General features: G+C 50.2%; 6 protein-coding genes, 1 non-coding gene and 1 pseudogene across 10 annotated transcripts; 4 read left to right on the top strand and 4 right to left on the bottom strand.

Annotated features, from left to right (window-relative positions):
* Nucleotides 1–3587: 3587 nt before the first annotated feature.
* LOC142441292 (small ribosomal subunit protein eS1 pseudogene) lies at nucleotides 3588–4378 on the top strand (annotated as a pseudogene).
* Nucleotides 4379–9018: 4640 nt separating this feature from the next.
* On the bottom strand, nucleotides 9019–36970 carry IBA57 (iron-sulfur cluster assembly factor IBA57). The gene is made up of 3 exons (XM_075542164.1): nucleotides 36594–36970; nucleotides 11106–11455; nucleotides 9019–10694 (listed from the first exon to the last, which is right to left on the bottom strand). The coding sequence occupies exons 1-3, from the start codon at nucleotides 36932–36934 to the stop codon at nucleotides 10303–10305; spliced, it is 1083 nt and encodes a 360-aa protein (XP_075398279.1). The 5' UTR covers nucleotides 36935–36970; the 3' UTR covers nucleotides 9019–10302.
* Nucleotides 29755–29861, top strand: LOC142441988 (U6 spliceosomal RNA). Its single transcript, XR_012783260.1, has one exon. It is a non-coding gene; the product is annotated as a U6 spliceosomal RNA (small nuclear RNA).
* A 20069-nt stretch (nucleotides 36971–57039) lies between the features above and the next one.
* On the bottom strand, nucleotides 57040–68860 carry GJC2 (gap junction protein gamma 2). The gene is made up of 2 exons (XM_075543330.1): nucleotides 68449–68860; nucleotides 57040–59065 (listed from the first exon to the last, which is right to left on the bottom strand). Exon 2 carries the CDS (start codon nucleotides 59044–59046, stop codon nucleotides 57733–57735), a length of 1314 nt encoding a protein of 437 aa, XP_075399445.1. The 5' UTR covers nucleotides 59047–59065; nucleotides 68449–68860; the 3' UTR covers nucleotides 57040–57732.
* Nucleotides 68861–71024: 2164 nt separating this feature from the next.
* Nucleotides 71025–101549, bottom strand: GUK1 (guanylate kinase 1). 3 transcript variants are annotated; one of them, XM_075542159.1, is made up of 9 exons: nucleotides 101320–101549; nucleotides 100991–101112; nucleotides 74294–74407; nucleotides 73993–74034; nucleotides 73805–73901; nucleotides 72593–72731; nucleotides 72423–72507; nucleotides 71548–71633; nucleotides 71025–71338 (listed from the first exon to the last, which is right to left on the bottom strand). In XM_075542159.1, exons 2-9 carry the CDS (start codon nucleotides 101106–101108, stop codon nucleotides 71303–71305), a joined length of 717 nt encoding a protein of 238 aa, XP_075398274.1. In that variant the 5' UTR covers nucleotides 101109–101112; nucleotides 101320–101549; the 3' UTR covers nucleotides 71025–71302. The 3 variants fall into 3 exon arrangements, with proteins under 3 accessions (XP_075398274.1, XP_075398275.1, XP_075398276.1); XM_075542160.1 differs by lacking the exon at nucleotides 100991–101112 and having other exon boundaries at nucleotides 101320–101548; XM_075542161.1 differs by lacking the exons at nucleotides 100991–101112; nucleotides 101320–101549 and adding an exon at nucleotides 74691–74806.
* Nucleotides 101465–106821, top strand: MRPL55 (mitochondrial ribosomal protein L55). Of its 2 annotated transcripts, none has more exons than XM_075542162.1 (4): nucleotides 101465–101595; nucleotides 102656–102734; nucleotides 105860–106061; nucleotides 106563–106821. In XM_075542162.1, exons 2-4 carry the CDS (start codon nucleotides 102709–102711, stop codon nucleotides 106710–106712), a joined length of 378 nt encoding a protein of 125 aa, XP_075398277.1. In that variant the 5' UTR covers nucleotides 101465–101595; nucleotides 102656–102708; the 3' UTR covers nucleotides 106713–106821. The 2 variants fall into 2 exon arrangements, with proteins under 2 accessions (XP_075398277.1, XP_075398278.1); XM_075542163.1 differs by lacking the exon at nucleotides 101465–101595 and adding an exon at nucleotides 101718–101789.
* An 8469-nt stretch (nucleotides 106822–115290) lies between these two features.
* C2H1orf35 (chromosome 2 C1orf35 homolog) lies at nucleotides 115291–118521 on the top strand. The gene is made up of 7 exons (XM_075542157.1): nucleotides 115291–115625; nucleotides 115754–115799; nucleotides 115925–116007; nucleotides 116217–116289; nucleotides 116503–116588; nucleotides 117639–117770; nucleotides 117946–118521. The coding sequence occupies exons 1-7, from the start codon at nucleotides 115381–115383 to the stop codon at nucleotides 118088–118090; spliced, it is 810 nt and encodes a 269-aa protein (XP_075398272.1). The 5' UTR covers nucleotides 115291–115380; the 3' UTR covers nucleotides 118091–118521.
* Nucleotides 118522–120681: 2160 nt separating this feature from the next.
* ARF1 (ARF GTPase 1) lies at nucleotides 120682–140831 on the bottom strand. Its single transcript, XM_075542158.1, has 5 exons — nucleotides 140681–140831; nucleotides 123732–123917; nucleotides 123239–123349; nucleotides 122547–122671; nucleotides 120682–122261 (listed from the first exon to the last, which is right to left on the bottom strand). The coding sequence occupies exons 2-5, from the start codon at nucleotides 123877–123879 to the stop codon at nucleotides 122100–122102; spliced, it is 546 nt and encodes a 181-aa protein (XP_075398273.1). The 5' UTR covers nucleotides 123880–123917; nucleotides 140681–140831; the 3' UTR covers nucleotides 120682–122099.
* Between the last annotated feature and the right edge of the window lie 329 nt (nucleotides 140832–141160).

Raw genomic sequence — 141160 nt, 5'->3', positions numbered from 1 at the left:
CTCCCCTGGCAGCTATCTTCCCTCCTTGTCCTTGCAGGTCTTCTCTGCTCCATCTGCTCTTTCACATCTAAACGGTGATGGTTTAAGGCATGGCCTGCATTTACAGAACAAAAAGCTCATCTTCCCAAATGAGATAACATCCACAGCTATAAGGGTGACGATTTACAACACATAACTTTAGAAAGAGGGGCGTGATTCAATCCAGAGCACAGCTGAGAGCGCCCCTAGCACCCAGATTGTAGCCTCTACCTGCCATTGCCCACTGAAAGGGATCAGGGTCCTGGGAGAAAAAGCAGACTGCAGTCGAGCAAGGAGGCTGTCAAAGGCCGGGTCAAATAGACTCAAAGATCATTGACAAAGGCTCTCATTAGTGAGGATAATAATGATAACTGACTTCGAAACATGCTGTGGTTGATAGGTGCCATTGAGTCCGTTCCAACTCAGTGACCCCATGGGCAGCAGAAGAAAACTCTGCCCATCCTGTGCCATACTCTCATCACTCCTGTAGCTGAGCCCCTGATTGTAGCCCCTGTCAGTCCATCCTGTTAAGGCTTTCCTCTTTGTTGCTGCTCCTCACTGTGCCAAGCTTGATGTCCTTCTCTAGGGACTAGAGACTCTCAACAAGCACAACGTCTGTGAGATGAAGTCTCACCATCTTTGTCTTGAGGGCGCATTCTGGCTGTACTTCTTCTAAGGCAGGTCTGTCTGTTCTTTGGGTGGCCCACAATTCAAATGCGCCTATTCTTCTTCAGTCTTCCGATCTTCACAAGCATATGAGGCCATGGAAAATACTGTGACTTTCCTCAGACACGCCTTCTGCCTCAGAGTAACGTCTTTGCTCTTCGACACGTTAGCGAGGCCTTGTTGCAGCAGATTTACCCAATGCAATACTTCTGTTGATCTCTTACCTACTGCTTCCATGAGTCTGGATGGCGGATTCAGGCAAGACAAAGACCTTGACACGTCAACCTTTTCTCCCTTTATCATGATGCTACCTACTGGTCCAGTTGTGAGGATTTTGGTCTGATTGAGTGCAATCCATACTGAAGGTTGAGATTTTTTATCTTCATCAAGTGCTTCAAGTCCTCCCAATTTCAGAGAGCAAAGTCGTGCCATCTGCATATCACAGGTTGTTAAAAGACCTTCTTCCAATCCTGGTGCTTCACTCTTCTTCATGTAGTCCAGTTTCTCTAATGATCTGCTCAGCACACAGACTAAATAAATATGGTGAGAAGATTCAACCCTGAAGTATATAGTTTCTGATTTTAAACCACGCAGTATTCCCTTGCTCTGTTCCCACAACTACCTTTTGATCCACATAGTTCTGAATGAGCACAATGGGATGTTCTGGAATCCCACCTTCCCAAGCCTATCCATAGTTTATGGTCTGCACAGTCAAATGTCATAAGATAGCCAATAAAATGAAAGTAAACATCTTACTTGTAGCCTCTTCTTTCAGCCAAGATTCTCTGACATCAGAAATGATATCCCTTGTTCCATGTCCTCTTCTGAACCTGCCCTCAATCTCTGAAAATGCTGTAACCATTGTTGGAGGATCTTCAGCAAAATTTAACTTACATGTGACATTAATGCTGTTGTTCTATAACCTGAGCATTCTGCTGCTTAAAAACAGCCATATTCCAATGCATGACCCGTAATAATACTCAAAAATGCTCGGAACCAAATGACTATTTTGAAAATTGGTATATGATGAGAGAAAGGAGAATCAAGAATTGTTTGAGGTGTTCTATGTGAACTCTACCTCAGAGTAATCAAATAATTGATAGGAAGTTTCTCTTTATACAACTATTCTAACTCAAAAAACAAAAAGCACCGTCAAGTCCTTTCTGACTCTGAGTGACCTTAAAGGACAGGGTGGACCTGCCCCTGTGAACTTCACAGGACTAGAAAGTGTGTCTTTCTCTTGCAGAACAGCTGGTGGTTTTGAACTGCGGACCTTGTGGTTAGCAGTCCAACTCCTAACCACCACACTACCAGGGCTCCTATGCTAACTAGTAAAGACAATTAACGCTTCAATATCACCATTTTGTAGAACTACAAGCTAATAAATGAAGGAACGCAGGCAACCATCAGAGACTGCCAATATTACTTCCTATGTACTTAGTCTTCGTGTATGTCTCCCAGGCAGAACTGAGAAAGTAAAAGCCTTTTCTGGAAGCTCCACCCACTGGTGTCCCATTGGTCAGAGCTGTCACATGAACACACCTATGCAAGGGAAGCAGGGATAGATCCTGTCTCACACAAAGCTGGGCTTCTTAGCAGGGAAGACAGGCAGGGAGCATTATGTGTCACAGGGCTCCCCCCATGCCTATCCTCAACTAACTTCCTCCACCACTACTGCGAGGAAGAATACCAGGCCCCAAGATTCCCCACTTCCAGGAATGTTCCTGAGATTCAGTGGGGCTTCCCATAGAGTTCCCCAAAGCTATGTGGCCCACTCCTGGGCAACAAAATGGGACGGGTCTTGCAAGACTCTTGACAGACTCAGAAAACTCCCCCTCCTCTGTCCTGCCTGCTTTGCATGGGCTGGCCAGGGCATGTGATCACCGTGAGCTGAGGCTATAGATGGACACACCCGCCCCCGGGCGGTGGCTCCCAAAGTTCCCATGTCAGAGTCCCTTGGCACTCTAACCCAAAGAGATCTTGCTCATGGAGGTTGGGTCTACCAGTACTAGAAATTGATACTGAGGGGCTTACACGGATTAACCCATTTGGGGATCGCAAGATTAAAACCATTATGCTAACATACTTTGGATGAACAAATAACTGTTTTCCAGACCAAAAAAAGTTCATTATAAGAAATGCAGCTTTGATTGGGCCCGGCTAACAGAAGATATAGCATCTGAGGTCTTAAAGACTTGAAGATAATCAAGCGGCCATGTAGCTGGGAAACAACAAAGCCCACATGGAAGAAGCACACCAGCCTGTGTGATCATGTGGTGTCAATGGGATCAGGTACCAGAAGACCCCAAACAAGCAATCATATTGATGCAAATGAGGGGGTCGGAGTGAAGACCCAAAGGCCATTTGTAGAAAATTGGACATCCCCTCACAGAAGGGTCACGGGGAAGGGGAAAGTCAGCCAGAGTGCAGAATAGCATCGATGCAACACACAACATTCCTCTAGTTCCTTAATGCTTCTTCCCCCCACTATCATGACCCCAGTTCTACCTTACAAATCTGGTTAGATCAGAGCATGTAAGAGCTCGCAACACACAGAATCCGGGACAGATAACCCCCTCAGGTACAGTAAGGAGAGTAATGATACCATGAGGGTAGAAGGAGTGGTGAGGGGGGCGGGGAGAAGGGAGAGAAAGGGGAACCTATTGTAATGATTGACATATAAGCCCCCACCCAAGGGGGACAAACAACAGAAATGTGGGTGAAGGGAGACAGCTAAAGGTGTAAGAAATATATGAAAATAATAATTTATAAATTATTAAGGATTTATGAGGGAGGGAAAGTGAGGAAGGGAGGGGGGAAGAGGAGCTGATACCAAGGGCTCAAGCAGAAAGAAAATGTTTTGAAAATGATGACAACAGCCTTTTGGCTCTCTGCACGATGCCATGGCGGTTGGCAAGAACAAGCGCCTTACCAAAGGTAGCAAAAAAGGAGCTAAGAAGAAAGTGGTCAATCCGTTTCCTAAGAAAGATTGGTCTGATGTGAAAGCACCAGCTATGTTCAACATAAGAAGTACTGGGAAAACACTAGTCACCAGGACTCAGGAACCAAAATTGCATCTGATGGCCTCAAGGGCCGAGTTTTTGAAGTGAGCCTTGCTGATCTACAGAACGAGGTTGCCTTTAGGAAATTTTAGTTAATTACCGAGGATGTTCAGGGCAAAAACTGCCTGACCAACTTCCACGGCATGGACCTGACATGGGACAAGATGTGCTCCATGGTCAAGAAGTGGCAGACCATGATTGAAGCTCATGTTGATGTCAAGACTACAGATGGGTGTCTACTTCGTCTATTCTGTGTTGGTTTTACTAAAAACCGCAATAATCGGATTCGGAAGACCTCTTATGCTCAGCACCAGCAGGTCCGCCAAATCCGAAAGAAAATGATGGAAATCATGACCCGAGAGGTGCAGACAAATGACTTGAAAGAAGTGGTCGCTAAATGGATGGCAGGCAGCACTTGGAAAGACAGAGAAAAGGCTTGCCAGTCTATTTATCCTCTCCATGCTGTGCTTGTCAGAAAAGTAAAGATGCTGAAAAAGCCCAAGTTTGAATTGGGAAAACTCATGGAGCTTCATGGTGAAGGTGGCAGTTCTGGAAAAACTACTGGCGATGAGACAGGTGCAAAAGTGGAGCGAGCTGATGGCTATCAGCCCCCAGTTCAAAAATCTGTGTAAAATTCAGACTCAATGTTGACAAATAAAAGGTCTTATTGTGAAAAAAAATGATGACAACAAATGTGCTTGATACAATTGATGTATGGATTGTGAGAAGAGCTGTCAGAGCCCCCAATAAAATGATTTATTTTAAAAATGCACCTTTACACTTTTACAAATCAATTTCCTGGAGGGCTTCATCGGAGACAGCTGGGTTCTCATTTGATCCCTCATGGTACCACCCCGTGAACTAGCCTCGGGTGGGTGAATGAGTATCATATTTGTTCAACTTTGGAAATGGTTCTGATCTTGGGACATCCCCACCCACCCCCTGAATGGGTCTCCAGGGTCCCCAGGCCGCTCTTTGAGCACTGCTCCTCCAACAGGTGCCAGAGTGACATTGGGTGTAGACTTCTCATAATGAGGGTCCTGAGAACCTTCCCCTCTCCCCACCTTCACCTGCCTGCTTGCTGACCCTGGATGCTGCGAACCCTCTGATGTGGCCACCACCAAAGTCCACACAACCTTGCACCACTGGCCTATGCTCTTCCTGAATCCTCTACAAGCATCATTACATGTGGCTGCGTGAGTCTGGAGAGGGACTTGTGGACTAGGATCAGACTTATGGACTAGTATTGGACTTATAGACTTGAATTGGACTGGGCTGGGATGTTCTTCTTGATATATAGCTCTTTCTTACACATATATGAGTGTCGCTGGATTTGTTTCTCTAGTCAACCCGGCCTAACACACCTTGCAAAAAACCGCTAAGGCTCCCAGTAACCAGCAGTTGAGAGTCCAAGCTCCCCAGCCTGGAGCACCAGTCCAATAGCACAGTCTCCAAGATCTGGTCTGGCCGTACCCACTGTATCTGATTCACCAAGCAAAATACCACAGCTGCTTAGTCCCAAAGATTCCACCAAGTGCCAGTCCTACCCAGATGGGAGCCTCAGTCAGGTCACTGCACCTCTGGGCAGCTTCATCTGACAGCTCATGAGAATAAAATAAAAGTGAACAATAAAAATGAAAGTATCCCAAATTGGATTAGACTAGACAGATATGAGCCTGAAACACAGGGAATCCAGGATAGATAAACCCCTCAGGGCCAACAAGGAGAATAGAGATACCAGGAGGATTAGGAGAGTGTAGAGGGAAAAAGGGAGAATCAATCACAAGAATCAACCTAGAAACCCCTCTCAGAGGAACAAATAATGGAAAAGCGGGTGGGGGCGATTAAGGATGATATAAAATATGGGGAAAAAAACCTATAACTTATCAAGGGTTCATGAGGGAGGGCAGGTGGGGAGGAAGGGGGAAGAAATGGGTAGCTGATATCAGGAGATCAAGTGGGAAGAGAATGCTTTGAAAATTATGATGACAGTATATGGGCATATATGCTTGACACACTGGATGGATGTATGGATTGTGATAAGAGATGTAAGAGCCCCCAATACAAGTATTCTAATAAATAAATAAATAAATAGATAGATACCAAAAAAAAAAAATACCCAATACAACAGGAGCTCAACATTTGTTTTCATTAGTGTTTCTTTCTTAGTTTGTTTTAGCTATCCTCTGCATGACCTATGTTCATGCATACAAAACATTCATTCATTCATCCATTGCAAAAAAAAAATGTGTTGAGCTCTACCACATACCAGGAATGGTTCTAAGCATGGGGAGGATGGAGAGGAAGCCCAGGGACCAGCAACAGTGAACCAACATTGGTGAATAGGGCTGTGAATAACGTGAATTTAGACCAGGCAGGCAAGGGCAGCCTCCAAGAGGACCTTCAGGGATTGGGGGAAGCAAATTCTCTTCAGGGTGTCTGGCAGGGCCTGGGCAGCCATGCAGGACATTGTTAGCAGAGGGCCAAGCCAGCAGAGCTGGGCCTAGAGCCTAGTGTCCTGGGCACTCCTCCAGGGAGATGAAAGATGATTCCTGCTGGGCAAGGAAAGGAGGACCCAGTGGGGAGGGGGCTGTGAAAGAGGAAGCGGCAAAGATGCAGGCTGCCTTGTGAAGACTTGGTAGTGAACTAGATAACTGAGTGAGAGGGGAAGTGAGAACAAAAGACTGGCCCCCTTGGTGTTTGGCGCCAGCTACTGTGGCGAGAGTGGCCCTCTCTGGAGAGAAGGGGACCACTGAAAGGAAAGCAAGGGGGTGGGTAAGGACAGCACCAATACCTTGGCTTTGCTCCTGCTCGTGTGAGTCCCTCCTAAGTTGTTTGGAGCGGAGGAGACATCAGAGGTGGAAACAGAGCTGTATGTGCACGTGGATTTGAGCTGGTACAAATGCCTGGTAGCAGATCCAGAGCTTGGCTGAGGACGCACAGGTCTGGTCCTACACTCGGGGTGTGACAGTGGGGACAGGCCCTGCAGGACCTCCGCTGGCACACGGTGGGTGGTACGTGCATCTTGGCTGTCACCAAGATTTAGAATGACAATGAACTCAACCCTCCACCCACTGAACCACTCATCATTTCTCACGAGAGTCCTGCGTTCCACGCTGGGTGCTAACTGCAAGGTCAGCAGTGAGAAGCCACCAGCTGCTCCAAAGGGGAAAGGTGAGGCTCTGCTCCTGTAAAGAGCCACAGTCTCAGACACTCATGCGGCACTCCTACCCTGGCCTACAAGGTCATGACCGCTCAGAATCGACTCAATGGCAGTGGGTTTTGTTTTGTTTAGTCAATGAAGAAAATCATAACTTTCTATCAAAAGCTCCAAACATTCAGATCTATCCACTTTTCTTTCGTTCTTTTTTAACAAATCCAAATACAAGTTTTGGTGACCATCCACTCCAATAAAAAGCAAAAATTTATTTGGGTGGCCCCACTACAAGACACGACTTCCCTCACTGACCCATGGTCCTACAGGAGACAATGGAGACACTGTGGGAATTGTGCCCGATCTGATCCCACCAAGGCAAAACACTAAGGACGTGCAACAGAACAAGGAGAGCAGAGCAACGAAGTCCCCAGGGAATACCAAAAATAGACTTTGAGGCCAGGGCGTGGCACTCCATCAGACTCAACTGGAAAACACTCCTAGTGGTCAACAAACAGACCTTGAACTATTTATAGGCTTTTCTTTTTGTGTGTCATTGTTTTGTTGTTTCTTTTGTTGCTTTGTTTTGCTGTCTTATTTTTGTGCATACCATTATCTCTGCAGGTCTAGCTAGACACTCTGGAGGAGAAATCAATGGGACCGATGGTTCTGGAGGGGCATGGGAGAGAGGAAGAGGAGGAAAAGAAGTGGTGTTAACAAATCGAGAGACAAGGGAACACACTTTAAAGTAGTAAAATTTAATTTTAAAAAACCTTCCCTGTCATTGAGTTGATTCTGACTCCTAGCGACCCTTTACTAGCCCCGCCCCTCTGAATTCATATGCATTGGGTGCTCCCACGTAGGTTGCTCATGAGAGAGACTGATTGGGTTTGTCCAGTTACCTGGAGAACACTGAAGACGTTTTTAGGACACATTAAATATTAGTTGTAGATCTAGTAATATCTGAGGCAGCAAGTATACTTATCAAGAAAACAGGCTTTCCCTCAGAAGCTACCTGTGCTTAGACTAACGCCTTCGCTCCCATTCCCTTCTGACTGGTTCCCCCCAAAGACACAGTTTCCTGTCCTTAGAACAAGAGTCTGATGCTCAGACCAAAAAGGGACAGGTATTTTACAAAGCCCTTTGACAAGAGAAGCAGCCTTGTCCTGGGCTCTGGGTGACCCTGAGGTTGGTGAGGCCCTGTGGGTGTTTCTACTCACAGCGCAGACTGACCAATGAGAAGCACAGAGCACAGCTGCCCTCGGCCAGTCTTTCTCCCCTACTTGCTCTGGGGATACCTCCAACATCGTGGGGGAAAGTATGGGCCCATCCTCGTGTTGACAGCCACCTGGCCTACGGTGAGAGAGGAAACTGACCTCCATCCTGACCAAAGCTCTCTGTGTCAGCTAAAACACTAATCAAACAGAAGGGAAAACAATGACACATTTACTCAAACCCACTCCCATCCAGGGGCTTCCAACGCATACTCTATAGGGCTCCTGACCTAGGCGCTAAATTCAGACCCGAGCCAACTGGCCCATCTTTCTCGTGAGGAGAGGCTGGTGGCCTGGCGGTTAGTGGCCCACTCATAACCCACAGTGCTACCAGGACTCCTTATTCCCTGTCACTGCCATGGGGCGGATGCCGACTCCCAGCAACCCTGTCAGACAGAGCGGAGCTGGCCGTGAGTGTCTGAGGCTGCAGCTCTTTAGGGGGCAGTTAGTGATGTCAAACTGCTGATCTGGGGGTTAGCAGCCCGATGTTAACTACTACGCCACCATGGCTCTTCAGGCCCTCACACTCACCTCATAAATCATCCCCCACGCCACCCAAGGGGTTGCTGAAGCAGGAGCGCATGACGCATGCCTGACATCCACCTCCACATGGAGTCAATGCTCAATGAAGAAAACTGGGAGGAAGGGGGAAGCAGGAGGGCAGCGCTGAGACACGGGTGGTGGCTCTGAGGATTGATTTCTTTCTGCTCAGCCAGCAATGCACAGGCAACTTTTTGCTGAAAGATGCATTTGGGGTGGTCAGCTGTTGGCAGTGTGTCTGGTCCACCTGTTCCCCAACACCAAGGCCCGGCCACCTCCAACTCAAAAAAACAAAACACAGAAACAGGACAGAGTCCCAAGTCAGTATCTTCCAGGCCCCTCTTTAATAGGATCCACAACCCAGAAGTTCACATTTCAGCAGGACAGTGCAAGTCAGCTTAGCACAGAAAAATACCACAATCCCCATCATTTGGCAGCATAACTTTTTCACACTTAAAGACATCATTGAGGAGAAAGGAAATAAATAAATCAGAAATCTTGAGGAAAGCCCCGTGCCGGGGCCTCAACTGGCTGGTCTTCCACCCTGGCGGTTCCTAGGGCAGAGGCAGACCGCCTCCCTCACCCTGCACTCACTGTGGAGCTCAGGCTAGAGGGTGAGAGGCCGTGCTAGGGCTGGTGCTTCCGGAGAGCAGGAACTGAGTGCCACAAACAACCAGCACCCCTGCTTCCCTCCCTGGGACTCGCTGAGGGCAGAAGTGAATCCAGTTCCAGAGAGCAGGAACTGTGAGTGCCACAAACGACCAGCACCCCTGCTTCTCTCTCTGGGACTCGCTGAGAGAAGTGAATCCAGTGCCTTAATGGCACACCTCCAAGGATAAGCCAGCCCATGGGCTTTCTTCCAAGGGGTGTACCAATGTGCTTGAAAAGGTGTGCGTGTATACATATGTGTGCATGAGAGTGTGCATGTGCAGGTATATGTGAGTCCATCAATAGGTGTGCAGATGTGCATGTGCACTGGTATACACAGTAGATGTGTGTCCATGCCACAAGTTCTCACCCAGGAAATCCACCAGCCAGTCGTGGTCCCAGCCTCGTGCCACAGAGCCCACCCAGCCACGCTGGTTTCTGATAGGCAGGAAGCGAGTGCAGGAGATCCGGAGCGTCTCCCTCGCTGGGCCGGCTCGATACACAAAGGCCCATGTCATCCTGTACTCTGGTGGACAGCTGGCCTCTGGGCCCAGCTGCAGGCTCATCCAGAGTCTGCAGGGGCTCCAGCAGCAGGAGCACGAGGACAGCTCTCTTCTCCCCCCGCAGGGGGTTCCACCTCGCCTCCTGAGCCACAGGAGAAAGGTCCACGCTCCCGCCTCTCGACATGCATCCAAAGCCTGCAGCCCCAGAATGGGAGCACAGGCAGGAACCTCCCACTGGGGAGCTCACAGGAGCCCAGGCTGGAAGTCCGGCTGAGGGCCACCCCCTAGCAAGGCCAGTGCTGTGGCAGCAGCAAGGCCTGGGACTGGCTGCTGAGCTAGAGGGCACAGCAAATCAGTGAAAGCGGTCCACAGGCTGGTACTGTCCATGGCCCACGGGCAACTTGGCCTGGCCAACACAAGGGGGAAGGCACTCACGGTTACTTGGTAGCTTTGGGCCACCAGTCTGGCACATTAGCAGTTAAGGACACATGGCCATGGTCTGAGGTTTTGATGTGGAGGGGACCTGTAATTTTCTCTGTGTATAGCAGGGCCAGCCCCAAATCACCCTCACTGGCCCTGAACTTCCCAGCCGCCTTTCCTGACTTGGTGAGGACAGAGGCACCCGATGCAATGCCAGCCGCAGGGAGCGGGCCACACAGCTGCACAGGGAACAGGCGCTTGCGGATGACGCCCATGTGGTGGGTGCGGGCGGTGAGTTCCTGGCCGATGTAGCAGCCCTTGGAGAAGCTGACTCCGTTCATGAAGTCCAGGTTCGATTCCAGAGGCAGAGCCCCTCCTGGGGGCAAGTCTTGGACCCCCTCTGGAACGCCTGTGGTGACGGGAAGGAGGAACTCAGTCAGAGCTGGGATGGCAGTGCCTCAGACAGCCTCCGCCAGGCTGCCTGAACAGCCAGGCCCAGACAAGGATGGGCTTTCCCCACCGCCTCCCTCCTGCAAGTCCAGGGGCATCACCGTCTTGTGATCCCCAACCCCTGCCTTCCCATTCTGCCACTGAGGCTTCCCCATCTGGACCCTAGGGGCTCTTCCAGACCCAGCACCCAATGAGGAGCCTCCACTCACTGACAGGAAAGGAATGCCACCTGTGCTCCCACCTTTGCTCTCTGTCCCCAACAGGCCCAGGACGGCCTGTATGGGCTGGCAGGTTTGTTCTTCAACTGCTCCCAGGCCGTTTCCCTAACCCACGCCCCCAATAGCCTGGACCACACAAGTTAATGGCTTACCTTGCTGGTACCGGTGCCTGTGGTAGTCCCTGAGGTCCCCATGCTGCCCATTGGGCACCAGGTGCAGGGCTAAGCTCTCTCTTGGGCTGAGCAGCCGCCATCCCATGCAGGCCGTCCTGGGGTCTGCAACAAGGATTGCGGACCCCTCCGTCTTCTCCTGCAGGGGCTGGGTCTCTTGGGCTGAAGGGGTGCTAGGCAGCACGGCCCACACACCTAGCTCCGGGCAGGCCTCCACCTCCACCTTCCGCCGGATCCGGTAAAATAACAGGTGCTTGTGCAGCGCGTCCGCTACTGAGATGTCACACTCGAGGAAGAAGCCCGGTGCTGCCTCCACGCCTGCCGTGGGGAACCTGCGGGGAGACAGTGTGTGGGAGGCAGAAGACACGGGCCATCTCTCCCTCCCAGCGTCACCAGTCTCCCAACAAGTGCTGGCATGGGGGACTGTGGCCATGAAGCACTCAGCAGCTACCCACCACCCCCAGACCTCAGAGGGCACACTGAGCCCCCACACGAGTCCTGGGGCTGGAATTCAGTGGGGTCAAGGGCGGGTTGGCCCTGACGTCATGAGCCAGCACCAATGATGAGCCTGGCACAAGGACCCAGAGATGCCAGACCATGATGGCTGTCACAGGTTCTGATAGGAAAAGAAGGGCGCAGCCTAGGGCTGAGACACAACCAGGAGCTAGCTAGATGTAGGAGGGGCCGGTCCTACATCCTAGTCAGATGGGGGCGGGGTCACTGGTGGCACTCAGCATGAAGAGGAGGCAGAAAGGTCGACAGCCACATCGGAGATAATGCTACTACTATCTAGCAGGGCTGACCTGGGTGTCAGAAGATCACTCTGGGACACCACACAGTGGGAAAGGGGCGGGACAGTGGGAGTGGGGGGGGGGTAGGTGGGGTCCAGGCATTAAGTGAGGAGGATGGAGAGAGGGACAGATTGGCACTCTCCTGGGACCACACCACCCTTCCACTCTGCCCACTCTCCTGGTTGAGCCCAACCTGCCCTCCAGGTGGTACTCCAGCTTGTCACCCTGGGCCAGATGGATCCCAGACTTCTTGGTCTGGGCAACTGAGTGGTCAATGGTGCCATCTACGGACCAAATGAATCCAGGAGGAAGAGGAATGGTTTCATTTGGGGCATGAGCTGTAGCCGTGTGGGGAGCATCTGGTTAGAGACCCAGAGAACAGCCAATTCCATGGGACTGGAGCCAAGTGTGGGGCCCTGATTATAGATGTAACAGAGTAAAAATCAGCACAAAGAAGCTCTGGTAGTGTAGTAGTTACATGACGGGGTATACTTTGTAAGGTTAGCAGTTCAAAACCACCAGCAGCTTCTCAGGAGAAAGTTTTCTACTCACCTAAAAAGTTGCAGTCTCAAAAGCCCACAGGAGCAGTCCTATCCTGTCCTGAAAGGTCCATGCGTCAGCACAGACTGCAGAGCAGCAAGATTGGTTTTGGAATGATTACACATCATGAAGGCCCAGAATAGGGGTTAGCCCAGCAAGGGTGCATAAGAAAGAGTGCTTCACCTGGTGCCGCCCAGTAAACATCAGCAAATGTCCTCTGGCTTCCCTGGCAGGAGAGGAGTAACTCCTTCTCCAGAGAAGCCAATCTCCGCCAGAGGAAAGTCTGGGGTGCCCCACAATGTCCCTATGCTTCCGCTCTGCACACAGCCCTCGAATCAGCTTTACAGCACCATCTCTCTGAGGAGATGACAGAGAATAAAACAAAATGTTGTGTCTTTGAAGCACGTGTGCTATTGTTGTTAGGTGTTCTCAAGTAGGTTCTGGCTCCTAGCACCCCGATACACGGGAACAAAGCACCGCCCGTCCTGTGGCAGCCTCAGCACCGCTGCAACGCTCGAGTGCACTGGTGCCGCCTCTGTGCCAGCCCCTCTTGCAGAAGGTCTTCCTGCTTAATGCTGACCCTGCACCAGGAGACTGGTCTCTCCTAATGGCATGTCCACAGCACGCAGGATGAGTCTCACCAAGCGTGCTTTCATGGAGCGCTCTGTACTTCTTCAGGCAGCGCACAGTACAGCCAACAGTGTAGTCTCATTCATCAGGAGTGCCTGCCAAACACTGTACTCTCTTATCAATCTGTGGGAAGAAGCCCTGGTGGCGTAGTGGTTACACATTGGGCTGCTCATCACAAGGTTTTCAGTTCAAAACCATCAGCTGCTGCATGAGAGAAAAATTTGGCTTTCTACTCCAGTAAAGTTTCAGTCTTGAAAATCCACAGGGGCAGTTCTACCCTGTCCTAGAGGGTCACAAGGAGTCAGAAACGACTCCAGAGCTGAGAGTAAGATCTATCTAAGAGCACATTAACAAGAGCAATGGACAGGTTTGATGGATGTGTACTGGGAAGCAGGTGTATGTTAATTGCGGGAAGAACCATTCAGAAAAGGAGGGGGAGAATGGGGGTAAACTGGAGGAATGTGCTCAATGTCACTGAATTCCACGTGTGGCTATTGTTTAATTAAACACCCTCCTAGCAAGAGCTCCAGAGGGCAGAGGAAACTGTGGGGAGAAAATGAGTGAAACATACGTAAGAAAATGGCCCCATCTAGCTCAGAAGCAAATAAGCCCACATGGAAGAAGCACACCGGCCAGTGCGATCACGAGGTGCCCAAGGGACCAGGTATAAGGCATCATGCAAAAAAAAAAAAGATATAAGTGTGTGTATGTATGTGTATATATGTGTATATGTATATATATATCATATTAAATGAAGGAGGAAGTGCAGAGTGGAGACCCAAGGCCCCAAGTGTTGGCCAATGGAGATCCCCTCATAGAGGGGTTTAGGAGAGGAGATGGGTTAATTAGGGTGTGAGGTAGTATCGATGAAGAACACAGCTTTCCCCCAGATCCTGGATGCTTCCTCCCCCCAATTACCATGATCCGAATTCTACCTTGCAGGGCTGGATAGGACAGAGGCTGTACACTGGTACATATGAGGGCTGGAGAGACAGGGAATCCAGGGTGGATGATACCTTCAGGACCAAGGGTGTGAGGGACGATGCTGGGAGAGTGGAGGGTGAGTGGGTTGGAAAGGGGGAACTGATTACAAGGATCCACATGTGACCTCTTCCCTGGGAGAGGGACAGCAGAGAAGGGGGGAAGGGAGACTCCGGATAGGGCAAGATATGACAAAATAACGATGTATAAATTACCAAGGGCACATGAGGGAGGGGGAAGAGGGGAGGGAGGGGAGAAAAAAAGAGGACCTGATGCAAGGGGCTTAAGTGGAGAGCAAATGCCTTGAGAATGATTGGGGCAGGGAATGTATGGATGTGCTTTATACAATTGATGTATGTATATGTATGGATTGTGGTAAGAGTTGTATGAGTCCCTAATAAAATGTAAAAAAAGAAAAGAGAAAAAAAATGATTAGGGCAAAGACTGTACAGATGTGCTTTATACAATTGATGTATGTATATGTATGAACTGTGATAAGAATTGTATGAGCCCCAATAAATTGTTTAAAAAAAAATAAAGAAAATGGCCCCAAATTGCAGGATCCAGGTGTCCAGAAGAATAGTGCTGAGTGAGTGTTCACCGCAGTGAATTCTCAGAAGATCCCCCCTCCCCCCCAAGGATGCCATCCGAATGAACGGCCCAGGACACAAGGAAAAGCCAACGGATGGGAAGAGCAGTCAAGATGGCACCCTGCAGGAAGATGATAGAGTCCTGCCCTCAACACCCTGAGGGCAAATTCTTGTCCACCGGGAATGTGTCTACCTGTAACATCCAGTCACGTGGGCCACAAGCAATTCTGAAACATGCTGTGAGGATGGCTAAGAGGAAACGGGAATCGTATGGGCTCCTCGCATGCCTCATGTCCATCACAGTACATCAACAGTAAGCAACAGGGAGCTGAGATGCCAGAAAGAACTACTCGAAGACTTAAATGTTCGTGAAAGACCATTCGGCAGTAGAGCCAGCCCGTTGCTGTCTGCTGACTGACTCGCCAGGTGGGTCAGGGGTCAGGGGAAAGCTGTGCTCGGCAGGGTGCTCCGGGGCTGGCTGCCCAGCCTTTCTTCTGAGGTGTCCCCGGGGGGCCTCCTTGGGCATACAGGCCATTTAACAAGACACTAGCACTTCACACCCACCAGAAAAGGCCGCAGACAAAGCAGGGTCAGCACCAAACGCTCGAGGGGACCCGGAGAAACTCGCTCGCTCCCACGCAAACTGCTGGACGCGGAGTTTACAGTTTCTTAAACAAGCAGGCCTCTCCGAGATTGCACTCTTGGACACTTATGCCAGAGAAATGAACTTCAGAGCAGAGGAAAGCCAACAGAAGAGGCTTTGTTTATAATAGGAAAAAGCAAACAAACCTGAAAACCACCCAAAGGTCTTTCAATAGGTGACTGGCTAAACTGTGGTGTTCCACTCAATGGAACTATCCAGCAATAAAAAGGAGCAAGCTAGTGATACAACCTGGGCGGGCCTCGTGGGATCAATGCTGAGGAGGAAAAAGACTCGGGACCTCAGCAAGGGGCTCAGTGCGGCAGGCCTGACTTGATGGAGGCTCATGGGGACCTTGGCAGGGAGCCCAGGGGTGCAGGCCTGGCCTTGCAAAGGCGGGGTGGGGTGGGGTGGGGTGGTGGCAGCTACTCCTTCCACATATCTGGCTATCAGAAGTAAGAGCCTAACTGGACAGAATGTGAGGTCTTTAAATGAAGGAAGGGTCAACTGAGAAGCCACACACTACAGAGATGAGTAAGGTCTGGGTGCAGGAAAGGTTAGGAGGCAGATGCAGAGAGGACCTGAATATCCCAAACAGAAGCAGGGGCAGCGGGCAAAACTACTCTTAGAGGGGATGCTGGTCACCTCCAGGGGGCTGGGTGGTTCTGCTTGAGTAGCAGGCACTGGCTCGGGGGCTAAGCAAACAGAATGACCCCTAGATGGGCCCTGGCAAAGAGGATGAGACATCCAACAACAGGTGGGGTGTTACCAACAGCCCTGCTGAGGGGGTGGGTAAGGCAGTCTCTAAGTTAGGCAGGGGGCAAGGGGGGTGGAGTTTAAATTAGCTGGGAAGAGAGTTGTAAGTGAAAGGGGGAACCTAGCAGTCTGATGGGATGCTGGCAGTGGGAACCATGGGGCAATCTGTGGCTGGCTCCAGGGATGGCACAGGTGCCTTGCAGTGAAGCAAAGACCAGGTACTGGGGGTTTTGAGGGGAAGTTCTGAGTTGTCCGTCCTGGGGCACAGGGGACACAGAGGTCCAGGGTCTGGCTCGATACCAGAATTCTGCTGCAGCAGATTGGAGACTAGCATCTTGCTCACCACACAAGCCCACCCTGACCAAAAGGTTAGCCCAGGCTTTTCCTGCCCCACCCCCACTCATAGAGCAAACACTCTCATGGGGTAAAGTCTGACAGCACAAATGCTGACGTCCAAAGCAGTCTCTGAGCCCCAAATTTTGGAAGCCCATGACATAGCTCCCTCATGACGTGACAAAGCTAGAATGTGGTCATATCCCCCACTGTGGCCTGCCCGGGGTCTTTCTGTAGCATCTCAGTTTGGATATTGGACTCCTGAGATGGGACATGAGCAGGACCCCACCATTGCTGGGCTGCCAGAAAGCCTGCTTTTCTACTGACCCTCCACTCTGCCAAGCCTGATGTTCTTTTCCAGGAACGATTCCCTCCTGACCTCTCAGCATCAAGTAAATTCCAGCTCAGTGACCCTGTAGGACAGGGCAGAACTGCCCCTGTGGGTTTCTAAGATTGTAATCTTTTTTAATTCTTTTTTAAAATCTTATTGGGAGCTAATCCAGTTATCATATTATCCATAGTTCAATTATATCAAGCAATATTGTACAATTGCTACCAGTTTCAAAATATTCTCTTCCTTTTTAAACAACTTGATATCACCTCCCCTTTGCCCCTCCCCCACTGAGCCCTTATTCTACTTGCTGTCTCTATAAATTCATCAGTCCTGGGGTTCATATATCAAAAAATGTACAACCAAAATCCAAGAGGGTTACCCCCCAATGCCAAATGCATCTGAGATAAACCCAAATATGAGGAAAGGAAAAAAAATGCTGAACAGGAGTAGAGAACTGTGTCTTTCTCCAGGTGGCGCGCCTGGTGGTTTTGAAGTGCTGGCGGGTTGCAGCCAAAACTCAAATCACCACGCCGCCGGAGCTAGGGCTCCTGATTGCACATCCTAAATGCGTGAGACGTGCCATCCTGCCTTCTGAGAAGTCCTGTGGCTGCAGTTCATCCAAGACAGATTTGTTTGTTCTTCCGGCAGTTTTTTCGATGATCTTCACCAGAACCACATTTAAAATGCATCAATTCTTATCCAAGCTTCCTTATTCAATGACCAGCTTTTTTTTTAAAAAAAAAATCATTTTATTAGGGGCTCATACAATTCTTATCACAATACATACATACGGTACATCCATTGTGCCAAGCACATTTGTACACTTGTTGCCATCATTGTTTTCAAAACATTTTCTTTATCCTTGAGTCCCAGGTATCAGCTTCTCAATTTTCCCTCCCTTCCCTACCCTCCCTCCCGAACCCTTGATAATTTACAAATTATCATTATTTTTTCATGCCTTACACTGACCAATGTCTCCCTTCACCATTTTTCTGTTGTCCATCGCCATGGGAGGGAAGTATATGTAGATCCCCTCCTGGTATCACTACTCTCATTATTGGTCCTGAGGAGTTTTATCTGTCCTGGATTCCCTGTTTCCAGCTCTTATCTGTACCATGCACATGCTCTGGTCTAGCCAGATTTGAGGTCATGATAGTGGGAGGAAGCATTAAAGAACTAGAGGAAAGTTGTATGTTTCATCGATGCTGTACAACACCCTGACTGGCTCATCTCTTCCTCTGACCCTTCTGTAAGGGGATGTCCAATTGTCTACAGATGGGCTTTGGGTCTCCACTCCGCACTCCCCTTCATTCACATTGATATGATTTTTTGTTCTGGGTCTTTGATGCCTGATATCTGATCCCATTGACACTACGTGATTACAAGGGTTCATGTGCTTCATCCATGCTGGCTTTGCTGATTCTCAGCTAGATGGTCCTTTGTTAATCTTCAAGCCTTTAAGACCTCAGACTCTATATCTTTTGATAGCCGGGCACCATCAGCTTTCTTCACTACACTTGCTTATTCACCCATTTTGTCTTCAGTTCATGTTGGGAAGCTGAACATCATGGAATGCCAGATTATTAGAACACAATGCCCAGCTTTAATATGCATATGAGGCTATTGAAAATACTACAGCTTAGGTGAGGTACACCTTAGACTTCAAAGTTATCTTTTCTCCTTGAGACTTTAAAGAGGAATTTTGCAGGTTTACCCAATTCACTACATTGTTTGATTTCCTGACTGCTACTTTCATGAATGCTGATTGTGGATCCAAGTAAAACAAAAATCTTTGACAACTTTGATCTTTTCTCCATTGCCTACTGGACCATTTGTAATAATTTTTGACAGTGAGTTGTGCTCTCTACTGAAGGCTGCAATCCCGATCTTCATCAGCAAGTGTTTTAAGTCACTTTCTGCCAGCAAGGTTGTGTCATCTGCACATCACAAGTTGTTAATGAGCCTTTCTCCAAATCTGGTCTCCCTTTCTTCATATCATCCAGCACCTCAGATTATTTGCTCAGTATATGGTATGGTAAGTGGATACAACCCTGACATGCACTTTTCAGGACTTTAAACCACTCAATATTTCTATCCCTTTGTTTTGTTAAAAAAATGCCTCTTAACCCATGTACAAATTCTTCATGAACATAAGTAACTGGCCTGGAATTTACATTTTTCACAATGTTATCCATAATTTTTTATGATCCACATAGTCAAATACTGTTGCCTGATAATAAAACACAAATAAACATCTTTCTGTTACTTTCGGCTTTCAACCAAAGATCCATCTATCAGTAATTATATCCTTCCTACCATGTCCTCTTCTGAATCAGACTTCAATTTCTGTCAACTCACAATTTATGTACTCTTGAAAACATTTTTAATTCTTTTTGCAAAATATTATTTACGTGTGACATTAGTGATATTGTTTGATAACTGGTATATTCTCTTGGGTCACTTTTCTTTCGAACAGGCACATAGATGGATCTCTTCCAATCAGCTGGCCATGTAGCTGTCTTCCAGATTTCTTGGCATAGATGAGAGTACTTCCGATGCTTTCACCAGGTGTTGAAGTGGTTCACTTGGTATTCTGCCAATGTCTGGAGCCTGTTTTGTCACTAATGCCTTTAGTGCAGTGTGGACTTCCTCCTTCAGCACCGTCAGGTCTTGATCCCAGGCTACCCTTGAATGCTGCAGTAAAGACAACTCGCTGTTGTCCATTCCAACTCATGGCAATCCCACAGGGAGAGCAGAACTGCCCCTGTGCGCATCCCAGGCTGTAACTGTTGACAGGAGTAGAAAGCCTGAGGAGCAGCTGGTGGCTGCTGACCTTGTGGTTGGCAACCCAGCATGTAAACAACTATGCACCAGGGCTCCTGAGTGCTGCAAAGGAGATACACATACACACACACACACACACAACCCAGCATGTAAACAACTATGCACCAGGGCTCCTGAGTGCTGCAAAGGAGATACACATACACACACACACACACACACACACACACAAAACCCAGCATGTAAACAACTATGCACCAGGGCTCCTGAGTGTTTCAAAGTACACACACACACACACACACACACACACACACAACCCAGCATGTAAATAACTATGCACCAGGGCTCCTAAGTGTTGCAAAGGAGATACACACACACACACACAACCCAGCATGTAAACAACTATGCACCAGGGCTCCTGAGTGCTGCAGAGGAGATACACACACACACACAGAGTTTATCAGAAATTCAGCCTTAATTGGGCATCCTAGCTTTTCACTTGCTTAATCTGGCAGCCTTGTTGGCAGTGATGGTTGCTGTCAAGTCAATTCTGACTCAGCAGCTCTGTGCAGACAAAATCAGCTGGTGGAGTTGATGAAAGGCAATGGCAGTACCTGCACCTACCACATGGGGGCACTGAAGGCCCAGGCATCCAACCGGCCGCCTCTTACTACTCAATTTCTCATTTAAAGTGGAGGCTTTGAGAAAAACCTACAAAGCAAAAAGCACAAATGTCAAAGCCTGCACCCCAAGGTCCTCAGTGCGCCCTTGCCTCGTCTCCAGCAGCTCCCCTCTGCTCATGAAGCCTTCCCCTCTAGCTGGCTCCTCTCCTTTGCGTAGAGCGCCCTCCTCCAACAGTTGCCCAGACCAGTCCACTCTCAAGTGAACTCTATGAGTACTGTCAGTAAAGCTCCAAGCCAGCCCCACAAAGCACAGGGTTGCAAGCTGAGATAGTGGGACTCCCACAGCACGGAGAGACTGAGACACACCTTGAGGCCCTGCCTTCCAGGGAAACTGAGGCACAAAGGCTCAACAGGTGTAGGTGGCTTGGGGGTCAGGGCTCTGGCTGTGGTTCAATATGCTGGCTGGAGCCAGGGTGCCGGTGGGAGGAACTGGCAGACAGGAGTCAGGCCTCAAGTCTTGCCAAAAAGTTGGTTAGACGACCATGCGGGTGCTGGGGAAGGAAAGAGGCTGCTAAGGCATGTTTAAAAGGAGTATGACATTAGATGTGGGGCTTCAAAAATCATCCTGGAAAAGTGGTTTTCCAAGTAAACATCATGCAAGAAGAATTTGTGATTAGCTCTACACTTCCCAAATGACAGCAAATGGATTGAAAAGGTGAAAAAGAAAAAGCAAGAGCAGGCAGGAGATATCAAGATAGTTAGGAAAGCTGGTGGGTAAGTAACATGTTGACTTAATGGCAGAAGAGCCTACTGAGCTCCCCAACCTCAGACCCTACTCCAAGCCATACTAAACCCATTGCACCAAGTCAATGCTGACGCATAGCAACCATGCTGTGGGTTTCTGAAGTGGATGTGTTGCAGGAGTGGAAAGCCCAGGCTTTCTCTGAGGAGCTGCTGGTGGTTTCGGACTGCCAACCATGCTGGTCGCAGCCCAACATGTCAACATTACACCACCGGGGCTCCTTTGGGTCCAACAGTAGGCAGAAACAACTGTCCAAGTCTTCATGCCTCTCTGTATCAGGCAGCTCTGCTTACACCGCACTGTGGCGGTGCATGACCACGTGATGACTGAGAGATTGGCAATGGTGATGGGTAAAGAGGCACAGCATGACAGCCAGGGGCACGGGTCAGAGGCAAGCCACCCCAGATCAGCCTAAGGCTGGCTGATCCCAGACACACAGCTGAGGTCAAAAGCACCCTGAAAATGCATGTGTGAAACCCATGTCTGTCCTGGGTGTGCCACCGAGGTTTGGGTTACTTGGGACCCAGTATGATTATGGTGATAAGGAATTCATAGACATCTCCAATCCCCCACAGACACTTACCTCTCTCCATCTCTCCCACACACAGCCACCCCCCAGGGAAAGTGGGATGATGCAGATAGAAACAAGTACTCACAGCAAAAGCCTTGGACTAGTCCATGGGAAATCCCTGGCCTTACCAGGTCTCTTCTGAGGATACACTAAACTGCCACCACTCCCCTCCTACACACACACACACACACGCACACAAAATTATGTACAGGCACAGACACCTCAGACTAGTCCACAAAGTGCTGCCTTATCATGAGATTTTACAGTCAACAAGTCCCACCCAGAATCCAGAGCTTTAGATCATCTGTCAGGTGGTCCAACATCTGGGGAAAACCTCCAACAAGAAAGACAGAACAAAATATCCCTTAAAAAAGGGAACCCACAGGAACAAACACATGGTAGGAGGGATGAAAACGGGACAAAGGCACCACAAACCACAGCCTCGGCTAAGAGGAGAGACTGTATCCAGGAAGCCCTAGCAGAGCGCCTTAAGGAGGGCATGACGGGAGCGTGGGAAAGATGCTCTCAGACAATCAATGTGTAAGGGATGAAAAATGTAAAAGTTCAGAAAGAAAGCTGAGACGATGGTAGACAGGACCCAACGACAGAGAAGCCAAGGGTTTTCGCAGGCCTCCAGGGAAAGGGCCCTCCCCCACTCCTCTCCCCAAAGGCGCTGCCGAAACAGCAAAGAGAGGTAAGACACGAAGTAAGTTTCTAAAAGCAGCCAAACAAAGAAAGAGGTATAACTTTATGAGCTGTACTTCAAACGCTGTCAGACATGAAGTATCGGATATAAACAGATAACCGGAACCTCCGGAAAGCCAAATCCGTATGGCTCCTCAGAAGAATGGGAAAGAGAAGCCACAGACTGGGGGAAGTCTTCGCCAATGGCATATCCAACAAGGGTTTTTTTTTTAACACTTCAACAAAAAGACAAACCAAATGAAATATGTACAAAAGGACATGAACAGACACTTCACCAAAGAACACATCCTGGCAGCCAACACACTCATGAAAGAGGCTTGTCATACTTAGCTACTATCAAGTCAATTCCAACTCAGTGACCCTACGCTGGGTTTCCACGGCTGTCAATCTGTACAGGAGATGAGAGCCTGACCTTTCTCTCACAAAGATGCCAAATTTCACCTCAGCCACAGGAGCGGTGGGGTCAAAAATACAGAAAAACAAATGCTGGGGAAACCGTGGGGAGACTGGGACTCTTATACAAAAGGACTTCAAAGAGTTCACTGAAAAATTCCCATTACCTTTTAAATCCATTTCCACACACTGTGTGAAGACCCCGAGCACACTGCTGGTGAGACTGCAAAATGGGACAATGACTATGGAAAATGGTATGGCATTCCTTAAAAAGTTGGAAATAGAAATTCTATGCCCTAGTGAAGTATGAGTACATGGTATGGTTCTTCTATCCATAGTCTTTGTAACTCCCACCGAGTGACTGGGTGGGAGCATGCAAATTAGGTATATGAAAAAAAATTAGGTATATGAGACTCCGGTAAGATAGGATGGATTGGTTTTGTCATTCTACTATGTATAAAGTGAGCCATCTCTGATGCAAGATGGTCTCCCCATAACCACCAAGAGAGAGAGCCGGAAATAAAGTGCTTTCAAGATCCCTGTGTGGAAAGGTGGTGGAGGTGCAGCAACAAAACCAGGACACAAAGCAAAGGAGCAGCAGCAGACCGTGAGGCAGAACAACAGGCTTCACGGGTCAAGGAAGGAGTAAAGCTGAGTGCCTTGAGGAAGTGGGCTAGCTAGCACAGCAGGGTGCCCCCATGGCATTTATTTCACAAAGCAATGAAGGAGTTTTGTAATACTTGCTTGAGTGGGGAAGAGGCCAAAAGGGCCACATGACTGAGGCCAAGGCCCAGAGAAAGAAATGTGATAGCAAGCATGGCTGAGGAGATGCTGTGGGCAAAAGAACTAAATCCTTAATGTTTCTGACCCGGACACGTAACCTGTTAGCTTCTCGAGTAGAACCCCTAACTGTGAGTATTCTCTTCAATGAGTTCTGTCTTGCCATTGCAATGGATGATGGAAACCAGCCAGGAAGTGAGTGCTGTGGAAGCAGCAGCTGGTGTCAGAGTGGGGTAAAGGAAATGACAGGTGGAGGCATGTCGGACCTCTGCCTGTGGGACTAGGCCTCAGGCTGGTGTGGCGTTAGATTCTCCGCTTGGCTTCTGTACCCACAGGAGGTCAGATGTGGCATCCATGCCATTTACTGGTCTACAATCCAGCAATCCCACTCTAGAGATAGAACACAGAGAAGGAAGAACCATGACACACACAGAAATATGCACACCCATGCTGACCACGGCATTACTCACGATAGCAAAAAGATGGCGACAACCTAAATGCCTATCCTCTGATGAGTGTATAAACTATAGTACATATGCATAATGGAATACTACACAAGAATGATGATGAATCCAAGAAACATCTTCCAGCATGGAAGAACCTAGAAGACCCTACGATGAGCAAAATCAGGCAATCGCAAAAGGGCAAATATATGAGAGCATTATTGTGCAAAGACAAGAATAGGTCCACACAAAGAAAAAAGCATTCTTAGATGGTTACCATCTAAGACTGGGTAACGGAAGGAGAATAACTAACTAGGTAGAAGGCGAAGGAAGAAGCTGTGTATACACCATGGGGGGGAAATCATCACAATGTAACCAGAACCAAGACAGACACTGGGATGTACGCAACCATAAGCAAGCCAAAAAACACCCCCACTGCCATCGGTCAATTCTGGCTGTAACTGCTTACAGGAATGGAAACCCCAATCCTTCTCCCACAGCAGGAACAAGGGGCAATATATACAAAACACAACAGCCGTAATAACAAACAACAATTTTTCAAGATAAATATCTGTGTTCAATAGGTAAGAAAAGTAGTATAAGAGTGCACCCTTATACTAGGGGGTTTCAAAAAAACTGTGGAAAAACAGAATGAAAATGGGCGCATTCGGCCCCAATCCCAACTACGTAGACACCTGCCCCTCCCCACATTAGAATTTATTTCAGAGAACTGAACTGAACCACAGCTCTGGGAGAGGGACATATCTGATCGGAGCACACGGGAGTAGATGAGGGGAGGAAGAGAGAGTGGGGCACATAATGGCCCACCAGGTCTTGAGGACGATGTTCCCGCTCAGAGCAGCCAGTCCACAGAGAGACCACATGGCCATCCCCACTATGAGACATGACATCCCTCACTGACCCATAGCCCTACAGGGGACAACACCGGAGATACAGTGTGGAACTGCACCCTATCTGATCCTGCCACCCAGAGGCAAAACACTAAGGGGGTGCAACAGAACAGCAAGGGAATGGAGCGGCAAGGTCCCCAGGGAATGCCGAAGGTGGGCTTTGGGGCCAGGGAGTGGTGTCCCAACAGACTGGACTGGAAAACACTCCTAAAAGCCAACAAACAATCCTGGAACTAACTACAAGTTTTTCTTTCTTTTTTGTCATTGGCTTGTTGTTGTTTTGTTGTATATTGTTGGTTTTGTTGTCTTGTTTTTGTGCATGTTATTATCTCTGCAGGTCTGTTTAAATAAGATAGGCTGGATGAACAATCTGGAGGAGAAAACAATGGGACTGACAGTTCTAGGGGGACATGGGAGAAAGGGAGGTGGAGGGAAAGGTAGTGGTGTTAACAAATCCAGGGACAAGGGAACAACAAGTGATCCAAATCGGTGGTGAGGAGGGTGTAGGAGGCCTGGTAGGGCGTGATCAAGGGTAATGTAACCAAGAGGAATTACTGAAACCCAAATGAAGGCTGAGCATGAAAATGGGACAAGAGAAAAGTCAAAGGACATAGAGGAAAGAACAAGGAGGCAAAGGGCATTTATAGAGGTCTAAATAAAGGCATGTACATATGTAAATATATTTATATATGAGGATGGGGAAATAGATCTATGTGCATATATTTATAGGTTTAGTATTAAGGTAGCAGATGGACATTGGGCTTCCACTCAAGCACTCCCTCATTCCAAGAATACTTTGTGCTATTACATTGGCATTCTATGATGTTCATCTTCCCGACACAATCACTGAAGACAGAGCGGGTGCATAAGCAAATGTGGTGAAGAAAGCTGATGGTCCCCAGCTATCAAAAGATATAGTATCTGGGGTCTTAAAGGCTTGAAGGTAAATAAGCAGCCATCTAGCTCAGAAGCAATAAAGCCCACAAGGAAGAAGCACACCAGCATGTGTAATCACGAGGTGTCGAAGGGATCAGGTATCAGGCATCATCAGAACAAAAAATCATATCATTGTGAATGGGGTGGGGAGAGAGGAGTGGAGACCCAAAGCCCATTTGTAGGCCACTGGACATCCCCCTTACAGAAGGGTCTCAGGGAGATGTCAGAGTTCGATATAGCAATGATGAAACATACAACTTTCCTCTAGTTCCTAAATGCTTCCTCCCCCACCCCCACTATCATGATCCCAATCCTACCTTAAAAATCTGGCTACACCAGAGGATGTACAATGGTATAGATAGGAACTTGAAACACAGGGAATCTAGGGAAGATGATCCCTTTGGGACCAGTGGTGTGAGTGGCAATACCAGGAGGGTGGAGGGAGGTGGGTTAGAAAGGTGGAACCGATTACAAGGATCTACATATAACTTCCTTCCTGGGGGACGGACAACAGAAAAGTAAGTGAAGGGAGATGTCGGACAGTGTAAGATATGACAAAATAATAATTTGTAAATTATCAAGGGCTCATGAGGGAGGGGGTAGTGGGGAGGGAGGGGGAAAATGAGCAGCTGATGCCAGGGGCTTAGGTGGAGAGCGGATGTTTTGAGAATGATGAGGGCAACGAATGTACAAATGTGCTTTACACAATTGATGTACGTATGGATTGTAAAAGAGTTGTATGAGCCTGTAATAAAACGATTATTAAAAAAAAAGAGAAAGAAAATGGGTGGCATTTTCCCATAAACTTTTTGAAGCCCACTCACAAATAGGTAAGGTTGTGGATATCCTTTCATACATGTGTGTAAATGTTGCATGTATAAGAGGCATAGCTATGGAAATTATGTAAAACAGCCAAGGGACATCCAGGTCAAGTGGCAAAGCACAATTCATAGGGATTCTTGTATTCAAATCTGGTAAGTAGCATCTAGGGTCTTAATCACGTGCAAGCAGCCATCTAAGAAACAACCATTGGTCTCATCCTACCTGAAGCCACGGTGAATGAAAACAAATGAAGACTCAAGAAAGCAACTGGTCCAAAGGATTAAGAGCCCCCACAACCACCTCCTCCTCTAACTTGAGACCAGAAGTAGATGGTGCCCGGCTGCTGTTATCAACTATTCTGACCAGGATCACACTAAAAAGTCCAGAGAAGAATGAGTGGGGTTGGAGGAGGGGATGGTGGGGGGAATGTAGAAAAAAATTCAAGAAAGATCAGACTTACTTACTGATCTAAAAGAAACTGGAGGAACCCCCAAGATCACTGCCCTAAAACAACCTTCTAACTTGAAGCTGAAGATGCTACCAAGAAGCCACCTTCCAAGCCAATAATAGATGGGTATATAAAATGAATAATGCTCATTAAAATATTCAAGCTACTTAGAACAATAAACTACATAAGACCAAGAGAGCCACATTTGCCCAAAACCAAAAATGGGAAGGCAGAAAGGGACAGAGAAACTGGATGAATGGAAACGAGGAACCCAGGAAGGAAATGGGTAGAGTGGAGCGCTGGCACTCTGGAGAGGTTGCAATCAATGTCATGGAACAGTGTGTGTACGAATCATTGAATGGAAAACAAATCTGCTATGTGTAAACTTTCACCTAAAGCATAAAGAAATTTTTAAGATGCTGCAGGATAATAGAGAATTATGCCAAAATATCCATTATTTCACTATTATTAAATACTTTAAAATAATAAAAATTAATCACTACTCACAAGGGAGAAAAAAGCCAGCAGCAATGTGAGTGGAAAGGACAGAAGAGCTCAACTCCTGGCCCTATCCCTTGCCATACAAGAACTGGTGAGTAGATAATTCCTATCAATCCCCCCGCCCCGACAACTGAATGAGGTATCTTAATTTTGTAAGTGAAAAACAGAAACGGGATCATACACTAGGTTGATGGGCTGCATCTCTCTGACGGAATCAAAGACTTCAGAGTTTCACCAAACACTTTTAGGATAATCTAGAGTTTCATGAAATATCCTCCCAGGAATTGTGCATTCACCATTACCACCACTCACGTGTCAGTTTATCAGAGGGTGATGGCTTGAGTGTTGCTATGGTGCTGGAAGCTATGCCACCAGAGTGTCAGCTCCCAACAGCTTCACCCAGGGTAGACAGATCTCAGTGCGCTACCAGACTAAGGCAAATTCGCCAATCAAAACCTTATAAATAGCAGTAGAACACTTCTTACAGAGCACCAGAAGACGAGCCACTCGGGATGGAAGGCACTCAAAATCCAACTGGGGAAAGCAATGCTTCCTTGGAGTGGAGTTGACCTTAATGAGGATGCGACAGAGCTTTGGGGACCTGCATTTGCTGATGGGGCATGACTCAAAATGAGAAGCAGCACCTACAAGTGTCCATTAATAACCAGGATGAGCAATGTACTGAGGATGAGTCTAGGAAAGTTAAGTCGTCAAACATGAAATAGAGCACATGAAGACTGACGTCCTACACATTAGTGAAGTGAATGGACTGATAGAGGCAATCTTGAGTCAGACAAAAATATGGTTTACTACACTGAGAATAACAAACAGAAGAGGAATGATGCCTTTGACTTTGACTTTGTAAAAAACATGTCAAAATCTATCCTGAAGTACAGTGCTGTCAGTGCTAGGGTAATCCCCATATGCCCACAAGGATGACCACTTAACATGACTATTCTTCAAATTTATGCACCAACCACTCAAGCCACCAAAGAAGAGACAAGAATTTTAACTTCAGTCTGAAATTGATCACTCAATCAAATGCATTGATTAATTGCTAGTGATTGGAATGCGAAAGTGGGAAACAAATAAAGATCAGTAGTTAGAAAAAATGGCCTCGGTGATAGAAACGATGCTGGAGCTTGCATGATAGAATCTTCCAACACAATGACTTCTCCATTGCAAATGCCTTTTCTCAGCACCATAAACAGCGATGACACATGCGGACCTTGCCAGACGGGATCTACACGAATTAAAGTGACTACATCTGTGGCAAGATGATAAAGAAATTCAAGATCACTAGTCACAGGAAGCCGGAAGTCAACTCTGGAACAGTATAATTCCTGAGAGACAAGTTCAAGCTGAAGCAGAAGAAAATTAAAACAAATCCATAAATGCCAAAAATAAAACCTTGAGCATATTCCACATGAATTGAGAAATCACCTCAGGAATGAATTTGGTGTGTTGAATACTAATGTCAGACAATCAGACAAGATATGGGAGGATGTGAAGAACATTATATATGAATAAAGCAAAAGGTCAATTTAAAGTGAGGAAAGAAGGAAGTAACCAAAATGGATGTCAGATGAGACTCTGAAATTTGCTCTTGAACATACAGAAGCTAAAGTGAATGGCAGAAATGGTGAAGTGGAGCAGGAAATTTCAAAGGGCTACTTGAAAAGAGAAATAGTATAATAAAATGTGCAAAGCCCTTGGGGTTAATTATATTATCTGGTGTCAATTTGGGATTTGAGAGGATTAAGAGTGAAGGGATGGAATCTAGCCTGTCAATCAGGATAGCCAATGAGGTCTCTGTGTGGGCATGGCCTTCTCCTAAGGATTCTGGGAATTCCTGGATTTCCTCCTTGGAGGCAGGAGAGTCTCTCTGTTCTCTCCCTGATATGTTGCTCTACTGACAAGACACATGGCGCTATGCTCTGGGAGCTGGAGAAGCCACATGGACCTACCCTGATGCAACCAGACCTATGGAGAAGCCACGTGGAGACCCCTGCCAGCACTGAGATGCTTACAATGCCACTAGATCCAGAAGACTTCCAACCCACTGGCCTGTGATCTTCCTGCATTCGGCACCAATACATGTGTTTTTTGAGTCCGAAGAGAACTTTATAGATTGGTATCGGACAAATGGGCTAATCTCAGTCTAATGGATTTGATCTGGTAATCAAACAGCTGGGCTGTTTTCTCAATATTCAATTGCTATCATATATAAACCTCTTTCTTATTCAAATATGAGTCTCTATGAATTTGTTTCTCTAGTCTCCCCTGACTAACACAGCCCTGGAGTTAGAAAACCAAAAGGGTGCTTGCTTCGGCAGCACATAACCTAAAACTGGAACGACACAGAGAACATTAGCCTGGGCCCTGCACAAGGATGGCACGCAAATTCAGGAAGCGTTCCAAATTTAAAAAGAAAAGAAAGAAAACCAAAAGGATGAACACACTCAGAATTTCTCAATCTTAAAGGACTAAGAAAAACACCTGAGCCTCGAGGTGCACTACTGAAGGATTCTCTGGGGAACAGATTGACTGATTCTGGAAGCATCAAAATAAGGCAGAAAAATATATAGGGGATCAAAAGTAACTGGTTGGCATTCAATCATTCAGAAGTTAGTACATGGCCAAGAACTACTGGCAATCAAATAGTCCAGACTGAACTGAAGGCACTGGGAAACAAAACTCCAGGAATTAAATACTAATTACTAAATACTAATTAAAATGTTACAGCAAGCTAATGCAGCCCTGGAAGCACTCAATACTAGACGATGCCAAGACATCTGTTACCTGGCTGGCTGGCTGACTGCAAGAGATCCATACTGTACCCATGCAAAAAAAAGGCGATCTAACAGAATATAGAAATTACCCAACAATATCACACACGTGTAAAATTTTGCTGAAGATAATCCAAAAACAGTTACAGCAGTACATATATGGGGAGCTGCCAGAATTCAAGCTGTATTCAGAAGAAGACAGAGGGACACTGCTCATGTTAGATGGGTTTGGCTGAAGGCAGAAAATACCAGAAAGATGTCTACTTGCATTTTACTGACTCTGCAAAGCCGTCCGACTGTACGGATCATAACAAACTATATCGAGCAGTAAGAATGGGAAATCCAGAACACTTCACAGTGCTCATACAGAATCTCTGAAGAGACAATGGGTGTCTAGTTGTTTGTACAGAACAAGAGAAAGGGTCAGTGAGTGTTTTAAAATTAGGAAAAGAGCCTCAAGATTGTAACCTCTTGCCACGCTTCCTCAAGTAATCTGAAGAGCTGGGCCTCTGGAAAACACGGCATCAGGACTGGAAGGAGGCTCATTAACAACCTGCCTGATGCAGATGACACAAGTGTGCTTGCTGAAAGCCAACAAGACCTGAAGTACTTCCAGATGAAGTTCAAAGACGACAGTCTTCTGTTTGGATTTCAACTCAATGTGAAGAAAACAACTCTTCACAAATGGACCGATAAACATATGAAAGAGAAAAAGGATTGCAGTTGCCAAGGACTTCATTGTCCTACAATCCACAATCCACACCCATGGATCTAGCAACTAAAACATATCACATATCAGCATATTACACGGGGCAAATCTGCAGCCAAAGACCTCTTCACAGAGTTAAAAAGTACTGATGTGACTTTAAAGACTAGGGTTTGCCTGACCCAAGCCATGGTATTTTCAACTGTCTCGCACATAAGTGAAAGTTGGACAATGACTAAAGGAGAGGCTGGAGAGAACTAATGTATCTGAATTACATTGTTGGCAAAGAATCCTGCCCCAAAAGGGGACCTGGTGATGCAGTGACTGAATCACGGGGCTGCTAACCGCAGGGTCAATAGTGGTGAGGCAGTCTGCTCGCATACAGATTTCAATCTCAGAAACACTACGGAGCAGTTTCCCACTGCCCGACAGGAACATGAGTCAAAAGTGGCTCTGACAGTGAGTTGCCCAAAAGAATGAACAGAGAGGGGATGGGCACTCACTAGAACTGATGGTGATTGCACACCACTTTAAAAGTGACTTAACCATGGTGGAAGAGGAGAAACAGAAAATGTTCTAAGATTGCGTGTGATAATGACTGTACACTCTTCTTATATGATTAGATTATCAAATTGGGTAATATGTGTTTAGTGACAATAAAACCATTAAAAAAAAGAATGAACAAATCTTTTTTGGAAAAAAAGTCCAGTCAGAATGCTCCTTAGAAATGACAGTAAGACTTCATCTCAAGCACACGAACCCCGTTATCTGGAGGAACCACTTCCAGGAAGAGAACACCATGCTCGCAAGAGGTCAGTGAAAGAGGAAGACTCCCCATGAGGCAGAGTGAAACCGTGGTTGCTAACAACAGGCTCAAACACTGGACAGGCTAGCAAGATGGTGCAGGACCAGACAGTGATTCACTCTCTGGCACATCTATATGGTCACTTTGAGTCAGAACTGACTCAACTGCCCCTTAACAACCACCAAAGCCATTTATATGGACTATCTATCCCCTGGCTGTGCACACTCTTACTAAAAATTTCAGAGGTGAAGCCACAGTCAGATGACTTCTTCCTTCACAGTCATCCCAGGGAGGGCAGAGTGCCCACAATCACCACCACCCCCATCCCAGCAGGCTGACAGGGGATGGTACTGCTGTAACGGGTCTCAAAAATTAGCTCATGGGACAGGGGAGAGGAGAAGGTGGGGGAAAGGAAGTGGTGTTAGCAAACCCAGGGACAAGGGAACAACAAGTGATTTTATAACATCGGTGGTGAGGAGGGTGTAGGTGGCCTGGTAGGGCTTGATCCAGGGCAATGTAACCAAGAGGAATTAGTGAAACCCAAATGAAGACTGAGCATGATAGTGGGACAAGAGGAAAGTAAAAGGAAATAGAGGAAATAACTAGGAGGCAAACGACATTTATAGATGTCTAAATATAGGTATGTACATATGTAAATGTATTTATATATGATGATGGAGAAATAGATCTATGTGCATATAACTATAGGTTTAGTATTAAGGTCACAGGTGGACATTGGGCCTCCACTCAAGTACTCCCTCGATGCAAGAGCATTTTGTTCTATTAAACTGGCATTCCATGATGCTCACCTTCTCCATAAGATCGCAGAAGACAAAGTGAGTGCATAAGCAAATGTGGTGAAGAAAGCTGATGGTGCCCAGCTATCAAAAGATATAACATCTGGGGTCTTAAAGGCTTGAAGGTAAACAGTGGCCATCTAGCTGGGAAGCAACAAGGCCCACATGGAAGAAGCACACCAGCCTGTGTGATCAGGAGGTGTCTATGGGATCAGGTATCAGGCATCAAAGAACAAAAAACATCTGTCATTGAGAATGAGGGGCAGTGCGGAGGGGGGACCCAAAGCCTATCTGTAGACAACTGGACAACCCCTTTACAGAAGGGCCAAGGGGAGGAGATGAGCTAGTCAGGCCGCAGTGTGGCAACGATGAAACATATAACTTTCCTCTAGTTCTTAAATGTTTCCTTCCCCCCACTTTCATGATCCCAATTCTACCTCACAAATCGGGTTAGACCAGAAGGTGTACACTAGCACAGATAGGAACTGGAAACAAAGGGAATCCAGGGCGGATGATCCCTTCAGGACCAGTGGTGAGAGTGGCGATACCTGGAAGGTGGAGGGAAGCTGGGGTAGAAAGGGGGAATCGATTACAAGGATCTCCATATAATCCCCCCCGCCTGAGGGACAGACAACAGAAAAGTGGGTGGAGGGAGATGTGGGACAGTGTAAGACAAGACAAAATAATAATAATTTATAAATTATCAAGGGTTCATGAGGGAGTGGGGAGTGGGGATGGAGGGGGGAAAATGAGGAACTGATACCAAGGGCTCAAGTAGAAACAATGTTTTGATAACGATGGTGGCAACAAACGTACAAATGTGCTGGACACAATGGATGGATGGATGGATTGTGATATGAGTTGTATGAGCTACCAGTAAAATGATTTTTTTAAATGTTTTTTCAAAACTTAAAAAAAAATTAGCTCATGGAGAAAACCAAACTCCCGTGCGCCTAGTGGCGAGAGTCTGCTTGGAAAGAGCTATCAAGCGCATGCTCAGTAGTAGCCACTACTGGCACTGCAACTCGGCAGACACCCCAGAACAGGTTTTACAAAGTACAAAAAGATGACGACTCTCCGGAAACAAAAGGGAAATTCTCAGGTAAGAAAATTTATAAAACTGAATGCAATGAAACAGAAGCCCAAAGGCAGAATGATGTTAAGAAAGATCACGGAGCCAGTTTGGGAAGCAGAGCACAATCATTGCAAAGAGCATGTCAAACATCAAGAATCAGAACACTTAAATAATTTTATGGTTGGGGTCAAAAAAAAAAGAATCAGAACACTTCTGAGAATTGATAGAGAAGGCCAAAGGTCGTCAAAGAACATGGGTTTGGTTTGTTTGTTTTTAAAAGGTAAAGTAGAGGAAAAGGGAAATCAATATGTAACGCAGACAATGACAGTGAAATCAGAAATAGAGACCTAAAGCTCTAGAGCAATTGCTGTAAATGGCTAAACAGTAAATACTTCAGGCTCGAGAGTCATAAGGTGTGCATCACAACTCAACTCTGCCACCCCAAGGCAGTTCAGACGCACTGCCGTCGAACGCCAGCAGACTCACAGCAACCCTGGAGGGCAGGGTAGGACTGCCCCGTGGCTTCCCAGACTGAAACTCTAAGTCCCACCTTTCTCCCTGAGAGCAGCTGGCGGTCTCCAATTACCGTGTTTCCCTGAAAATAAGACACTGTCTTACGTTTATTTTTCCTCAAGCAGACACACTCTGGCTTATTTCCAAGGGATGTCTCGTTTTTATTAAGTATGGTACATCAATCTACATTGATTCAGACAGTGAAGTCGTCTTCTTCTGGAACATCGGCCCACAGTGCTGAGTCACACAGCTGCCACGGCTTTCCTTCTTCGCCGAGGACACACAACGCCCAAAGCAGAGCATCCTGCTCCTCGCTTCCCGGAGGAGACTTTTACTCTCAGTGTCTGTGTCTCCCTCTGTCTCTGCTTGCAGCGCACGCACAGAACCGACCTCACAGGGGGCGCCCACCTTGTGGATGGGCTGCCCGAACCTCGGAGACAGCAGCTGTCACCACAGGGCAGATGAGAAGGGCTGCCCGTCTTCCTTATTGCGCTGCGTTGGTGCGCTGCAGAACCATGCATATCACTGTTTTATTCTCGGGGTCTGGCTTATAATGTGTAAATGCTTAGAAATCCTGCTACGGCTTATTTTATGGATATATCTTATTTTCGGGGAAGCACTACCAGCACAACTCATAACCCAGTCTGCCACCAGGGCTTTCTGTATGGCACAAGGAGCTATAAATAATATGTTAAACAAATGTGCATGGCTGTATCCCAATAAAACTTTATGAAAAGAGGGAGCCAGCTGGATCTAACTTGAAGATTCTCTTGTGTTGACCCCTGCTCTAGATTCACTGAGCTCGCCAAGGGCCTAACAAAGAAATGAAAAGGACCACAAAGAATTATGGTATTCCAAGGCATTGTGATTTAAAAGGGGAAGGGGCGCTCTTAAAAGCTTCCAAAGAAAAATGCAGTTCATATTACATGTAAAGGGCTGGAAATGACATCCAGAATAGGTAAATCTACAGACAGTAACTGCATTAGTGGTTTCTTGGGGATATGGCAGGGGAGATGGCGTAGGGGTGGGAGAGCTAATAAAGAGTACAAGGAAGAAAATGTTCTGAAATTGATTATGGTGATGACTGTACAATTTTTAATCTGACTGAACTATGGAACTGTTGAATGTGTGAATTATATGCCAATAAACTATTATTTTTAAAACTGTGACTAGTACTGGTAATAAGAACAGCATTAGCTTTCTCAACATGTTTTTAAAATTCTTAGTGGCAATTTTCCACCTGGAATTTTGTACCCTGGTAAGCTAACAAGTAACACTAAATTTTTTTAAAAATCACATGGATCTCATTTCTCAAGAAGCTACTGAAAGTGTATTTCTCCAAAATGAGGGCGTAAAGTGTGAAAGAGGATGGCAGAATGCAAGAAATGAGATCCACCCAGGAGGGGAGCCAGGTGCTGCCAGGTGTGTGCAGGGAGCCCTGAGTGCCTTGTACTGGGTTAACAGGACTAGAGAGAGGCTAGTCCAGTTTGGAAAGGGAAACAACAAAAACACTGCCTTCCAGTTGATGCTGACTCATAGCGACAGGGTAACACTGGCCGTGAGTTTCCCCGACTGAACTCTTTAGAGGAGTCGCCAGTCTCCTTTCTGGGGGTTTCAAAGGGCTGACCGTGAGGTTAGCAGCCCAACACGCAACCACTACACCAGCAGGACTCCTTTTGCCACAGGAAAGCTGAGAGGAAACAGAAGGAGCCAGTTATCCAGCAAGCCTGGTGGGCAAACTCACTCCAGAGGCCACACGGCCACAAACTCCACTCCTTGCCTCCTCTGCCCGTCTCCACGTACACATTTCTGCTGACTCACGTCTAATCTACGGCTGCCGTCCAAGGTTGGCAGTCAACTGACGCTGCTTCTTCTGATAAGCTGACATGGCTTGGCTGTTGCTTTTAGTTCGGTGAGAGGCTACCCAGCAAGGATGGGCACAAGTCGGGGGAGGAGCCGTCAATGTGCGCGCCCTGACACCCTCTCACCAATCTCTACAATGCGGCAACATTCCTTCTAAGTCTTCCAGCTGTGCTACCATTCTCACGACAAACCCCAAACCAAAAAACCTCCCTGCCATCGGGTCGATGCCGACTCGTGGCGACCCGAGAGGACAGGGGGAACGGCCCCGTGAATTCCCGAGACCTCAAGGCCCCGTCTTTCTCGCGTTCTCACTGCCGTTCTCTCGGCGCAGCGGTGGACAGGAGTGAAGTAATGACAAGGCTAGGGGCCTCCGTTACGTGCAAACCCGCGGACATTCCGCAGGAGTGTGTCCACACAAACAGGAAGCGGGCCCGGACCGGACGGGGTTTGCGGGCGTTGGGGACCGAGGACCCTGACGGGAGTGACAACTCTGACAGCGCCTCCCGGGCCCGCGGGGGCCTTGCTGAGGTGGCTACACCTTCCCCGGGCGCTGGGACCCTCCCCTGGGGACTCGGCCCGCCCGGGCCACGGCCACGCTCCGCCTTCCTCACCGGTACAGGATTACGTCATACAGAGTCCGGCCCTGGACGTTGAGAAAGTGGGCGTAGATCGCGCGCGTCGGAGGCGGGGCCGACCCATATCCGGGCCCCGGAGGTGGCAGCTCATTGGTCAGCAGCCCCGAGAGGAAGGACGACGAGTCCGTCCCGCGCACGCGCAACACGGCGCGCTCGGCCAGCGGGAAGCAGGTCCAAGTTCGGCTGGAGGCGTTGTCACCGCCAGGGCGGCCTGCGCCGTGTGTGAAGCGGCGCCTTGGGTCAGGGGACAACCGCAGACCCCAGGCGGCCCCGCCGCGGCACGAGACTGCGCTGCGAAGGAGTGCCGCGGCCGCCATCTTGGGCAGGAGTGAGGACAAGCGGGAAGGAACGGCCCCGAGAGTAGCGACCCTGCAGTTTCCGCCACAGCGGCCCCTAGCGGCGCCGCCCGGTGGGGGCGGGGCTTCAACCTGTCCATCAGCCGTCCGGGGGTGGGCAGGACCGGGGCTCCGCTGAGGGAGCGGCTCCCATCCCTGTGCCTGTGGCTCCCAGGAGCCTTCTCTGGCTTTTGTGCCTGTACGAATTCTGGGGCTAAGTAGCACCGTGACTTCTCGAATTCATTTCCATTCGTGTCCGGTCTGGGACCCATGGCATGCCTTGGTGGCGCAAATGGGTAAAGGCTGGGCTGCTAGGTGAAAGGTGGATGGTTTATAACTCATTCAGAGCTGCCTAGAGAGGCAAACCTGGCGATTCCAGATGAAAGAAACACACCAGTTCATGTGATCCAAGAAGTGTAAATAATAAAATCCATAGGAGGGAATGGTGTCAGAGCTTATATTCTGAACACCTAGTTTATAGAAGGCTATGGAAGACAGAAGCCCAAACATCCTATTTGCACGGTCCTCTGGTGAGTCCCCTCTGACCAGAGTCAAGGGATGTGAATCGCCTTGTAAAGTCAATTATGGCAGATGTACTTAGGTTAAAATATAATATCACTTGACCTCCCTTTTGACCCATTTTAAAGTTATTTCCGTTTAAAGAAAAAAGTGAAGGAGAAACGCACATGGATCAAGCTCGGTGAATCCCCTCTGACCATACATAGACCAGGGTTGTGAAGAGCCCTGCCAACGTTCAGGGTTCATTAGAAAGGAGGTTTGGTCAACATTTACAATCTTATCATTCGGTCTCCCTTTTGACTAATTTTAAATTTGTTCTAGTTTTTCATATTTTCTGCCTCCTTTTTGGTTGAGGTTTTATCTATTATACTTTGTTATAGGTTTTTGGGGGGGGTGTATATTTTTCTATATATGAAATCTAGGATAGGCAAATCTATAGAGACAGTAACTGGATTAATGGTTTCTTGGGGGTATGGCAGGGAGGTTGGGGGAAATGGGAAGCTCATAAGGAGTACAAGAAAGGAACCCGTTCTAAAACATTGATGTGATCGAACTACTGGGTTGTAATGATATGTGATCACATGCCAATAAAACTATTATAAAAATTGGAGGGTGATTTGTTCATCAGAGAAAGTAAGTAAAATGTCACTTCCATGTTGCTCAGATCAGCCAGAGTTTCTTTGTCCACTCAGCTACGCTTAGCGATGGTCATCACTAGTAAGAAGGGCTTTGGAATACCCATTTTTGGTTTGGGGTCGAGATGGGGAACAACTGGTTTGTTAACCATGTTGTGGCTCGGTGCCATCAAGTCAGTTCTGACGCATAGGGGCCCTGTGCACAACAAAAGGAAACACTGCCCAGTTGTGCACGCCCTCCTCATTGTTCCCAGGCTCGAGCCCACTTTTGCAGCCACTGTGTCAGCCCGTCTTGTCAAGGCCTTCCTCTCTTGGTTGCCCCTCTACCAGCATGATGTCCTTCACCAGGGACTGGTCTCTTCTGGCAACATGCCCAAAGTATGTGAGATGAAGTCTCACCATCCCTGCCCCTAAGGAGCGCTCTGGCCGTACTTCTTCCAAGATGTCTTCCTGGCAGTCCCTGGTACTTTGAATATTCTTCTCCAGCCCCACAATTCAAATGCATCAGTTCGCCTCTCTTCCTTGTTCAATGTCCAACTTTGGCATGCATGTGAAATGACTGAAAAGACCATGGCTTGGGTCAGGCACACCTTAGTCCTCAAAGTAACCTCCCTGCTTTTCAACACTAAAGAGGTCTTGTCCAGCAGCTTTGCCCAATGCAGTTTGTCATCTGATCTCTTGCCTGCTGCTTCCAAGAGCACTGATTGGAAGTCCAAGCAAGACAAAATTCCTGACAACTTCAAACTTTTCTTCTTTTGTCATATTGCCTGTCAGACCAGTTGTGAGGATTTGGGTCTTTTTTACACTGAGTTGTAATCCATACCGAAGGCTGCAATCCTTGACCTTCATCAGCAAGTGCTTCAAACTCTCCTCACTCAAGGGCTCAAAAAGTAAATGTTTAGAAAATGATGGTAGCAACATATGCACAAATATGCTTGATAATTGATGTATGGATCGCTATTAGAGCTGCAATCGCCCCAAATAAAATGAATTTTTAATTGTAAAAATATTGTGAAAGGGATGATGGCAACATATGTACAGATGTGCTTGACACAGTGGCTAAGAGTTATGAGTCCCCAATGAAATTATTTAAAAACAAACACTGCTCACTTTCAGCAGGCACGATTGTGTTGTCTGCATATTGCAAGTTGGTCATAAGGCTTCCTCCGATCCTGATGCCGCATTCCTCTTCATCTAACCCAGCTTCTCTGCTGATCTGTTCAGCATGCAGATGGGATAAGTATGGTGAGAGGATGCAACCGTGACACACACCTTTCCTGACTTGAAACCTGATTGTTAACCAGAGGGAATGGTATTATGAATGAATGCGTAGCACACCTTCCCCCCATGCCACCCACTTCCTGTTATTTAGGAAAACCGGGAGATGAGCTGTCAGGCAGAAACAGGTCATGAGGTCTTGCATGGGGATGCTTTTCCCAAGAAGCAGGCCAGGTGACAGGCTCAGGGAACCCAACATCTTCCATGGCTTTCTTAGCAACCGTTCTGCCAATTCCTCTTATCGATCAAGAGAGACACTCTCAAGGCACTCTTTCCCAGCCTGGGCCCTTCCACACAGTGGCTTCACCTGGTGTCCACCACACTGGTTTCCTCCTTCCTCCTAGAGGCTCCTTTACGGTCCTAGTACCGCCTCTTCTTCCCAACTTCAGTGTGGCAGCGCTCCAGGCATATCCTTAGGGCACTGCTGTGTTGGCACTCCTAACTTGGAAGCACCTACACACTGTCCATTTGCCCATGACCAAATTGACCTCTCATCCAGACTTCCCTCCCATGCGCCAAAACCATCCTTTTCATTCTCGCGCGAATGTCTGAAAGCTCAGGCTCGATGAATACGAAGTCCATTCCATACCTCCCCAGAACCAGCCCTGTCCAAAGCCTGCCTGCTCTTGGCACACAGAGGGTCCACTTGTCCACTCAACACAAGGCTTCCTGTGACCCTGTCCCATTCTCACATCTATAGTATCAGAACCTAGCCTCGCCTCTCCACTTACACTGCTGCCGACCTGGCCAACCACCAGCTCTCAGCTAGAACATCTCACCTCGTTTGCACGGCTGCCTGCCTCATCCCTGCATCTTCCTCACACCGCTCTTCTTAAAGTCAGCTATGGCACCCAGTGCGCTCACAGTCACTGCAGATCCCCATCTGGCGCTCCTCCTCCACCAAGACAAGCACTGGGCTCTCCTTGAAGAGTGAGCAGAACCCCTCAGGCTAGATGGGCACTGGGCACCAGCCTCAGCTGGTCCTCACAAAAAAACAAACCAACCAAGAGCAGGCCGAGAGGTGTGTTCTCTTTCCAGCCAGCCTTGAATGATGGGCATCACCCGGGGCAATGGACACAAGCTTGCACGGCCCGGCTAAGAAGAAAGGCCTACCACAAGAAACAGAAGTATGAACTGGGACAGCGGGCAGCTAACACGCAGACCCCACCCCCTCCATGTGCGAGGAAGCCACAGGAAGTGCCAGGGCCCTCAGACTGGATGTGGGCAACATGTGGGCCTCTGCCATGTGTCCAACCGGGGCCCTGGTGAAGAACTGCATCAGGCTCGCTGAGAGCAAACTGCACCGGCAGTTGTGTGAGTCCCACCGTGCACTGCCACTGGGTCACAAGGAGGCAGCCACATGGACCCTGAAGAGGCAGCGATGCTTGTCAAGGCTGCTGTACATAAGGTTGATGTGCCCAGGACTGGACAGTGTGGCCAAGCAGGTGGCGAGGTGCTGGAGGGCACGCTGGTCCCCAGTCTAGGCCACAGCAGGGAAGTCTGCCTCTTCCTGTCTCTCATGAGGCCATGGCCAGACCATGCAGATGAGCTGCCTCACGGGCCAGAGCAGGGGGTGAGAGGGACTGATTTACCTCTTGTTGTTGTTTTAAGGAGACTGGTATTTGTCGAGTCTAGTCCTTCAGAGCACCCCTGGGTGGGTTACAGGCTGCTTCCTTGTGCTTACAGGAAGGCTGCATCACGGTGACGTGTGCACCCTCCCCATCCCCTCACTCCCACCACTGCCCACGCTTCCTAGGGCACTTCTGTCCTCCCACCTCCCTGTGGCATCTGGTGACTCTGTTGGGGACGTCTCGGACGACTGACCTCAAGGTTGCTCTCCGATGTCGTGGAGTCCATCCGACAGGACAGGAGGAAGCACCGTCGGTCCTGCGCAATCCTCAGAACTGGCCTCATGTTCTGAGGCCCATCGATACAGTCATGGGGTCGGTCCAGCTTGCCCAGGGCCTTCCTTGTTTCTGCTGTTAATCTTTATCACCCGTAATGTCCTTCTCCAGGGACGGGTCTCTCCTGACAACATGTCCCAAGTCTATGAGACCAAGTCTCACTAGCCTTGCCTCTGAGGAGCACTCTGGCTGGGCTTTTCCCAGACAGGTGTGTTTGTTCTTCTGGCTGTCCATGGGACCGCCAACAGTCGTCAGTAATGGTTCGCCTCCACCAGCCGCTCAGCAGAAGAAAGACGAGACTATCAGTTCCCCTAAAGATCTGCAGAGCCCAGTCAGGGTGCAGTGTAGCAAGGATGAAACATACAGCTTGCCTCTAGTTCCTAAATGCTTCCTCCCACCACCTTTCCCCCCACTATCATGACCCCAATTCTACCTTACAAATCCTGTTAGACCAGAGGATGTACACTGGTACAGATAAGAGCTGGAAACAGGGAATCCAGGACAGATGATCTCTTCAGGACCAGTGGTGAGAGTGGCGATACCAGGAGGGTGGAGGGAAGGTGGGGTGGAAATGGAGAACTGATTGCAAGGATCGACATATAACCTCCTCCCTGGGGGATGGACAACCCAAAAGTGGGTGAAGGGAGGTTTCAGACAGTGTAGGATATGACAAAATAATAATAAATTATCAAGGGTTCATGAGGGAGGGGGAGTAGAGAAGGAGGGGGAAAATGAGGAGCTGATACCAAGGGCTCAAGTGGAGAGCAAATGTTTTGAGAATGATGATGGCAACAAATGTACAAATGTGCTTGACACAATGGATGGATAGATGGATTGTGTTAAGAGTTGTACAAGCCCTCAATAAAATGATTTTAAAAAAATAAAACAAACAAAAAAAAGATCCTTTGAAACCCTATATTTGGTCGCTGTGAGTGAGAGTCGACTCAGTGGTCATGGGTTTGGGACCCCACTGTGGATGGTTCGATCCCTGGGGAGCTAGCGCTCACCAACTCCCTATTGTAGGGGCCGTTCACCCTCGAGGTGATCAGGGGATACTGACAGGGCGTCTTCTACTTCCAAGCAGCTTCTGATCACCAGCCCGTTTACACCCTTGCCTGTCACCTTCCCCACCTCCATAGGCCGAGTTCCTCCAGTTGGCTGCCTTCTGCAAGCTCTAGGCTAGCAGCACTGAGCCCATGCTCGGGACTCAGTCTCATTTGTTGAATGAACCAATTGCCCTCCCAGTGGCCATGCCCCAGCCTGTGAGCTCCTGCTCCTTCACAGATAGCCTTGCCCTGGCAGGGCGTTAGAGGGAGAGGCTAGGCTGACCATGGTGGGGCAGAGGCCAGTGCCTGGCCCACTTCCTGGTAGGGACCAGTGAGGCTTGGAATGCAGTTCCCCTGGCTCAGCTACTGACCTGCTAGCCTTTGTCGGGGGCGCCTTCCTCCACTCAACCTCAGGCCAGACACCGCCCGCCTGGGTTCCTGCGGGTGACCAGTCCCGCCCTGCCAGCTACAGAGAGATGGAGAGGAAACGGGAGAATGACGGGGCAAGGGGCACGTTCCTGCAGCATCACATCAGCCATCCCTGGCCTGCGGAGGAATGTGCTTCCCACCCAAATGGCCCACAGGAAAGGCGAAGGGCTTGGCAAGACCTTGCCTGGCGCCAAAGGTGTCACAGGCACCTGCCAGAATCACCCTCTCCTAGTCATTCCCAGACCCCAAGGCCTGCAGGGCCAAGCCCCGGTGTCCAGGGAAGTCGCCAAGAGCCACCCAGCGCTCATGGAAATTAAACATTAAAGGTTCTGGTTCTCTGCCTTTCTGACCACATTTCAGGGGCTTAGAGACTTGGTGGCAGTACAAAACTTCTGTGCCTTCCTGAATGGCACAGAGCACATTTCCACTAAAGCAGAGCTCTGCTGGGCAGTGCCATTCCAGGCACCTTCCTCCAGACAGCCTCCCAGGACCTCTGCACAGACTGATGTCTGGTACCACCTACAAGCTGTGTGGTGAACATGGGCCCCACTGCTGTTCCCCGCCCCCCCCCACCCGCCCCGTTCTCTCGCTTCAGCCCTGTCAAGGTCTCTTCTTGTTCCCTCAGCTATGTGGGGAGGGAGTTGTGGGCCAGGCCTGGGAGGCCATCTGAGTAAGTCCTTGCCCTCCTCGTTGATCTGGGCTGGTGCTTCCTCTGAGTTCACAGGCCCTGGAAGCCATAGGAGCGGGGCGGGAGCTGAGAGCTGGAAAATTGGCCAGGCCTTAGGGGTCCCAGACCCTGCTTCCCAGTTGCTGCCGGGTGAGGGGCTGGCTTCCTGTTATTCCCTGCTCATGGCTTCCTCCCTTCCCAAAGGAAGGAGAAGAACAATCCCCTCATTCTGGGGATGTCCTCCATGAACTGTTTCTCCCATGAGGTAGCTGGCCGAGGTCATGGAAACGGATGGGGATGAGACAAGGAGGTCTGCACTGCGCCCTGATCCTGGTACAGGCGGCTGGCAGGCACTGGGCAGGCCTCACACGCACCTCTGGGGCCTGAGCCAGGCTTTGAGGGCAGGGTGCAGGGAGCCCCGGATCTGGGCCATTGTGCTGGTCAGAGAGCTGGGGAGGCAGGCCAGGCAGGGAGAGAAGGGAAAGTAGACAGCTAAGTATTGGGTCAGTAGCCCCAGGCTCCATCGTCATGGAGTCAATGAGGAAACTGAGGCAAAGGGGTTTTTGTTGGGGGGGGTTATTTTTAATTTTATTTTATTGGGGGCTCTTATGGCTCTTATCACAGTCCATACATATATCCATTTTCTCAAACACATCTTTGCATATGTTGTCATCATCTTTTTCAAAGCATTTTCTTTCTACTGAGTCCCTGACATCTGCTCCTCCTTTTCCCCTCCCCTCCCTCATCTTCCCTCCTTCCCCCATGCCTTCTTCATAATTTATAAATTATTCTTTTTTATGTTTTACACCAACTGATGTCTCATTTCACCCACTTTTCTGCTCTCCATCCCCCTGGGATTGGGGCCATAGGTCAATCATTGTGATTGGTCCACCCTTACTCTCCCCGACCCACCTACCCTCCTAGTATCACTGCTCCCGTTATTGGTCCTGAGGAATTTATCTGTTCTGGATTCCCTGTGTTTTGAGCTCTTATCTGTACCAGTGTGCTAGTCTGGGTACATTAGAAAAACAAATCACAGAAACTCATATATAGAAGAGAAAGTTTTATATAAATGGTAAGTGCACATCAAGAAAACATCCCAACCCAGTGCTGCCCAAGCCCACAAGTCCAACATTAACCCATATGTCTGAAACCAATCAACAAAGTCCTCCTCCATCTCGCAAAACAGACTCAATCATGCCAACTGCAGGAGGAAAGCCAAATCAGTGAACGTGTAAGCATCTCAGTACTGGGAGGGGTCTCCACACGGCTGTTCCAGCATCCAGGGCTGCATCGGGATAGGTCCATGTGGCTTCTCCTTGGAGATGTGTTTCAGGAAGTGACCTTGCCAGCTGAAGCAAGGAACTGGCTAAGGCAGCTGCATCCTGGTCCAACCATCACAAAGCAAGAAACCCGAGAACTAGAAAGGCGAGGCTCACCTAGCTCTCCGCCCTTCAATTAACCCCACATGGGTTTATAGGCCAGGTTGGCACAATAAATTTTATCTATCTCAACCAGTATACATGTTCTAGTCTAATCAGATTGATAAGATAGAATTGGGGTCATGGTAGTGGGGGTGGCATTAAAGAACTGGAGGAAGGTTGTATGTTTCATCGGGGGTGCTATACTGCGCCCTGACTGGCTCTTCTTGTCCTTGTGGCCTTTCTCACATGGGTAAGTCAACTGACTACTGATGGGCTTTGGGTCTCCACTCTTCTCTTCCCCTCATTCTCATTGATAATGCTTTTTGTTTGTTTTGTTCTGGGTCTTTGATGCCTGATACCTGATCCTATCAGCACCTCATGATAACACAGGCAGGTGGCATAGGGGTTTTAAGCAGCTTGTGACCATCACGTGCTGAGTTTAGTTGGGTTGTGCTATGGATTGAATTGTGTCCCCCCCAAAAAATGTGTTATAAATCTTAACCTCCATGCATATGATTATAATCCTGTTTGGGAGTGGGTTGTCTTTGTTATGTTAATGAGGCAACATTTGTGTAGGGTGTTTCTTAAACCCATCTCTTTTGAGCTAGAAAAGGGGTTAAACACATGCAAGCAAGAAGGGAGATGCTGCCTGCATAAACAAGTGGCCATCTAGCTCAGAAGCATCAAAGCCCACATGGAAGCACCCCAGCCTGTGTGACCACAATGTGTAGACGGGACCAGATATCAGACATCAAAGAACAAAATATCATATCAGTGGGTGCCCACCTTCCCAATATGATCACTGAAGACAAATGTGTGCATAAGCAAATGTGGTGAAGAAAGCTGATGGTGCCTGGCTATCAAAAGATATAGTGTCTGGAGTCTTAAAGGCTTGAAGGTAAACAAATGACCATCTAGCTCAGAAGCAACAAAGCCCACATGGAAGAACATACCAGCCTATGTGATCATGAGGTGTCAAAGGGATCAGCTATCAGGCATCAAAGAAAAAAAATCATATTGTAAATGAGGGTGAGTGCAGAGTGGAGACCCAAAGCCCATCTGTAGGCAACTGGACACTCCCTTACTGAAGGGTCGTGAGGAGGAGATGAATCAGTCAGGGTGCAGGGTAGCAATGATGAAACATACAACTTTCCTCTAGTTCCTAAATGCTTCTTTCCATGCCCCCTCCCCCACTATCATGATCCCAATTCTACCTTACAAATCTGGCTAGACTAGAGGATGTGCACTGGTACAGATAGGAACTGGAAACACAGGGAATCCAGGACAGATGAACCCTTCAGGACCAGTGGTGAGAGTGGCAATACTTGGAGGGTGGAGGGAAGGTGGGGTAGAAAAGGGGAACCGATTACAAGGATCTACATATAACCTCCTCCCTGGGGGATGAACAACAGAAAAGTGGGTGAAGGGAGACATCAGACAGTGTAACATATGACAAAATAATAATAATTTATGAATTATCAAGGGTTCATGAAGGAAGGAGAATGGGGAGGGAGGGGGGAAATGAGGAGCTGATATTAAGGGCTCAAGGAGAAAGCAAATGTTTCGAGAATGATGAGGGCAACAAATGTGCTTGACACAATGGATGGGTGTATGGATTGTGATAAGACTTGTACAAGCCCCCAATAAAATGATTTTTTTTAAAAGAAGGGAGAGACCAGCCACGAGACCGCTCAGCAACAGAAGCTCAGAAGAGGCAAGGGCCTCGCTCTAGAACTAACGGGGACAAAGCCCTCCCTGTAGCTGGCGGCCTGAATCCAGATTTTCTAGCCTCCTAAGCAATGAGGAAATAAGCTTCTGCTCCTTAAAGTCACTCACTTGTGGGGGCACTAGATAGCTATGACAGTGTTAGACCAGGTGGACTAGAGAAACAAATTCATAGACACTCATATGTGTATAAGCAAGAGCTTTATATAAAAGAACACTTGTATATTAAGAAAACATTCCAGCCCAGTCCAAATCAAGTCCAAAAGTCCGATATTAGCCCATATGTCAGCTACCAGTCTATAAATTCCTCTTCAGACTCACGCAACACATGCAATGATGCCGAATGCAGGAAGATCCTAGGCCAGTGTATGGAAAGTCTTGTGGATCCAGTGGCGGTGGAAGCATCTCAGCACTGGTGTGAGTCTCCATGGGGCTCCTCCAGCTCCAGGGCACTGGCTCCATCAGCGTGGTTCCATGTGTCTTGTCAGCAGGAAGATGAAGCAGAGACGTATGTTTCCTACCTCCAGGGAGGAAGACAGGAGTTCCCAGAATCCTCAGGAGAAGGCCATGCCCACACAGAGGCATTACTGGCTGCGACCTGATTGACATGCTAGACTCCACCCTTTTCACAGAAAGATTGTGTAAGTGCCACAATCAGGTTAGGTTTAACCTTTGATCAAAAACAGGCAGGCGTGGCAGGTCCTATGGGAAATGACAGCCTCAGGAGTGTCCGGGCCCGGCAGGAGTCTCAGAAGAAATACCACCTTAATCCCCTAGATTAGGTGGCGGGATTCATGCTCAATGTGAGGCCGGTGCAGTGGCACAGGATTGGTCTCCCGCAGCACAGCCTGAGTGGCCCTGGCCATTTCAATGGCATTCCCTTGAGGAAGACGTCACTGCCATTACAAGCCCACGGACCGTTAAAGCTGGCAGGACCTTGGTGGTCCCCAAGCCCAAGTTGCAGGGGAGGAAGGTCTGGCCCTGGTGGTCCTCTGCCCTCTTCCCCGGTGACAGACTTCTTAGCTGGGCACACACCTGCAATGGAAGCGGCCCTTGGCAGCTCCCTCTGCAGCAGGGCGCTGAAGGCAGGGGAAGGAAGAGCGTGTGTGGCCGCTTGGGGGGTCTCTCCAGCAAAGCTGGGACAGGTCCTTTGCCCTTCTTGCTCACCACGTCTCCCCCCTGCTCTCTGCAAAACAGACAGGTTGGCTGGAACCCTTGCCACCATTGTGGCCCTGGATCTGAGGCCCCTGGGGGTTCAACTGTGCTCCCCACTTGGAGCTGGCAGAAAACAGTCTTGTAGCCTCCCCCCTTATTGAGACTATCAGAGACATACTGGGACTATCAGCTCCAAAGTTGGCTTTCGTATTCCTGGGCATAGAGCAAAACAGGGCTGGGGACAGGGCTAAGGGCATAGGAACACTAACTGGGGTGCCATCTTTACCTGTGGCTCAGCCAAGACTCACCTCTGCCGGGGGGCTTCTCACCGAGGGTGCCCTCACTTGTCAGGATGGTTGCTCTCAACGTCTCAAGGTCAACGAGCTTGAAGCACCAAAGTGCCTGACCTTAGGAGGGTGCCAGCATCAGGAAGCAGCCTTGGCTCTTGGGGCGTACCCGTGGAGGAGAGGCATCTTGCGTGACACGTCTCAAAGCAGATGTCTCTCCACTGCTCTCAGGACCAGGCCTGCTCTCCCTGACATCCTTAACCAGTCAACCAGGTCCTACTAGCTCCTTAGAGAGCCTAATGGCGGCGGGGCCTGCTGCATGCAGGAGCTGGGCAGCGCATAAGGTAGACCAAAGAATGAGCGCCTTGGGATAAGAGTGTATGTGAAGAACATGAGTATGCCATGGATGGCCAGAAGAAGGAGAAACAAACCTGTCTCCGAAGAAGGACACCCTAGAGGATGCTCCTCAGAAATGACCTCCTTTAGACATATTAAGCGGGTCCAGGCTGTGGAGGAGGACCTCATGCTTGGTAAAGTAGAGATCCTTGAAAAAGAGCAAGCCTCTCCGTGAGACAGGTGCACGCGTGGCTGCAACGATGGTCTCCAACGTAGCAGGGACTGTGAGGAGGGTGCAGGACCGGATGGCGTTTCGTTCGGTCCTACACAGGGTCGCTATGAGTTGGACCCCACTCAACGGTCCCTGCCCACAGTAACTAGGCTGGATGCAAGCGACATCCCACTGCAGGAGCGTCAGGTCGGGCAGCGCGGCTCCTCACAAGAACCTGGGACCCGGGTTCCTGCTGTCTTGTTGCTTGGTGGTTGTCTGATGTGCACTGTCGACACCGCCCTGGAAGGAAGTGCATCTGTGAGGCGGCGCACTGTTAGGACGAGGGACCCTTGTGGCCGTGGCCGGTGTCTGAAGACGCAGACCTGGCGGTCCCTTCCACTGTCCCTCTCTGTGCAAAAGCCTGGGAGATGCTGGGAAGCCAGAAAGAAGGTGAGGGCTCATTGTTGACAGATGCTTTCTCCACCCTGAGTCCAGCCGAAGTGTGACCTCAGCCTGCCTGCTGTGCTCTGCAGGCTTTTATGTTAGACATAGGACAAGAACCGCTCAGGCTTAGCAGGTGTAGAGGTATAAACTCATTTCATTTGCTGCCCAGTAGCCTGGCAAGGCATGCAAGTACGATCCTGTGACCTTCCTTCAGAACCGGAGGATGAACAGGTAGTTTTACCTTTGCGGTGTCAGTTCAGTGGTTAGAGGTCGAGGCTTTAGACTTCCGGCTTTTCATCTGTAACAAGAGGTCTTGGGAGGGACCTTTGACCACGACTCCCTGACAGTGTCCCAGACTAGAGCCTTGAGGCCTCGACAGCAGACAGGGTCTCCGTCGAGTCTCCGTCTCAGAGAGTCAGGCTCTAGGGAGAGGCTCCAAAGGCAGACGTTCAGTGCTCACCATGGCTTCCTGGGATAAAGGCTGGGGGGACGTCACAGACTACAATGTGATCGCTCCTCTCCAGGGTTAGAAAGTAAGCAAACATTGCATCTTCTCTTTTAAGGTTAGTGTTTAGGTGCGGGGGAGGGGGGACAAAGGGAGAGTCAGTTTGAGGTCTCAAAGCTAGTTGACACAGATTGACCGTTAAGTTTTCTTGGATTGCAGTGTGCTGGGGCCAGGTCAACTTCAAAGTCATTTACCACATTCTTCACATACTTCCCATTCTCTAGCTACTACGGCATCCCATGCATAAGGCCAGGAATCCTCTACTTGTCAATTACAGTGCAAATAATGTGTGCACCTTTGGCTTACAGCCATTACAAAAGCAACCTAGCAATCAATGCCTTGTGCATGTTGCACCCAGAGTTGATGTGGGAATTCCCATTTGGGAGTACACACTTCTCTTCTTCAGAGCAGGAAGAGTTGCCTTAGGGTCCCTGGACGAGGTTGACCCAAGTCCCCCGAATTTTATTTGAGCGCTTCCTAGCAAGGGGTTGAAATGATAGACTCTTGTCAACCTGTGTGGCCTCTGAATGCCACTCACCGGCTGCTGTCAGGGCTGCTGTAACAAGAAGTAACAGATATTATTTCCAGGAGTCAAGGGTCTGGGATTATTTGTCATTGTTCCAGCTGGCAGAGACCATGTTGATTTGAGAAACTCAAGTTTATTTCTGCAAGGGTTGTTGTTGTTGTTAGAGGTGGTTCCGACTCATAGTGACTCTATACACAACAGCAAACCACTGCCCCATCCTGCCCCATCCTCACAACTGTCCCTGTGCCTGAGCCTATTGCTGCAGCCACGTGTCACTCCACCTTGTCGAGGGCTTTCTCTGCCACCTTCTGCTTTACCAGGCATGATGTCTCCTTCCCCAGAGCCTGGTCTCTCCTGAAAACATGTCCAAAGCATGTGAGATGAAGTCTCATCATCCTTGCCTCTAAGGAGCACTCCGTCTGTACTTCTTCCAGGGCACACTGTGTGTCCTCTTGGCTGTCCTGGTACTTTCAGTAATCTTCACGGGCACCACAATTCAAATGCATCAATTCTTCTTTGGTCTTCCTTATTCAGGGTCCAACTTTCACATTCACGTAAGGCAATTCAAAGTACCTTAGACCTATATCACAGTTGTTTTATGTTAATATATTTACATATATGCATATATTTAATTGTTAAGCAGTAAGGTGACAGACGGGCACTAGGTCTCTACTCAAGTACTCCCTCAATGCAAGAACACTTTGTTCTAATAACCCTGCATTCTATGATGCTCACCTTCCCAACACCATCGCTGAGGACAAAATGGGTGCATAAGCAAATGTGGTGAAGAAAGCTAATGGTGCCCGGCTATGGAAAGATATAGTGTCTGGGGTCTTAAAGGCTTGAAGGTAAACAAGTGGCCATCTAGCAGGGAATCAACAAAGCCCACGTGGATATGTGATCATGAGGTGTTGACGGGATAAGGTATCAAGCATTGGAAGACCCCAAACAAACAAATATAACTATGTAAATGATGGGGGTAGTGGGGGACACCCAAAGTCTATCTGAGACAATTGGACATTCCCTCACAGAAGGGTCAGAAAGAAGGAATGAAACAGCCAAGGGGCAGCACAGCACCAGCGGAACATGCAGCATTTCTCTAGTCCTTTAATGCTTCCTCTCCCCTCCCCCACTGTCATGGCCCCAGTTCTGCCTTACAAATCCGGCTAGACTGGTGCATGTACACAGGTACAGATAAGAGCTCTTGACCCATGGATTCAAGAACAGATAAACCCCTCAGGTACAGCAATGGGAGTAGCGATACCATGAAGGAAGGGGGAAGGTGGAGGGAGAAGGGTGGGAAATAGGGAACTGATTACAATGATGTACAACTAGTCCCCTATCCTCAGGGGGACAAATAACAGTAACATGGATGAAGGAAGACAGCAGATATGAAAATGGTAACATATTATCAGGGGCCCATGAAGGTGGGAGGGTGGGCAAGGGAGGGAAAAAAGAGGAGCTGGCACCAAGGACTTAAACAGAATGAAAATATTTTTAAATTGACGATGGCAACATATGTGTAGATGTGCTTGATACAATTGATGTATGGATTGTTATAAGAGCTGTAAAGCCCCCAATAAAAGGATTTAATTTTTCTTTTTAATAGCATGGCTTGGATCAGGTGCACCTTAGTCCTCAAAGTAACAGCCTTGCTCTTCAACACTCTACAGAGGTCTGTGCAGTGCAGCATTTGATCTCGTGACTGCTGCTTCCATGAGCTCTGATTGTGGATCCCAGCAAGACCAAAACACCTGGACAACTTCAACCTTTCTCCAGTATCATGATGTTACCGACTGATCCAGGTGTGAGCTCTTCTCTACATGGAGTTGTACTCCATACTGTAGGCTGCAATCCTTCATCTTCCTTAGCAGGCGCTTCAAGTCCTCCTCCTTTCAGCACGCAAACGTGTGTCATCTGCATAGCTCAGGGTGCTAATCAGCCTTCCTCCCATCCTGATGCCGCATTCTTCTTCATATAAGCCAGCTTCTCTGAGGATTTGCTCAGCTCACAGATTGGATTAGCACGGTGGGAAGATCTAACCTTGATGGAGGCCTTTCCTGACTTTAAGCCATGCATGCTTCCTTGTCCTGGTCTCACAACTGCCTCTGGGGCATGTGCAATTCCACGTGCACACGATGACGTGTGCTGGCCTCCTCCTTCTTCTCCGGGCTAAGGCGTTTGCTGTGGTCCACACTGTTGAAGGCCTTGGCAGAGGAAGGAAGACACAAGCAAACGGCTTTCTGCTATTCTCCGCTTTGAGCCAAGATCCGCCTGATAGCAGCATCCTCTTCTGAATCCGGCCTGAAACTCTGGCAGCTCCCTGTGAATGTACCGCTACGGCCATTGATGGAAGGTTTTCAGGAAGATTTTTACGTGCATGTCCTATCTATGGTATTGTTCTATAAGCTGAGCATCCTGTTGGGTTGCCTTTCCTTGGAATGGATACCAATAGGGATCTCCTCCAGCTAATTGGCCAAGTAGCTTGAGCTTCTTCCTTTAGCACCATTGGTTCTGGCTCACATCCTACCTCTTGCAATGGTGGAATGTTGACTAGCTCTTTCTGGTATGGTGACCCTGTGTACTCTTTTTCCCATCTTTTTTAATGCTTCCGGTATCATTCAATATTCTGTCCATAGACTATTTCAATATTACAACTCAAGGCTGGAGGTATTTTGGTTTTTTTATTCTTTCAGTTTAAGATATGCTGAGCCTGTTCTTTCTTTTTGGTTTTCTAACATTTGAAATACCAGGGACATAGCTTTCAGCATCACGGTAACAGACGAGCCCCACAGTCCGACAAACTGGCAGGAAATCGGCGGCTGTAAACACTAGACCAAAGGAAACAGTGGGGTTTGCTGCCTGCAAACTGCTTCAAAACTCCAGTGAAAACCAAGCCAGTGATACACCTTACCCTGTGTGACAAGAGCATGTTTTACAACGATGGCAGGAAGCAAGAGCAGGCTTTGCAATGATCACCGGTCCCGGGAATGCTCTAGACGACGTGACAAAGAAAGGCAGGTTTTGCAATGACCATGGGAAATGATCGATACCTGCATCTCTTTGGAGTCCCGAGGCCCCCAGCTCCTGAAGCCTCCTGTGCCCTTTTTCTCTTAACCGCCCGTATTTATGAACGCTTCATGCCTGGCTACTCTCTAGATGGCCTCGCCTGCAAACCCCCTACTGACTGAGCTTACAAGACACTGTTACTGCCAGGTTAGAACTGTTGCATTTTCTGATTGAAAAAAAAAGTGAAGTTATGCTGTATTTCTAGAATTGTGATTAACGGCCAGCTCCCTCTTTCACCCCTCTATGGAGACTGTAGACATGCGTGGCAGCGTGGGTTTCAGGCAGGGTGGGAGGAGGAGGCCTTTCCAAGGCGGACAGTCAGATTTGTATTCCACATGCTCTGCTTAAAACTTGGACAAAAAAAAAATTGAACTAGACACCGGGGAAGGTGGAAGTCACGTTCCCTTCCTTTGAGCCCCAACGGGGCTGTGACTGCTATGACAGGAGTGATCTGACTTCCAAAGCTGGGGAACAAAGCCAGGACAGCTTTCCATCGTGGGACGTCATCCTTGGAACCCAGCTGACATGCGGTGAGGCTGCCACAGGGGAGGCCACAGCCGGAAACACCAGACGTGTTGAGGGAGGCAACGTCCGAGACGACTTCAGTCCTCGTCCAACTGCAGCGACAGGAGAGTCCAAACACAAGCCACCCAGCCAATCCGGTCAGAGAGAGAATCATTGTTTGAAGCTGCTGCTGGGAGGAGGCTCAGGGTTTCAAGTCTCTCCACTCCTCCATTCCTGTCCTACGCACAAGGAAGATGTCAGGCGTGGGACACCATTCAGACAAGAGTCAGAGAAGAGGTTTAAACAGAGAGAGTTACGTTTATTGAAGAGGGATCCTTGTAGAGAAGTCCAGAGTGCCCTTAGCTAGTCTAAGGCCTGGCAAATATGTAAAGCTGGCCACAGACTCTCCCCCAGAGGTTGGCTTTGTCTCTGGTCTTCTGCTATTGGCTGGTCCTTTGTAGTATGCCCTCTTCCCTCCAGGTTTGTACATTCTGGGACCCCAGACGTCATGCTGTGCTCTTGTCATCAGACCTGAAATTCAAGGGTCTATTCAGGCAGTGTGGGGTGTGTGTGAACATCCTCTCTCTCTTCCCTGGCCATTTCTCTATCTCCTGTAGCTCGGGTCTCGTCCATGGGTCTTTATTCTGCGCTTCACCCTCCCTGGTGCTGGAGTGCCATGTTCAGAAGGCCTCTCTATCTCTAGCCCTCTCTATCTTTGTGTTTAAGATTCCTGCCAGTTTCCTTCCATTATTGCCAATTCTCCCCTTGCCAGTGTGTGGCTAGCTAAGCATGCTACTCAGTTGTGGGTTTACTTCAGAGTCAGCAATAGGGAGCTGGACTCCAAAGACCAAACTCACTGCCATTAAGTCACTTCTGACTTGTAGTGACCCCATAGGACCGAGCAGAATTGCCCCTGTGGGTTTCCAAGGCTGTAAGTCTTTTCAGGAGCAGAGAGCCTCACCGTTTGTTGTTGTTTGTCTGAGAAGCAGCTGGTAGGTTCAAAGTGCTGACCTTGTGATTCACAGGCCAACGTGTTAGCCACTATGTCACCAGGGCTCCGGGGGAACTGGAGTAGTCTGCCTCAAAAGTGGCTTCTGAATGGGGCTCTGTGCTGCCCTGGCGGGAGCCCCCACCCCAGCAAAGAGGGTCCCATCCGATGCTCCTTCCACAGCTGGCAAAGGGGCACGAGGGACTTCAGTCTTGAGCCTGATCTGGAGCTGGCCTCTGGAGCTGGAGCTGGGCCTTCCCCGGGCACGCCATAGCACTAGGGTCCAGAATGTTCTTCCTCAGGCATCAACCTAACCAAGGCGTCGACGTACCCAAAGCATTGTGGAGCTTTCCCATCACGCTTTCCCATCATGCCCTCAGAGCGGAGGCCCCGGGTCAGATGGCTTTGTTCCCCTTCTCAGATAGAACCGAGGAGGCCTTATTGTCCACCCACTGGTGGCCTTCTGTCTCAGGGGAGGGGGGCCAGAGTCCTCGGTTGTGGGGAACGCTGCCTGTGAGACCAGGCTGACCTACTTCCCCGGGCGCCAAGGTCCTGCTGGGAGCACACCCCTGCCTTCCTGGCCTGCTCCTTCCCCGGGGTCCTGCCACTCCCGCCGCTCAATGATCCCAAGTTCTGAAGCCTCCGCTGTCTAACCCTCAGAGCTCTGGGAACTTACTCCCTGCCGCTCCCACAGCACCGTGTGCCCATCCAACGAGACATCATCACATGAGCAGCAGCTCAGGCGTCTGGGTCTCTTAGTGTGGGGAACGGACACGGAGGGAACTATGGCTAGGACTCTGTATTCCCTAACGTACCACCGAGGGAATCGGGAAAGCTAGTAGTCCACGGTAGGAAAGCCACCACTTTGGCAAGTTAGAGATGACGTCCAAGTACATCATCCTGCTTTAAATATCATTCCCACAGGGTCTCCCCCAACAACTATGCTGCCTTTTATCTCCCTGTAGAAGCAGACATCCTTTTATCACCTCCGGCTGTGTCACGCAGGGGGTGCAGGGGGGGGAGGCTCATACCTTCCCCCAGTGCGGGGATTAGGAGCTCAGGGTGAGTATGCATGTCTTATGGTTATCTGTAAATATCCCAAGATAGTGAAGACATTGCTCCTCTTTCTTCTCCCACCTTCACGTGGGCCATCAAGAGGGGCTGAGGTGAGCATTCTACCATGAAATGTGTCCGACGCCTTTTATTTTCCTCTCTGCTATCCTCAGTGACTTTACTATGACCTTTCTATTTCATCGCCGTACAATTGTACCTAGGGACCCTTCGGTTGTTAGAGGCTGGGGTCCCTGCCACTGCAGGAGGCTGAGCTTTGCGATGCAGGTGCCCCGTGACCTGTCACCTGGGTCAGTGCTTTCCAGCAAGGACTAGGACTCAGTGTCCACTTTGTCTGGAGCAAGAGCAGATGCTTGGAGGTGGGCTGATGGTCTTGGTGGAGGGTCAGGGGCTTAGAAGGGACGGCACTGATGCCCAGGAGGCACAGACTTTGAGATGATGAGGAAATGCCTCTATAGATGTCTGTCCCCCACCTCCCTGGTCTGCTCGCCACTCCTGGTCACAGCAATGGGAGCCTCACTTGTTCAATGCTATGATTTTACACACACAGACACACACACACACACACACACACACACACACACACACACACTGACCTGGGCCTGGCCAGTGATGAAGACCTTTCCTGCCATGGAGAAGCTAGGCCTGTGTCCCCACAGACGTAGACCTCTGCTCTGGGTTGGAATATGCCCTCCTTGGGCCCCTAGCAGCACCATCCATGGATTTCTGCAGGTAGGAGTAGCCCGAGTCAGGGCCCAACTAGGGGAGGGGGAGGTAGAGATGGGACTCAGTCTAGTCAGGATTCTGCTGGACTGGGAAGCTTCCAGGGGACAGTGGCATGCACGGGGGTCAGCCAGCCAGATCCAGAAGGGTTGAACTCTGCCTGCAGTTTGGATCTGACCAGAGCCAGACTCAGGCTCAAGTCGGGGCTCAGCCAGCCTTGGGGCTTGGCCTGGGGACATGGAAGTTAGAGGGGTTTGCAGGCTAGGGCGTGCTCAACTTGTGTGGATGTGAAGGAGGCTGGGGATGGCTGGACCACGGGGCTGGACCACACTGGTTTTTGACTGGGAGCTGCTGGCCTCTGCCCAGCTGTGCCCACCTCTGCCCCTCACCGCAGCCACAGCATCCTGTAATGCTTGGTGATTGTTCTCTGAACCACAGAAACGCTTTGGAAGTGGTGCTGTTTGCTGCCATCTGTGTGCCCCGTTGGGCATAGAACAGTGCCAACACAGCCCGGTGACCAGCAGTAGACACACACATAGACACACTCGATTGTAAACCAGAGTTAGTTTTATTTCTCTCTCTTTGTCTTGGAGGCTGTCTGGAGGAGGGAGGGGCCCAGAGCAGGAGCTGAGAGGCCTTAGGCGAACCTGCGAGTCTCCTTCTCTGAGCATGGGCAAGGTCACAGCCCTCTAGCAGGCTGCAAGGCAGGGCGCCAAGGCCTTTGTGGAACTTCAAGTATGCCTCTGAGGAAGGGGTAGTAAAGGGCTCAACGAAAGCTCAGACAAGGATGTGAGTTGGCATGTCCTGGTCTGGAGAGAACCCAGCCCTCCGGAGCCTGGCTTTGCAGGGCAGGAGCTTCTAGCCTCAGACACTAACGGGATCTTTGGGAGGGGAGCCAGGAGACACTGTGCTTGTTCCACTTCCTGCAGCAAGTGGGGTTCTATGCCTAGGAGCTCTTCCTGTCCGCACTGGGAGCAATTCCAGGACGTCCTTGTATGCACGGGGTAAACTGAGGCCAGGGAAGGCCAATGATCCCGTTTCCTCCCACAGACCCTAACTGGGCTCCAGCATATCCGCCGGACCTCCTCAAGCGAGTGCTGCCCAAGGGCACACGGGCTCCTTGGCTCTGGGAGGGAGATGGGTGGGCAAGACTGCAGTCTGAGCGGGCACAGCTCATCAAGTGCCTACCTGCCCTCGCCTCGGCATGCCCAGCCCCTTCCCTCTCAGCCTCTCTGGGGGTCCCATCTTGCTGGATGCCACTGACGCCCTCAGTCTCTGCCCAGAGCCCCCAGGCGGCACACCTGCCCCGCCGGCTGGCGTGGTCACCGCCACGCTCAGATCCACACGGTAGTCTTTCCGTCCCTGCTGCTGGCGCTGCCCGGCTCAGAGCCAGCCTTGGCCCTGGCGCCCTGCCGATCCAGGGCCCCGCCCGCGCGGCCGGGCTCCCCGACAGTGCCCCCGGACGTGGCGCTGCCGGTTCTGGAGGAGGCGGCCAGGCCGGCGGCCCGGGACCCGCCCCGCGCGGCGGCGGCGGCGGCGGCGAGGTCGGGCAAGGGCGGGCTGTGGCGGCCGCGCTCCCGCAGGGCCTGCAGCGCCAGGTTGGCCAGGTTCTGGTCGTGGGCGCGCGCGCGCTCGGCCGCGCGCACTACCAGGCTGTAGTCGGGCGGGCCGGCGGGGCCGGGCGCGGCGGGCGCGAAGGCGCAGGGCGGCGGCGCGCGCGGCCCCGGGGCGGGGCCCAGGGCGGGCGGGCGGCGGCGCGCGCGCACGGCGTCCTGCGCGCTGCCCAGGCCCAGGTGCGCCATCTCGCAGAGGTTGAGCAGCAGGCAGAGGCAGCTGACCACGTACATGACCAGCAGGAAGACCGTCTTCTCGGTGGGCCGGGACACGAAGCAGTCGACCATGTGCGGGCAGGGCTGGCGGCTGCAGCGGAAGAAAGGCCGCACCTCGAAGCCGTACAGGAGGTACTGGCCCACCAGGAAGGCCACCTCGAAGACGGCGCGCGCCAGCAGCTGCGCCACGTACGCGCGCATCAGGCCCTCGCGCTGGATGCGCCGCCGCCCGTCGTGCTTGACGGCGGGGGCCGGGGCCACGGCCGCGGCCTTGCTGTCCACCCCGGCCCCCTTGGCGGCCAGCGCTGCCTCTTCTTCTTCCTCCTCGCCCAGGCCCTCCGTCGCCTCCATGTCCTCCTCCTCCTCGCCCAGGCCGAGCATGGGCTCCTCCTCGCCCAGGTCCGAGGGCTCCGGCCAGCCGGCGTGGGGCGGTGGCAGTGGGCGCCGGGGGCCTGGCAGGCGGCTGTGGCGGCGGCGCAGCGCGCGACGCCGCTCCTCCTCGGAAGCCCGCGCCAGGCGGTGGATGGCGTAGCCCAGGTACATGACGGAGGGCGTGGAGATGACCACGATCTGGAAGACCCAGAAGCGCACGTGGGAGAGTGGGGCGAACGCGTCGTAGCAGACGTTGTCACAGCCCGGCTGCCGGGTGTTGCACGTGAACTTGCTCTGCTCGTCCGAGTAGATGGACTCACCGCCCACCGCCGTGAGCACGATGCGGAAGACGATGAGCACCGTGAGCCACACCTTGCCCACGAAGGTGGAGTGGTTGTGGATCTCCTCCAGCAGCCGCGTCAGGAAGCTCCAGCTCATGTTGGTCATAGGGGCAGGCGGGCGGGACCTGAGACCGGGCCAGATGGGCAGTCAGCATGGCCGCAGGCCTGGGGGACCCTGGACCCCACACCTCCAGTGCAGGCCGATCACGGATGCTTGGGAGCTAGCATTCCCATTCTCAGTTCACCCAGCCCTCTTCCCTCCCCCACTTGGCCCCAGTAGGGCCCACCTGCCTTTGCCTGCACAATCGTGGGGGCTCACCATCTCATAATGGGGATATGCCCCTTCTCCCCCAATTCCTACCCTTACCCTTGGTATATATAGAGAAGCACTCTCTGTCAGAGGACAAACCCACTGGGACCTCACTTCTAATGGAGCAGCCTGTACCTGGACCCCACCCCAGGCCCTGTGGTACAGAGAAGCTGGGCCTTTCCCCCCACCCCAGACCATGTCAGTGTCAGCAATGTCTACCCCCCACCCTCCCCGGCACTGAGAGCCACACAGCATAGTAGCCAAGAGGGTAAGCCCAGCAGCACCTAACGGGATGCCAGGGACACTGCAGCTGGCCTTAGTCTGGAGGCTGCATGGCTTTAGCCTGGGATGCACCTCAGATGCACCCATGGATCACATGGTCCATGCCTCTCACGCATAGCTGGACCTGTCCCAGGTACCTGGGAAGCACACACCTCCACTAAGCCATGCTCCCCAATTCTGCAAGGGCCCTTCTGTGTGCCCACCTGGGAGTTAGTCCCCAAGTTTCAGCCTCATGTCATTTCAGCCCCTCTATGCCCTGGCCCTCTGTGCCCCAAGTCCCCTTACCCTTGCAGCCCCATGGACCCTGAGATCTCCCAGCCCCCCTGCCTCCTCCAGCATGCCAACTAATCCAGCCCTCCAGTCCCTCTAGTACTCAAACCCCCCACCACCCTAACACAATACCTCTAGCTTGCCAACCCTCCAGCACCCCAGCCATCTTGTACCCCAACCCCTCCAGCACCCTAGCCTTCCAGTAACCCCACTCCTCTAGCACCTCCAGCAATCTAGCCATCCTACACCCCTGAACCCCCTGCACCTCAGATCTCCAGTACCCTATCTCTAGTTCCCCAGTCCTTCTAGCCCTCTAACATCCCAACTCCTCCAGCACTGCAGCCCTCTTGCATCCCAACCCCCCAACATCCTAATTTCTCCTGCACCTCGGCCTTCTAGCACCCTAACCCCTCAAAGTACCCTAGGCACTGCTGCACCCCCATCTATCTGGCTTATCTTTTCCCAAATCCTGCACATAGCTCTTGATTGCTCCATCTCTAAAAAAAATCCCCCATCCTCCTCTGTGCCCCTTCCACTGGTCCTGCCCAGGGACAGTTGCCCCTGCTGGTTCCCAGGACCTTCAGACTCCTCAGTCCCACTGGCCACTGCTGCTTCTTTCACAGGATTGCAGCTCAGCCTCTCTGCAGCCTCAGTCTGGCTCAGCTCCTGGCGGCGCCAGCCAGGTGAACATAGACTTCTGTCCAGGACAGGTGTGTCCCACACAGTCACGTGTGGAAGCACTCGTGGGCACCCTGTGCCACCCACAGCGACATATAAGCACAGGCACATCCAGGCAGCACAGCGCCAGCCACACTCAGCGGGCCTTGGGCACTATTACAGTGCCTGGGCAATCCCACCCCCCAGGTCAGCACCCTCCTTCAGTTGAGCCCCGCAGTGTGGCTATGTCCAAGAAAAGGGGGCTCTGCAGCAGGGCCACGGGCTCCTCCTTGCCCTTCTAGGTCATGGGATTTCCCAAATGTGCCCCACCCCCTTCCTCCATAGGAGGCTAGCCCCAGGACCAGTACCTGCTCCTTGGTAGTTTGGGGCAGGAGACCCCTGAATGACCAACACTTCTGGGACCAGGGCCTGGGAAGCAGTGGGCAGGCAATAGCGGTGTGCAGGTATGAGATGGATCAGGAGAAGCAGGCTGCCAGGCTCCTGCTCCTGGCCCTCTTTATGCAGCTGGAACCGTCTCCCCTTCCTGGGCAGGAAGAGGGGGCAGCCAGAGTTCCTGGGGAAGTGGCCCCACTTCCTCACATCTGGGCACAGCTCTCCCTACCTCCCATCATTATTCAGAGGCCCGTGCGCGCACACGCAGGCAGACCCAGGCATTCCTTCATAGGCACAGTCACCACTGAGACCACACACACAGTGCACAGTTGGAAACATGCAGGCACACAGACGTGTAGCCTTAGATACACAGGTACACAGTCTCTACTCAGATTTGAGAGGTATACCCACTATGTGCATTCAGAAACACTCAGACACACACACACACAACCACTGACACATACAGAACACAGACTGGCGGCTCCAGCCCTCTGGGGCCATCTTCTTCACCCCTCTGTCTCGGGTAAGGATGTGCAGGAAAGCGGCCCTGGACAACCCCATCATCCTCACCAACTGCTCTTCCTTCACGGACCTCAACCGTCTCCTCACAGGCGGCAACGACATGACTGAGGTCCACGGGCTCAGAGCCAGCAACGGGATGGCAGGCAGTCCCACCCCCGGCCTCTTAGGGGATTACGTCCAACAGTCCTCAGGCTAGCCTCTCCCTGCCGGAGACTAAGCAGATCCTGGGGCTAGGTGGGTGCTTGGGAGAAAGGATGAGAAGAGACTGAGGGCCCTAACTAGCTAGTGGTGAGCTGGTGAGGATTTAACGTCTGTCCACCTTTGGTCTGCAGCGCTTAGCCATCAGTGGTGTAACTCTCCCCACCACGGCTGACCTCCAGCTGCCGGCTAACATTACAGAACATGAACGTGCAGAGACGTATACACTGGTCCTTGCAGCGCTCGACTGGCCCCGAGGACTGAGGACCAAGGCTTTAGCTTTGGGCAAGCTGTGCCTGGGTGCCATTAGTCATGGTGAAGCTTTAGCAAAGGAGAGGGAGGGGGTTCAAGAGGGGCTCCTAAGGACCTAGAGGCACTTGGCTCAGAGTTGAAGACACACCTGGGCCCTAGGTGCAGGGGTGTGAAGTTCTCCCTCCCTCCGGTGTTTCCTGTGCTGGGCTCTCTGGCAGAGCAGAAAGCTTGCTGATGCAGACTGGAGTGCAAGTGCCAAGGAGAAACTTAGAGTGGGTAGGCAGGGCTGCTTGCAAGCCCTCTGCCATCTCTGGGTAGTGGCACTCACTCTGGCTCTGGACCCCGAGGCCCAGACGTGTTACCCGGGTGTGGGCACAGAGGTCTGTGGCACTCATGCACCCACAATCAGAGTCCAATCGGTCCATTCATCCTTCTGTTCCAAAAATTCAATTTTTCCGATGCTACAGTAATGGAGTGGGTACTGACTAAGCTCTGACCTGGAAGAGTCCAGCCTCCAGTCCCGATTTCACGGCAGGCATGGGCAGGGCTCCCAAATTCTCACAGCTCCACACGCAGGGGTCCAGCTGTCCCCTTGGCATCTGCACTGGATGCTCAACAGGCACCACAAGCCCCAGCTCCACACCAGCTCCCTGTCCACGGGCACAGAGTCCTTGGAGCCGCCCTCTGTCCCACACTGCCATCCAGGCCACGGGCAAACTGTGCGTCTGGAACCGGCCTACCACTTGCCCTTGGCTACCACCCTTTGCTAGGTCACCAAGCTGTTGTGTTCAATGGTCTCTTCTGTTTCACTTTGCCTCTTGGGGCCACACACAAGTCAGGAGCCTGTATCAGAAATGCCCACTGCTCTACCTAGGCTTATAAAGCCCCTGGTAATTTGTCCTTAGGAGCTCTGGTGGCATAGGGAGTTACATGTTGGGTTGATAACCACAAGGTTGGTAGTTCAAAACCATCAGCTACTCCTCAGGAGAAAGATGAGGTTTTCTACTCCCATAAAGAGGTACGATCTCGGAAACCCACAGGGGAAGTTCTACCCAGTCCTATGGGGTTGCTGTGTGTCAGAATCAACTCGATGACAGTGAGTTTGGATTTTTTCATCTTGTCCTTGGCCGTTCCCCTGCCCCATTTGTATCCATGGCAATTCTGCTGTTTCCATCACAGCCAGGCGCACTCCTGCCAAAGGCATTGCCACGACTTGCTGACCCTTGCCCTGGCACACCCCGCATGCTCAAGTCTACCCTGAATCTGCCTCGTTGCTGATAAACCACCTCTTGGGGGCCTCCTGACCACCTAGCCCAAACACTGTCAGCCAGCATGCCCCAACAACTCTGGTGCTGGTCTACATGCGCAGAGGGGTGGAGCAGTTCCTTAAGTGGATGGGAGATGGTGTGTGCTGAAGTGGGATGTGACAGACGAGCTGGGGAGACCAGAAAGACCCACGTGCTGCACTAGAGTGGAAGATGGCAGCTGAATTCATGCTCAGTTTGATGCAGATACCGATGAGAGTTACATGTGGAAGTAGATTGTGCACATACATACACCTGCACGCACACACACATACGCACATTACAGACCTATCTTTTCTTGCCTCCCGCTGAGAGGGCCTGGTAACAATGAGCACACTCAGTACCCAGATCTTAGTTTTAAAAACTGCTCTCCAACACAAACAACCAGAGCTCTTTGGGGAAATGACCAAGCCTCGGGTTGGGACCAGGAAGACACAGGTGAGTCTACAACAAAAACCCTGAGCTCAGGGATGTCAAAAGAACCCAAGTGTCAACTGGAAGAATCCCCATGGCCAGACCTAGAACAGCGTAAGCAACGAAGCAGCCAGTATAACTCTTAACTAAACCAAACCCACTGCCATTGAGTCCACTCAGCAACTGTAAAGAGGGCTTCCAAGACTAAACATTTACAAAGCAAGACAGCCTCCTTTTCCCCATGGAGTGGCTGGTGGGTTTGAACCACCAACCTTGAAGTGAGCAATCTGGCATCTAGTCTAGCACCACAAGGGTTCTCATAAACCACACTCAGAGCCATCCTCACGTTGATTCAGACTCATAGCGATCTTATAGGGTTCTCGTGGGATCACTATCCACGAGTCTATATGGATTAAAAGACACGAGTGAACAGATGAGGGAGAAGAGGGAGATCTGGCATGATTCCAAATAATGTATACTAACCCCTCAAGGAGGTGGGTGTACACTCACTCCTTAAGTGTGGGCTTCCTTCCAAAGAACATGGAGCAGGAGCGAGGGGAAGAGGTCGCAGTGGTGAAACTGGACAAACATCCCCTCAAGCAGGCGATCAAGGTCACGATCAAGGGTGAGAAGTCATAATTACGTTACTACTGGTGGGTCAACTGGGAGGAGCCACCTCCCATGGGGGAAAAGAAATGCTTCTCAGTGCATATGTAGAACCCAAGGTGAGACTCTGGCCAGTATTATGTTCCTAATTAGACATCTTCGACCTACTTTCTATCCAGCTCTTGTGACCTAGGCTGTCTGCTATAGACTTCTTTAGTCCCAGCATCCTTCCTAGGCCACACCAGAAACATTTAATGTGGAAACCCGGCAAAATGAACTGGCCTTGACCTCAAACTCACCTAGAGCAGATTTATGCAAATGACATACTCCCTTGGATTTACGGCTCAAACACCCTAGTGTGAGAAGCAGATATGGCAGCTGTCCCCAGGTTATAGAACTGGTGCTTGCTGGACTCTGGCTTGATCCCTCAAGGGTGCCCAATGAATGGTGGCCTGGGACTCTCACATATTTACTAGTTTAATGACATGTATTAATCTTGTAGGCATGAGTGTTACCGAGAGTTTTGCCCAATCACTAACCTCTAGTCTGTAAATAGTGTCCAGTTACAAGTTCAATCTGCACAAGTCAACAGTTTATGTATTGCAGTCTGAAGCCAGCCTATGCAAGTCTAGTTTCGTCTCTCAACAGTTTTAAATTCAGTAACATTGACTAAATTAATGACACTATCAACAGAAGTCCCTTATGCCAGGGGGGTGGGTAGATTTATATTGTCTATCATAAAATGAGAATGATATCTCTAGAGTGAGCCAGAGACATAGATAATCTATATATGGATGCCAGCACGTAAGAGTTAGTTCAGCTCACTCCCATGTGTAGTGAAGAAACCAGATGGGGCCCAGCTATCGCAAAGACTAGCAGATTTTTAAAGCACGTTTTCAAACAAGCAGCCATTTAAGTGAGACATCAACTAAGTCACTATGTAGGAGGCACACCAGTCTGTGAGATCCAAAGCTCATAATCAAATCTAAATCCAAAGGAGGGAATGATATTGGAGTTTGCAGAAGGCTGGCTAAGAGTGGGATTCCAGAATCTCAGTGAACCCCTCTGACGGCAGTTGAGGATGTGAGTAACTTGATATACAGAGAAGATTGTAAAGTTGATTGTGGCTGATGTGTCGGGTTAAAATGTAAAACCCTATCATTTGACTGCCCCTTTGACTCATTTTAAGGTTGTTTCCGATTTTAATATTTTCTGCTTTCTCTTTGAGGTTTTTGTTTTGTCTCATCATTTTGGTTTGCTTGCTTTGTATTATTCCAAGTATTGTTTTGTGTATGATTTTCTGCATAGGAAACCCAGGATCGGTATCTCTATAGAGACTGTAACAGGGGAGAATGGGCTCACATGGGCGGCTGACAGCACGAGAAGAAATTGTCTGAAACTGATCGCACAGATCTTCATCAGCTCGACCAACGGAAGGCTAGCCTATGTGAAGTATACACCAAAAAAATGCCTTTTGATAAACCATCATGAGAAGTCGTGATGATAGTATGTAGCTTAATCGGAACTGGTGGAAATGAAGTCCATCCTTGTAGGTGTCCCCCCCCCCCAAGGGCCATCATCGGCCTGCGAGAAAAACATCAGCTATCTCATCAGATGAGTACCCTGCAAAATCCTGACCAGACGCCTCAAGCCCATCACGGTCACCCAAAACAAGGCAAGTCGGAGGGAGTGAGCCCGGAGGAGCCCAAAGAGCCACAGCAACTAAGTGGAAGGCGGGCTCCTGGAGCTGAGGAGGGACACTGGCAAGTGGAGGGATTCTGAATCAGGTGGACATCAGTGAGTCATACATTAGTTAAGTATTGGTTCATTCATTACGCACCGTCTTTTTTTTAACCGTATGCCATCTTAATGTAAGGTATTCACAAAGGGATAAATTTTGGAGGTTTGGAGACTCTTTAATAATCTTGGCAACTTTTTGCATATCTAGGATTACTTAAAACAACAAACAAAAACCAACTCACTACCATCAAGTCATTTGACTCATTTTATTTAAAATGAAGTCTCCTATATCGCACCCAATGCCTCTCATGGTTTTGCCTGTCTTATAGGGCATCACCCCCACTTTCCATGTGAGCAGGGACTTCCAGGGCAGCTTCACTCCTAGGGCAAGGCCCAGGCCAGAGCTCAGCCAGCTGGTTCTGAAGGCATCATGTGCGACGGGGGAGTGAACTGCCGGCAGCAGCATGGTGGTCCTTCTGGAGAGGTCTGCTCTGTCTTGGAGATGGGGAGCTGAGTGAGGGGCAGGCTGGGCACCACAGTGGAAACAGCCTGTGATGTGTGGCCAGCAGACGGGTCCTAGGCAAGCCCGGGGGAATAAGGGTGCTGAGCCTCCTGAGAGTCAGAGTTTGCTGACTTTTAGAGCAAGGAAACTGACAGTTCATAGGGAATCATACCCCAAAGCTGCTCATCAAAATCACGTGGAGCTTGCTCCCACCCTGCCGTGACCACTTGTGTGGGATCCAGAATGAGGCTGGCAGGACCTCCTGGTTGGCTGAATTAGGGTCTGGGGGAAGCAGATTGGGGAGGGGCATGCAAAGGGTATCTAATGAGGAGGGAGGTGATCTTAGGAGTGGTCAGTAGGGGTGGCTGCCTGGAAGGTCAGGTTTCCACTGAGGATCCCAGGAAGGGGGAGGGCGGGCCTGTGTAGGCAGATGGGTGTCAGCATGTTGTGGGAGAAGGGGAGCAACCACGGGACCTCAGCGGATTCCCACCAGTGGGACCAGGTGCTGAACCCTCCTGCCCCAAGGGGCCAGTGCACAACCCAGAGCCAGAGCTGATCATAATAGGGCAGGGCAGGCCAGCCTGCAGGGGCAGGAGTGTGGAAACAATTAGCAAGGGAAGCCCAGGGGGGCTCTCCTCATGGGTGGTGAGTCCATAAGTGTTTGGATGGTCCCACCCTACTTCCTCTAAGGCCTGACTGGGCCTGCAGTGGACCACCTTCCAGATCATCTCTTTGGCGGGTGGCAGGTACTGGGCAGCCCCACCCATCCTGGTTGGCCCTTTCCTGTGCCCCCAACCTTGCTGGCTGCTGAATCTGAAAACAAGGACTGTCCAGGAGGCGGAGGGCCCCAGAGAGAGGGCAGGCAGAAAGCTGTGACCGGGCCCTTTGACAACCACAGTGGCCACAGGGCCTTGCCCAGGGATTTCCTCCCCACCCATCCACCGGGGCCCTCTGTCTGGGTAAGGCAACCAGGCTCTGGGCTTCCTCTGGCAGCAGGCTTCCTGAAGTGCTGGGGCTCACGCAAGCCTGCCCCGAGAGCCACTCAGCTGGCCAGGTCTGGCGGACACTGGGGTGTCCTTGTTAGGGCAGGTTGCTTTGGTTTACACAAGTCATCCCAGGTGGTTCTCATCCTTGTGGGGCCGAGGGAAGTATGCTGTGCTCGGTACCACAGCCCGCTGCGGTCCTGCCGCTCGCTAGTCCTCGGGGCTTTCTAGACCTGGGGCCACAGGGCGTGCTCCAGCTGCCTCATCCCGTGTGCACACAGGCTCCCCTCTCCCCACCTATGTGATGCTTCTCTTACACACATGCACATCACACACACACACACAGTTACCTTCACTAGTACACTTATGATATTGTCTTATGTGGTAGACATGCACATTATACTACTTAAGACACTCCCTCATTACGTGTGAACACACACACCATACTCACTTGAACCCACGGTCTCCGTGCTCCCGACAGCACACAGCACCCATGTGGCTCTCCCCTTCCCTGCTCTGTGAGGCTAATGCGTCTTCGTGCCCGGAGGGTGGTTCTCACCCCCCTCCCCCCACTGCTTCACCCACATTTCCCTAGTGACTGATTGTGCATGTTCCCAACTTCAGCTGTGGCAGGGAAAGCAGGGGTCTGCGTCTCTACCCAGACCCACTACTCCAATTCAGTGCCCACCTCGGCACTCCTGGGGCCCAGCCCTCAGCTGCACTGTCAATTCCAAATTCTACCATCCTGAGTGGGATCCTGTGGCCTAGAGGTCCTGGCAGCTGTCCCCTCGACATGCCAGCCCTGTAAGACAGGCACAACCTGCCCGGAAGTCATTTGTCCCTTGGAGGTCCCCAAAGTACATGCAGAACCTCTGGGAATCCTGGCCTGACCTGCTCCCTGGCAGGTTGAGAGGACTGGGATAGCAGGGCTGCCCCCCGCCAGCCTGGGGGCCATCCAGGCCCCCTCTCAGCACTGGGCTCTGCACATTCCTCCCCATTCCTTCCTTCCGCTCTCCGGCTCACCATCCCCTCTGGGCGGCCTGCCCTGGACGCCCGACAAGCACGCTGTACTTACTCTGTTGTCTGTGCTGTCGGCTGCTGGAAGACAGGGTTCCGCTTTGCTCACTACTGTGTCCCCCTCGCCTGGGCCGAGGGGAGTCCCTGGGCCCTAACACCATGCTGAGGGTGGCCATACCTGAAGCGGAGAAGCTGGGGGGAGGGGGTCCCAACGAGCCGTGTTGGTCCGTACTCAGAGCTGAGTATCGTGGGGTTCAATTTGCCCATGCATGTGGGGTGGGGGCTGACTTCCAGTGGTTTCTTGGACCAGTCCCCCTCGGGTTCAAGGCCCACCCCTAACAGCACAAACCTCCTGGAACGGCCCCGCCCCTCAATGGGCCGTCGGGATCCTCTGAGGGTGAAGGGCTGGGCCTGGCCTCCCCTGGCCTGAAAAGACAGGACTTTGTAGACTGTGCAGCTGGTGCTGGAGCCGCCTGGCGGCCTTCCTGAGGCTGAGGAGCCCCAGCTGGTGCTGGAGGGGGGCCGGCAGCCCTCCTGCAGCCTGAGGAGCCCCAGCTGCTGGAAGTAGGGGGCATGCTATGGCAGTTTCCAAGGACGCTTGGAGGCCCGCGCTAGACTGCCATCTCTTGATGCCCACACTTTGGGCTTCATCGCCTGTTGCAAGACCCTGAGCCTGCCCTGACCAGATACCCAACGGAGCTCGAGACTGACAGGCAGCCAGGCTACAGTACCCCAAGAGCGGAGAGGAAAGGATGGCCGAGGATGGCTCTTGCACCTGGCGGCCATTTCCTGTTTATCCCTCAAAGCTGGGAAACCAGCAGCAGGCCCTGGTCCCACTCCCACCCCTAGGGTTCTGAATGGGTGATGGACCACAATGTCCACCACAGTGCCGGTCATACCTGGTACCCGTGGGAGGGGCCCTACCTTTTCCAGGCCAGGAAATGCAAGGGTTTGCTTCTGAACTGGTCCACCTGCTGGCTGGCTGTGGCCCTCCCCTGGGTGTATGCCCGCCCACAGTCCTGGGGGCAGAGTGGTGCAGGCGGCTGACCCAGGGCCACCTCTCACCACCAAGCACAATGCTGGGAGGAGGGGCCCTTCAAGGGACCCATTGTTTCCACCAAAGCTGGGGCCTGAATCCCTGCGATTGTCCCTGGGGGCTGGGCAGTGGGACGCAGCTCTCTTCCACTGTCCCAGCTAAGAAAGTGGGGCTGAGGCCCCGAAAAGAAATGGCTTCCCAAGGCTGCTCAGCAGGTTGAAGCTGCCAGCCCAGGTGACCCTTAGAGGTATCCCATCGTCTCCTCTGAGGTCAGCCTTTGCCCACCCCACCCCCTCAGGTGCAACTGGACTTAGCTAAGGACTTAGGGTCTCCTGCCTTGTCCCTGTCCCTTGTCCCTGTCTCACCCTGGCTGTGCTCCCCCTCACCCAAAGGAAGAGGGCTGGAGTGGCCCCCAGGACTGTACTGGAGCTGGGCTGGGGCCCTGGGGTTAGTAGGTGGCACCTGGCTCCTGCCTCCCACTGCTCCCCGTGTGAGCTCTGCCCCTGTCTAGCCCTGGCTGCTCTTCTGGGTCCGGGCAGGCAGGAAGGCAGAGGTACAGAGGGAAGGGTGGGGCAGTCAAAGGCACACAACATCAGACCCAGCCCGGATCACGGAACATCCTTTCGTCCAACCCCGGGGGGCCCTCACGCTCCCTGAAGTGCAGCCACTGCTGGAATGGGTGAGGTGGGGGGGTGCTGAGGGGTCTCATGCCCTGCAACAGTCCTGGGGTGGACAGAGGGTCAGACCTGTCTTCTCGTCATGTTTCCCAGAAGCCAGGGTTGCAAAGATAGGGAACCCAAGAGAGACCTTCAGGTGTCCCCCTCCCTCTGCACTGCCTGGGGGACAGGGGACAGCGGTGGTGGTGGTCAGCCAGGGAAGCCATGCCCCAACTTGAGAAGCACACTGTGCAAACTGCCAGGTTCCTGGGCAGAGTGGTCCTGCTGTGCTCTGCGATACCACCTCCCCTACCTGCGAGCAAGAGTGCCACATCTACCCCCCCAACGCCATCAGCAAGCCCTCTCCCCCACCCTCCCCCCAGGGCTGCATGGCTCAGTCCAGCCTGCAACCAGAGGCATTCGCTGGGAGGCACCCAGGGCCGGGCTGTGTGCTCCCCCAAGTGCTGGCCGTGGGCACTGCAGCATGTTCCCAGTGAGGGTGTCTGAGCCTCCAGCCCCTCAGCTGTCAAGAGCACAGATAGGACCTTCAGTAGTCTTCTTTGCCACCTCCCAGCAGCCTGGCTACAGCAGGGGGTGGTTGGGGGTGAGGCTGTTTCCTGGCAACCCCATCCTAATCCGCACAGAGGGGCCCCCTCCACCCACTTGCAGGCAGCCCAGAGAGCTCTCCCAGGCTCCATATCCGTCAGCATTAAGGGGCCCATGGGTGCTGGCTTCCTGAAGGGCCCACCTCACCCCATAGGAAGCTGGCAGAACTCACTAGGGAGGGCAGGAGCCCCCTTCAGCCAGGACCCTGACAGCTCAGTCCTGGCTCCCGGGATGAGCAGTGCTCTGGGATGAGCAGTACAGGGCGTCGGTTGCGGAGAGGGCAGCAGGGCTGCCCAGTCAGGGGCAGAGAACCAAACGCAGCCCCATGCACGCGCGTCACTTCCTCCACACAGCGCCAACGCCGTGCTACTTTATTACAATGTCAGAAGGGGCCGGCCGGCCGTCACAGAAGTGTGGTAGGAGTGGGTGGGGCTGGGCCAGTCGGCCCAGGTGACAGGAGCCCCCGGGCTGTCCAGGCCCGAGTCTTGCAGCAGTACCTAGGTGCTGAATAGCTGGCGCTGCCAGGCGCCAGGCTGCAGTCCCATGTGGGGGCACCTTGGAATGGGGGTGAGGCCTGGAATGCATCCCATGGAATGACATCGGGCTGGGGTGCGTCAGGAGTGGTCGGTCCTTTGAGCTTTCTTGATTTCCTGTCAGGAAGAGGATGGGGGGAAGTCTTGGTGTGTGTGTGTGGGGGGGGCTCTGGACAAGGGAGGGCTTGTCCCGGAAGTTGGGTGTACAGCTCCCAACAGAGTTCTAAGCCCACGGGCATGAGGCGGCTTCCCCTGTTGGGCCCCCTCCCATGTAGAGCCCTCGCCCCTGCCCTCTACCCTCAGCCCCCAGGCAGGTGGGGCCTGACCTCAGAGAGGGCTTCTTTCAGAGTTGAGTAAGCCTTATCCAGGTTGTCGTTAATGATGATGAGGTCGAACAGGCCTGGTTCCTTACCTGAAAAAACAGCCAAGGGAGGTGGGAGGTGGGTGGTGGTGGTCCAGGGGCTTCAGAGCCAGCCCTTTCTACTCCCCCATCATGTTCCTACCCCCAGACCACACTACTGCAGAGGACATTCACAGGCACTTTCTAGGGACCCTGACTCTGGCTGAGAGCTGACTGTGACACGGGTCTGAGGCTCGTTGGGGCAGCAGCAGGCAGTTCCTTACTGGGCCACATCGTAGGCACTACCCCCCCCTCCATAACCGTGCCACACACAGGCACAAGTTGGCACCGCAGGACGCACTGCTCACTGATGCCCAATCCCCTCTCCTAGTCACACCTGGGATTTGGGGGAGGGCGGGGGGTGCATGGGCTCATCCCTTCCTGCCCGTCCAGGGCCCTGCTTTCTGTGTCAGACATCCTGGGCTGCTGGCTGTGAACCAGGGTCTACGCCCACCGCCCCCTCTCGCCGCTGCTACTTGTGTCTTCCCTAGCAATCTTCTGTTGGCTCTGCTGTCACTGAAACGCTGCTGCTTCCTGACCACTGAGCAGCAGGCGGACAACGAATCACAGGCTGTTCCCACCCTGGCCTGAATCTGACCAAAGTGGAAGAGGAGGCTGTGGGAGGATCCCCAGCTACTCCGACAGTGGACGCTGTTGTCTGGGGCAGGCGGAGTCCAGCGCTGAGGGAAGGAGGAGGAGGTCTGGGGACTGACCCTGGTGCCGTGGAGGGAGAACAAAACATCCCAACTCACAGTGGGGAGCAGAGCTGCTGGGAGGGGCCAGCCAGGACCCTATACTTACTGCTCTCCATGTCGGCCTTGGCGGTGGTCAGCCGCTTAATCAGGCTGTCCTCCGTCTCTGTGTTCCGGGCTCGAAGCCGCTGCTCCTGGAACACACCGTGGGGTTGAGGCACCTCCCAGCCAGCCACCTCTGCATGCTGCCACCCGCAGGCCTGCCCACCCTGCACGCACCAGGACCTCGAGGGACGGAGCCAGTACACAGATGTAGAGGGGACACAGATCTGTCTTCTTGATGTTCCGCACGCCCTGCAGGTCCACGTCCAGCACGCAGATGAGGTTCATGGCCTGTACCGCCTGCACTGCTGCTTTGCTGTGGGATGGGAGCCCTTAGCCAAGCTGGGGGCCCTGTTTCTCAGGGCCCTGCTCGTCTATACCTGCTCCACCCTGGCAGACAGCGCCTGTGTCAGCACCGGTCCCCATCACGCCCCCAGGACCTTCGAGACTCATCTTGACTCAATCCTCATCTCACTTCTCCTGAGCCATGCTCCCTCGGCTGGGGACATCCCATGAGGGCCAGCACCCCTCAGCCCCAGGCCTCTTCCATCCAGGCCACCACCTGTTGGCAGCAGTGGGGGTGCTGCACAGTGGCACCCCAGCCAGCTGGAGGGGTGCTGCAAGGTGGCCTGAATCCTGCTTGCCAGCTGTGGCTGACTGCCAAGGCCCGTGTCCTACCTTTGGTGGCCCTGCTTGGTGAGTGCCACCTGGGTCCCCAATGCAGCCTTACCCCCCAAACCCTGTCCGTCCACCTCCTCTTGCCACAGCCCTCAAGCTGGCCCAGTCATGAGACCTGGGTCCTAGCTCTCTCTCCAAGCCCCAAGCTCCCGCCACACAACACACTAATCCCATCGCCCTGCAGCCTGAAAGCCATGTACCCCCGAGCTGGGTTGCCCAGGGTAAGCCTGGAGGCAGCGGTCTAAGAAAGGCTCACTGCCTGCCCAACACAGGCTGGTCCTGCAGCTGAAGCTGCGGCTGAACATGAATGTCACTTGCAGTCGCCTCACCCTCCAGCAATCCTGAGAGATAGCACAGGGCGGGCATGACAGGGCCTGTCTACCTGCCCGCACAGATCCAGCTCCTGGGGCCTCATTAGGCAGGCCCTGGTAGGAGAAACAGTGGAGAGCCTGTCCTCTGGGGTCTGCCCTGGGCCCAGTGCACATGCACAATGGAGAGGGAGTTGCAGTGTAGCCTACAGGCCTGGAATGTTAAGGCTGCACCCAGGGCTGAGGCTGGACAGACAGAGACCAGGATGCTACCAGCTGACCTGGCTCCTGCAGCAGCTGGACATGGGTGGACGGGCTGGCAGGGATCATGCCGAGCACCCCTGGGTGGGGGGCTTGGGACCTTGGCCAGTAAGCCACCCCTGGCATTGCCCAGTGGACCCACCTTGTCCCATACAGGTTCCCCGAGAACTCGGCGTGCTCAATGAAGTCGCCTGCAGCAATGTCTCTCTGCATGGCCTCCCTGGTCACAAAGTAGTAATCTGCACGGGACAAGGGAAGGCAGAGAGGGCATTCTTCAAGGCTCCACGGCCAGGTTCCAGCGGGGTGCCCGTGGAGGGGTGCTGCGCTCACCTTTGCCATTCTCCTCTCCAGGCCGTGGGTCTCTCGTCGTATCTGCAAACAAGCAGCCAGTGAGCGGGCGGGCTCCCAGGCTCTCCCTGGGCCGGTGGCCCCGGGCAGCCAGGAAGCCATGGGCTCTCTGGTCAGAAGCCCTCACATGCGGCACTTCCATGCTAGGCAGTCTGCACAGGCCCTTGTAGGTGGAAGGAACTCCCTACAGTCCATCTGGGGCTGTCCTTCCTCCCTGGCTCTTCTCCAATTGGGGGCTGCCCTCCCTGGTCCCCCATGCCAGCAGGCAGCTGCCAAGACTTACGGGACACACTAAAGCCGAAGATACTGCCGTACTCCTGCAGGAGTTTCTTCAACAGGGAGCTCTTCCCGGCCCCCGAGGGGCCGCTCAGCACCACCGGTCTCGGTCCTGACATCCCTAGGGGGAAGGTGAACATTAGGGAGATAGCCTGGCCTGTGGGAAGGCAGGCCCCTCCACCAACAGTCAGGCCCACCCTGGTGACACTGTGACATTGACACGACTCACAACAGAAAAAGCCAAAGGGAAAGGAAGGGTGCCCAGGATTCGTGACACAACTCCCTCGCCCGGAATTCGTGTGACTCCCCCCCCCCATCATGGTGACACAGGGGTCTAATGGGATGGCCTCCCCTCAGCACACAAGACACACAGGACAGCCCTGTTGGGCCAGCCTCCTGCCCACCTGGTGGGCAGTCAGCCTGGGCTTGTTTCCCAAGTGGCTCTGTTCATGGGCTGCTGGCTTCTTGGGACAGATGTGGCATTTCCTCCTGTGTCACCTGGTACTGGGGCCCGGCTCAGGTAGCCCTGTTCCAGGAGCTTCCAAGTTACTTGCAGGGCCAAATGCTAGTGAAGGGGACTTCCCTTTGGGCCAACACACCTCACCCCAATACAAACAGGATGAGCACCGGAGAGCCACAGACAGACGGACAGGGCAGGTCACACTCAGGCACATGGGGGGCGAGAGGAGAGGCTCTTAGGGGTGCCTTTGGAGATCTGCATTCTTCCTGGCTGCTCCACGAGCACCCCTGCACTCCACCCACACAAGCCTGCACCCACCCCCCACCCAGCCCTGAGCCCAGACCTCACCGCCCGCAACTTGTCACATACCCTGGCCTTCACCCCACACCCGTCTTGTTCCCCACACGCCAGCCAGCATCCCTCCCAGGAGGCACGACCCACCTCCTAGTGAAGCTCCGACTTGGCCGTGGTGTCAGGGGTGCCCCGAGCTTGGCACCAGCTGTACAGATGAGCAGCGGAGGTGCAAATGGCTCAGCGCTGGCATGTAAAGCCGTTCCTAATCCCTGCCAGCCTGCCCTGCGCCCTCCCAGCACTGAGCACTAAGCCTCCAAGCTGGTCTGACAGCAGAGTTAAAGCTGCTCTCCTGCCCCCAGGGAGCAGCCAGCACAGGGACAGGAAGCCCGTGCTTTTCCCTTGCCCTTGAGAAGCCACCTGCCTGGCCCACCCCCTTTGCTCTCAGCGGGGAAGGAGGGTGCAGGGAAGAAATCCAGCTGGCACATACACTTGCTCCTGCTGAGTGGCAGGCTGCAGGCTGGGATTCAGAAATGAATGGGGCAGCCCTGCCCGGGGAAGACAGACTGCTAACAGCAGCAAGGGTAGAGAGACTCAGCTTGGGCAGAGGCAAGGGCCCAGGAAGAAGTTTCAGAGAGCCAGAGAAGCTTCCAGAAAAGCTCCCTGGCAACCAGAGGCAACCATGGACAAGTAGCCTCTCAGGACCCAAAGGCAGTGCTCTGGAGCACTCTGCTGAGGGGTTGTCAGGGAGGCCTGCCTGGCCATGGGCCGCTCGACATCTCCAGCAGCTCCCTAGCCACCTCCCAAGCCTCCGAGATGTGTCCTGTGCGGGTCTTTCTTCACCCAAAAAGTAGGCCATCATCATGTTAACTGGACTAAGCCAACATACCTGATTTAATTACTATTCATAGACAAACAAACACTCTCACACATAAGCCCTGTGAGGGCCTTACATGATGAGACAAAAATAGGAAGGCTATTTCTTTTTTTGGTTCTTTTAAAAAATCTTAATAAATCATTTTATTGGGGGGCTCTTATAACAATTCATACATCAATTGTATCAAGCACATTTGCACATATGTTGCCATCAACATTTCCATAACATTTTCTTTCTACTTAAGCTCTTAGAATCAGCCCACTTTCCCTCCCTCCCCCACCCTCGTGACCCCTTGATAAACTATAAATTATTTTTCATTTCCATATTTTACACTGTCCACTATCTTCTTTCACCCACATTTTTGTTGTTCGTCTACTGGTGGTGTGGGGTGGGGGTGCATGTCGATCGCAATTATTGGTTTCACTTTTCTCCCCTTTCCTCCTAGCCATCATGGTATTGCTATTCTCATTATTGGTCCTGAGGGGTTTAGCCAAGAGCCTACAGCTCTTAGCTATACCACTGTCCATGCTCTGGTCTAGCCAGATTTGTGAGGTAGACATGGGGTCATGATAGGCGGGGGTGGGGGTGTAAGCATTAAAGAACCGGAGAAATGTTGTATGCTCGCCGGTGCTATACTGCAACCTGGCTGGCTTGTCCCTTCCTTGTGACCTTTCTGTGAGGGATGTCCAACTGTCTATAGATGGGCTTTGGGTCTCCACTCCAACCCCCCTCATTCGCATCAAAATTATTGTTTTAGGTCTTCTGATTCCTGATCCCATTGACACCTCGTGATTGCACAGGCTGGTGTGTTTCTTCCATGTGGGCTTTTTTGCTTCTCTGCTAGATGGCCACTTGTTTATCTTCAAGCCTTTAAAACCCCACACACTATAGCTTCTAATAGCCAGGCATCATCAGCTTTCTTCACCACATTTCCTTATGCACCCATTTTGACTTCAGCGACTGTCAGGAAGGTGAGCATCACAGAAATCCGGGTTATTAGAACAAAGTGTTTCTGCATTGAGGGAGGACTTGAGCAGAGGCCAATGTCCGTCTGCTGCCTTAATACTTAACATATTTATAAATATGTGTACATAGACCTATATCCCTATCATTATAGATTAATATATTTACACATGTACATGCCTATGTTTATACCTCTGTCAATGTTGTTGGCCTTCTAGTTCATTCATGTATTTCCTTTTACTTTCCTCCTGTCCCACTATCATGCTCAACGTTTATCCGGCTCGCTCTACCAAGGAGGATATTTCATACCATATGCAGAAATTAACTCAAAATGATACAGGACTTATATTGCATACTGATAAAACCCTCACAAGAAATCACAGGGTAGCTTTCATTACTTTGGATTTGGCAACGGATTCTTAGAAATGAAACACAAAATACAGCCAAAAAAAGTAAACAATGATAGGCTGAGCACCATCAAGTTAAAACTTTTGTGTATCAAAGACACTATTAAGAGATTAGTAGGACAGCCCACAGAATGGGAGAAAGATCTGCAAGTATTATTTCTGATAAAGGTCTAATATTCAGAATATTAAGAGTCCTCGTAGTACAATTGGCTGCTAACTGAAAGATTGGTGGTTCCATTCCACTCCATGGTTCCTTGGAAGAACAGAGCTGGAAACCTGCTCCTGGAAAGATGACAGCTATGGGACAGCCTGAGTCCATCACACGGGTCACTATGAGTTAGAATCAACATACAGCAACATCCAGGTGCACAAAGAACTCCTACAAGTCAACGGCACACATATTTAACTGGGAAAAGGGTGTGAAGCACCATTTCAGTAAGAAAGCTACACAGATGGCCATCTATAAGCACATAAAATTGTTATCAGGGGCATGAATGAAATAGAGGCCCAAAGCTCATCTGCAAAGTAATTGGGCAGTCCCTCTCAGAAGGGCCACGGAAAAGATGCTAAATGCAGAGTGCAGTATGGCACTGATGAACCACATAAATATCCTCTAGTTACTCAGTATTTCCTCCCCTTTATTATTAAAGTATTTATTTATTTTACCTCATTAATCATGCTAGATTTGCATAAGCTGATTTGTATATGTAAGATTGTTTGGGTCTGAGGGATTGGCCCCAATCCCAACTACGTGGATACCTGCCCCTTCCCCGAGAAGAATGTGTTTCAGAAGACGGCACTGAAGCTGCAGCTCAGGGAGAGGGTCATGTCTGATAAGAGCACACGGGAGCAAAAAGAGAGAGTGGTGTGCATCCTGGCCCACCAAGCATTAAGGAAGAGATTCCCGATTAGAGCAGCCAATTCACAGAGAAGACCACATGGCCGGCCTCACGACGAGACAAGACATCCCTCACTGACCCATAGCCCTACAGGGGACAACACTGGAGTCACAGTGTGGGAATTCTGCCCAGTCTGACCCTACCACACCGAGGTGAAACACTAAGGGAATGCAATAGAACAGCAAGGGGAACAGAGCAACGAAGTCCCCAAGAAATACCAAAAGTAGACTTTGGGACCAAGGTTTGGCACCTCATCAGACTCGACTGGAAAACACTCCTAAAGGCCAACAAACAGTCCTTGAACTAACCACAGCTTTTCATTCTTGTGTTTTGTATCATTGGCTTGTTGTTGTTTTGTTTTCTTTTGCTGCTTGGTTTTGCTCTTATTTCTGTGCATGTTTTTTTTTTTTATCTCTGCAGGTCTGTCTAAAAGAGATAGGCTGGATGAACAATCCGGAGGAGAAAACAACAGGACCGATAGTTCTCGGGGGACATGGGAGATGGGGAGAAAGGTAGTAGTGTTAACAAACCCAGGGACAGGGGAACAACAAGTGATCCAAATCAGTGGTAAGGAGGGTTAGGAGGCCTGGAAGGGCATGACCAAGGGTCACGTAACCGAGAGAAATTACTGAAACCCAAATGAAGGCTGAACATGACAGTGGGACAAGAGGACAGTAAAAGGAAATAGAGGAAACAGCTAGGAAGCAAAGGGCAATATAGAGGTCTACATAAAGGCATGTACGTATGTAAATATATTTATATATGAGGATGTGGAAATAGATCTATGTGCATATATGTATAGGTTTAGTATTAAGGTAGCAGATGGACACCGGGCCTCCACTCATGTACTCCCTTAATGCAAGAATACTTTGTTCTATTAAACTGGCATTCCATGATGCTCACCTTCCCGACACAATCGCTGAAGACAAAGAGGGTGCAAAAGCAAATGTGGTGAAGAAAGCTGATGTTGCCCAGCTATCAAAAGATATAACATCTGGGGTCCTAAAGGCTGGAAGGTAAACAAGGGCCATCTAGCTCAGAAGCAACAAAGCCCACAAGAAAGAAGCACACCAGCCTGTGTGATCAGAAGGTGTCCATGGGATCAGGTATCAAAGAACAAAAAACCGTATCATTGAGAACGAGGGGCAGTGCGGAGGGGGAAGCCAAAGCCCATCTGTAGACAACTAGACATCCCCTAACAGAAAGGCCAAGGGGAGGAGATGAGCCAGTCAGGCCGCAGCGTAGCAACGATGAAACATACAACTTTCCTCTAGTTCTTAAATGCTTCCTCCCCACCACTATCATAATCCCAATTCTATCTGTACACTAGCACAGATAGAAACTGGAAACGCATGAAATTCAGGGCAGATGAACCCTTCAGGACCAGTGGTGTGAGTGAGGATACCGGGAGGGTGGGTTAGAAAGGGGAACTGATTACAAGGATCTACAGGTGACCTCTTCCCTGGGGGACGGACAACAGAAAAATGGGTAAAGGGAGACCTCGGACAGGGCAAGATATGACAAAATAATAATTTATAAATTATCAAGGGTTCATGAGGGAGGGGGAAGGAGGAGGGAGGGGAAAAAAAGAGGACCTGATGCCAGGGGCTTAAGTGGAGAGCAAATGTTTTGAGAATGATGAGGGCAACGAATGTACCAATGTGCTTTACACAATTGATGTATGGACTGTGATGAGTTGTATATGTGCCCCTAATAAAATGATAGGAAAAAAAGGGTAGTTTGGTACTTTAAAGTTAAGATAGATAACCCTTCAGAAATAGTAACAGTAGTAATGGTTCCCTGAGGGTAAGGGAAGGGAATGGGAGGGGGGCAGGGGAGGATGGGGAGCTGATAAAATTGATGACTGTATAACTCCTCTTGAGGGGGCTGAACAACATGATTGAGAACTGTATGTGAATAGATATATTGGATTGTGTAAGATAAGTCAATAAAACTATTAAAAAGAGTATAAAAGGGGTTACTGATTGCAATGATTGACACGTAACCTCCCCCCACCCCACCCCCAGGGGGCCCAACAACAGAAACCATGGGGGAAGGAAGACATCGGTTGGTGTAAAACATGAAAATAATGATAAATTTATCAAGTGGTAACAAAAGTGGGAGGGGAAAAAAGGAGCTGATACCAAGGGCTTATTTATTTATTGACACCAAGGGTTTAAATATAAACTAAATGTTTAGAAAATAATGGCGGAACCAGTGGAGAGGTTTGAGGGACTGGCCCCAATCCCAACTAAGTGGACACCTGCCCCTCCCACAGAAGAATTTATTTCAGAGGACAGCACTGAATCTGCAGCTCTGGGAGAGAGACATATCTGATTGGAGCACATGGGAGCAGATGAAGGGGGAGGGAGAGAGAGTAGAGCACATCCTGGCCCACCAGGCCTTGAGGACAATGTCCCCGATTAGAGCAGCCAGTCCACAGAGAAGACCACATGGCAGGCCTCACTATGAGGCATGACATGCATCCCTCACTGACACATAACCCTTCAGGGGACAACACTGGAGACTGTGGGAAGTGCACCCGATCTGATCCCACCACACCGAGGCAAAATACTAAGGAGGTGCAACAGAACAGCAGGGAACAGAGCAGTATGGTCCCCAGGGAATGCCAAAGGTGGACTTTGGGGCCAGGGCATGGTGTCCCAATAGACTGGACTGGAAAACACTCCTAAAGGCCAACAAACACTCGTGGAAGTAACTACAAACTTTTCTTTCTTCTTGTGTTTTTTTTTTTTGTCATTGGTTTGTTGTAGTTGTTTTGTTGAATATTGTTGCTTGGTTTTGTTCTAATTTTTGTGCACGTTATTATCTCCGCGGGTCTAAAAAAGATACTGTATATACTCGAATATAAGCCAACCTGAGTATAAACCGAGGTACCTAATTATTACCTGGGAAACCAGAAAAACTGATTGACTCAAGTATAAGTCTAGGGTGGAAAATACAGAAGCTATTGGTGAGTTTCAATAATCAAAACAAATGAAAATAAAATTACTAAAAATTGAGACATCAGTGGGGTAATGTATTTAAATATTTATTTTAAAGAAAAAACATAAATAAAAGGACAAGTCATTTAACATTAGTAAACCAGCATAGTAAGTGGAACAAAAACAGTAAGGTATCAGCAATGATACCTTAAGAGCACTATTCCCTATGCACTGAATGTACAGATGTGCTTTATACAATTGATGTATGGGTTGTAATAAGAGTTGTATGAGCCCCTAATAAAACGTTAAAAACACAAACAACCAGTACTATTCCCTGAGCTCAATCAACAACTAAACTAAAATGTAAAGAATTAAAATCCTTCAAAACTGGATTCCTCATCATCACCCATATCCCAATGCAGAGCTTCAGCTGGTGTGAGGTCATCATAGACGCTGTCCTCACTGAGATCGCTTTCATCACCGTCACTGCTGTCATTTTCATACAAAGCGTAGTCTTCACTGCCATCCATAGCATTACTAATACTACATTTCTGGAAGGCACGTCGCACCATGTCTTCTGGAAAGTCTTCCCATGCATCTCGAACCCACTTTGCTATGAACTCTATGTCAGGCTTCATGAGATTTCCTCCTTTTGTTAGTCGGGCTTGACCAGATGACATCCATTCACGCCACTGACCCATGTATAAGCCGAACTCCAGTTTTTCAGCACATTTTTTGTGCTGAAAAACTTGGCTTATACACAAGTATATATGGTACGCTGGATGAACAACCTGGAGGAGAAAACAATGGGACTGACAACGGGGAAACATAGGAAAGGGGGAGGTGGGGGATATGTAGTGGTGTTACCAAACCCAGGGACAAGGGAACAAGTGATCCAAATTGGTGGTGAGGAGGGTGTAGGAGGCCTGGTAGGGCATGATCAAGGGTAATGTAACCAAGAGGAATTACTGAAACCCAAATGAAGACTGAGCATGATAGAGGGACAAGAGGAAAGTCAAAGGAAATAGAGGAAAGAACTAGGAGGCAAAGGGCATTTATAGAGGTCTAAATAAAGGCACGTACATATATAAGTATAGGCATGTACATATATAATTGTGTTTATAAATGATGGGGAAATAGATCTATGTGCATATATTTATAAGTTTAGTACATTGGGCCCTCACTCAAGTACTCCCTCAATGCAAGAATACTTTGTTCTATTAAACTGGCATTCTATGATGCTCACCTTCCCCAACACAATCACTGAAGACAAAGTGGGTGCATAAGCAAATGTGGTGAAGAAAGCTGATGGTGCCCAGCTAACAAAAGATATGGCGTCTGGAGTTTTAAAGGCTTGAAGGTAAACAAGTGGCCATCTAGCTCAGACGCAACAGAGCCCACATGGAAGAAGCACACTAGCCTGCATGGTCACGAGGTGTCTAAGGGATCAGGTATCATGCATCTTCAGAACAAAAAAAATCATATCATTGTGAATGAGGGGGGAGTGAGGAGTGGAGACCCACAGCCCATTTGTAGGCCACTGGACATCCCCTTACAGAAGGATCTTGGGGAGGAGATGAGCCAGTCAGGGTGCGACGCAGCAACAATGAAAAATACAACTTTCCTCTCGTTCCTAAATGCTCCCCCCGCCTACTATCATGATCCCAATTCTACCTTACAAATCTGGCTAGACCAGAGGATGTACAGATAGGAACTGGAAACAGGGAATCCAGGGAGGATGATCCCTTTAGGACCAGTGGTGTGAGTGGCAATACTGGGAGGGTAGGTTGGAAAGGGGGAACCAATTACAGGATCTACATATAACCTTCTCCTTGTGGGACGGGCAACAGAAAAGTGGGTAAAGGGAGATGTCAGACAGTGCAAGACATGAAAAATAATAATTTGTAATTATCAAGGGTTCATGAGGGAGGGGGAAGGGGTAGTGGGGAGGGAGGGGGAAAACGAGGAGCTGATGCCAGGGGCTTGGGTGGAGAGCAGATGTTTTGAGAATGAGGGCAATGAATGTACAAATGTGCTTTACACAATTGATATATGTATGCATTGTGATAAGAATTGTATGAGCCCCTAATAAAACGATTAAAAAAATAATGGCAACATACATACAAATATGCTTGATACAATTTATGTATGGATTGTTACAAGAGTAGTAAGAGCCCCTAATAAAATTATTTATTAAAATTAAAAATTATGATAAATAAGAGTATCTTGGATCTAAAAATTGTCATCAGTCATTAAGGAGATGCACATAAAACCCACAAATGTTTCATGAAGGCTGAACAAGGCCATTTGGTGTCAGCTTTTTATGGCAGGTATCCAGTTAAGTCAATTCTCCGAGGGCAGAGCCTCTGAATTTATATAACTACGTAAATTGTCTAAGTGATTTAACTGGTTTTACATCAAACTGTCCCCAATTACTGATGGCATTTTAAAATCTCAATTACTAAAAGAGAAGGGGGAAGGAAAACAGAAGTCTAAAGGAAATCTCATACATGACAACTTTTATTCAGCTTTATTAACCCCCAAATTTTTTCCTCTAACAAAGAAATCCAAAGCAAATTTAAAATATCTAGAGCAAACGGATGCTTTTCCACCCCTAAAGAGCAAACTGCCCCTGGAAAGATGAAAATCACCTTTGGGGTGGTGGTTGGCTAACAGCCCAAAGGGAGGGGCTGTTTGTCTCCCCAGGGGAAGGAAGGTGCAGATAAGACATCTCCAGGCAGCCGAGGAGAGCAAGAAGGCACTTCAGAGGTCGCCAAACAGTAATTCTGGCCCCAGGTTCTAACCGCTCCACGGGAGGGGCTGTTTGTTTGTGTCTTTTCAGGTGGAAGAGAAATGAAACCCTCTCCAGTGGGTATGACCAGGGAAGGAGGCGAGGACAGAGATGCCCCAGAGAAAGAACTCACCCCACAGCAGACACTATCGGGGACATCAGGAAGACCGGCCTACTACTGCAGGCCATATCAGAAACACCCAGAAGACACCGCTGATTCCTCAGAAGGGTGTTCGTTGCCTATCTGAGACGGAAGGCTGTTTCTGCCACTGCTACTGTCGCCAGAAAGGCATGAAGGGACTCTGTCAACACTGACCGCTTTATTCAAACGCTCACCCACTCTAGGCGGCCCGGCACACAAGGGTGGACGAGGAGCAGAAGAGAAGACGGCGGAGTTTTCAGATTATGGACTTGCAGCAGCAGCTGATGCTGAAATGTTAGATTTGGTGTAACCCCTTATCCTTATAATGAAACTTTACGTGATGGATCCTTAATTAGAAACAATTTGCAGGGATTTGATGGAAATAACTCATTAGATATAAAACAGCTAAAGAAGCCAATCTCCAGTACTTTTAAAGATGGGTTGAAACCGTCCCCGGCAGAGATGCCATCAAACAACTGGTGGACCGTTTAGAAGGCTCGGATCCACAAGCATGGGATCAAACTTTCGTGCAGATTTGACTCTAGATTAACGGTTTTGCTTACTGTCACCATTTTGGTTCTTGTAACTGCTTGCTATCTTTGCAGAAAGTTTCGACATGTTAAGGAAAGTCAGACCACCAATGTAGCCCTTTTGAAATTAATGCATAATACAAAAGGGGGAATTGTGGTAAACTGAGGGACTGGATTAGAATGTAATGCAGCTAAATCACCCATGCTCATGATTACAGGTCTGAAAAGCCAACTCTGGTGTGGGAAAGATTCTCACGCTTATGAGATATAAATAAATCTTCATATACACTTTCATGACCGGACAGATAATCCAATAATCCCCCATAAAGGAACGGTCATAAAGCAGCAACCATACAAGATGAATCATTTCTGTGTCTGGCTACTTCACAATGGCTAAAGGTGATCTGTAGATAAAAGCAATCAGGTTCTATTGCCAACCCACCATAAATGTAGCAGTCCTTAACTCACAACCTTCCTCTAGTTCTTAAACACTTCCTCCCCGCAACTATCAGGATCCCAATTCTACCTTGCAAACCTGGTTAGAGCAGAGGATGCACAGCGGTACAGATGGGAACTGGAAACACAGGGAATCTAGGACAGATGAACCCCTCAGGACCAGTGGTGAGAGTGGCGATACCGGGAGGGAAGGGGGACTAGAAAAGGGGAACCAATCACAAGGATCTATATATAAAACCTCCTCTCTGGGGGATGGGCAAGAGAAAAGTGGGTAAAGGGAGACGCTGGGCAGTGTAAGATAAAATAATAATTTATAAATTATTAAGGGTTCATGAGGGAGGAGGGAGTGGGGAGGGAGGGGGAGGGGGGAAAAGGAAAATGAGGACCTGATTCCAGGAACCCAAGAGGAAGGAGAATTTTGAAGAGGGCGACAAATATCTAAGTGTGCTTTACACAATTGATGTATATATGGATTGTGATAAGAGTTGTATGAGCCCCTAATAAAATGTTTTTTAAAATTTTTTTAAATAAATAAAAGCAAAAAAAAAAGTTGTATGAGCCCCAATAAAATGATTTTTTTAAATGTAGCAGCCTTTTGGGGAGGGCTGGGGGGGGGTGAGGTCAACTAGCACTAGATCAAGATGCTGAATCACCTCACTGCTTATTTAATATGCTACTTGCTTAGGATATTACCTATTAACTATGTAATATGCTAGCTGTATGACGTGCATGCCTTATGAACGATCTGTAAGCCCCGTTATAGATACTCATTGGAAAATACACTCACTCTCACAGTCCTGGTATGATACAAGGCGCCCCCATGTACCACTGTCTGTCTGTCTGTCTAATATTTTCCATATTAGACAAAGTCCCTCCTAAGGACCCGTTTGAGTGTTGGGAACCCTCTCACCCGAGCTATCAGAAGCCAAAGCAGGTCTTCTTGCTTCTACCAAAGCTCAATCAGGAGGAAACAGAGGAATGGCTTTGGTAGAGAAGTTGTCTGTGTCTTTTAGCAGATCATCTCTCCCTGCATCTCCCCCCTCCCCCAAGGACATACAGGATGGTGTCTTAAGTCACACTGTCTAGTCAATTAAAGCTTTAGTATTAAGGCAACTGATGGACATTGGGCCTCCACTCAAGTACTCCCTCAATGCAAGAACACTTTGTTCTATTAATCTGGCATTCCATGATGCTCACTTTCCTGACACGATCACTGAAGACAAAGTGGGTGCAAAAGCAAATGTGGTAAAGAAAGCTGATGGAGCCCAGCTATCAAAATATATAGTTACTGGGGTCTTAAAATAAGTGGCCATCTAGCTGGGAAGCAACAAAGCCCACATGGAAGAAGCGCACCAGCCTGTGTGATCACAAGGTGTTGAAGGGATCCGTTACTAGGCATCAAAGACCCAGAACAAAAATATCCTATCATTGTGAATGAGGGGGAGTGCGGAGTGGAGACCCAAAGCCCAATTGAACATCCCCTTACAGAAGGATCATGGGGAGGAGATGAGCCAGTCAGGGTGCAGTACAGCACTGATGAAACATACAATTTTCCTCTAGTTATTTTTTAATTAATTAATTTTTATTTTTAAATTTTATTAGGGGCTCATACAACTCTTATCACAATCCATACATGCACATACATCAATTGTACAAAGCACATCCGTGCATTCTTTGCCCTAATCATTTTCAAAGCATTTGCTCTCCACTAAGGCCCTTTGCATCAGGTCCTCTTTTTTCCCCCCCTCCCTCCCCACTCCCTTTCCTCTAGTTCTTAAATGTTCCCCCCACTTCCCCACTATCATAACCCCAATTCTAACTTACAAATCCGGCTAGACCAGAGCATGTACACGGATACAGATAGGAGTTGGAAACACAGGGAATCCAGGACAGATAAACCCTGCTCAGGACTAATATTGAGAGTAGCCATACCAGGAGGGGAAGGGGAAGGTCGGGGGAACGGATCACAATGATCTACATATAACCCCCTCCCAGGGGGACAGACAACAGAAAAGTGGATGAAGGGAGACATCGGTCAGTATAAGACATGAAAAAATAATAATAATTTATAAATTACCAAGGGTTCATGAGGGAGGAAGGGTGAGGGAGGGGCAAAAATGAGAAGCTGATACCAAGGACTCAAGTAGAAAGCAAATGTTTGGGGAATGATGATGGCAACAAATGTACAAATGTGCTTGACACAATGTATGGACGTAAGGATTGTGATAAGAGTTGTATGAGCCCTAATAAAATGATTAAAATTTTTTAAAAACTGGGCAGAAGAAATAGACAAACCATTCCCTAAGGATGACAACATCCACACAGCCATGAAGAAATGCTCAAAATCATTAGCTACAAGAGAAAGACAAATTAAAACAAGCACGAGACACCATCTCACTGACACAAACAGCAAAACCAGCAAAGGAGCAGTGCTGGCGAGGATGTGGAGACTGGGACACTTACACAGGAGCTGGCGAGACTGCAGAACTGTGCGGACACTATGGGAAACTACGGAGCCTCCTTAAGTTGACAGAATTACCATAGGACACTGCACTCTCTCTACGTGGTACATTCCTCACAGAAATAAAAACAGATAGATGTACACCAAACAAATGCGTCTTGGAAGAAGTACAGCCAGAAGCAAGAATGGCAAGACTTGTACTCACATCCTTTGGACCGGTTATCAGGAGAGGGCAGTCCCTGGAGAAGGACTTTAACTTGGTAAAGCAGAGGGGCAGTGACAGAGAGGACAAGATGGACTGACACACTGGCTGTGACCACAGGCTCGCACCTAAGTGTGAGGATGGTGCGGGACTGGGCAGGGTTTCGCTGTTGTCCACATGGTCACCGAGTCAGAACCAACTGGACAGCACCCAACGATAACAACAACATGCATCCCCATGTTTATCGAAGCGCTAGCTATCATGACCAAAGGATGGGAACGACCAAAAAGCCCACGCATGGAACGGAGAAACACCTGTATACACATACACGCAGTGGAATATTACACACCTCTAAAAACAATGACACTGCCAAACACCGCACGGCATGGATGCAACTGGGGGCGTGGGGGCACTAAGACAAATGGGTTGACAAAAGCAAAAGCGGCAGACTTTGAAGGCGACGGTGAGGGGGCAGGGAAGGAACAAGGAGGGAAGGAGAGAGGGGAGGAAGGATGAGCTGGGCTGTGGTTTGTCTGTTTTTACACAAACGGGGTGGGGGTGGGGCACACAGCCTTGAAAACCCTCCTGCTTCCTCCCTTTGGATGTGTACACTGGGCTAAATGGTGCAAGAGGAGGAAATCGAACACTGAAACTGATGTGAACGCTTATGCAGCACATGGGCTAGTTTCAAGCAGTTAAAGAAAAAATCTAGAACAGACAGATCCCTAGAGACAGAACATGTATTAGTGGTTGCCAGGGGCTGGAAGAGGAAGCAAAATCTTCATGAGAACAGGCTCTCCCTTTGAGCTGATGAAATCTTCTGGAAAGAGACCGGGGCACTGGCTGTACAGCACCAGGAGCCTCTGAAATGCCACTGAATTGTTTACAGGCAGGCAGTCTCTGGAGGACGTGTCCCATTCCTCAATCGGTCTTTACACGGAATTTAGCCCTAAGGCGAACATCAGTTAAGTCAAATGTTTGTCTCAGTACACAGCCTATTGTGTACCTTTCTATGCACACAAAAAATTAAAGAAACGATTGCAGATACACAAAACACCTTTAGCAATAGTGATAATAATAAGGTTTCGACTTACGTCACAAAGTAGCACCTCTTTATTACAAACAACTTTGAGTCTCAAATTTGTAATAGGCTCTGTGGGGGCTGGTTTGTAACTACAGGTTGGGATATGAACTGGATGTTAAGCCAGACATTTATCACCTGGGGACTGTCTATTCTAAAGGGGTTAACTTTATGTCATGTGAATTTCACCTGAAATTTCTAAAAAGGTTATAAATAAAAATGATGACTTAAAAAAAGACATAGGAAGAAGAGAACTGAGGAAGCCCACCCAAGGTCAAGAGAGGTGATCTCTGCAATCTCTCCTTGTCTGCCTCTTCCACACGTCCTATGATGAGGGCCCATCACTAGTATCGAACCTGGACTCCCGCTGGCCTCTGGTGCCCTCCTGCTTTCCCCGGGGAAGGGTCTGCTCTCCACGTGGGCCCACCCACCTCTGCTTCTATGCCTCTGGCCAGCACCCCAAGCTCCCCCAATGGTGCTGGAACTGGGAAAGCCTCTCACCACATACTGCCTGCATCCTCCCCAGCCGGCTGCCACCCCCATGAAGAGCCGGCCCCACCTTCCAATTGCTGGCTGGGCCTTGACAGACGGTGCCTTCATATACTGTGTGCACCGACACCCTTGGCGATGCACTAGATGTTTAATGTGCTACTCCATTCAATCTGCTGATATCTGGGGGATCGTCGTCTCCCTGTTAGTAAGTAAGGATCATTTGTAATTAACCAACCCTCAACTCCCCTCCCCACTGTCAGTGTGTGGCTCGACGCTGCCTAGCTCCATTAAGAATCCAGATGCCTTCTCTACAGGGGAAGTTCAACAATCCATGGAAAAATGGAATGAAAAGAGCATGGATTTTCCATTTCTGTTTCAGGAACACTGCACCACCTGCTTCTTAAAGGCTGTCTGTAAGAACACGAAGTCCCACAAAAGACTGGATGACAGTGGCGCCATCCTGCTGCCGGGAGCAGCTGTCCTGGGGGGGAGTGGCTGCGAGTCTCTCTACTCGGTCTCTTCTGTTCCCTCTTTAGGACAAAAGCACGTGCAAGCTCGCTGCAGGGGGGCGATGGCTGCCGAGCAGGTCTTCCTCACGGGCTCTGGTTCTGGTCGGGCAAGGGGATTCTGCCCCACCTGGGTCGGTTTTGATCTGACATTTCATGACGCTGGGTTTGCACGCACATCTTGCGTGGGTCTGAGTGAAGCTGGCAGGCGGCCTCTCCCTCCTGCCCATCGGTCACATGGCAGGAGCTCCTCCTGGGAGAGCATCACTCAGCCTCCAGCCGTGCTTTCCCAACCCTGCAGCTACCAGCCCTGCAGAAAAGTGGCCGACAAGAAGGCATCCCTGGTGGGGTTTGCAGGTCCAGTGACAGCCCTGCCAGAGCACGCGATCTATCTTTCCAGGCGGCTCAATATACTGGCGGCGTGGAGCAGGGCTCAACAGCTCTTATAAATACTTGCTGCGTGGGAGGGAGAAACACAAGTGCTAAGCGGAATGCGCTAAAGCAGTGGGGTTCTCAACCTGTGGGTCTCGACCCCTTTGGGGGCCGCCCAATTCATAACAGTAGCAAAGTCAGTTTTGAAGCAGCAACGAAAATAATATTATGGCTGGGGGGTCGCCACCACATGAGGAACTGTATGAAAGGGTCGCGGACTGAGGAAGGTGGAGAACCGCTGCTAAAGGCAGGACTCGGTGCAGGAGAACCAATCAAATAAATGACCAGAGTGCGAAACAAGAATGGTCAAGGAGGGGGTGGGCGCAGAGATATTCAACCAGGGGCCTAACCTCAACACTGGGCAAGCACCCTCTTCAGGAAAACAAACCGGAAGCGATGGGCACCATCTTACTGGCGTGGCTCAGGTAAGAACACTACGGTCATGCAAAGACTGACGCTGTGCTCAAAAGAGCAAGCTCCCTAATACCAGCCACCCCCACCCCAACAGAACAGATTAGCATGTGGGGGGATATGAGGTTGAGGTAGAGAAAAATGCCCCCAGTAAATGGATTTCCCAGTCTGATTACAGGGGGCAATGGATTAGTACATGGACCAGCCAGCACCAATTCCTGTAACTCGCAAAATGATTGGGTGGACGGTGCACATAAGCTACTTGTGGCCCACCAAGATGATTGCAGTTTTGCTGGGTGCCTGAAACCCTAGTGGGGGGTTGGGGAGGAGACGACAGAACCCTTGCATGGGGTGGCTTAAAGGGAGCCAAGTCCCAGATGCTGAGAGGTGTACCTGTCATCAAGGAGACAGTCCCAGTGCTGAGAACCTGCTAGACACAGAGACAGCACCTAACACTGAAGGTGGGTGAGAGGGTGAGAAGTGGCAGGAGAGCCAAGGAACAGGTGCGAGGCGGTGCAGCGGGCTTCCGGCCTGCGCAGCAAGGTGGGTACAGAGGACCTGCCAACCCACAGAGCAAGACAGGGTGTGTCTTCAGGCGGGAGGCTCCCTGGCAGAGGGAGACGTCTCCAGCATTTAGCAGCAGAACGGAAGTCGGAGCTGGAATGCATGCCTGAGAGGGCCGACCTGCACGAGATGGGGCGGGCAGGCTCACCACTTGGGGTGGGGGCTTCCAGGCTGTCGACATGCTCCCCGCTCCTCCTGAGTTGCACCTGTCCCTTCCCTAACGAGCCTCATAGTCACGAGGGTGGGCGGTGAGTCGGTGCACTCATTGCAAGGGATGACGGAGCTCGTCAGAGGGAATTGCTGTGGGAAGGACGACTGGTGTCAGAACTGGCAAAAGCGAGAGATGAGAGGATGATTCCCAAAGGAACGAGCTGTGGGCGGATGCTGACGGCTCCTCCCCCTCTTGCGGTGAGAGAGCCTCCGATTTCAAGCCCCAGCTTTTGCAGCCAGGACCGTGTCTAACCGCCACCCGGGCACATGTATGCGTCCGCTATCGGGTTGCTATCTATGAGTCAGAAGGGACTCAATGGCAATGAGCTTTTTAAAAAATGTTTTATTCATCGCCCCATCCCCAAAAAACTTTCCTAAATCTATTTACTACTTTATCAAATCAAGATGACTTCTTTTGACTTCTCTCCAAAAAGGATTCCAAGGTTAGTGCCAAATGCAGACATAACTCACCTTTGAGACTTTAAAAACCACAAGTCCAGGTAAAAGCATTATAAGAAGGGGGGAAAAAGGTATTGTTTAAACAGAAACAAATCTGAGACCCTAAGGAGCTAGTCCCCTCCGGCCACATGCACATTGGGAGAAACACTGGACCAAAGCAATGGCTGGTGGTGCCCCCTTTGGTGACAGCTTCTTTGGTCCCTGGTGGCCTTCAGGCTGCCTCCATTCTGTCCCTTTCAGCTCCTGGGTGACAGTTAACCCAAAGGCTGAATGCAGAGCGATGGCACAGGCTGAGGACCTCTAAGGGGTGCACACAGGTTCCAGTGTGGCCCCTACCAGGAAGCTCATCTCTGGGGGCAGCACTGGGCTGCAGGTTCAGGTCTGTCGGAGCACAACCACCCTGCATCGGGGGCACTTTCTCTACCAGTGCTGGCCATGGCCCCCTCTCCCTCCACTATGTTCCATAAGCTGAAACCAGTGACCGCCACAACACGCAGCACTGAAGCTCCCTTGTTTTTCCTGTGCCACCTGTGACCTGAGACCCGGGCCAACCCAACCACTCATCGCGCTGTGCTGCACACATGCGGCAGCCATGCTTAGGCTCCAGCGTCTCCTCCCCCTGCCGTGGGGTCTCCAGCCCTGCGGGAGGGGATCTGAGCACCGAGAGCCTGGTGGAAGGGAAGGTGGGGGGCATGGATAGGGACGTCACTGAAGTGGGCAATTGCTGGGTCATGTCAGGAACTGATATGTGTTCCCCCCAAACTGGTAGCTACTTGGTTGGTCCCATGATTCTCAGTGGTCTGGCAGTTATGTAATGAAGTAATCACCCCGTGATGTGATCAGCCCTGATCCGATGTACTAGGATTTGGGAGGGATGTTTCAACAGGTCACAGCCCTGATCTGCTCTAAGGGGACTTTCTCTGCAACATCTCTTGTTGTACACAAGATAAAAGGGGGCATCAAGGAGCATAAAGAGGGGCCTAGTACTACCAACAAAGGGCCAGGAACAGGGCATGGACGTTGGATGCAGAGGCCTGTGCTCGGAACCTCCTAGAACCCAAAAGACTGATGCCAGGACACAGATCACCAAGGAACGTTGGGCTCACCAACGGTGAAAGGAGCTCCTTTCCTCTTTAACCGTGAGCCAACAGAAAGTGAAAGCCTTCCCCGGGGGCCTGGGTGGAACTGCTTGGTAAGCGTTGATGACAGCCGCTCTGTGGGAGAATGACCAGGCTCTGCCTGCTCCCGGGAGATTCCCAGCCTCAGAAACTCTGGATAGGAGTGGACGCGGTGGCAGCGGGTTTGGTGTCCTGGTTCTATAGCAGGTGCTGTGAATTAGCTGTCTCCCCTCCTAAACTTTGTGAGAATAAATTATTGGTTAAAGCCAGCCACCTGTGGCATTTGTTTCAGCAGCACTAGATGGATGAGGCGGGTAGAAAAGTCGGGCAGGGGCAGGTAAAGCCTGTTGTGTGGTCGGGCAGTGAAGTGCCCTCGGGCCTGGCTTCACCCTCAGGTCTTGTCTCCCACCAGGGAGAGGATTGGACCAAGCTCCAGACCTCCTCAGGCAGCAGCCCTGACTTCTCCCCACCTCTGAGAACACCCACTCAGGAGGAATGGATCCCCTGAGTCTGCAGTCACCTGTTTCTACTGGATCGCAAGCTTCAACCTACGCAGGCGACCACTTCGACGTGTTGGTGTGTAGTATGCTGTGTCCCCTTCCTCACCACTGCCCCTCAAAAGGACATGCTCCACACCCCTCTTCTGATCACCTTCCTTCCCAGCCATCACCTCTCAGGATCTGCCAGACGTCTCTATATGGACAGCTAGCGGCATGACACCCTCCCTGTGTCTCTGCCCACTGGCTCTTTCCCTCCAGGGACACTGGTTTCCCACCTCCTACCTCCCTTGGCTTCTGCACCCTGTCCTTCTTGCTCGAGGAGCACTGGTTTCCCAGAGCCCAGCCCAGCCATCTGGTCCCACCTTAGAACTACTGCACTGCTCCCCCGGACCTCTGCACGGCAGCCTCTCCCCCCGCACCACCAGTTTGACCCCGTTCTTTGTCCCCTCCTCAGAGAAGCCAACCCTGGCTGTCCTATTTCCAGTAAGAGTGGCTCCCTGCATAACTCGTCACTATGCGAAATAAAATAAACCTAAATCCACTGCCACTGGAGTAGATTCTGACTCACAACGACCCCATAGGGCACAGTGGAGCTGACCCGTAGGGTCTGTAAGCCTGTAAATGTCTATGGGAGCAGAGGGCACCTTCTGGGCAGCTGGAAGTGCCCACGAGGGGGTGAGCCGCCCACTATCTAACCCACAGCACCATCCGGCTCTCAGTAGAGCTGATGGGAAGAGGGAAACTGAGGCCCAGTGGAACGAGGTGATTTGCAGGCTTCTTTAGGGCAAAGGCATTTGTTAACCACAGGACACTCACGAGTTTACCTAATGCAAACTATGTAACCCCGGGGAATTCAAACTCGAATCCTTTTAAAACCTCTCCACTATACATGAAGATCTGTGTAAATGAACTATCCTGTTCCCTCTCCCCAACTCCAGGCCAGAAACTATCCAATAACCCAATGTCTGCTGAGCTCTGTAAAGGAGTGGTAGGCGAGTGGGCAGGGTTCAAGATTAGCTTCCCTGTATCAACTGCACTGTAACTAGCCTGCATCCAGTCATCTGTTTTGTTGGGAAATCAGAATGGCCCCATTGAGGTGTAGGTAGAATAACTGCTCTCAGAAACCCAGGTGTTTTGATATTCTTGCATGTGTGCATGTTTAAATCATCTTTGGCATTTTCCTTCCTTGCTCTGGTCCAGCTGCTCTGCACCAGAATGCTCACGGCTCGACATGCATGGTGCTCAGCAGAGATGCAAGCACTGATGAGGATGAGGGTCTCCCCTTTCTATGGAGGCCCCCCACCTCCCGGGCCTCCTACAGCAGTTGAACCAGGGAGCACCTCGAGGTGGTGGCCAGGGAAGAAGCCGATCTGATAGAGGGGGAGGCAGATGCGGATACTTAAAAACCAACAAAACTTGGTCCAAAATCCCTGTTCAAAGGAAAGAAAGAAAAAAAAAGCAAAAAAGTAGGGCCAATTCTCTCATGATGACCCAAAAACCAATTCTCTCATGATGACCCAAGGAAAAATTATGCTACTTAAAAAAAAAAAAATCACGTTGAAAAAAATCCTCCAAGTTTTTTATGCTGTGAGGCGGGAGTGGGAGCGGTTTAATCTGAGTTGACGGCGCTGCTGTCCATCAGCAGAAGTAAGACTCGGCTCGTGAACTAGTGCTGTCCTCTCGGAAGCGTTCCTGGGGCCACTCCCGTGGGATTCTCCCAGGCACTGAGGCAGCAATACCAGGGGCTCCCGCAAACACCCAGCCCGCTCCAACGGGCGATGGTTCTTTCGGCCCAGAGCAGCGGGATGCTAGAAGGCTGGCTGGGTTTGCTCCAACGCTGTGAGCTTCCAACGTGTCTGCCAACTGGAAACCCTGAGGTCAGGTGCTTCCCCGAGGAAGGGGCTCGGCACCTGTCAGGTCCCCAACAAAAGGATCATGCAGGCCAGGGTGTGGCCTTCCTGCCACTTCCTTGGTAAGCTGCAAGAGCCTCCCCCTCACCCATTAAGGGCAGTGGTTCTCAACCTTCCTATTGCCTTGATCCTTTCATACAGTTCCTCATGTGGTGGTGACCCCCAAAACCAAAATTTCTTTTCGTCGCTACTTCATCACTGTACTTTTGCTACTGTTATGAATCGGGCGACCCCTGTGCAAGGGTCGTTTGACCCCCAAAGGGGTTGTGACCCACAGGTTAAGAACCCTAATTTAAAGTGTGCCCTAAACTAAAGAATACTCAATAAAAGATTGCCCAAGACAAAACACAAAAAGATACTGTCCTTGAGTGTGTCCTGAGGCCCCTGGCTGAAGAGCACATTAGGCTGGTGCGATGAGGTCACAGCCTCCCAAGGAAGCAGTGTGGCTCCGCCCTGCTCCAAGGTGACAAGGTGAGGCTCTCAAGGTCAGCTGTGGTCAGGGTCCCTGTGCACAAGGGTCTCCAGGCTGTGCAGAGCTACATTTCCGGTGTGGGAATGAGGCAGCTGGCCTGCGCCCTTTGAGAGCTGTGTGGGGTTGCTGCAGGCATGAGGCCCAGAAGCAGGGACAGATGGGCACAAGCCTAAGGGCTCAGCGGATGGCCTCTCCCTCTCAGCCCTTCCTGGCTAGGTCTTCACCCAGAGGAAGGAGACTGTCCACTGCTCCAAGACTGTGATGGGGGCGGGGAGCGCAAAGACCACATGGCACTTTCTACTTGACAAATTCTGGGAGGCAGCTACCTGCTCAGGGATGGGAAAGGGAGGTGAGAGAGGACATGTGCAGAGAGGTCCCTGCAGGACCTGTGTGCGCGTGGTTGGCTGGAGGAGGATGACTGAGTGGGGAGGGACAACAGAAGGCTGAGATGAGACTAGAGAGCCACCAAGTCCCTGATGGCTGCCATACCTAGAGGGGATGCTGCGGGGAAGCCTCATGTCAGTTGCGGGCAGTTTACAGTTTCAGCTCTCATCAGTCTCCTAAGACAATGCCAGGTCCTATCATTCCCCTGACACGTTCCCAGGAACCTTTATTCCCCGCCTGCCAATAGGTGTCCTGCTGAGGAGGGGGAGCCTAGCTCCCTTCCCCATTCCCATGTGTCTAGCAGGGCAGCATGTACCTGTAGAAGAGTGTGGCCCAAGAAGAGGGGCTACCCAAACACCCCGCAGAAACCGACCAGCACAGGCTACAAACACTGAAGTCACATAAGCACAAGCCAGGAAACCTCACCCAGTTGGCTCCACACATCCTCCCAGACCACCCACCAGGAAGCCAGGACATCACCGCTTCTAATACCTATAAACACGTGGGTGGTGATGTGCTCAAGACTATCCACTTGGCGGTGTAGTGCTTTATGTGTCGTTGGGCTGCTGCTAACTACAAGGTCGGCAGTTCAAAACCACTAACCACTCTGACAGAAAAAGGCAGGGCTTTCTACTCCCATTAGTCTTGGAAATTCACATGTCCTACAGGATACCTGAGTTGCTGTTATTAACTTGATGGCGGTTGAGATTTTGGTTTGAGTCCACTTGGAGGAAGGTACAGAATTTACATGCACTAAACCCAGGGAATTTGATCTTTGCTCTCCATTCCTGAAAGGTAGTCTCTAAAACACCTGTAGAATGTAAGTGTCTCCAGAGGACAGCACTCTAACGGATTAGGTGAGGTGAAACAGCCACTCTGGGTGGGCTGTCAGCCAGAAAGAGCTGTGTAAGTCCTTGTCATCACCTCAGGAGACAGGGGTGAAGTCTGCATTAGAGACTGAGGTCTCCAATCAAAGCTCTGGACGCAGGGCCCTGGGCTCCCTGGCAGGTGAAAAGGACTCATGCACGCGAGCGGGGTACTGTCTCACTTTGGGGAGGCATGGGGTCTCCATGCTGGGAACCCTCACCCTCACCAGGCTTCGCCCTGTCTTTTTTGGTATCCTTTTTCCTATGAAAAACTGCAGTCCTAAAGTGTATGCCTTCCATGAAGCCTGCGAGTCATTCCAGTGAATTATTGAACCTGAAAGGCTAGCAGGAGTCAGCAGGTCAGAAATGATGGGCCCCGGGAACCCTGAGCTTATAGGAGATAGAGGGAACCCCCACATTTATAGCCAGCAGTTGAGAAGTGAGGGGTACCATAGCTGGCCTCTGAGGCCCACCTGGCCATCTGAAGGAGTGTGTCCTTTTAACTTGTGAGGTCTGACCTAGCTCCAGGTGGACAGGGTCAGAGATGTCAGAATAGGGAACTGAAAAGGAAGTATCTTCTATTAATTTTATTTTGTTGTGCTATCTTATGTTTGATTTTGATACTTGATTGCATGTACCCATAGGGAAATGAATCCTATCTATGACTGACTCTGAGGACTCCAAAGGATTCTCCATGAGGAGAGGGCCTGGATGCCCTTAGGACAGGCTGGATCCAGAGCAGGGAGGCCACTGTTACTGCCATCTCAGGGAGGCCCCGTGGTCAGATCCCCAAAGGGCTGAGACACAAAACCTAGCCCCATGCACATTTGTGCACAGGCCTGAACTTGGTGCCATACAACATGGTGGCCTCTCCTTCCAATCCCAGCCCACCCACACAAGCCACATGCCACACCTGAGTCTCTATTCTCCCTTGCCTCTGGCTAGCAAGGATCCTGGTCTGCCTCCAAACACTGCCTCCACCAGTGTTTGGGCCCTGGTCGGGCCCTGCAGAAGCACAACCCAGCACCATGTAGGCAATCCGTACCCTAATGGGTCAGGGGCATGGCCACAGCCACCTCTATTACCAAATATGACCACATGACCCGGGTCTCCAGGAATGCACTTGGCTTATGTGGAGACGAGGTGCCATTCAGTGAGCAAACTGACAGAGCTAACATACAAGTCACTTTGGACAAGGACATATCCCTCACTGGACAGACATCTAGCCCAGGATTCAGCTCTAGCTGTTGCCAAGACCCGGGAGAACTGACACTTAAAGGTCTCAAAGGGATGGCTTTCATGAGTGTGTTTTCCTTCCACACACAGACCAAAACGTCCAGAAAACAAAAGGCGGTGTCTTGAATCATATTCTCTAGTAAGGTGGAGACTCTGAATATTGTTAGGTGCCAGTTATTCGGTTTCGACCCGTAGCAACCCTATGGCTCAACAGAACAAAACACTGCCCGGTCCTGTGCCAGCCTCACAATTGTTCCAGTTGTTGTATCCACCAAACCAATCCATCTTAATGAGGGCCTTCCTCTTTTACACTGCCCTTCCATTTCACCTGGTCTTTCCTGACAACATGTCCAAAGTATGTAAGACGAAGTCTAGCTATCCTTGCTTCTAAGGGGGTACTCTGGCTTTATTTCTTCCAGGACAGATCGGTTTGTCCTTGGGGCAGTCCATGGTACTTTCAATATTCTTCTGACACCACAATTCATATGCATCGATTCTTCTCTGGTCTTCCTTATGCAACATACAACTTTCACATGCATATTAGGCAACTGAAAATACCATGGCTTGGGTCAGGTGAGCCTTAGTCCCCACAGTCACATCGTTGCTCTTCAGTCCTCTACAGAGGTCTTGTGCAGCAGATTCACCCAATGCAGGGTGTGTTTGATCCCCCAACTGCTGCTTCTATGAGCATTGATGGTGGATCCAAGCAAGACACAATCCTGGACAACTTTAAACTTTCTCCATCGATCATGTTACCTATGGTGCCGTTGTGAAGATTTTGTTCTTTATATTGAGTTGTAATCCTTGAACGTCAGCACAGCAGCGTGCCTTCCCAAATGGGGCTATAACCCCAGGCAGAGGCCAGGATTTATAACACCTCACGCTAAAAGGATCATGGATCGAAGGGTCCCTTTAAAGGCCTTACGGCTGGAGGTGTCTTCTTTTGGTGAGACAGAACCCTCTAACCACGGATAGTCTGCATCTTCCATTTATGACTCTGTAATTCCAATCCAGAGCTGGCTGGCAAGAAATCGAAAACTCCACAAGCACCAGAACGAGGGACTTGTGATTCCCATAGATGTTCAGAAGTGGAAGGGCTCTAAGGCATCTCCAGGCTCTGGGACCCCTGGTCAGAATGTTCCCTAAACAAGGAACACCCACTTCTCTCCATTTGCCACCAATGAACAGCTTTTCTTGAGAAAGACCTCTGCTCTGGAAATGGAAGTACCTCTCTCCAGTTTCCCCCACAATCCTAGCCTGTCCAAAGGGTCTTCTGCCTCGACCCCCATAATAGTCACATAGACTGGATCACATCAGGAATATTGGCACCAACCACTATCTTCTCCAGCTTCCAGGAGACATCAACAGAAAAGACTCAGTCCTCGTGAGAGTAGAGAAGAGGTAAGTCAATTCCTTCCAGGCTTCTTATAAAGGGAAGGCTACACTATAAAGGTGCCTGAATAAGAGAGACTAACTGGACTGGACTCAAGGAAGGCTGGTAAGCATCCCTTAGGCCTTCCTAAATAGGCACGGTGAGCAGAACTGTCACTGGTCCTGGCTACAGGGCACTGGGGAGATTTAAACTTTTGGTATCCCCTAGCTAAGTAATGCTATGAAACCATTTAGCCCTTAGGACGAGGAGCACTGGTAATGTAGCGGGGTTATGCGTTGGGCTGTTAACCACAAGGTGAGCCATTCAAACCCACCAGCTACTCCACTGGAGAAGGATGAGGCTTTCTGTTCGTAAAGATTGATAGCTTCAGGTGCAGACAGCATCTTTCTCCAGTGGAATTGCTGGTGGGTTTGAACCTGCAGCCATGCGCTGGCAGCCCAAGGCAGGTCCTGGTGATGTTTCAGTCTCCTTAGCGACCTGGAAGCAGCCTTTGGAACCCAGGCCCCAGGGAGAATCAACTCTGTTGAGTGGCCCACAACAGGGAAGGGCAGCCTTCCTCCCATCGTGCCCCTTCTCATCATGTAGGGACATCCAGCACGAGGTGCTCAGACAGCAGGGGTTTTAGGGAACGTCTGGAGTTTTCCTTACTAGGAGTGCCCCCGCCCCCCCCTTAAGTTTTAAAGCTTGACACTGGGCACCAGTTTTCAATGTGTCTAAACCTAAAATTAACCCCATGTCGATCCACTATGACCTCTGTCTACAGGAAGAAAATAAGGAACTACCCACGCCAATCTGAAAGCACACAAGCAAAACAAAAAGGACGTGGCCATAAAGAGAAGTCCTTAAAATGCAGTAAATCTGAAGACATTCGCTACCATCCTTTTATTGTCCTCATTTTGCTCGCTGTAAGCTTTTGGTAAGAATCAGAAGAGGCCCATGGACTGAGCTTGGGAACCACTCATCTGGGGAAATGAACCAATTTCAAGTGCAAAAAAGCTTTTCGAGTTCCTCTGACGTCCGAACTCTGGACAAGGCACTGCTACCCTGTGTCTGGGCCACTTGCTCTGTATCTCTCACGCACGGCCACGGCGTGGCATCGACTCCGACTTAGAGCGACATTCAAGGAACAGAGCAGAGTTGCCCCTGTGGGTTTCCGAGGGTGTAAATCTATATGCAGGAGCCCCAGATGGTGGCGTCGTGGTCTTGCACTTTTTGTTTAAATCTGTATACGAGTAGAAAGCCTCACCTTTCTCCGCCGGAGCGGCTGGTGGTTTCGAACTCAACGCATACCTCACTTTGCCACCAGGGCTCCTTGTGCACTGGACAGAGCATTGCAGAGGCGCCAACGCGTGCGGTCGCTTCATGGAGCTGTAATTACAGCGGGATCAAACATGCACGCGCTCGCAGACCGCCGAGATCGCGACGAGAACGCGGGAGCTGGGACTCCTCAAGCGAAATCAAGAGCCCCCTGCGCGCGGGCCTGCAGTGTCCGCCCCGGCCGCTCCGAGCCGCGGAGGGCCTCCGGACCACGTCCCCCGCCCGCTGCCCCACGGCCGCGGACCCCCCGCTACTCACCGTCCGGCGGGGACCGGCCCAGGACGGCCGCCGCCAGCCCCGCCAGCGGGCGCCGCAGCATGTGGGACCTCGCTAGCTCCGGACTTGCACGTCAGTCCCGCCGCGGGCCGCCCCGCCCCTCGTGACGTCAGCGCTGCGTCGGGCGCAGGTGCCGTGACGTAGACTCGCTGCGCCGCGGCGGACGTCGGGCCTTGCAGCCGGAGGAGCCTGCGCCCGGACTGGTCGGTGACCCCGTGAGGCTGTCTGTCTGCCCCTGTCTGACAGGGGTGGCATTAGGTGCGTGCTAAGAAGGCTCGACCATCGGTCCTTCCCATCCCGGCGTGCTGGTGGGGAAACAGCCCGGAAGGGGGAAGGGCTTCCGCGGAAGCTTCCGCCTGGAGAGGGGCGGGGCCGGCGAGCCCTCGTGGTGCCTGCCCTGGAGCGCGCTGGTCGCCGGGCGTCTCCTGTCCTGTGTCCGGGTTCTCCGTTTGGTAGGGGAGGCAGAAGTGGGAAAGGGATGGGGCTCAACTTATAAGAAAATTACTGAACAGAATGTTCATTTTAGGCTCAACAAGGTCTTTCCCCCTCCTATTCCCCACCGAGTTTGCAGCCCTTTCATTCGTTAGAGATCCACGAAACGAAACTCACCGCCAAAATAGAGAATGCCAAAGAAAACGTGCGCGTCTCAACCAGGAAATCGCTCTTTCCCAGAGTCTGAATATTTGAGGTTACACATATTGAGGGTTTGGAGCGTCTGGCCTTTCCCGGTGGAGACCCCAGCACAGAAAGTGGGCGTCCAGGGCATACTGAAAAGTAACCCTGAATGTCAGGCCCCGTTCCGCAACTAGGCCTGTTACTCCGTGGCTCACCGGGTTGTTGGGATCGTTAAATAACCTTGGAAAACAAAGTGCACTCTGCAGCTTCCATTGCATTTCCATTCTCCGGACTCCGTAACTCGCTCGCTGACCCACCAAAATCCGCTGGCACTGCCCCATCCGGAGTCCAAGTCTGCGAGTAGAGAGGTGGGCAGGCCCTGTGCCTGCCGCTAAGGTGCCGGCAAGTCAGATCTGACTCACAACGCCACAACAGAACGAAGCGCCGCCCAGGCCCGGGCCATCCGCTCAATGAATTATCCACTCATGTTTGAACCCACTGCAATACTTAGCAGTCGTTTTGTTTCATTTCAGTGATTTGAATGATTACTTGAGGCAGAGCTCCTTGCAAATAATTGGGAGATTGGAAAATGGTCCTGTCATATAGCTTGGGGCCCCTGGCTTAATTACTGGCTGAGATGAAGGAAAGATCAGTTACATGTTACCTTTTTTCTTTTTTGCTCTCCTGTTCCTTTGCCTGACAGGTCACACACCAGGGCCAGGGCTGCCTGTACGTGCCAGGGAACTCTGAGGAGGAATGGCAGTTGTGGGCAGCCTGTCTGGGTAAGCATGGACATCCAGGTTTCTTGGGATGACTATCAAAGGTCACTCGTGTGAATGCTGACTTAACAACTTTATGCTGTGCTGCCATGGGAAACCTCCCGAGCCATTGTGGTTTTATCTGGAAAATACAATGAAGGAGAAATAGAAATTCCTTGACAGTACCCAGTACCAAACTGGTGACGGTGGTGGTCATCACTTTGCTATTCAAAGCCGGCTACTGAGTGAGATGGTGCCATGGGCCTCCTGCTGTCCCTCCATCTTCTATTTCCCCCACAACCCCTGGCCTCCCCAGAAGGAGAAATGCAGGTATAAGGTCACAGTGTTACCAGAGTGAAAAACTGGGTCATTAGTTTTATATTACCCTCGGACCTGGAGAGGCGCCTGCAATATCTGAAGCTGTGGTTTGGTGTAGCGATAGAAAGGGGCCCTTGGGCTTCTTTGTTCCCTGGAGGACTCTTGTCCAGGAAAAGGTTTCAACTGACTAATGGTTAAAAACATCCACCATCTGTCTTCAGGGATCAACTAGAGCCCCTCTTAAACTTGATCTTAGCCAAAAGGCCAAGAAGTGATTAAAGCCCCTCTTGAAGTAAGCCTTTCCAAGCCACTGGCCCATGTTCTCTGGAGCTGCTCTTGTCTGGGCCCCCGAGCTCTGTGCACGCACGGAGAGCCTTCTAGCCCTAGAGCCCATGTTCTGTTTGGTTTTTCCCCTGCTTCCATGCTTTTCATAAAGGCTCCCTGGCAGTGTAGAGTTGCTAGTGTTGAGCTGTTAATCACATGGTCAGCCATTTAAGCCCACCAGCTGCTCCAAGGGAGGGAGATAAGGCTGTCAACTTCTGTGAAGATTTACAGCCTCAGAAACCCAAAGGGACATTCTACTCATGTCTTGTAGGGTCACTCTGAGTTGGAATCAACTTGATGACAATGTGCTTACGTTTCTCATGATGTACAGCTTGTATATGTTTGAAGGCAGGGCCTGGATTCATTTAGCCAGCATTTACTGAGCCCCATATTACCACTGAGTAGGATGCAATGGTTGTTCCCAGGACCTCACATCCCAGTTCAGTGGGGGAGATGAGCACACTGCAGAGCCATCTGGAACAATGCTGCTGTGGGCAGTTCAGGAGTGATGGGACCACAGGAGGGTGGAGACCCAGCAGAGGGCAGTGTAAGGGCTGTGTTGGAATTGCAGGGCTCTCGGCTGGCTATGCGTAGGAGGGTGGGAGTGACGTGAGAATGCAGAGATACTGAAAGCCATGTGGGCAGCTCAGAGTTTAGTGTTTTATCCTGAGAGCAGTGGGAACAGAGGACCTGATTTAAACAGATGGATCTTTGGAGCAATTATTCTGAGTGTGTGGAGGCTTGAGTGGCAGCCGAGGGACCCAGTGGGAGGCTGCTATGATGAACTGAGCCAGGTGCTCAAGATGTAGGGGTGGAGGAAGGGAACTTGAGAGCTGAGGAAAGAAATGAGCAGGATGTGGTGATTTATGGTTCGTAGTCGTCAAGGGTGACCACCACCAAAGTCCGTGAGGCCATGTCTGAGATAGGCAGCAGGTCCAAGAAAAGCCTGGTGGTACTTAAGACATCTTGTTCCTCAAGCCTGGGGGGTAGGGGTAAACTGGGATGGTCTGGCCTAGATTCAAGTCAGGGTAAAGATTGGAATCTCAGAGCCAGAGGAATTTCTGAAACCAGAAGGCTAAGATAGCTGGCACAGGTGCCTGTCACTCTCCTGTTGCTTCAGTCTGATTTTGATGTGTGCACACTGAGGGCTGAGTGCTAGCTGTGTTCAGAAGCTAAGGGTCCACACATTTTCTTTCCCCTGGAAACCAGTGCCCCAGTCTGTCTGTTGTCCCCAGGGGTTTGGGCCGGCCACCCAAGCCTCTCCAACAGGTGAACTGGCCTCCCAGCATCTCTTTTGTCTGGGTTGTCTGGAGAGCCTCATGCACTCTCCCCACAACAGCCTCCCTGGTAATGGGACAGGGTGGCTGTCACTACAGCCTGCTGTTTTCAGTACCCGCCAACCCACCCCCCAGAACATCCTCACCCAAATCTGGGTGTCCAAGGCCTGTTAGTGTCGTGTCGTTGTGTGCATGGTGCCATGCTGGAACAGGGTGAGTGAGAGGAGGCCCTGTCCATGCTCTGCCCCATCCCTGGGGCCATGAGCGAGCCTGTTTTTCTTTCTTTTAAAAATTATTTTTATTGGAGGAGCTGATATTAAGGGCTCAAGTAGAAAGCAAATGGTTTGAGAATGATGATGGCAACAAATGTGCTTGACACAATGTATGTATGTATTGTGATAAGAATTGTACGAGCCCCCAATAAAACGATTAAAAAATTATTTTTATTCTTAACATTTTCACTGGCATATAATGCACATATCATGCATTTAAGTAGTTCAGTTGTATTCATAAGAGTTTTGCAATCATTGCCACCGCGAGCCTGTTTTTCTGTCTTCTCAGAAATCTGGCCTTTCTCACACTCCCTGCCCTCGAGTTGATGCCAACTCATAGTGACCCCACAGGAGCACTGATGACAAAGGAGCCCTGGTGGCAGAGTGGTTATGTGTTATGCTGCTAACCGCAAAGTCAGCAGTTGGAACACACCAGCTGCTTTTGGGTAGAAAGATGTAACTTTCCGATAAAGCGTTACTGTTTCAGAACCTATAGGGCAGTGGTTCTCAACCTTCCTAGTGACGCTGCCCTTTAATACAGTGCCTCAGGTGTGACTCCCAAACAAAATTATTTTCATTGCTGCTTCATAACTTTAATTTTGCTACTGTTACAAATCGGGCAACCCCTGCAAAAGAGTCATTCAACCTCCCAAGGGGGTCGTGACCCACAGGTTGAGAACGATTCTATGGGGGCAGTTCTACCTTGTTCTGTAGGGTGGCTGTGAGACGGCCTGTAGCAGGCTGTTTTCATACTCAGCATCGCTGCCTTGTGTTGTTCCTTCCCTGTGCAGTCAGCACTTGGGCTTCTTCCTCCACTTTGGGAACACATTCCACATGTGCAGGGTCCCCCTAACCTTTCCCCCATGCATGTCTATAGTTCTTCCCGTGACCCGGAGAGGCTGACAGACGTGGGGCCATGTTGGACTTACTGACCCAGTGTTTGTGTGTATTCCTGCAGCCTGCTTCGGCAGAGTCTAGTTCAGAGAGCTGGCCCCTCCTCCTGCCACCTGCACACTTCCCTGGCACGAGCCGACTGCAACAGGGCCTCATTCACCCGGCTCCGCAGGCAGGCCTACGCGCGCGTCTACCCTGTGCTCCTGGTCAAGCAGGACGGCTCCACCATCCACATCCGCTACAGGGAGCCTCGGCGCTTGCTGGTGGTAAGGGCCAGGGGTGGAGGCAGGAGGCGGTCCCTGGGCTTCAGCAAGGTGCTCTCTGAAGAAGGCTGCTGCAGAGGACCCATCCTTCCCAGGTCTCTGCACCAGGTGGCCTGGAACAAACACATAACTTCAGACCATGGAGCAGGTCACTGGGGAAGGGTGGCTACTGGACGGGGCGAAGCCGAGGGAGACAGAGCTCAGCTCAGGGCATCATGTTCAGACGGGGTGGATCAGTGGTCTGTGTAAGAAAGCTCAGATCCTGGGGAAACGACCAGGGATGTGGGGGGGACCTCTTTAAAAACAAAATCATCCCAGCAGAATATGACATTAAACTGTTACACAGGAGGATAACAATGAGGTAGCACAAAGACTTGGGCTAATGTCGTTTCAGTAAAACGCTGGTCAGGTCCCTTCAGATGAGCTGGATGTTGGCCTTTTCTTTGGCCCAGCCCCTTCTCTTGAGTTGATTCAGGGTGTGCATCTCCCTAACTTCACCCACAGATGCCTATAGACATTGACCAGCTGTCTCCTGAAGAGCGAAAGGCCCGCTTCCGGAAACGGGAGGCCAAGTTCCAACAAAAGAAAGAAGAGCCCGAATTCAAGGACGACTTTGACGTGGAGCGGTACAAACAGTTTTGGACCAAAAAGTGACTGCGCCTCGGGCCACCCTAGGAAGGAAGCTGTAAAGACCTTGGGGCGAGTGTCTTCTCCCTGCTCTGGCTGTTTTAAAAGTATAAATTAGAAATCCTACTGCATTCTCGCTCTGGTGTCTGGCCCTCCCTTCTCGTCCTCTTCTCCCTGCCGTACACGCAGGCTGAGTGCCCCCTCCCTGCCGAGCACTGTGCAAGGCTGCCCAGTGGCCTGGGGGTCCCGGATTGTGTGAACTCCCTCTCCCTCATAGACCTGCCTGCAACCTTTTGTGGTGAGAACTGGCAGGACTGGTGACAGGCTCTGCCCTGCCTCCTTTCTGCTCCAGCACCCTCACTTCCTCGAAGAGCCCAGGGAGCTCCGACTGCAGGCACCCCCTCCGCCCCCCAGGCCTGGGGGCTGGTAGTGTCCAGGGCCCGGCAGAGGCCTGGGATGGCTGAGACATGCTGATTCCTGTCTGTCAGCGGCTTCCCTGTGGCCCACTGTGCCTGAATGCAGCCGTGCACCCACCAGGATGCAGCCCGCGCCCCACCGGCTGGCTTGCTGCTGTCTGCCCTGCTTCTTCCTAACCCTCCTGCTTTCCACCATCTTCATGAGAAGACACACCTGTGGTGCTGGCAGTTTTTGTTCCGTAACCAGCTTCTGCCCATCCTTCCCCTCCTGCCCATGGGGGACAGCACCCCAGTGAGTCCCCCTCTCAACCATGCTGTGCTCCCCAACAACCCCTTCACTTACCTCTGCAGCCATGTGCCTCAGCATTGTCTCCATGCGTGTCTTGCTTGCTAGCCTGCTTTCCCCAGAGGCAGGTCAGTCCCACGGAAACTGCCCTGCCATCGGCACACGCCACCTCCACCTTGTTCAACTGCGCACTGTCTATCTCCACACTGGAACACTGGTTATCTTACCCAGTCTAAGGGCTGCTGACGCAGGCTCCCACCCCACACCCCAGACTGCTCGTTCCCTGCTCTGCACCTCTGCCGGAGGGACAGGGTGCCTGGGAGCACTGGGTTCCTGCTTGGTCCCTTCTCGTAGATGGCAGCTCATCCTCGCAGCCACCTTTGGCTTTTAGCCTATCCCTGACCTTTGGCACACCTGGACTCTTGGGCACACCCTTATCTTGTCCGTTAGCCGTTGTCACACACTGCAGCTCTGCCTTCCTAATCTGTCCTTATCCAACCCACTCCTGCTGTCTGGTCTGTGGCGCCATCACGGGGCTGATGCGGTCGTCTCCTCCCCAGACTCCTTGCTTTGGCCGTCTTCTGCACGCACACACAAGGCATGATGCCTTTTTTTTTTTAAATGTTTTATTAGGGGCTCATACAACTCTTAGTACAATCCATACATACATCAATTGTGTAAAGCACATCTGTACATTCATTGCCCTCATCATTCTCAAAACATTTGCTCTCCACTTAAACCCTTGGCATCAGGTCCTCTTTTTTCCCCCTCCCTCCCCTCTCCCCCCTCCTTCATGAGCCCTTGATAATTTATTATTATTTTTTCGTATCTTGTCCTGTCCATCGTCTTCCTTCACCCCCTTTTCTGTTGTCTGTCCCCTAGAGAGGAGGTCACATGTACATCCTTGTAATCAGTTCCCCCTTTCCAACCCACTCTCCCTCTACCCTCCCAGTATCACCTGGTCCTGAAGGGATCATCCGCCCTGGATTCCCTGTGCCTCCAGTTGCTATCTGCACCAGTGTACATCCTCTGCTCTAGCCAGACTTGAAAGGTAGAATTCGGATCATGATAGTGTGTGTGGGATGGGTGGGGGTGGGGGGAGCATTTAGGAACTAGAGGAAAGCTATATTCTTCATTGGTGCTACATTGCACCCTGACTGACTCATCTCCTCCCCTGGACCCCTCTGCAAGAGGTTCTCCAGTGGCCAACACATGGGCTTTGGGTCTCCACTCTGCACTTCCCCCTTCATTCACTATGGTAAGATTTTTTTGTTCTGATGATACCTTATACCTGCTCCCTTCGACACCTCGTGATCTCACAGGGTGGTGTGCTTCTTCCATGTGGGCTTTGTTGCTTCTGAGCTAGATGGCCACTTGTTTACCTTCAAACCTTTAAGACCCCAGACGCTATCCTTTTTGATAGCCAGGTATCATCAGCTTTCTTCATCACATTTGCTTATTCACCCGCTTTGTCTTCAGTGGTTGTGTCGGGAGGGTGAGCATCATACAATGCCATTTTAATAGAAGAAAGTATTCTTGCATTGAGGGAGTACTTGAGTGGAGGCCCAATGTCCTTCCGCCACCTTAATACTAAACCTATAAATATAGGCACATAGATCTATTTCCCCATCCGCATATATATTTGCATATGTACATATCTTTGTCTAGACCTCTATAAATGCCCTTTGCCTCCCAGCTCTTTCCTCTATTTCCCTTGACTTTCCTCCTGTCCCACTATCATGCTCCGTCCGCACCTGGGTTTCAGCAATACCTCTTCGTTACATTACCCTTGATCATGCCCTACCAGGCCTGCCACTCCCCCCTCACCCCCAATTTGGATCACTTGTTGTTCCCTTGTCCCTAGGTTTGTTAACACCACATCTTTATCCCCCACCTCCCCCTATCCCATTTCCCCACCGGAACTGTCAAGTCCCGTTGTTTTCCCTCCAGCTTGTTCATCCAGCCTATCTTATTTAGACAGACCTGTGGAGATAATAACATGCACAAAAACAAGACAGAGCAAAACCAAGCAACGCTATGCAACAAAACAATAACATACCACTGACAAAAATACAAAGCACAACAAGAAAGAAAAGCTTGTAGTTAGTTCAAGGATCGTTTGTTGGCCTTTATGAGTGTTTTCCAGTCCAGTCTGCTGGGGCACCACGCCCTGGCCCCAAAGTCCACCTTCAGCATTCCCTGGGGACCCATTCCCTTGCTGTTCCGCTGCACCCCCCAGTGCTTTGCCTCGGTGTGGCGGGATCAGGTCGGGCGCAATTCCCACACTGCCTCTGTTGCTGTCCCCTGCAGGGCCATGGGTCAGTGAGGGACGTCATGTCTCATAGTGGAGCTGGCCATGTGGTCCTCTCTGTGGACTGGCTGCTCTAATTGGGGTCATCGTCCTCAGGGCATGGTGAGCCAGTATGTGCTCCACTCTCTCCTGCTCCCCCTTCATCTGCTCCTGTGGGTTCTGATCAGATATGTCCCTCTTCCGGAGCTGCAGATTCAACGCCGTCCTTTGAAATAAATTCTTCTGGGGGGAGGGGAAGGCATCCACTTAGTATTTGGTACTGGGGCCAGCCCCCCAGACCTCTCCACTGGTTGGCATGATGCTTTTTCCATGGGTCACCGGTACGCCTGTTCTATCTCTGGTAAAGCCTGGGGCCCTGCATCACACACCTAGCATCCTTCCTCACTGTTGCCTCTGAGGGCAGCACCCTGTCCTCTGCCTGCCATCCTCCTCCCCCCTTTCCAGTTTCTGCTTGGTCTCACTTAGCAGGCCAGTCGTGACTAGGTGACAGAATTCACACATGTGGCATGCCTCCCACACCTGAGTGCAAGCTCACGATCGCACCAACACCTGCCATAGTGCCTGCTTTGTGCTCAATAGCCGTTGAATGAATGAGAAGAGCTAAGGGTCACGTGTGGAACAGACCTGTACTTTGAGTGTGAAAATGGCTTATTACAATCAGCTGGGCACCTACAGTTTTACATAATCTTCTTATTGCCTGTAAGACATAGTTTACACACATGCTGATGTGGCATCTGACCCTCTGCACAACCAAATGAAAACTGCTCGGTCTTGCGCCGTCCTCGCCATTATTCCGAGGCTTAAGCCCATTGTTGCAGCTAGTGTGTCAGTCCATCTCATTGAGTCTTCCCTTGTTCACTGCCCCTCCACTTTACCAAACGTGATGTCCTCCAGGGGCTGGTCTCCTTGCAGTCGCTGCAAAGTATGTAAGGCAAAGCCTAGCCATACTGGCCTCTAAGGAACACTGGCCATTCTTCTCCCAAGACAGATTGGTTCTCCAGCAGTCCGTGGTACTTTGAGGATTTCTCACCAGCACCATGATTTTTTTTAAATTGCATATATAAAGAATAGAAATAACATGAGAGAAGGGGGCCCATCTCATGTCAGTGCCGTCAATCTCTCACGGTGACCAGAGCCAGTGCATGACAGCACCCACTTCCCAACCCTCCCCTCCCCTCTAGGGCCCAAAGTAACTGCACTAACATGGCAAAGTCTGAAAAGCCAGACACGCTGCCATCAAGTGGATTCTGACTCCTAGGACAGGGTAGAACAGCCCCTGTCGGTTTCTGAGACGATCTGCAGGAGCAGAAAGCCTCATCTTTCTCCCATGGAGTGGCTGATTTTGAATTACTTTGCAATTAGCAGCCCAATGCATAACTACTACACCAGGCTCTTAAAAAATTCACTGCCGACTCATAGTCACCTCCTGTGGGTATGCGAGACTAACAGTTTAAGGGAGTCAGCGGCACATGTCGATTCCAGAAACTTAGAAGAATGACCAAGTCCAAATGTGCTTCAGACACTTGAAGGGGTGGCAATAGGTGGGCTGAAAAGGACAGGAGAGCCAAGGCTTTCGCCCTGGCAGGTGATGCTGGTACCACCTGAGTCAGGAGCCCCGGACAAGTGATAGACCTGTGCTCTTAGATGTGTGGTGTGAAATGTTTAATGTCAGAGTGGTCAGGGCCATGCAGGAAGAGGGGTGTGTGGGGAGAAGAGCCTAGAGAGAGGAGTTGGCCGCCTCTGGGCCATAAAACAAAGCCTCATTGCCATCAAATATGTGCTGACTCATAGCGACCCTCGATAGGACAGGTTGGACTTCCCTGTGAGCTTCGGAGCCTGTAATTATTTACGGAAGTAGAAAACGCCGTTTTCCTCCCTGTTTTGCACCCTATGTAAAGAAATGAAGGTCCAAGATGACTCGGCAGTAGTGCAGATCAGGTGCTCAATATGTCCGACTGCCACTGTGTAACTTTTGTGTGGGAGGGGGCAGGTGTTGACCAAAACTAAAGGACAAATGAGAGTGTGAAAGTGGGATCGGGAAACTAGGAAGAGAGCCACGGAGATGCAGAAGGGCAGCTTGGACCAGGGGGTAACTTCTGGTGGGAGCCTTCTTCCCCAGCCTGGCCTTTCTCTTTGTGTGCCTGTGATGTCACCAATCACACTGCTGATTAAAGCCAAGCTCTTGATTCAATCCATCATTGGCATAATGACAGGTGGACTCGACCTGCAAATGTTTTAACAACTGATGTGAAGTAGGGATAAGTCACGTGTGTGTGTGGATGTGCATGAGATGTCTGTGTGTATAGGTGCATAGTGTATACATTTAATGACATCAAATATGTGCAGCACACAACTTATAAATAATAGCAAAATACATGATACTCCACATTCTCAATTCCGTATAACCACCCGATTCTCAGACTATTTTTAAGTGTCTCTAAACTCTTGTATCTGCCGCAAATCCAGAGTTTTAATTCAGCCATAATTTGGCAAATATAACCCAAAGCCACTGTCCTCTAGTCAATTCCAGCTCCTATCAGCTCCATGGGCCCGAGGAGAACTGCCCCGGGGTTGCTAAGACTGTCACTCTTGTCGGGAGTAGATGCCTCCTCTTGTGTCCTCAGAGCGGCTGGACGTCTCAAAGCACTGACCTGCCTCTGCCATCAGGGCTCCCTTTGGCAAATACATACAGTACATCCTGATCCACTACCTGAATGAATGAATGATCAAACCCCACAGGTGACCGGCTGCTAAACGATGTGGGAAATGTTTTATCCAAAAGTAGTTTTAGATGATTGTTGCTGCCATTATTGATCATTGCAACTGATGACTCTGCCATGCCAAAGGAAGATTTCAGGACCATTTCCAAACAACTGTGTAGTGGATGCGCATTTCTCCCATTATTGCTTCATCAGAACAACAAAATAACAATAATGTATTAAAAACATATCCACTGTGGTAAATACCAGTTTTTGTTTTGTTTTATTGGGGGCTCCTACAGCTCTTATCACAATCCATCCATCCATCCATTGTGTCAAGCACATTTGTTGCCATCATCATTCTTAAAACATTTGCTTTCTGCTTGAGGCCTTGGTATCAGCTCAATTTTTTTTCTCCCTCTCCCACCTCCCCTCCCATGAACCCTTGATCGTTTATAAATGATTATATTTTTCATGTCTTACACTGACTGATGTTTCCTTCACCTACTTTTCTGTTGTCCATCCCCCATGGAAGGAGTTATATGTCGATCATTGTGATTGGTTCCCCCTTCTCCCCCACCCCCCCTCCTTACCTTTACCCTCTGGGTATCGCTACTCTCATTTTTGATCGTGAGGGGTTTATCTGTTGTGGATTCCCTGTTTCCAGCTCCTCTCTGTACCCGTGTACATGCTCTGGTCTAGCCGGATTTGTAAGGTAGAATTGAAGTCATGATAGTGCGGGGGGGGGGGGGGGGGAGCATTAAAGAACTGCCAGTTGTTGTTTTAAGGTTTCTTAGAAACGTTTTGCAGTTGATTGGGTGAAGGTTTGTAGAGCAGGTCAGTAGCACAGTGGGCTGCGAAGCGCAAGGTCCCCAGCTGCTCTGTGGGGAAATAGATAAGAGGCTTTCCACTCCAGTAAGGGCTAACGACCCAGAAACGCACAGCGGCAGGTCTACCCTGTCCTAGGTCTGTCTCTAGGAGTCAGAATCAACTCAGCAATGAGCTTGGTTTTCTCTTAGTGTAGTGTTACTAATTCCACTTCCTCCTTGAGTTTCCCGTATCCATTCCGCCTTCCTTCCGTTCAAACCCTGCTGGACTCTTAACAATGCTACCCTCCCTCTTCATCTCAAGTGGTTGTTAATCCAAGTGCTTACCTCATTAGTGTTATTGTTCCCCTTACAGAACTGCCTATAATTTGGCTGGAAAATGAGCCACTAGGATGAGTTCATTTCCAGACCTGAAGGCCTAGTCTTGGGGTTCCACCAGTCTCTGTCCAACCAGTGGGCCAACCCGTTTGTATGATTTCGAGTTCCCATGTGTTTCTCCTGCTCTATCCAGGATCGTCTCATGTGATCCCTTGTAGAGCAGTTGACAGTGGTAGTTGGGCACCATTTAGTTTTAGTCTCAGGGTCATGGGGACTGATGTTTGACTGAGTCCCCTGGACTATTGTTATGGCTTTTTAAAGTTCTCCCCCTTATCTCCTCGGGACAAGGAGAGATTATGGTTGTACTTTAGATGGCTACCTAGGAGCTTTTCAGACACACCCGGTGCTACTTACCAAAGTAGGATGTAGAACCTTTCTTTGTGGGCTTTGTTATGCCAATTGACATTGGTTACACATAAACTGACTGGTGTAGGTGCTAGCAGAACTGGGCACTGAAAGGAGATCATAATACTTGGTAAGGTACAAGATTTGCTGTTATTCTGTTATCACTAATTATCTTTCTCTTAATTTTTGAGATATGTTCGGTTACTCTTACTGTGCTGACTACCTCTCTGATTCTCCTGTGACTTTTCCCCCTTCAGTGCCAGGCTGAGGAGCTCTGGTGGAGCTGTGGGTTGATCATTGCGCTGCTAACCACAAGGTCAACAGTTCAACTCCAGTCCCTGCCTCTAGAGGAAACAGTGAGACTGACTGCTTTCCTAAAGGATCAGTTCTACTCTGTCCTAGAGGCTCGCAGTGAGTAGGAGTCACCTCGGTGGTGAGCGAGTGGAATGTAAAGCCTATTATGATTTACCAAACCATAACCTCAGTGGAATCGTAGCATCAGTGTTTTATTTCCTTTATACACCAAACTGGGATGGAGCCAATTCTTTTAACACCGATTATTTTACAAATCTTGAACTTTAGTATCTGTTTGACAAATGGATCATATTCCTTATTTCTTCGTTCAGTAGCCTAGTAGCTTATTACCACCATTTGAGTTACTAGGTAAGTGCCATTCTTGGACACTCAAGCTTAACTGTTTAACCGGTCCACAATTCATACATCCGGATGCACCTTCTTTTATTTCAAGGCAGTCGTACATTTGTCAATGCCTGTTTTTCATTCCAACAATTTAGATGCTCAAAGGATTTCCTTTGGCTAGCATGATTTTTCCTCAGAGATGGGTTGCCCAGTGGATTAGAAATTTGGTTTCGTTCGTTGATGCCCCACAGTGATTTTCGTTCCTACCATGACTTTTTGACATGCAAAACACACTCCGTCACTATCATTTTGATGGTTCAGGGACCAGAATCTGGGATGAGATTTTGCTGTTAGCTGCCAGTCAAATCTCCGTGGGTTGGGTACAGCCCCACACACACCCACACACCCATACACACCCCGCTGGGCTGCACACACCCCACCACCCCACCCCGCTGGGCTGCCGTGGCCGTGCTGCCACCAGCAGGCCTCTAAGCGCAGCCAGGGCGCCGAGGAGCGCCGCACGAGCGCGGGGCGGGGCCTGGGGGCGGCGCGGGGCGGGGCCTGGGGTGGGGCGGGGCGGGGCCTGGGGGCGTGGCACGGCGCGCGGCCGCAAGGAGCCCGGCGGCGGCGGGGAACGCTGGGCCGCGGCCGGCCGGCTGACGTCACGGCGCACGGCGGGGGCCGGACGCGCTGGCCGGGGAGGCGGAGCGCCGACGAGCGCCGGCAGAGCCCCTGCGGCCTGGGCAGCCGGGCGGGCGGCGGAGCAGGGCCGGAGCGCGGCCCCCACCGGCACCATGTTCGGCTCCAGCCGCGGCGGTGTCCGCGGCGGGCAGGACCAGTTCAACTGGGAGGACGTGAAAACGGACAAGCAGCGGGAGAACTACCTGGGCAACTCGCTGATGGCCCCGGTGGGCCGGTGGCAGAAGGGCCGGGACCTCACTTGGTACGCCAAGGACCGCGTGGGCCCCGTGGGGCTGAGCCGGGAGGAGGAGCTGGCCGCGGTGCGGCAGGCGGAGCAGGAGGCCCTCATGGCGGCCCTGTGAGTGTTGGCCACGCGGGGCGAGGCGAGGCGCCGAGGCAGCCCAGGGCCGGGAGGCACGGGGGTGGGGTGGGGTGGGGTGGGGGAAGAGGAGGCCCTACCTGAAGCGTGCCCCGGCCCCGTTGCAGAGGCTACAAGAATGTGAAGAAACAGCCCACCGGCCTGAGCAAGGAGGTAAGAGGCGGAGAAGCCCTGCCGGCCGAAGGGGCTTAGCAGGGGAACCACGGGGCTGGGTGGGAGGTGGCCCAGGGGTTGCGACACGCAAGAGGACAGAGGGCCTTGCCTGCCTCACCCCACAGGACTTTGTCGAGGTGTGTAAGCGAGAAGGGACTGATCCCGTGGACAAGGGTGTGGACCGGCTCGTGGGGCTGGGGAGCTCCAGGTGCGTAGGGGGTCCTTCTGGGGACAGGCCTACCAAGATGGGTGATGAGTGCAGATGACTCAAGTCGTCCAAGCTCAGCAGGCCCCAGAATTTGGGTGCTAACCAGGTGGCCAAATGGATGCAAATGCGGGGACCGGGCTGCAGGGACTCCTGTCTGGGAAGTGGCCTGGCCCTTCTTCCACAACCACATTCTCCCTGTGTTCCTACAGTGGTTCTGCAGGCCGAGTGGTGCTGTCCAGAGAAGACAAGGAGGCTGCCAAGCTGGGCCTGTCCGTGTTCACAGTAAAGTTCCTTTCCCTAAACATCCTGGGAACCATTCTGGCAAGGCTGAAGGGGTCCCTTTGTGGTGTTGGCGGGAGGTAGGCCTTCTCTCTGGAGGATGTGCCCAGCCTCTGGACCTGGGCACCTGAGCTTGGAATGGTATGGAATCATCTTAAGGTTGCCCAGGCTCCCTCCAGCACCCTTACCCAGTGTGGCTTTGGCTTTCCTTGGCAGCACCACCGAGTGGAAAGCAGTGGGGCTGGTGCCTCCCCAGCCTCGGCCAGAAAGAAACTACACTCAGAAGAGAAGACAGAGCTGTGGTAAGGGCACACACAGGAAACACGAGCATCTGATGAGACTCTGGGGTTAACACCATACTAAGATAGGAGTTTTTAAGTTGGGGCAAGGCCACTTTCAGGCACACCACACAGGGCCTCCCCAGCAGGGAAAGCTGGAGCACAGAATTGGTTTAAGAAGTTCTACCACATTCTGCCAAACAAACAAAAAGAAGTTCTGAGCCAGACTGGCTGCCCACCTGTGGGAGGGTGGTGGGTAGTGGGTAGTGTGTCTGGATAGGTCTGCTGTGTTCAGGGCTCAGCTTGTGCTTCTTCCTGTATTTCCCCTGGTTTCCTTGTCACATTGAGAGCTCTTTTGAGTTGTTTAGACTGAAATGTCCCTAGACTTGAGGTGGTCAGGTCACAGGTGTACCTGGAATGGCACTCTAGGTCCAGCAGTCAGGTGGCCGGCCGCCTCACCATGAGGGCCAAGATCAGAGGGGAGTAGTGCTCATGGCACAGAACCTTCTGAACTGAGGCTAGAGACTGGATCCTGGGTGCACCCAGACCAGAGTTGAGGAAGAAAGGTCTCATAGGAGATGGGCGGAGAGGGTAGGCTTGGGAAAGGTCCTTTTACGCCAAGCTCAACTCTGGTGCCCAATGGGTGCCAGGTTAAGTGTTGGGCTGGTCAGCACACCTGCACTCAAGCAGCATGGAGGGTGGAGTGTGTGTGGAATGCTGGAATTGTTCAGGGGTACGTTTAGTGGGAAAACACGATGACAGTGGGTATGCCCCCCCCAACCCATGGTGCCCACTATGGAGTTGCTGGCCAGACCGTCGTCTCCTGTAAAGTCTTGGACACCCACAGGAAAGTGGGGCGGGCGGTCCCCTTTGAGTCAGCATTGACTTGGTGGCAGTGAGGGTGATGTTTGTGGACATTGAGGGTGTCCTTTTCTCTGTGGAGGTCCATCCCGGGAAGCTCAGCTCCCATACTCCCATTAACAACATCCCCCCCCCCCCCACGACACACATAGGGTCAGGCCCAGCTGTGGCAGCAAAGGTTAGGGCTGAGGGATTTCATGCTCCCCCTTGCAGCTCTGAGAGCCACAAGAAAAGCAAGAAAGAGAAGAAGAAAAAGAAGAAGAAGAAGCACAAGAAAGAGAAGAAGAAAGAGAAGCACCAGAAGAAAGAGCCAGCTGCTTCCTCGGAGCCTTTGTCCCAGGCTGGGTAGGCCCCTACTGGCAGGTGTCTGGGCGTCTCAGGCAGGGAGGACAGGACTGCACGCCCAGTGTGGCGGCAGTGATGTGCGTCTGGGGCTGCATGGTCTGCCTAAACCTGGGTGTGTGCTGGCCCAGGCGCAGTGCAGAGCCCCTCACCTGGCTGTCCCCCGATCCTCCCATAGGCACGGACACCGGCGCCATGACTCCAGTTCCTCAGCCAGTGACCATCCTTCCCCCAGCAGCAAGAGGAGGAAGTGGGGACATAGTGTATGCAGTGGGAAGAGCCCAGAGCCCCGGAAGCGACACGACACAGACTCTGATGCCTGAGCCACACGTACTTATGTTGACCGACCACCTAGGATTCCAAGTCTCGCCTCAGCCCACTTACTGCTACTGGGCACCTCTGCAGCAGGAAAAGACTGCTTTTCTAAGGTGAGGCTGTACCTTAGAATACTCTCTCAGCCCGAGAAAATGCAAGGTGAGACCTGCTATGTGAAAGTCGTGCCAAGGCCCTGAGAAGGTCTGGTGAGTTACTCTGTCCAGGCTAGGACAGTCCCAAGCCCAGCAGGTTCTGAGGGGCTCAGGTCTTATCCCCACCAGTTGGCTATACTGGGTCAACCCAAGTGAGACCTGCCCATCCTGGCAGACCAGATGCCTCTGACCTCCACTGCAGCTGCCAGGACTCAATTGCTACAGCAAAAACTATTTTTCTTTACCTTGATTTGCTTTTTACTTAAATAAATTTATTTTGAAAGGTGTATGCATTGTAGTAAATGTGGGCGCCTGGCATCATGGTACTTTCCATGAATGTGGAGCCTGGTCATTCCACCAGTGGTCAATGGAGTCGGCGTCTCCACACCAAACCTGTAAAACTGCAACAGGTCCCTTCCTCCCTGGGCCCACTCAGCTGGAAGGTTTTCAGACAATTGGGGAAACACGGTGCACCAGAGGATACTGTTGGGAACAAGATGGAGACAAGTGAGAAAGGACAGGCGTGAGCAGCGGCCCGACAGGCCTTAGGGAGAGTGGGCCAGGAGTACGTTGCTGCAGCAGCAGGAAGACCCCTTTCTGCGCTCCCTGCAACTGTGTGGTTGGCTCAACATAGGGCAATAAGCTTTCCCCTCTTGTAGCCTCACAGGTAGCTGCAGGAGCAGGGCCAAGCAGAGGTTGGCCCCAAGGTAGGGAGGACTGGGCACACTCTTCCAAGACTGGACCTAACCAGCTCAGGCAACCAGACCCATCCCCGACACCAAGGGCCACCTGCACGAAGGGGAAAGCCTGAGCCTTGTTGGGGCAATGGGACTCCAGGCATCTGTCAGCTCTGCACCTAGGAAGTCTTCCAGCTGGCTGCACAGCACCAGTAGGTTCTCCTGCAGATCTACAAAATGTACTTAATTGCATTGGCAAAAAGATAAATGTCATCCTAGCTTGATTTGTTAGTTTTTGCTTCAAATATAAGAACCAAAATCCGTTTTAGAGGAATAAAGGAACGTTGGTTCCTGTTAGAACCAAGGTCTTGGACCCATGCCCACCGGTTCAGTGTCATTGTCAGCGGTGCCCACACGGGGATGGGCCAGACTGTTCTGGTGGGGAGTGAGTGGTTCCACCAAGCTCTGTGACATGATTGGGCGTGCCCCTACCTATCCTCTGCATGCCCACCCCGGGCAGGTTTCTCACCTTTAGAGGGACGGCACAGTCTGCAGCACTGACGGAACCTCCTGAAGTTGTCCCCTCCTGGGACAAAGTTGTACTTTGGATGCTAGAGCCTGGGGCAAGGACCAGGAAAATGTCCAGGGTGGAGCCCTGAACCAAGTGGTCACCCCAAACCCATAGGGCCACTTTCCAGACCAAGTAAAATGAGCTGTGGAGGTTACTCTTGCCTGAACCTCACACCTCCACTCCTCCTAGCCTTAACAACCCTTGCCCTGGCTGGGTCAGTAAAGCACCAGTCCCAGGCAGCAGGATGTACCCACCAGGAGTCTTCCGCGAGGCCTCAGGAGTACAGCTGCAGATGGTGATGCTAGCTGTGCTGGCAGGACCTCTGACTTGTGGTTCACAGGCCACTGCTGGGGCAGCCCTTCCTCTAGGGCCACGCCTAACTTGCTCCATAGCTCCCCTATCTCCACCCCCATGAAAGGCACTTGCCCCCCAGGAGGCTCTGATAGCGCAATTAGAAGCATCAGGGGTGCCAGGACCTGGGGCCCACTGGGCCCTCAGAGCCAGGCCAGTAGCTGAGGAAGAGGAAGGGATGGTCTTCATGGGGGTTGCGAGGTAAGCAAAGGGATCCAGAGGGTGATGACGTGAAAGAACAGGGAAAAAGAGGTCACCCATAAGTTACTTGAGAGCCATCTCTTGGCTTGGCCCCCAGGCCTGGCACCTTCCTTCTTGGGGACTCCTCTTCCTCTCCATGAGGCCCAAACACTGGCTTGTTCCCCAGACTCCCCCCGCCCCCTGCTCCCATCATTTGCAGGACACCAACATCAGCAGGCACCTTGCTGAATTTTAAAGCAGACACAGCTGGAAGCTAAAGGCCACTGCAGTGACACCCTGGCACGGCCCTGCCAATCCATTCAGCCCAGTGGATGCAGACAACTTGGCGCACACGTGCACGCACTCTAGTTCCAAACTCAATGCCATCAAGTTGGTTCTGGCTCACAGCCACCCTACAATAGAGAACTGTCCCTATTGGTTTCTGAGACTTGTAAGGCCTATGGTGGAGCACATAGCTGGGGGGAGAGGGGGGTCGTGTGTGCGCGCGCGCACAATTGAGTGAGGACAGATGAGGGGAGGGCGCAGAGGTCTGTGGACTTTTGTATTTTGAATACGAAAATAATTTCTTGCACTCTGCTCGTTTTTCTCCGAGCAACGTGCCAGGACTGAACAATGGAGGGCAGCACCGAAGCACTGAAGAGCTCATGAAATAGTTAAGAGATTTTATTCTAATACCTATAATTACAGTGCTTGTTTGTCGAAATGAAAACTGAAAACAAGTATACAAAACATTTGATTACTAATTGTGTATTGAAAGCAGTAAGAGGTTCCACGACACCAAATAAACCAGTTCTGAGGGATTTTCCCCCTTGAAGATAAAATTTAACAGCTCCAGCTTCTTCAGTGTTTATCAAAATACAAAAGAAAAAAGTGTAGAGGTCGTATTTTCTCGCTGGCAAATCTGACCCTTGCAGGATGAGGGAGTGGAAGCTACTTCACACATGTACAGACAGGGGTGCTCCAACGGGCTGTGCGCTCTGGGTGGAATGCTCCCAGCTTGCACGCACTCCTGTGGGAAGGAGGAGGCCGTGCGTGCGCTCTGGGAGCCTGCTGCTCTGGCCAAGGTGTCTGAGTAAGCATGGGGAGTACTGGGGCTCTCTGCTCTGGTAAGTGGTCACACAAAAGCACCACACACCTGACCAAAATAAAGAGGTTGGTGGTTCCTTGCTTCTAAATTGAGAGCCAAAAGGCTGCGACCCATGCCACAGCCAGCTGCAGAGGTTCCCGCTATGGGTCCTTTGAGTGGCCAGCATGAGTGGCCCAGCCTGATGAAGGGGTCTAGGGCCCAGCGGTCCAACAGAGGGTCTGCTGTGCTCAGATGGCAGCTGGGGCCAAGCACAGCCTCAAAGCCTGTTTCCTTGGTAACCGTGTGAGCACAAGTACAAGCACAAACTATGAAATACGGGATGATCCAAAGACAAAGCGTAATTACAGGGATCTCTATTGTGACCATGCAAAATTGATCGCGGGTTTGTTTTTGTCACCTTCTCTCACGTTCCCAAAGGGAAACACAGACGATCGGATGGACTAGTACTCAGGTTGTTACTGTAAAACCTACACTAGGCATATTTCTCCCTTCGGTGTGTTCAAGTGTTCTCCTTTTATTTTTCGCTACTTTTAAAAAATGCACTGAGCGCAGGTTAAAAACCAACCACCACAATGGATCTCAACACAGGTCTCAGGCCAAGAGGAGAGCACTTGGCTCTTCTATCACACTAACTCCTGGGAGGAGCCCAGGGCCAGTGTGTGGGAATCCCTTCTCAGTACAACAGTGAGTTGATTTTTCTTTTTTTACAATAAAAAAAGCTGAGTAATATTGCATAGGAGTACCAGAAACTGCCTCATTGGAAACAAAAACTATTTACATTAAATAAAAAACCTGTTTGCAGGCTGCGTCTGCCACATTTACAGCATGGTGCATACACACTGTGACCAAACCCATGGAGACAGCTTCTGGCACTCGACACCACAGAGCCGCACAGTTTGCCACATGAGAGTAAAGCAGAGGGCGGAGAGAAGGAGGAGGAGGGAGAGGAGGCAGAAAGGGAGGAGGACAGGTTTCGGCTCATTTCTGGTTTCGGAGCTGATTGGACAACCAGTCCAGTCCTTCATAAAGCCCGTCTCCACTGGTGGCACAGGTGGCCTGAATGTACCAGTTCCTGTGGCGCAGGGAGTGCAGTCCCAGTTTATCTGTGATCTCAGCGGCGTTCATGGCATTGGGAAGGTCCTGGAGAGAAAGACGATAAAACAGGAGTCTGCATGAGCAAGCGGCACTTCTCAGGGTTGTCGGCTCGCCATAGGCCGAGGTGCAGTGTGCACACTCCATCTGAGCTCATCACTTCAGTGTGCCTCATGCCCCAAGAGAACCACCACCATCACACAGGGTGGTGAAGGATGCAAACAGTGTTTGCTACTGATGACACCCTACTCCCGGGGCAACCCTGCTAGCTCACCCCCTTACTGCATCGGGCTCTCTGTGGGCTGGCTGCTGAGGGACTTGCCCAGGGCATACCTGCTTGTTAGCAAACACTAGTAAGACAGCGTCCCTGAGCTCGTCTTCTGCCAACATCCGCATAAGCTCTTCACGGGCCTCATTCACCCGCTCCCGGTCATTGCTGTCAACCACAAAGATCAAACCTACAAAGCAAGCAGGGATGAGTGCAAGATACTGGAAACACTCCACCCAGCAATACAACCCGACTTCTGAAATTAGAAACAGGCAAAGTTTGGGGCTGAGGAATGATTTCCATTAGCCACCACTGAGCCTGAGCTCATGGGACTTGGTGGAAGAGCGGTAAGGGCATCCTGACTGCTGCCTGTGCTGGGAGGGTCTTCAGTGTGACCACCCGCAGGTATCCCACAGGAGCTGTCGATACTCCAGACTGCCCAAGGAGGCCTCCAGGAAGCAACCCCCTACCCCCACCCCACCCTCGTCTCTAAAATGGCAGCGGCATCTCCTGGTGGTGAGAGACATTAGTGTAGGCAGCCAGCAAAACAGAGAGTAGGCTGGGGCTGCCTGATTGAAAAAGAGAAGCCTGCTGGGGGAAACCAGTGAGCCCGACATTGGGATTCCCAGGATGGTAGTTATAGAATATATGGTCTACCTGTTTCTCATCTGTGAAATCAGGAAGACACAGCCAGAGAGTGGTCACACTGTGTGTCTCTGAGCCCAGTGGCCCTATTGGCCCAGTACCAGCTGCTTACCTTGCGTATTCTGGAAGTAGTGGCGCCACAGGGGCCTGATCTTATCCTGGCCGCCCACGTCCCACACGGTGAAGCTGATGTTTTTGTACTCAACAGTTTCCACGTTGAAACCTGAGGAGCAAGAGATTGGAAGGTGAGCGTCTTTTCTGCCCTCCTATGCTGCAGCTGTTGCAGTTATGAAGACATGTGCGCATCTTCTGAACAAGGGGCCCGCCTACCCGCAGACGGCTACTTAGAAAGGGCTGGCAGGATGCCTTGAGGAGCTCATTGAATGAGTGGTGGCAGCAGCAGTCAAGGCCTTGCTGTTCCCTCATGCCCTACAAGAAGGTTCCTTCTTCCCTCCTGGCTTCAATTCTCGCCTTAAGCAAAGCCACTTCCTGAGCCTGCTAGCTTCTGCTGCTGTCACTGAACCAAGACCTCCAAAGTTGTTCCAGATGGCAATGTGCCCTACTAGATCAAAGGACAGGTTTGCATGAAGGGCTGGACTTCTTACCTATAGTAGGAATAGTGGTTACTATTTCACCAAGCTTCAGTTTGTATAGAATAGTAGTCTTTCCTGCAGCATCCAGGCCAACCATGAGAATGCGCATTTCTTTTTTGCCAAAAAGGCCCTTGAAGAGGTTAGCAAAAATATTCCCCATGCTTGCAGGCTGGTCAAATCAACACTGGCCAGAGACACCTGAAATGACAAGAGTTTCCATGGATTTTCGGCACAGCACTGCATAAGCAGTTCAGAGGTCACCCACTTAAGACATGTTCACATACGGTGTTACCGACCTTTGGGAAGCTCACAGCTCAGGCAATCACACTAGCCAGGTTCCCAAGCAACAGAAACAATGAACACTGAATATTAAGCTATTCAATGAGTTGTCCCCAAATCAGCTTTATAACGGACAGTTCAGAAATCCTGAGAAACCAGAGCCAAACTTTTAATGAACCAAACCAGATTTCCAAGTTCTATCAAATATGTTGTTGTTCAATGAATCACACCCACAACACTTAATGATAAAATGTTTACCACTTGAAAACTTGCTTTCAAATGAATGTTGGATTTTTCTCTAAGCTCTAACAGACATTTTCTAGGGGCCACAAAGAACCCAAAAGAGCCCTCAGCCAATCAGGGTCCCAACCTGCGCGCAGGAGTGGAGTGGTGTCTCCCTGTTGCACAGAGAAGCCTGCTGTGGGGAACGACAAGATTTCACTCAAGTGCCATGTGGCTCAGAGACAGGCCCTCTAGCTTCCCAAGAGCACACTAGGAGACATCAGTCTAAGCATATAGACCTAACTCCTCTGCTCAAGACCCAGCTCACCAAAGCCTGGGAGGGTACACCAGAATGCCTTTGTTCTATAAAGGACAGGGCGTTCATTGTAAGGCACTCCTGCCAGGGCAGTAATTCTACAGGACAAAGTAGGGCGTGCAAGGACGTTCTCTACTATCATGCCCACCCCTGCTCCCCTCCATTTCAGCATAGGTCACTGTCGGGTTCCTCACGGCAGCAACAGACTCCTCAGCCTGGATTTACACAGGACCAAGCACAGCTGGTTTGGCCCGCACTATCACTGGTTCTACTGAGCACAACAGAAACCCTGGGGCACAGACCACATTCGCCACCACGACTTTATCAGACTGGGTTTGCGACTCACTGCCGCGTGGGGAAAAGCTGGACTTGAGGAAGGAGTCACCGAAACTCGGGCCCATAGTCCTGTGGCCTCCTGCTCCGGACACTTAAATGTAGTCACTCTGTGACACTTTCATCCTTCAAATGGATTTTGCACCCTTTGTCCAACAAACAGGAACTTTAAGAAAAATTGTTTTTTTTTTCAAATGCTGAATGCTTCCAATGTTACCATTGAAACATTTACTGAACAATGAGTACTACTCAGCTATAAATAAGAATGAGGGTGTTTTTGTTTACATACTGACCCTTTCACAGGGGTCACCTAAGACCATCGGAAAATGCATTATTTTCGATGGTCTTAGAAACTGAGACACTTCTCCTGTCTCCAGGCGAACCTGCCCACATACAATGACCCGGCATGAAGATTGTTTCCCATGCCACACCAGGCTTCAAGACAAAATTTCATTTATTTGTAATTAGAAATAAATGTTTCACAATATTAGTTTTTGTCATTAATCACTATGCTTTAATTATGTTCAATTTGTAAAAATGAAAATACACCCTGTATGTATCAGATATTACATGACGATTCATAAGAGTAGTAAAATTGGTTATAAAGTAGCAATGAAAATAATTTTATGGTTGGGGTCAAGGGTTGCGGCATTAGGAAGGTTGAGAACCACTGGCGCTGTAGAAAACTACTTAATATGTGTATTAAGTAAGTTGTCTAAAAGTGCATAACAGAGTTTCTTTGAAGAATTACTCGTACTTATATTATCCATACACAAACACACTTTGGAAGACTATAAAACTATTGCCAGGGTCTGGGGAAATGGGTAGTTAGCTCAGCAATCAGTTAGGAAGGAGACAGGCCAGCCAGCAGCTGGTTCCCTGTCACAGGCTACAGCTTCTCTACCTTGGGCACACCAGAGGCTACTGTGCTTGCTCACTGCATCTCACCTAGTGGAGTGGGGGATGGAGATTTTCCTCTTTAATGACTTGTGATATTTGCCATTGTGATACGTGCCAAGTGGGGCCACCATTCCTCCTCCAGTTATGTTACTTACTATACAGGAACACCTTCCCCCCGCCCCCCACCCCCACCATTTACTTCTTTGGCCACTAGTTCCCGTTGCACTGCAATGCATTGCACTCCTGAGGACATGGAGGTGCCGATGGCCCACACTTGGTCAGTAGAGTAGAGCCCCTGAGTTGCGTCAGTGCCCCTTTGACACTTTTTATTCTTTGGGGTTTTAGATCATGTTACATGTTCAAAAAATTAAACGAACTTTAAAATTTAGGAAGATCTTTGCCAGAGCATTCCCTTTTCTAGAAAGAGCCAACTTCCCTAAAGCAAAGATTAAAAATTATTTATAGAAAACAGGGCACTGAGCACACTCATTATTCTCAGTTCACTCCTGAAATCAGTAAAGAAATAAAATACAGAAACCTTAACCATTTGCGCTCAGAGGGGCAGCAGTGGCCGAAGGACAAAGTTCAGAAGGGTTAAGAAAGGAGTGGCAACAGGAAACAAAGGGAGGAGAGGAAAGGGTAGAATGAGTATTGTTTTATACTGAGGGGATTAGAACGAATGAGAGGAAGCAAAATATGTATGAATCTTGAATGCAAACTGATGGTCCATTTTCATAAACACAAGTTTCAAAAAACAGAACAAAATGGGGGAAGTGGGGACTGGAGAACACAAATTTTGGAATGTAATGCATGACTGGGCAGAGGAAGCTGGAATCTGACCCCTGAAGAGGCAGACCCAATTGAGAAACAAGCTTGTGGTTAGCACCCCAACTTTTAACCCAATAAACCACCTGAGGGGGGAGGGGTACCCTGAAAAAATTAACAAAACCCACAGCCAAGGAAAGGGTCAATCCAAATTCATAGTGACGGCGTGTTGTAAATCCACATGTAACCAATGAAAGGAATTATCCTTAGGAAGCAGGCATGGCAAGAGGTTGAGAGGAGCCGTACTGCTGTTTACGTTTTTGTTTGTTTTAGCTTTTAAGTATGTTCCTAAAAAAATCAACATAAAATCTAGGCAGGAGAAATTTATAGTCTCACCAAATCCTCACATCAGACAGACAAAAAATACCTCTGAATGGCAAATTTGATTGTTTTCGCCTGTTCCTGGGCTACTCCCACCTTCCACCCCCCACCTGTTAAAAAAAAAATTATATGTAAGACAAAGAATTAGAGCCAACTTACTTGTTCCATGACAGAAATTTCTTCCCTGGCTTTTGGAATGTTGAGGAGGGTCTTTTTCTTTCTTACTCATTATTTGTATTTTGGTCTTTATATTATTATTTTATCCACACCACCTTATTTTGTTTTTCATTGTTTCTGTGGGATTTCCCAGTTTGTGACCCACAGGAGGGCTGGCTGCGCAGTGATAACAAGTGATGGGGGTGTGTGTGACAGGGACTGCAGGAGTGGGAAATGAAGGTGGGAGTGGGAAGGGAGCACTGGAACGGGCTGTGAGTGCACAACTCCATTTTAAAGGCAACGCCGTCAAGGTAGTGTGCATGCGCTAAGATCGATAAAGCAATCATTGTATGATTCTCCCTATATGATCGAACAGTTAAACTACTGAATTGTATGGTATGTCAATTATATGGCAATAAAAAAATTAGAGACCAAATAGGCAAACATGGATAGTTAGTGGTCGGCCCAGAGTATCAAGATAAAAATTCCTTAAATTGGAGACAAAACAGTACAGACCACTTGGCCTCTTCACTAACACAGGCTTCTGTAGACCCCAGTAGTATAGTCAGAATTCCCGACAGGTTTTGCCTGCTGAACTCCGCACATTTTGTGCTCCGTGTGGACTTCTGGAACGCAGTAGGATATGGCTATGCATGGCTCATGCCCTTCAATTCACAGCAAGGGAAAACAGGCCCAGAGTCCCAGGGTAAAAAGTTCAACAGTGACAACCTGAGCTGCTTCTACAGCCTGTGCACAGGTTGGAGCTTGTTGTATAATAATGCCCAACCCAGGGGCTATTTTACCCTTTCCTCCACACACTTCAGTCAAACCTGTTTTTCAGGTTCACCTTGAATGTCCTATGTATTAGTAAGCAGTAAAAACTCTTTTTCAGAAAAGCCTGTCGGTTTGGGCCAGGCATCCTGAACAACTCTTAATTTAGAGAAAAGACTAATAGTTTAACAATTTAGTCCTGTTTCCTGTGATTGAAAGTTCTGACCAGGTTGTTTTCCACATCTGGCAGTGTCCTGTGATCTCAAAATATAGCCAGACTGCAAAGTCTCTCTCTGCTTTTGGCTAAATGAATCTGGAGAAAAAGGGCGATAAAAGAGGTCCCTCAGGGTTGTTACCCTCTCGGATCAGCTAACAACGACAAGCGTACCTTTTAGGAATTAAAGCAAATAGTAATATAGTGAAGACTGTGAGGGTCAGAACGAAATGGGATGGTCTTGGTTTGTTCTGCTTTTGAGTGTTTCCACTTTTAATGGGGTAAACAGTCTTATCACACCCTTTCCTTCTGACAGGTTCTTCATACCTGGGTCCTGGCTTTCATAGATTTGATTGTACATCAGCTCCTGCAAGGGGGACTGTGAACAAGGGTAGCAAACAAGGTCAGAGGACCTGGGGAAGAAGTAAACTGCCTGTCTCTACAATAGCGTCACACAAACTGGGAACAGGCTTAGAAGAAAAAAGAAAAAAAGCTTTGTGAGTTTACACCAGTTCAACTTGAATAAATGAATCCAGTGGAACATGTTTAGCTGCTGGAAACAAATGTACCTGTGACCTCTACCTGTACCATCTGCTATAATTACACTCTTAAGAAGTCTCAGCAAGGTTTCAGAATAAGGAAGAGGCAGAGCCTCTTCTAAATTTAAAGAATTATACATCTTGCCTCTGGAGAAGAAATGTGTTTAGGTAGTAAGTGTGTAAATTCTCCTAGAAAATTAAAGCTATTTAATAAATAGGGTTTAACATAGCAAGGTAATCTGAACTATAAGTAATCATTGGAAAGAAGCAAATCAGATATCTAGCGTAGGAGACAGGAATAAAAATGAAAGTAATATGACTGATGGAAGCAATATATTCCGGTTCTAGTCTCTGCTATCAGATGGGCTTCATTTGTAAACTGGGGCTGCCTGGGTATTACCTACTTACATATGAATAGATGAAATAAAGGTTTCCAGGGTTGTTTTAAGGAGCAGCTGTCTTCACACATTCACATGCACCTCCTTCACCCCACGTTACATAAGGCTTTCATTTTAGAGGGTGAGCTGTCTACCTTCCTAAGTGATAGGTCCCCTAAGCTGACACAAATGGCTGTAACTCAGTCAGCCAGCAGTCCTTTTGGTAGGGCTAATACTTCTCTTTAACTGGGTATACTGTGTTACACATTTTGCCAATGCTTGATAAAAAATGTTGTAAGAATAAAAAAGGAATGAATGTTCTAATACTAGTAATGATCAGATGCACTCCACAAACCTCACACAATGATGACAAGTCTCAATCTGCAAGCACTGAGAAGGGAGTGCAGTACCACCTGCAATCGATACAGTTTAAGTTCACAGTTATTCAGAAAAAGAAAACCAAAGAAAATAGTGCTGTTTTATAGATGTCAACCTCTATGCCGAGATCCTAGGCACCCATCAGAAAGAGGGGGCACGCTGTCCAGGAGAAGGGGAGCAGAGAGCCAGAGACGTCCAATGCCAGCACCTTAACGTGATGGCGCCTACCCCAGTTGCCTCTTCCCATAGCTTCTTGACCTGGAGAGCGCTGGCAATCAATTCAGATTGCTCTTTGCCAGCTAAAATTCAAAGCAGCATCTAGAAATCACTCAGTGTGTGCTGATAACTGGAAACACGACATTTCTTTCATGTGCTCATTGTCCATAATATAATCTTAGAATCCTGGACATTGATCAGAGCAAGCACACACCAAACATCAAAATGTCCAGAGTGAGGCACGTGGGAACTCTGCTGGCACACGGTTTAAAGCACATGGGCTCTAACCAAAAAGCAGCTGGGATCAATAAGCTGCTTCCAACTTCTGCTCTCAGGAGAGGCAGTCTCCAAAAACTCATTGCGACTGAGTCGATTCTGACTCACAGTGACCCTGTCTAGCTAGAGTGGAACTGCTCCTGTGGGCTTCTGAGACACTTAAGTCTTTATAGGAGTAGAAAGCCTCCTCTTTTCCCCTTGGTGTAGCTTGTAGATTCAAACTACGGACCTTTCAGTTGACAGCTCAATTCATGACCCATTACAGCCTGCTTCCGTAAGTATTTATAGCAGTGGTTCTCAACCTTCCTTATGCCGAGACCCTTTAATACATGTTGTGGTGACTCCCCCAACCATAAAATGATTTTCGTTGCTACTTCATCACTGTAATTTTGCTTCTGTTAGGAATCAGGTGACCCCTGTGAAAGGGTTGTTCGACCCCAGGTGGAGAACCGCTGCTTTACAGCCTTGGAAACTCTATAGTGTAGTTTTAGAGACACTATATAGTCTTAGAGTCTCTGTGGATTGAAGTCAACTTGCTAACTGGAATTTTTTGGTTATTGTTTAGAATACTTATTTTCCCCATTGTTCATGTTCTTATAGCTTTATATTTTAACACAACTGTTCTCAAAGCTCTTAAACACATGTGTGTCCTTCTGAAATCTATACATACACAGCCCTGAAGAAATAAGCAGATGGTCTAGCCCACAAGAAAGACAAACCCCTCAGGATCCCTGAAAGAAAATGACACATTACTTCTGCCTTATGAGAGGTGGAAACTCCATCAGTTCCAAAGGGAATACTGCTAGAGGGAGCCCCATCTTTTGCATGCATGGCCCTGCGCACCCACCCTTATGGCACAGGTACTATTTCTCCTCAGGAGCTTGTTATCCTCTTTTCTTTCAGTAAAAGAACACCAATTTGGATCCAGGAAGAGACCTTCCAGAACAAAACTGCACTCCCTGACCTGAAGGGGCTGGGAGTACCAGGAACACTATTAAGGCCAGATCAGGTGGTAAGTAGTCTGAACAAGAAAACAGAGGGGGAGCTGGAAGGTCCACACTGCAAGGACCAGAACCCTGGACTCTTCTGGGCACATAGCTCTGAGAGCAAGAGCAACTGAAGAGTCTACATCCTAACTCAAAACTCAAACTCACTGCCACCAAGTTGATTCTGACTCACAGTGACCCCAAAGGGGCAGGGTAAAACTGCCCTTGTGGGATTCTGGGCTAGGGAGTAAAAAGCCTCCTCTTTCTCCTCTGGAACAGATGGTGGTTTTGATGTGCGGACTTTGCTGTTAGCAGCCCAATGCATAACCACTGTGCCACTAGGGCAACTTGAACATCCGACATGGTCCAACTATTTTGTTGGGAAGAGTATGGATCCGTGCCCATCCAGCAGTGCCCCACTGAAGACTGGGGCGCTCAGGCCGCAACTGAACACTGGTCCGCAGCTCCCATCGCTCAGGCCACCGAGTGGGTAGGAACAACCACTGAGTGGTCCTAAACTGTTCTTCCAAGGAAATTAGGTTGATGGGAAATAAAGACAAGTTTCTACAAAAAAAAAAAGAAAAGAAAAAAAGAGTATGGAAAGCCTTTGTCTGGCCTGAGGGACTAGCCAGTGAGAAAGAAAATTGAATCTCCAAACAAATTCCCATCAACCCACACAAGAGACAAGGTCCCATCCGATACTGCGGGACCCTATTAACAATGGCACAAGATGTGGCAGCGGGACATCCAGAACTCCCAGGAAGTTCCACTCACTTTGAAGCTAATTGTTTTCAGATGTTGGGCTCAAATTTGGTAACCTTTAGTAATTACGGCAACTTAGATCATCAGTTAGTTAGTACTTCTTGAAAGCCAACTGGAGCTGGGGCTTCCACACCATCTAGTGAGCTCCACAGAGCAGAGGTCTTACTTTAAGACCTTGTTCAGGAATCCTTCAAGGCCTCTAAGATCAGAAGCCCTGCTCCTCAGCAAGGCATTGGGGAGGAAGCCTAAAATTCAACTCTCGTCTCCTAGTTCAGACACATGCTGTCAATTCTCTAGCAAGCTAGTGTCCCCTCAAACTCAATTTTTGAAGTCACAAGCCAATATCATCTTCCATAATGGTTCTAGGAGCCTTCTTCACTCACTACTGGTCAACACTAGGCACCCCCATTTCAGAACTGGTAGCTGTGCAATAAAGGCAGAGCTTGATACCGTGAGTAGTAGGGCTAACAACTGAACTTTCCCCACCAGTTTGCAGAACTAACCCTGAACAGTTACAGCCGCTCCCCACATCTCACAGGTAAATTAATTGAGAGGTCTCGGATTTAAGCGGTGATCAAAGGCTGATAGTCTGTGGTAATATTCCAAACTTACCTTCTAAAAGTAGCTAGAAATTTTAATAGGTACACAGACACATATACTAGCCTGTCTTATGATTACTGCGATCCCCTCACTGATCCTCACAGAACTGTCAGGTGCAGACAACTGGTCAGTTTGTGTTTAGTCATTGTGATAAAATATGCAAACATTTGCATTTTAACAATTTTATGTGACACTAATTACATTCACTATGCTACATACAACCATCAACACTATCCATTTCCAAATGTTCATCATCAGCCTCAACAGAAACTCAATACTCCTTAAGCAGCTAACTTCTACACATCAACCTTCACACCCCAAACCACTGGCTAGTGTATGCATCTGTCTGTTCCAGATACCTCATGTAAGTGGGATCAAAGAGCATTTGTCCTTTTGTGTCTGATTTACTTCATTGAGCACTGTTGTCCAGGTTTATTCATGGCTTATCAGTCAGGGTGTTGCAATTCATTCCTATGCTATTAGCACAATTCCGGTTTCACTTCTCGTGGTGAGAGCGTCACACACAGAGTAGCCATTTAGGAATTGACGAAGCCCTGTTGGGCTGTATGGTGGGGGTCAGTGGTTACTACTAGCTGCTCTGGAGAAAGATATGACAGTCAATTTCCATAGCAGACTACAACTCTATGGGGGGGAGGGCAGGGGGGCCTTTCTACTGTTCTGTAAGGGGCTGTGAGTAGGAATCTACTCAATAGCAAAGGGTTTGGGTTTGACTCAGGATTCTAATTTCTGTAGCAAAGTACTTTGCCACTTCAGTTTTCTAACTATATAAACACCACGATTTATGCTGGGCATGAAGGAATCACTGATTTTACTATTGTGGCTCATTCCCCCCCAAATGCCCCATCACACGAAGCACCCACTGGTGCAGGGTGGTCTCATAGAGATAAGTGAGGTTTTAGTGAGGGCCAGGTGTCACTGTTAACCCCTGCCACACACCACTTCACGAAAGAAAAGAAACAAAGCACAACAGCTAATATGCTTCCCTAGAAGAAATTGGCTATTCATTCTCAAATCACTCAGAAGGCGGAAGGCAGCTGCTCTGGAAGTTAAAAAAACAAAAAACAAACAAAAAACCTCCTAATGATTTTGAAAATAAAGCTACAACTTCACCTTTTCTCAGAGATGATAACAATTTCTTTCTCAGGAAATAATAAGCACAGCAGCTGTCAAGAGCAATTGTCTGACTCCCCCTTCACCTCTGGGGCAAGCAGTCTCACCCTGCCTGGTATTGAGGAGACAGATACAAACCAAGCCATGGCCCTCCACATTCTTGCCCCTCAGTTCTTCCCAATTTCTGGGAAGGCTCTGTCTTGTAATAGGGAACTCCCATTTCTTGCCTGAGTCATTTCCTACCTCTAGCCTACTATCCAGACCAAGGCGGCTCTGCGGTCAAGAGAACTCTGCCACCACAGCTCTGCACCTCAGTGCTCCTCTTCACCCTTGGGCCCACCCATCATTGATTTCTCACAGCCACACTGCAGCATCACTTTTTCCTCCAACCACCTCACTCCCTAAGTGAGCTCATCCAGGCTCAACATGTTACCGCCTACACACTAACACCTCCAAACTGCTATTCCCAGCCAGGCTTCTCCTTCACTCCAAGCTCATCCTACTGGCCCATCGACACACAGCCCCTTCAGCTGGGCATCGAATTCTCTGACAGAAAGGTCCAGGATCATGTCGGCTTGTGTGTACAGAAACATCCCAGCCACTCGGACCCCAAATCCTGTTGAGACCTCCAATTCCTTTCTATTATCATTTTGCTCTGTCAGCAAATTCTGTCACCTCTCCGATGAATGGCAGACTGATTTGAACATTTTCCTTAACCTCCACAATTGTCTCCTTAGTATGTTGGTTCAAAAGTCACCTTACCCTCTCTCTGACAGACTGCAGTAGCTGATCACTCCCACCTCACAATGTGTTGCCAACACATCAACTGGACTAAACCCGTTACTGTGACAGTGTGATTGATGACTTACTCCTTCCTGCTCAACCTGTCCAGTGCACTGGCACCACCAGCAGTCTCACAACGGGGTGCTAACCACTTAGCCACCCATCAAGCTCCAGGGACCAACAGGTTTTATAATGCTACCTTAACCATGACCATCCTGAAAGGAAGTCAATAAATGTAACCAAAATAGCACCAGGGGCCGGCGCATACTGCCCGAACTGTAATGCAATAGGAAATGAAGGGTAGTGATTTATAACAAAATATAGGGCGACTCCAAAAAGTTTGTGGGAAAATTCCATTCTCCTTGAAAATCCTATTTTTCTCAAGTGTTTTTAAGTCCCCTTGCACATAATTCACACTGATCAGGGCCAGACTAAGATTAAGCTGTGGATCTCCTCAGAGGACACCATGACAAACAGCTGTAACTGCACACCTGCACAGCCTCTCGGGATCTCAACTACTGAAGGACACTTCATGTGTCCATGAAGCAATCCCCTCCCAGAAATAGAACTCTTGTTAAGGCTCTGAAAACAAAATAAAACCACCCTTGAGTTACAAAATAGTTACATTCCTGGAAAATTCAGAGCATCTTTTAAAACTATGCCAAAAAAAGTGATTTGTGTGCAAGCAGATATTGTAACTGGATTTTACACCAACAAGGATGCCTCTGAAGTGTTTGCCTCGGCCATTAAATGCCAGTCCGTCCGTAGTGCAGACCTTGAGTAGGTGAAAATCGCGCTGACAAGTGTCCAAAATACACTTCCTAGAGGCTGCAGAGACCCTCTCAGAAATGCCGCCCTGCTCAGCTCAACCTTGTCCACTCTTTCCAGCTTCTCCCCACTGTACTCCCGGTAGGTCTCAAAAATATCAACGCTTGCTCAGGCCTCGTACACGGGCTCATCCTCTATCTGTAAAGCTTGATTCTTTCCACAGATTCAATTGATTCCTCCCATCTTTCCACCTTTGCCCAAGCGTTTCCAGTCAGGGAGGCTTTTCTCTGACACCAGTAAGACAGTCCCTCCCTGGCTTCTCCCCCACCCCACCCAGTTTTGATAGGCCCCAACAGCACTTTAGATCCACCTATTTTTGCTTGCTTACTGTCTGTCTGCCTCCTGTGTGAAGATGCACGCTAAATCTGCCAAGAAGCGTGTGTGTTTTGTTCACTGTCAGTTTAGCCTCCTCTGCCTAGAAACGTCTTTCTCTTCATCTCCACCAGTCTTCAGCTCGGCACTAGTTAGAAGTGACGATCACAAAGATGAAATAACGGATCACAAAGATGAAATAACGGATCAAAAAGATGAATCACACATCTGCAGATATTTTCCCTAAAAAGTAGTCTGCTGGTAAAAACCTACTAAGCCAATATTTAATTTCATGTTGTTTTTCTAAGTTATTCTAAAGCATGGTCTGATATGAACATTTCTTTGGAATGTTAACAATGTAGACTAGAAGCCCAGTGAGTATTAGTGATACTGTTAATTTCTCAAGGCAAAGGCATGGCTTTAAAATACCAGGGTGCTCCCAAACTCTGCTTTTCAAATCTGCACTTCCACTTAATTTCCCAATAACCTTGAGGATCTCCCATAACTGACGTAAATGAAATGCTAAGCTATCAATACTTTGCCAAAATATGTATTTTAAATAGAAATTAACACAAGTTCAGTCAGACTACAATGAAGTAGTGAATTCTGATCTATACACACAGTAAACTTTCCAGTAAATTTACTTCCTTACAGAACACACCGTGGAGTCTTCATAAGGATAGTGCCCTGAGATTCCGGACCAAAATGCTGGCAAACTTCCACCTCTACCCACATTTCTACCCTTCATGAAGGACTATAGATGCAATCTAGACAGCATTTTCATGGAGATGTGTACTTTAAATAAAACTGGTAACTAACCAGATGCCAACCATGTACGCCAGAGTATAACTTTATTGGAAAATTATCTGTCCTGTCGTTTGTGTTATAAGGTTTTCAATTTCCATAGATGACCTTTTTTCCCAGGCACCCTCTGGCAGACCTCAAACCTCTAACCTTCAGTCAGTAAGTAGTCCAGTTTGCTAATCATTTGTACCACCCAGGGATTCAAATTAAACGGATAAAATACTTTAAAAGTATCCATTTTTTAACTTCATGTTTAAAATTTTTGAGGCTTGTAGCCACCAACTCTCCTGTTTGGTTTCCATACATGGCAGCATTGACACAATTAAAAAGTTTACACACAACTACCACCACTGGAAGTCCTTTGGAGACGAATCCTTTCTTATTAGTAACAGTATCCCTTTTGTAAGGATGGATTGTGATGAGTTGTATGAGCCCCCAATCAAATGATTTTTTTAAAAAGTATCCCTTTTAAGAGTAATACTGGTTTTTCTAATATACCACACACATATATATATCTTTAAGATGTACAAAGATCATGACCACAACTCACAACCAATGAGTATCCAACTCATAGCCATCTTACAGGGAATGCAGAACTGTCCCTTTGGGTTTCCAAAGCAGTAAATTCTTATGGAAGCAGAAAGCCTCCTCATTCTCCTGAGGACAGTGAATGGAGGTTTCAAACTGCTACACTTACCATATACACTCGACTATAAGCCCACCGAATATCAGATGAGGCACCTAATTTTTCCACAAAGACTGCATTTAAATTGTGCTAGAAAACTCAGCTTATACACGAGTACATATGGTATATGATTAAAAGCCCCACGTGAAACCCGCATTCACCATAAGGGCTCTCAGCAGTTCTCAACCTGTGGGTCGAGAACCCTTGGGGGGGGGGGGTTGTCGAACCACCCTCTCACAGGGGTCGCCCGATTCTAACAGTATCAACATTACAGTGATGAAGTAACAACAAAAATAATTTTATGGTTGTGTGTGTGTGTGTGGGGGGGGGTCACAGCATTAGGAAGATTGAGAACCACTGCCTTAGATCATGATCAAGTAAGCATAGCAACAGGGACCCTTTGGAGCTTCAGAGGTATATAAAATGTCTTCCTCTGAAATGAATAGCACTCAATGACATTTAGAAATGTGCTTAGTTTTTTACTCCCCGCCCCTTATTGTCACTCAACCACCCACCCTTACTATTGTCATGGCCTCTAAGGAGCTCCACTCCTCTATTTGCTGATGACAAATCACCAAGCTCCGGTTACTTCTTTGTGTAAAACCAGGAAACAAGTGATATTGTGGAGGTTAGGTTCCCAAACCAGATGTCTCCACTGTTCTTCGCAAACTCCTAAGGGGGAGTGGCTAGGATAGGATGCTAGGGTACGAGGGCCTATGGAATTCTTCTAGGTATAAAGAATTCTAATGCTTCTGTGTTAAATTGTGCAATTACAACTAAACCCTACAGGTCATCTGACCCACCTGATCATGTCAAACAAACCTTTAGAATAACATATACTGCTAGAGAGCTGTGGAAAAAATGAGGTGTAATTATAAGTTAAGAGTTTTTAACAACCACCAGAGGATGTAAGCCTAAAGACAAAAAACATTATCCTACGTGTTATTTGTGTGACTGAAAACCTCCATCTCCTTTCTCTCCCACTAAGCAGTTAGTTACTTACTGCCCAATAAGCGGAATTAGATTCAATACACTATTAAGGCAAAATCTTCCCCTAAAGTCAGCTTCAGAACATGTTCGATGTTGACAACCATCCATATGTCAATGCGGGTTGACAGAGTACACAGAAAGAAAAGCCTCAGCTTCCTCCCACTGCCTCGAAGAGAACTGCATTTTAATTTCCTTTCCTTTCCACTAATAAAGTCATGAAGGCTGGAAATGCCCAGGGGAGAATGCCCAGGAGGAGCAGTGTGGGCAGGGCAGCCTGCAAAATGCATGGGCAATCCGGAATGGCTGAGGTGTGATCATTCATAAAGTATACCACTGACAACTCGATGTGTGTGGGAAAAAAGCACACCGAACACGATCTGTGTTTAGCAATCGACTTAAAATCCAAATGTACCAAGAAAACATTTAATTTGAAAAAGCCGGGGACAACAGATTGAACAGCCTCAAGTGAAATTAATATACTATTGTTAAGAACTTGGCACAACAAATCCCTTTTCCCTTTGGTGAGTTTTACTTCTGAAAACAGCAACAATAAAAATCCCACCCAAACTCATTGCCATGGAATATTAATAGAGACCTTATATGACCATTTTCCTCTGAAGATCACCTCAACAGTTGATGGTCAATAATAAACTTTATAAAGATCTAGAATGTACCTTCCTTTAGTTCTTTCCCTTGTCTTACGCAGAACAAAAATAAAATCACTGCCATTGAGTAGAAGCCGACTCATAGTGACCCTATAAAGGTATAAAGGATAGGACAGGGTAGAGGGCAGAACTACCCCATGAGTTTATGGGACTGTAGCTCTTTATGGGAGTAGCAAGCCTCCTGGTTGTCATCTGTGTCCCCCAACCCCCTTAACTGCTGATCTCAAGGTTTGCAGCCCAATCATGAGTTGAAAATGCCTGAATGTCCTCTTCACATTGTGCAAGAAGCAAAGTGATTTTAGACTTTTAAAAGCCAGAACTGTAATAAAGAGCACAAAACTAGTTTTGCTTTGTGCGAATTTTCTCTCCTTGTGGAATAGGGAGTTTAAGTCATGCCAGCTATTAACCAAATCATTGATTTTAAACCTTTCTGAGGTAGCAATTCTGCATATCTATCTGATAGCACCCTAACACAAACAACCCATTTCTAATGCTATCAGCAATGACATTCATGAAGGTAAGTAAAACTACAACCCGGCACATCCAGGACCTTGGAACTTATTACCATTAGATTACCAGAACATCTAAGTGCAAACAAAACAATACACCTCTTCACAATGTAGCCAGTGGTGATGACACCATATAGCAACAAGAGTTTGTTAAAAGGTAGGAAAACATCAGGGTGGACTACAGGATCAGTACACAGGCATAGTAGTATCTTGCTTTACACATTCCTCCAGACACTGCTGGAACACAAGCACCTAGCCAGCATGCATGGACAAACTGCTGGCCCCAGTTGGGAAACAGAAAAGTAAAAGTGACAACTCCAACACCAGGGCGGACACCAACGACACAGCTCCCAACAGTGAGTTCTGGCATTACCCTGAAGCTTTTCAACTCCCCTGGTTGCCTTCCAACGATTTTCTGTGAAATTCTGCTCAATTCATTGAAGACGATTTGCTTTTCCTTATGAACTGGGGAGTGTGTCACTGGGCTCGGGGGCACTGTCTGAATTAATTACCTGATATTTTAAATACTTTATAATTGCTGAGTCTTATTAACAAAATTACAATTTTACATGCCATAACCACCTGGATTGTGCAATAAGAAAGCATGAGGTCAGAGCTCTGCTATCAAAACTGCTTAGATTTTAGGAACAAGTTATTTTATGGGCAGGTTAAAGAGTCACCAGTTTGGACAGATATTCTTATCAGTTCTCTTGGACATGCAAGGGAAAAGTTCTAAGGTTACAGCACGGATAAGGAAGTCCGATAAAGGCCACGGGAGTCTTGGGTGCAGATGTATTTAGACGGCAGCTCCTTGAGCGTGGCGTTCATAGGAAGTTTTCACAGCTCTCGGGCACGCTGCATTAGAGGCCTACAGACTCTTTACTTGAAACCTAAACATCCAATTCCGGAATAGAGACCAGACACAGGGCCCGGCCCACGGGCAGCTCCGACCAGCCGCCCGGCCCCTCCCCTCCCCAGCACGGGGCCGGAGGACGCGGGACACCCGTCTTGGAGGCAAACAGGAACTGGAGTCGGGAGGCCTAGGTTCAAGCCCTAGCGATCTGTGACCTTCACTGAGTCACGAAGCCGATCCAAGACTCAGTTTCCTGATCCTTGCAATGAGGTTTCCAAATGTCCTCTTCAAAGGCCTGCACCCAGGGGTGCCGGGAAGGGGTTGCCAGCTAGCCGTCTAGCTGTCCACCCGTCCTTGGGGGACCTCCCCCAACCCCCGCCCAGAGCTCCAGCGCCCCGCTTCCTCCTCCACCCTGCCACCGCAAAATGACTCAAACGCACCGGCTCCGACTTCCCTTCCCTTCGCCCGGCACCGTCGCGCGAGTCCCGCCCGAATAGTCAGTTCCTGAGCACAGAAGGAAGCAAGCCTTTCAGCTCCGAGAGCGGGGAAGGCGCGAGAGAAAGAGCAGGAAATGAAGGCTTTTCGAAGGAAAAGGAAAAACCCGATAGCCCGGGAAGGCCACCACCAAAGCCCGGATTTCCGGATTTCGGGACCAACGAGTGGGAGGCCGCGGGGGTGTAGGAAGACGACGCATGGGCACTTTGAGGGGGCAGAGGCCAACTGGGGGACGTGGGGGTGGCGGGGAGTCACAGGAGACGCCGACCCAAGCCCCTACGAGCCTCCCGGCCCAGCCCCGAGCCCCCCGGCCCTGCGATCAGGCCGCCTCGGACGCCGCTTCTGTCGATGGGGGGAAAGACAACGCGAGCCTCAGGGTTAACTCTGTCGCCTGCCCGCTCGCCCGTACCCGCGCCCTCTGCCCCCCGGTCTCACCTCTCGGCGGCCGGGCGGCTGCTGCGGCTGCTGCTGCTCGGAGCCAGGCGTTGGTTTCGCTCCCACAAGATGGCGGCTCTGACGGCGGCCACGTCAGTGCCTGGTGCCGCGGAGGACGCCGGGTAGCCGGGGCGGGGCCAGTGCGGGCCACGCCCTCGCCCTCGCGGAATGCGCACGCGCGCGTCTCGAGTGAGGCGGGGCGAGCGGCGGAGAAACGGGAGCCCCGCCCCGTGCCCCGCCTCCGCCCACGGCTCCGGTGCTGTGGCCGTGGTGCGTGTTCGGCTGCGCTAGTCGTCCCCGCCTCCGGGGGCGCCCGGGCCGTGGGCGGTGACCCGGGATCGAACTGGCTGTGGGCGCGCCGGGCGTCGGGGCGGCTCCGCCCCTCACTGACGCGGAACGGGACGAGAGCAAGGCCCTTCTTCTTCCTTCCACCCAAGCCCAACGCCGAGGGGACAAACCCACCTCCCGTTCCCCACGCGC

The sequence above is a fragment of the Tenrec ecaudatus genome, chromosome 2 (genome assembly GCF_050624435.1).
Source record: "Tenrec ecaudatus isolate mTenEca1 chromosome 2, mTenEca1.hap1, whole genome shotgun sequence".
Classification (NCBI taxonomy): domain Eukaryota; kingdom Metazoa; phylum Chordata; class Mammalia; order Afrosoricida; family Tenrecidae; genus Tenrec; species Tenrec ecaudatus.
The sequence above is the reverse complement of the archived record's forward strand: the minus strand, read 5'-3'. Positions and strand labels throughout refer to the sequence as shown.

Excerpts from the sequence above, each read along its gene's own strand:
- IBA57 (XM_075542164.1), bottom strand. The coding sequence starts at position 36,934 with ATGGCGGCCGCGGCACTCCTTCGCAGCGCAGTCTCGTGCCGCGGCGGG. Across the intron at positions 11,456-36,593 it reads TATGACGTAATCCTGTACCG|GTTCCCCACGGCAGGCGTGG; the intron begins GTGAGGAAGGCG and ends GTCTCCCCGCAG. Across the intron at positions 10,695-11,105 it reads CAGGCACCGGTACCAGCAAG|GCGTTCCAGAGGGGGTCCAA; the intron begins GTAAGCCATTAA and ends CCGTCACCACAG.
- GJC2 (XM_075543330.1), bottom strand. The coding sequence starts at position 59,046 with ATGACCAACATGAGCTGGAGCTTCCTGACGCGGCTGCTGGAGGAGATC.
- GUK1 (XM_075542159.1), bottom strand. The coding sequence starts at position 101,108 with ATGAAGCGACCGCACGCGTTGGCGCCTCTGCAATGCTCTGTCCAGTGC. Across the intron at positions 73,902-73,992 it reads TGGAGAGGAGAATGGCAAAG|ATTACTACTTTGTGACCAGG; the intron begins GTGAGCGCAGCA and ends TGTCCCGTGCAG. Across the intron at positions 72,508-72,592 it reads CTCCGTCCCTCGAGGTCCTG|GAGCAGCGGCTTCGAGCCCG; the intron begins GTGCGTGCAGGG and ends GGTGTGTTCCAG.
- MRPL55 (XM_075542162.1), top strand. The coding sequence starts at position 102,709 with ATGGCAGTTGTGGGCAGCCTGTCTGG. Across the intron at positions 102,735-105,859 it reads GTTGTGGGCAGCCTGTCTGG|CCTGCTTCGGCAGAGTCTAG; the intron begins GTAAGCATGGAC and ends GTATTCCTGCAG. Across the intron at positions 106,062-106,562 it reads AGCCTCGGCGCTTGCTGGTG|ATGCCTATAGACATTGACCA; the intron begins GTAAGGGCCAGG and ends CTTCACCCACAG.
- C2H1orf35 (XM_075542157.1), top strand. The coding sequence starts at position 115,381 with ATGTTCGGCTCCAGCCGCGGCGGTGTCCGCGGCGGGCAGGACCAGTTC. Across the intron at positions 115,626-115,753 it reads GAGGCCCTCATGGCGGCCCT|AGGCTACAAGAATGTGAAGA; the intron begins GTGAGTGTTGGC and ends GCCCCGTTGCAG. Across the intron at positions 116,589-117,638 it reads GAAGAGAAGACAGAGCTGTG|CTCTGAGAGCCACAAGAAAA; the intron begins GTAAGGGCACAC and ends TCCCCCTTGCAG.
- ARF1 (XM_075542158.1), bottom strand. The coding sequence starts at position 123,879 with ATGGGGAATATTTTTGCTAACCTCTTCAAGGGCCTTTTTGGCAAAAAA. Across the intron at positions 123,350-123,731 it reads AACCACTATTCCTACTATAG|GTTTCAACGTGGAAACTGTT; the intron begins GTAAGAAGTCCA and ends CTTGCTCCTCAG. Across the intron at positions 122,262-122,546 it reads TAGTGTTTGCTAACAAGCAG|GACCTTCCCAATGCCATGAA; the intron begins GTATGCCCTGGG and ends CTTTCTCTCCAG.